Below are 130,632 nucleotides of genomic sequence, written 5' to 3' on the forward strand. Positions count from 1 at the left end.
AGTGACCAATCCTTTCCGGATGGCTGTCACCAAGCTCCTCCCAGCCCCCCTCTCCCCCTTCCATTTGCATACAAAACATCCAGAAAACTCCCGTTTGCCCCCGCACCTCTCAGAGCCTCCGTCCGTTCCCGTCGGTCAGGCAGCAGAGCAGCCTGAGCTGGGGCCAGCTCGGCACTCAGCTCAGCCCACCGCCTCGCCATGCCGCGCCGCCTCTGCGCCCTGCTCCTGCTGGTCTCCCAGTGCCTGGGTTCGGCCGCCGGGCTCTTCCCCTTCGGGGAGCCCGACTTCTCCTACAAGCGCTCCAACTGCAAGCCCATCCCCGCCCCGATGCTGCTGTGCCGAGGCATCGAGTACCAGAGCATGCGGCTGCCCAACCTGCTGGGGCACGAGACGGTGCAGGAGGTGCTGGAACAGGCCTCCACCTGGATCCCGCTGGTGCAGAAGCAGTGTCACCCCGACACCAGGAAGTTCCTCTGCTCCCTCTTTGCTCCCGTCTGCATCGACGACCTGGATGAGATCATCCAGCCCTGCCACTCGCTCTGTGAGGAGGTGAAGGAGAGCTGCGCCCCAGTGATGTCTGCTTTCGGCTTCCCCTGGCCCGACATGCTGGACTGCAGCCGCTTCCCCAAGGACAATGACCTCTGCATCCCTCTGGCCAGCAGTGACCACATCCTCCCAGTCACCAGGGAAGGTAAGAGGTGGCTGCCCTGATGCGAGGTGCACGGCTCGGTCAGGCTCGAGGAGGTTCTCTCCACGCTATCCCAGCCCCGGGAACTGCTTCTTTTCCCCACAGCCCTGAAATGAAGTTCTCAGCTCTGCAGAGCTGCCCCTCAGGTGTGCTGGGTGGTGAGGCTGCCAGCAATCACCTCCTCGTGGAGAAGGTCTGTGACCCCTGACTGGAACCACATGGTTCCCTGGGTCAGTAATGGGGCGGCATCCTCCTCCTGCAGCAATCAGCATCTTACAGAGAGAGTGGGGTTGGTCTCTTCTCACTGATGACAGGTGACAGGAGAAGGGGAAATGGCCTTAAATTGTGCCAGGGTAAGTTTAGGTTAGATATCAGGAAAAACTCAATTATAGAAGGGGTTGTTAAGCACTGGAATAGGCTTCCCAGGGAGGTGGTTGACTCACCATCCCTGGATGTGTCTAAAAACCATTTGGATGTGGAGCTCCGGGATTTGATTTAGTGGAGGTTTGTTAATTAGGGTGGTATGGTCTTAAAGGTCTTTTCCAACCTGAACGATTCTATGATTGTGGAAGCATGGGGTTGGGGAGCTCCTCCCACCCCCTTTTTGCTATTTTTGTAATAGGGATAAAAAAGAAAGAGAGAAAAAGGTTGGTTTAGCGTTACCCTAAGAGCACCCTCTGTGCTCTCCTCCAGTGGCTTGTGACCAAAGAGAAAGAGAAGGCACACATTCTATCTGGCTGGAAAAGCTGTGTTTCCCCAAAGGGTTCCCAACGCCACCTGCTGTTCCTTTCTCCTTGAGCCTGACAAGGACTGTACCTTGTGTTTGCAGCACCCAAAGTCTGTGATGCCTGCAAGAACAAAAATGAGGACGATAATGACATCATGGAAAACCTCTGCAAAAATGACTTTGGTAAGTGGCAGCTGAGCCCCCTCGATAAAAACTTGAGGGATTAGGAGCAGGTAAAACTCCCGGTGGAGTCTGAGAGACGTGTCTGAATAAAGGCAGGGCTTTGTCTCATCTCATCCATCCCATTGCATCTGACCATTCTGGTCAAGAAACACAAAATTGCATCTCTGAGTAAAAAATGGTCCTTTAAAGTCCTTTCCCATGTGCTGTTTTGAAGTAGTACTCTTTTATGTGGACATTGCAGGCAAGCTGAATAGAAAATAAAGTGGAAAAAAAAGAATCTTTCGTCTAGACTATTGCCTGGGGAGAAGTACAGCAAAGCTTCACTTAGACATATGAGAAAGAGCTGCATGACGTATAGCAAGAAAGAAAGAGAAGGTAATGCACAGGCAATTGAGGATATAACTTAATGTGAAGATCTAGAGTTAGAAGAGGATAAGAAAGCCTGTTCAGCACAGACAACTGAAGGGCACATTGTCCGCACGTTAACATTTCAGGAGAAAAAGGGAATGAGGAGGGGAATCCTTTTATAATAGGTCAGTATTTATACCTGGGAGACAGATTTGTACTAGAAAGATCTGCAAAAAATTCAAAAGCTTCTCTTAAAACGAAAAGAATAAAAAACAACCCAACAACTTGTGGACTCTGATTGCAGGACATAACTGCTAAAACAGCCAATAGCTTTGGCCTGGCAAATTGCGCTCAGATAAATCCTCCTAAAGCTAAATGTGCCCCACAGATTCTTAAAGCGTCTTGTATCCCCCTCCTCATTTTTTCACCAAATCAAATGCAGCTGTTGGACCAATTTGCCCTCTATGGGATCTATTCTTTCAAAGAAACAACAATGTATGTGAAATATCATTTCCTTGCAGGTTTGCCTAAAATCCTCTCCAGCCTAATAAATTAAGTTTAGAACTTTTCAGCTGCAGCAGAGATCAGGTTTCAGATTAGGTTTAGGTACTCGCCTCCCCACCACCCCTTCATATTCTTGGATTTCAGGAATACATCCTGTCCCAGCAAAAACTGGAGTGCTGCTTAACATAGCAAAACTGCCCTCTCTCTGTTTGCAAACAGGAGAAAAGCCGAAGAAAATATTAATGTAGGAAGGAAGGAAAAAGGGGGGGAGGGGGAAGAGGAGAAAAGAATCCCCCAAACCCTCAGCCCTAAGGTTGATTCAAACTGAAATGACTTGCATGCCCTTTCTGGCTTTAGAAATGGAGCCACCTGCTGCCTCTTCTGTCAGCCCTGACAGTTTAATTAGCAATAGAGCACCTCCCTCCCCAGGTCTCCTTTATGTGCACTAATGGGAAAAAAACTCTTAATCTCTCTCCCTCTCGCTCCCCCTCCCCACCCTGGCTCCCCTCGCTCTATTAGCCTTGAAGATAAAAGTGAAGGAGATTGCCTACATCAATGGGGATACCAAGATCACCCCTGAAACAAAGAGCAAGACCATCTACAAGCTGAATGGGCTGACCGAGAGGGATCTGCGGAAAATCGTGCTCTGGCTCAAAGGTGGCCTCCAATGTACCTGCGATGAGATGAACGACATCAACGTCCCCTACTTGGTCATGGGGCAAAAGCAAGCTGGGGAACTGGTGATCACCTCGCTGAAGCGGTGGCAGAAAGGGCAGCGGGCTTTTAAGCGGTTCTCTCGCAGCATCCGCAAACTGCAGTGTTAGTGGCTTTGGCTGCGTTGGCTTCAGCAGCTTCCTCTGTCCCAAGCTCTCCAGGCCTCTCCCAACCTTCTTTCTTCAGCCTCTCTGCACCTCAAGATGCCCTGGCCAGGAGACACAGCAACCAATCTCCAAGAGGGGGAGAGCCCTTCGTTTCTGTACATAGGTTAAATGTAATAAAAATATATATATCATGACTATTTTTGGGAAGTATTAAACTATCTCACTTAACAGGTTGTTTTTTTTGTTTTTTTGTTTTGTTTTTAATGGTTGCAAATGTGACTCTTATCTGAGGTTTTTCCCTCTTCATTTTGGTAATGCTGGTTCATTTATATTGCTGCCTTTCTGTATACATGGATGTTTGTTGTGCAAAAGTAGGAGACAGAGAAAGACAGATGTGTGTGACTGGCCTGTCATAAGGCATACTACTCTTTCACTGAGTTGACATGGCTTGCCATCTATATTAAATTTATAAGCGTCATGTTACAACTCTTGCATGTGATACATAGGCACCAATAATGGTATATTAACCATTCTCAAGTTTTATCTTCCTCAAGACTGAGCCCATTAGTTAGGAAAAAAAGCAACAACAAACAAACAAAAAACAGGTTTTGGAACTGGTTTATCTGAGTGCAACATTTTCTTATTATTTTGCAAATTAAACCATCTGTAGCCTAACTGTAACATACCTAGTGGTTAACCTGAAAGAGTTGTAAAATATTGCTTTAATTAACCTTGTAAATACTCCAGATAAATGTTATATTCTTGTATATAAACTTTACATCATAGTTTTCCCCTTGTCTTGATTTGTTCTGGGACAAATTCACTTTAATCTGTTTAGGGAGAAAGGCGTTCACCTGAGTTTTGTCATGGCAAAGCAGGGTTCGCCCTTTTACCCCAAATAACCAACAGTCACCAACAGTGAAACTTCTAAGGCTGGCTGCAATTAAGAAAACCACACGGTACCTCATTTCCCCAAAGACCAACCCGTGTAACACGAAAGCTGGGGTACATTTACCTCATTTTAATGGGTTTCTGTTGAGCTCTTCAAGATGAAAAGTTTTCTGTGGTTTCTTTGACTGCCTATAATTTCATCCCATCCCAGAAGACTGTTGATGTGGAATAGCAATGAAATGAACTGCGTAAAAATCATACCCCGTTTATCCATTTCTTACACTTGAAAAAGTCACATTAAGGAGTCCAAGAATAGACAAAAACCTGATATGTAACTAACAATTCAGAATAATTTAAATGGTAGAACAAAGTATGTTTTGTGTGCACTTTCACTATTTCTTTTAGAAAATAAACCATTTGCACTACCCTAATAATATAACTAGAGCAATGTCTTTCAGCATTTTTCTTACAAATATGTTCTATGGAAGAACATTACCTGCTAGAGTTTTATTATACTTATCCTGGATGGGCCTTTGAGCATCTTATAGAGAAAGATACCCATGGCAGGGAGCTAGAACAAGATGGTCTTTAACATTACTTCCAACCAAACCACTTCATGTGGTGCTGTGAAAAATAATCTTACTTCCCAGTGCTGCCATTCATATAAAGTTCCTTTTACCCGCATTAAGAGGATCACAAGCCCAGTACTTACAAGGACAATGCTTTATGTTAGCCATTCACTGAGAGAATGCAAATCCAACCCAAGATTTTTTTTAGAAGTAAGTAGTCATAATAATTCCATATTGTGATTTTTCACCTATTGGGATTGAAAGAAAATAGTCTAAAGATCATCATGTTAAATTTGTTTTAGAAAAATTCTTATTTATTTGCCTTCTTCCCAAGTCTTCATGAATTTACTATATGCCATACAAACAATGGTAGGACTTTGAGCAAGCAAGACAAGATCAATCTTCATGATTATTCTCAGAAATATAGCAGTAACAATAAAAAAAAAGAAGAAAAGAAACCTAAATTCCAAACTGGTTCTTCAGTTTTTGTGAAGCAGTATCTATTTAAAGTCCAATACTTTGCTGAAATTATATCTTTAAAATTTTTCTTCTGAATGTACCTAGCTTCCCAGGAACAGATTTGAGTCTTCTCACACTTGGGAGTAACTACTTTCATATCAGTACTGTGTCCCTCATCATCCCAATGTCACATAACTACCCGTCTCCCTCAGCACATCACCTAACACCTGGCACTAAATGGGTCTTGGATATATTAGAGGGAACTAGCTCTCAGAAAGAGGGCAGGTGGCTGGAGACAAGCCTGCAGAAAAATCAGTTTGTGCCACCTGGTGAAGGAAAGTACTTTGAAAAGGCAGCAGTTGCAATGCAGGCTCTGCGGACCAAAACCAAACAACCAGGACTGCTCCATACAGCCTGCCTCACTGAAACTAAGTCCTCTTAGAGCAACCATAACATTATCTTAATTGGGCTATCTAGAGGGTAGCAGTAGTGACGCTGATGAAGACAGAGAGGTCACAAGTTACTCACTCTGGGGTCATACCGAGGCCAAGACTACACAACAGATTTATACTTAAATGGCTTGGATGTACAAAAAGACATTATCTACAACCAACATCACTCTGTCTTAAAAAGAAGAAAAAAAAAAATTCTTCCGCCACAAAATAAACGCTCTTACACCAGTAAAATCATGGAGGAAAATAAGAATAAAACGGAACTGCCAACATTTGAATCTGCTAGTATAGTTGATGTTCAGGTTTAGTAGCATTCTATCCTGACTGATCAAGCCTTCTGCATGTGGCCCTGGATGGACTCACTGGGATTGTCCAGTCTCAGGGTGAGCTGGCAGAGGTGGAATTACCTTTCACATGAACAGGGTTTGGGCAAACATGAAGGGTAATAGTCACATTTTCTGAGTTGAGCTGTTCTAACAGCATTGTGGAAAAAAATTATCCACACTGAGGAGAGAAAGAATCAGGGTTGGCGTCACACAACCCATTCCCAAAGGTGTATAAGCCAGACATTGCAAACTCTTCAACTGAAAATTAGAATTTCAGAGTCACATCCTGAGGAAACTTCATTTGGCAGATGCTGGTAAAGAAGAAAACACATAAAATTTTCACATTTTTACCTTTTCTCTTATTCACTCAACAATGACTGAAAATCTTTGATTGTGTCACGCAGAGAGTGAAACAAATATGTAAAAAGTGATCGGGACTTGCTACTCCTGATCAGTGTTTTGCATTTAGCGTGGAGTAACTTCATTACCTGGTACAGTGTTATTCAGTTTTAGCAGAAATTTGTTTCCAACTGATGGAAAAACACAACTGCATTTTTTAGACACTTTTTGTCTTCCTCTAATTGAAAAAAAAAAAAACAACACTGTTGGGCAGCCAACTGTGTAGCTCCATTGTATTTGCTTTCATAAAAACTATAAAGGCAGTTAACTACAATGGATTAGTTTAAAAAATGGTACTTGACATTTATACAGAAGTTCCCATTTCAGTTTCTCAGACTGCCTTCAGAAAACAGGCATTAATGTCCCTGCTCTGTAGATCAGGAAAATGAGGCACAGTGAGGTAAAATAAGTCACTCAGAAGCCATCCAGCAAGTCCTCTGCAGTCATGAAAAGAAGCGTGTTTTGAGTCCAAGTTTTCTGCTCTCATCACTAGACCACAGCAGTCAGAATGGTGTATAATCAAGGCAGCACCGTGATTATAATCCAAGGCTTCCCCCAACTTCTCATTTTCCCCAAGTGCGTAAGAAATATTTTAAAAGTTTGTCCAAATTCAAATTTTAAACCTATCCAACAATCCTAATAGTCTAGCTTTAAGAAATGAAAAGGCCCCTGTCAGAAATTCAGCAAGAGACATTTAAATTTAATTAATGATTTTCTGAGAGCAGGAGGATGGGGTTAGGTGCCACAAAGAGCACCACAGGCACACACCAGTCACTCCAGGCACAGCTATCATTCTTATCATGCAACAGGATAATATAAAGACTTCTGGAAAGTATGGACAGCACATAGAACACACAGGTACAACACTCCTTGGATTGGATATTAGGAAAAACTTCTCAGAAAAAGTGGAACAGACTGCTCATGGAAGTGATGGAGTTACCATCCAGAATTGTGTTGATGAGGAAGTGAGAGACATGGTCTAGAGCGATCACAGGCATGGGTTGATGGTTGGACTGGATGGTCTTTTCAACATTAACAATTCTGTTATTCTGCGATGCCTTCCCTTGCACACCCAGACACTCACACATCTTAGCCCTAATATTCTAACCCTGTGTTTCTCCACTGGGGCTAAGAAGCACCTGTCTCAGCCCTCTTCCTGGCATTTCGCTACCACTCCACAGTCACCCAGGGCAATGGCCAAGAGTAGAGCCTCTGTGACTCTACCTCATAATTTCCTGGTACCTGCCATAGCATGAGAGATCCTCAAGAAGGTGGCAGAACAGCCTTTTGTCTGCTACTTCTGTTCTGCCCTCACCAACTCCCAAGTCTTGTGAGACCTCATGACGTGGCTGCTGTTGGTAACACTGGAGGAGGAGCGATGGCTTGATCACTTCCAGAACAGTAGGTGGTCTCCCTCAGGTTAGGCAGCCCAAGCGTTTTGTTTTGGAGCCAGAAGCTCTTATTTCTAGGCTTCAGAGGTATGTCCCTATGATTTATTTACACGTTGCTTTCTTATCAGCAGAGCAGATTCAGTACTGCCTGTCTGATGACACAACCACAGGAATGAATCTTGTTTGCCCTTAAACAAAGAGTGCAAGATATTCACATCATAGGAATCCAAGACCTCAAGCTGCCTTACAAACATAAATTAGCCCATGCTACGTCCCTATGGGATGAGGTTTAGTAGAATAACGTTTTCCAAATGCATGCAGCTCCTTCAGAGTGAGCAGTGGGCTCCTAAATCACCTAGATACCTTGGAAAATATGAGCCGCTATTTCAGAGCAGAGTTGCAGGCGACTGGTGGAGGTCAGCCAACAAGCCTGTCTCCCAGCCAGGAGGAGCACCTCAGCAATCAGCCAGCCAGCCCATTGTTCTCACAGCCATCAGTATAACCATCCAGCACAGAAAGATGCACAGCAACACAGCTGGTAGAGCTAACTTCAAACCCAATTGCTGTAGGCACAGGAAAACTGTCCAGCAAGACAGACCAACATAGGTTAGGTGTTGTGCTCAATGCCTTACAGAACAGATATAACTAAGAGTATATATGCCACTTAAAAACTACAGTAAGGTGCTTTAGTGGCTGTAGGACTCATATCACTGGGCACACACTGAGTTATTAATCATTTTGGTTTACTCTGAGGTACAAACCTGAGTTAAGTTAGGCCACTTTACTAAGCAAAACAGTAGTTTAGGTGTAATAAGTGAAGTAAAAGAGTTTGGAGAGGTAGATTTTCAGAAACTAGGGCAACCCAAAAAATCAGAAAGACATACTGTAACTTAAGAATTAGAGATGGGGGGTATTAATTTGTTTTGAACAAGGAAAGAAAATGATTTTAAAGGTAATCTTTAAAGGCCTCCCCTAACCTCTTTGTTTCCATCAGAGCTGGATTCTTCAATACAGGAAAACTTTCAAGATTCTCATTTACATTCTATGATCTATAACTGCAATATCCCAGAGATATGAACAGTGCTTTTTTTCTTTCTTTTTTTTTTTTTTTTTTTGGTTATTGTTTAAATACTATGGGGATTTTTGAAACAGAATAGATTTTCAAGCGTCCACATCACTGAAGCATAAGCTCTATTTCCAACATATTTTTAGGTTTATGATTTTCAAGGATGTTACACAACAACGGGACCAAAAATTATTTTTGCTAGAGGCAGAATAATATAGCATCTAATGCTATTATATGCTCACAAAAGTTTATCCACTGCTTGAGATACTACATATGTTTAAAAACTTGGCATCACATATGCCCTCAAAATATTTAATGTACTTGGCATCCAAGAATTTTGGAAACAAGATTAGGCTGCTGAAAATGTGAGCATACAGAGGTACCACAGCCTGATCAACAAGCTTGAAATTTTAAATGACCTTAACCCTTTTGTTCCAGCATTTCACTACAAGATATGACTTGCAAGGAGACTGAAATAGAACGCCCTGACTTCTTCACAGAAACAGACTTCAGATATTCATAAGAAAATGCTGCACTGAGATCAGTCTCTCAATCCAGTACTGAGATGTAGAAGTCTTGCTGGAAGGTTAGTATTCCCTTTCTCATCTACTTGATGAAGACACAGTGAGCAGCAGAGAAGAGTTGTATGCTTCTGACAAAACAATTCAGCAATATTCAACAATTGTATTCATCAATGAGACTGGCCTGGTAACAACTGTAATACCATGCAATTGGAAGAAGTAATATAGAAGTCAGAAATAGTCCTATACTAAACAGAAAGCCGTAGAATTGTAGAATCATGGAATGGCCTGTGTTGAAAAGGACCACAGTGATCATCCAGTTTCAACCCCCCTGCCATGTGCAGGGTCACCAACCACCAGACCAGGCTGCTCAGAGCCACATCCAGCCTGGCCTTGAATGCCTCTGGGGATGGGGCATCCACAAACTCCTTGGCAACCTGTTCCAGTGCGTCACCACCCTCTCTGAGAAAAACTTCCTCCTAATATCTAACCTAAACCTCCCTTGTCATTAGGTTCTCATGGGACCACTTCTCCAGCCTGTCCAGGTCCCTCTGGATGGCTTCCCTTCCCTCCAATGTATCAACTGCACTGCTCAGCTTGGTGTCATCTGCAAACTTGCTGAGGGTGCACTCAATGCCATCATCTGTGTCATTGATGAAGATGTTGAAGATCACCTGTTCCAAGACTGACCCCTGAGAGACACTGCTTGTAATGCTTCCCTTTTTCCAGTCACCAGGGACTTCAGCAGACAGCTATGATTTTTCAGCTGTGATGGAGAGTGGCTCAGCAACCACATCAGCCATCTCTCTCCAAACCTTAGGATAGTTACCATCCAACCCCATGGGCTTATATACATTCAGTTTTATGAGGAGGTCTCAGACTTGTTGCACTGATACAGTGGGAAGGAATCCACTCCTCTTACCCACACCTAGAGTTTCAGGGTCCTCACACACACAGGGAGGGGCCTGACCACAAGTGAAGACGGTGGCAGAGCACTTATCTAATACCTCAGCTTTTTCCACATCTGAGGAAGCCAGTTCTCTGTCCTGATTTATCACAGGGGGAACACACTCCTTGATCTGTCTCCTCATGGTTATGCACCTGAAGAACCCCTTCTCGTTATTTTTCACATCCCTTGTCAAGTTCAACTCAAGTCACCTATGTAATGACATTTCTCAAAATGGAATGTGGAACAAAGACTGAATCTTCTCTTATGTGAAGGACAAGAGGACCACATGAGACATCTAGAACCAGGACTACATTTACATTACAGCACATGTCCTCCGCTGATAAATAATCTTGATAAGGTGAAGCACCAAGGCCCAGGCCCACTGCATTTGCAAACTGAGCTTCCCTCTGGCTTGTCTGTCTCCCACAGTCATTCCATCTTTGATCCTCTCAAGGAGAAAGAGGAACGAGAAGAGCTTGTGGAAAACATTACACACAGCAGCACTCAAAAAAGAGATAAGAATAAGGTGCTGGTGAACATCGTAACAGCATAATCTAATTGAGAGTGAGATTCTCATCTAGCTTGTGTGCCATTTCTGACACACTACTGACAGGATGGTGCAGAAACAGCCTTTATAACAAAGAAAGTAGAACAAGGGAGAAGAGCTGCTCCTGCTCAAAATCCAGCGAGAAGAGAAACATTTTGAATAGAATAGTTCTCTACTGAAGCTAATGATCTACAATAGTACTTAAATAGCTGACAAAGTAGGAAGAAAATATGTACTTGTATAGAAATAAAACAGCAGATGCTACCTTGAATTAAAAACAGTAACCCTGACTGTCAATGCATAAACACAGAAGCAGACAACAGACTGCAGTCAGGGTGCTGGCATTGTCACCATTACAGCATCAGGCAAATGGTCAAGTGCAGAGTCCAGTGAAACGTACGGCAGACACTGAATGGCTGACAGCTGGAAATGTTGGGAGCACTTGCCATCAGGAGGAGGCAGAAAGCTTATGTCAGCTGGAAAATAGCCTGGATGTGTGTTGCTAGGGCAGCCGAGTGGGTTTTGACAGATAAAAGTGTTGGTGAGCAATGACTAGAGATAAGAGTGCAAATCCCTGGGAAAGCAGAGTAAGGCAGGCTCTTCAAGTTTATCTTTAGAGATAGGGATGCAACAGATCACAGTGAACCCCCAGTTTGGGGCAGGGACTTGCTTCACCCTTAAGTCTTCTGCTGCTCCCTTAACCCCAGAACAGAGTTGTTAATCTGACATTTCTTGCTTATTCTCTCTGTTACAGTATAAATCCTATAGGTAACAGGGAGGTTTCCAGGGCAAAGGCAAGGAAAGAAAATATATTTAGGAATCATCAGATTTGATAGGCTTGACCTTGAGTGACCAAAGTTCACATGCACTTAGGTCTGCACCTGACAAAGCTTCCTCTTCTTGTATTTTACTTGCTTCTGGAGGCATTTAGAGTTAACAAGAATGACATAGCAGATGCATCTTTAAATCAAACCTGAGAAAAACATCTTGAAAAAAACAGAGAGGAAAAAGGAATGAAGGTTATTAAGAATGCTAAAAAGCAGGAAGGATACTCAGGAGGGGTGTAAAATGCATGCTGTTCAGATAGACTGAAAAGTAATGCCTTATTAGTAGCTAGGTTACTCCAGACACAGTAAAAACACTACGGGGGAAAAAAAGAATAGCTTGTAAAGGGTTACTTTCTCTTTTTTAACACATCTCCCTGATCAGAAGTCTCTTCTGATATATAATATAATATAAATATAAATATAATATAATACAATATAAAAGTTAGGGTGTTAGTGGAGGTTTTGGATAAATAAAAAACCCACCATCTGTCTTTGTTGGTCTTTGCGCTACAAGAAGTTTCTTTAATCAAGTATGGATTACTGGACTTTTCTCATTGTTTATTGGTTTGGATGACTGAAATAAATTGGGTTAATTCACATCATGAATGCCTTTTTTACTTCCAAGGTTGTGGGTTGACAACTCTGTAGTTCAATATCATGGTTTCAGTAGCAGATTTGTGCAGTCATCACTGGCATCGGCTACATTGGCACACTCACAAGTAGGCATGTGGGACAAGGTGGCAGACACTTGTCCAGGCTGTGGGTTTATATCGGTCCTCTCCTCTCTCTTGTGCTCTGTGTCCGAGCTTAAATCAAAAGTTCAAGAAATACCTAGAGGTTTTATCAGCTGTATATTTCAATGGAGACTATATTGGGTGTTTCATTCTTGACCTTTGCTACTGAAGATTTTCTAGATTATATGAAATTATAAAGGAAATCAGATAAAGATGGAATTAGGCTATGGCCTGATGACTGGGTTACTCAACTTGCGTAGCAGTGGGAGAAGAAGATCTAAGGGGCTGCAGACCACATCTGATCTTCTGTCTCCCTCTGGACCCTGTAAATATATGTCACAGCCCCATGTCAGACTCACAGTCAAAGGAAATGGAGCATAAGATACTTGACTCGTGTGTTTCATTTTACTTAGTTGATCTTTTGGGGATTTTTTTTTTTAATCTGGATATTGTAAGAAAGAGAGAGTCCTGTTCCATCATACTTTGATCCCAATGGTAAGACTTGAGTGCTAGGTGAACCTTACTACAATCTTGAAGTGCTTTGAAGTCTTGAATTTTAGGTTACTAACATCCCAGGTAAGTTGCCTTACTCATTCAGCTAGTAGACACAACAGGAGAGCTGGGACTACTTCCCTCTCATGTTTATGATCTCATCCTCTCCTTTCATTGAATGTACCTGAAAACCAAATGAAACAGTTTGCCAGGTGTTAAAAACAAACAAACAAACAAAAATTTCAATAGCCCCAAATCAGTTCTTGGTGATGTGCTGACGATTCTAAAGGAATGAAGTTTCCTTTCAGTCTCTAACCATTCTTTTCAGCTCAGATGCCAAAATGCTTTTAAACCCAGCAACTATTTGTGCAGCCCTATAAATTAGGTTTACCAAATGAAACAATTTGTGAGCCTGTAGCCTACGGGAATTTCAATTGGTGCTGTGACAGTGCATTGTTTAAGTAATAAGAAAATGATTCCAACTATTGTAAGTATTTGCAACACAAATGTGGAGCACATTGATGCTATCCTACTAATAATGAAAGTTATAAAAAGATTGAAAAGCCATTCTGCAAAGGAGACCACACGCTTATTAATTTGATGTATTCTTTTCATTGCTATTGAAATGCAATATTAAAATAAAATCTAAGTGAACAGGAAAACATGCTCCTGCACTGATGAATTTGGGGGAAATCAAAACATACAGATGCATTGCTCCGCTTGGGCTTAAGCAGATGAGCACCTGAATAAATATATGAATAGAACAATTAATGAAATTAAAGTATATCACTAGACTAGAATACCGTTTGAAATACTGAATGAAGCTGTTAGATTAGCAGCATAATATTGTGAAACCAAAATGAGTTTCCAAATGATTGTGCTTTCAATTGGAAGTAGCATCAATCATAAACATCGGGCTTAGGAAAACTGAACAGGATAAGTCAGAAGAGGTGTTCAAACCACATCTTAATATATGCTATAATCTTGAAATGTAACTAATCTCCTTAGGACTGTAATATTTCCAAGTGGTACTGACTTAAAGAAATGTTGCACCTCAGATTTAGCTATGAAGCTTTAGAGAAGAGCAAGAGGCCAGATGTTTATAAACTCTTTTCAGGTTACAATTTAGTTACGGTTACAGGGTTAGACAATGCACTCTCGTTTAGTCTTCCAACTGACTAGCTTAACCATTATTTGCCACTACACTGGGCGTATGCACCCTGCTGGCTGCTGCTGTCCGATGCCGCGTCATCTATTTCCCTGCCACTGCTAGACTGAGGCTGTCCCATTCATCCCCTAGACAGCCTCCTTTCAGGGGAGCATTGTGGGCTCAACAGACCTCTTTGTTGGAGCTCTATTTACACCACCATTTTTTGTTGCTCAGATTGTGAAGGGAAACAACAGAAGATGGAGAGGAGACGGACTGCTAACACAGTGGACCAGAAGTCATCAACACTGGTTCTTTGAAGTGACACACACAGTAAACATGGAAACAGCAACAATATGTGGAGTAACCTGGTGGTCTACGTTCAGTTCCCAATAGACACGTGTATCTGTATCTACAAGAAGTCACCATCATAATCAGCAGTAACTAGCAACTTTCCTTGTTATTTACAAAGATCCGCAGCATAATTATTCACCCGGCTCCTATTGACTATAATGGGATTTAGCTGGATAAATCCCCATGTAACTGTTTGAAAATCTGGGAGCTTTGGGACAGTCTGCTAGGAAGTGCAGAACTGAATAAGCACTAAGATGGAACACACTCCCTTTTGAATACAACTAAAACATAGAGGCAAGGATTGTGAGCATTTGACTCAATTGCTGCTGCTGTCCCAGTGCTATTTTAGAGGCAGAAATTCCCCTCCCTGCAGCAGGGCAGGACAGAGGCTGTGTGCCTCTGAGGCAGGCATTAGCCCCGAGACTCGCTTCTGTCTAGTAAAACACTGGATGCAGCATATTGAAATTTGAGGACATGTAATTTCTTTCAATTCAACAAGATCTAAACATGCACACAGCTGCCCTGTTGCATGGATTTTAGTGTGATCCAGGATGTAGGATGTATGCTGTTGGTATGCAGGGCCTTTGGTTGTCTGTTGGGTTGTAGCTTCAGGAGCTGTCAGCAGACACACCATGCTGCTCAGCAGCTGCCTTGCCACAAGTCATGGGCTTGCCTGCTCACAGCCTTCATTGCAAAGGCTTTTGTAGGCATGCCACTTCACTTTGATGAGTGACACTGTTTGTTTCATTAAGCTTTAGCAAGACCATGGCTTGAGATACCAAAGGGAAAGGTGTGATATACAGAGATGCAAGCAAGGTAGGTATGAAGGGCTTGACTTCAGTGAACTCTTCTCCATTCTCAAGCAGCTTCCTACCATGTCCAACAAATCCCCATAAACACTGTTCACTTATTTGCTGCACTCTTATTGGGTAACAGCTGCTATCCTCCTGCCTCATTATTTCCTTTGCTTCATGCCTCCCAGTTTCAGCTTCCTCTCCAGTCCTCAGCTATCCTTTTCCGTCCTGAGTTTCCCTGAAATCCACCTCCACACCACTTAAGTTTCCAGATCCTAAGTCTGCATGCAAATGGCACTCTGCTTCCACTGACAGAGGTGCCCCAGACTTTCTGGTGCCTTCCCATTCTGTTACCATTCTCTGAGGCACTGATGCCTTCAGCAAGATGAGCGTAGCCAGAGGCAAAAATGATGCTGTTCTTCTGCAATAATAATTCCCCAGTGGACAGATGCCAGATAGCACTGTTGTGTAAGATAGCTCTACCATGGCTCCACTACAAGCCTTCCCAAAGATTTTATCGTTCCTCACATTCTGGGGTCCTGGAACTACTAAAATCACATCACTTTTAATTTATGAAATGAACATTTTTAGTTTTCCACTTTTACAGGAGAAAAAAAAAAAAACAAACAACCACAAAAAAACAAAACAAAACCAAACACCTCAAATAGCTGAGAAATTAAAAGTGACTGAGAAGATCTGTCACATGACCGTTGAAATTTCCTATCTATAAATGAGTCACATCACTAGGGTAAGTAGAGGGATCAGCTCTTGGATTTTCATTGTTTCAAGTAAAGATATTTACTACTCTAATTTTTGCACATGAGGAGAAACACATTTCCATATCTTGCTTTACAGCAGATTAACTTGCTATTTAGCCCTTGACTGGGGTGCTTTGCTGCTTTTTAAGAGCACCTCCTTCACAAACGTTCCTGTTTTATATGACAATATCCAGAGGCTGGACATAAAACAGACAATCCACAGAGCACAGCATGTGCATGCATATTTTAGTACACAGAAATTTGCACTTTTAATTTTAACCAGTGCAAATGACGATTAAAAGCAACAGTCTTTCAACTTCTGCTAGAAGAGATCCCATTTTTGCATTTTATAGGGTATTTAGAAATACAACCTTTTATTGCCTAAATAGGGGAACAATTTTCAGTCATTCAAGCTTCTAGTGAAACCAGCTGATGTCCATCTTTCTTTGTTCCTTGATCACAAATATGTCCAATGTTTTTATTTGTTTTACTTTCTTGGTAAATTGTATGCACCATTAGATATAAAATAAAATAAAAGTGTTTGCTAGTTACTATTATTTTCTTAATGGATTTTGCCTTCTAGCATTGTATTAGACCTGCTCTGGAGCTTCAATCATTTTGACATCAATGCTCTGCTGAACATGAGCCAGCAGTGTGCCCAGGTGGCCAAGAAGGCCAAGGGTATCCTGGCTTGCATCAGAAAGCATTGCCAGCAGGAAAAGGGAAGTGATTGCCCTCCTGTACTCAACTCTGGTGAGGCTGCACCTCAAGTACTGTGTCCAGTTTTGGGCCCCTCACTGCTAGAAAGACATCAAGGCCCTAGAACATGTTCAAAGAAGGGCATCAAAGCTGGTGAGGGGTCTGGAGCACAGGCATTATGAGGAGCAGCTGAAGGAGCTGGGATTGCTCAGTCTGGAGAAAAGGAAGCTCAGGGGAGACCTTATTGCTCTCTATAACTACCTGAAGGGAGGTTGTGAGCTGAGGGTTGGCCAAAAAGAATAATCAGAAATAAATGGAATGCTCACCTGTGTTCTAGGCTTGCAGCAGAAAACTCCAAAGTGAGGGATCTCCAGAAAGAAATCTTTCCCCAGTGGCAGTCCGCCCTTAAATGGGATCCAGGAGAGGTACAGCCAGGCTCCACCCTTTCCAGTCTCACAGATCAATTGCCTTCACCTGTGCTCCCACAACTGACTCACTGCTCATCTCAGGTGATCAATCAGTGGTTCAGGCCATAATCCAACAGTTCCCATACACTCCACCCCTTCATAGTGTGAACCAATGATCGAGTTAGCTAGAGGGTGAGTCTTCCCTAATACAGAGATCCAACACATTGTAATGCTTATACAGTTGCCCATAGAAATGCAAGTTGCCACAATTTAAGATGGGTGATGATCAGTGTATGGTGAAGGTATATGATCTTTCATGAGCTAGTGCACTGTGGTGTTACTGGAGGCATGTAGTTGTGAGGTGCAGGTCCTATGCTCCATCAGTCCCATACAGACCATCAGCGAGAGTCACACATGATCTCACAGCAACACTGGAATGCTTCAATGACATTTTGTAACTTCTGATGATCCCAGAGGCTGAAAGACTCATGGGGAGTAATACGGATATTTCAGGGGTACTAGTAGGGGAATGTCTACCCTCCAGGGCAAGATACTGGCTAACACGATGGCCCAAGTTTGATATATTGGTAATTCACCATCTGAGAATACTGCCCATTGGTTCCATCAGAAGCTGAAGCATGTGAGCAGCTGCTAAAGCATGGGGGCTGCCTGTACAACTATCTGACGTCACCCAGGCATGCTGAGACAGTGATGCTTGCTCCAAGATAAGACTGAGATTGTTGCCCAAAACAGAAGCCCATCTTGCTAGATGACACAGTCCTCTCCAGCGATGGTAGGCTGGTTACGTTGGGTCCCTCCCTCAGTCTGAGGGGGTGAGTTGTGCCCTGACCTTTGTCAATACCACAGGTGGGCTAATACAAGCCTACCCAGTACCAAGGGCAAACCAGGCATATACCAAAGCACTTAATAAATTGATGTCTGCCTATGGGACATCTCAAGTACCCCCATCATGCCCCTTTGGCATATCAGGACCCTCCCTTTTGGTGTTTAATGTAGTTATGCAGCCGCAGATATCTGGCCAAAGGATGGGGTGCAGGCAGCCAGGGCATGCTCCAGTACAAGCCAAAGTATTGACCCAGGATAATGCCTGTATCTTGCCCTGGAGGGGCACTGGGGGAAGGATTTCTTTCTGGAGTCCCCTCTGTGGTGGAGTTTTTCCCTGTGAACCTAGAATCTTCTGATATGGGTAAGCAATCTTCTTCCCTTCTCTTATAGTACCTTTCTATCGTGCTGATCATGTGTTACTACATCTCTAGTGAAACACCTTTTCTTGTCATATTGATCTGTCTAATTGCTGCGAACTAATCGATAACTTTCTTTTGAAAATAAAAATTGTTGGATCTATTCTTTCCGTCAGCTTAGTCAGTTGCTCAGCAAAGCAAATCAGAGAGTATCTTTGTAGCTATTGTAGTGCAGTGCTTCTCCTTAGGTACAGTCTTTCTGTGGGTCTGATAGGAAGAAACAGTCCCTTCGCCATCATTTGAATGTTGCCTGGGGAACGCTCAGCACAGTGCCCATGGTAGAGGTGGGATGCCTCTGCTGCATGAGGCACGTATATGCTACAGATATGGGGTTTGAAAGTAAAACCAATGAGCAGCTATGCCAGAATAGAGCAGCTCCTGTACATCAGCTAGTGTAATACTTGAGTATTGCTTCAAGGTGCTTAGCTCAGTGCAAGCATAAAACTAGGAGCCAGGAGGTGCTGCTGAGTCCTGAAAAGTAGACACAGAAAGCTCCAGGTCAGAGGAGAACTAACATCCAGGTCAATCTGAGTCAAAATGAAACTGAGACCAATATTCTTGCTAAAAGGACACCAGTGCACTCAGATTTAGGAGGCTGCTTTGTAGCTCCAACTGCCTCCTTTTTATTGGATGAGAAAGCTCTCATTAACCCCTGAAGGAAGATAAAGATCAGTTATGATTTTGCTTTTATAGGGAAATGAGTTGAAGCAATAGTTTTAGCCACCTTCTGAGCTTGCATTTTTTCTTGCACTTGAAAATTACATGAGATTATCAAACATCTGCTTAAAATTTGCATAAGAAGCATCATGGTCACAAATGAATGTATGCAGAGATGCTGCAGTCAGTCTTTAGCAGGCTGGAGCCTTTAAGGAAAAGGCTTTGAGTTTTCAAAGAGGTCCCTAATAACTACAGCTAGGTAGGAAAACAGTCACTACCATTCTCTAGCTGTAATGCTAAAGAAGGTTTACTGAGAGAACCCAAGATTCACTTCAAATTATTCATGCACATACCAAAACAGAGAGAAAGCTTGTCTTGTGGTTGAGGTGCTAAAACCAGGGCTTATGGTGCTACAGCTCACTTCCTCTCCCTGCAAGCCTGAGAAAGCCAAAGCAATGTGATTTCCACCCCAAGAGTTAAACAAGTCAGACAGCTCGGAAAGGGCGAGTCCTTGAAAAGCAGCATGGGGTATGAGTACGCGTTAAATAAATATAACAACTGCATAAATGGGGGCTGTACATCTATTTTGGACAGGCAGAATTTTAAGCATATCAGCAGTTTCTCAGCATCTCCCACTTTATGAGCTGATGAGCACCCCAGGCCATCTGTAGGCTGAAATCCCCCCCCACACACACACGCACACTTTTATTTTTTGCTATTGTTGTTAAGATATGTGGTTGCAGTAACATTGATAATAGCCTCGATCAGTTGCTAATTCCCCGGCAATTGGTGCTCAGACTCTGAAGGATTTTAGGCTGATTCTAACCCTATGACTTCTGACAGCTCTGTTAAACAGAAGAATGGAGCTTAGATACAATTTACAGGAACTGCTTTAGTAATGGATATAAAACCAGCTTGATGTATGACAGCTTTACTGTGAGTGGAGTTTCACAGTGGCGTAAAGTTGAAATGAAGAGGCTGTGAAACTGACCTCAGCTCTACTTTGAAGCATCGGGAGCAGTGGTGACATGTCAGCCATGCCAACATTCATGCATATGAAGTGTCTGATGGAGTCAGATGGACTGCAGCTCACAGGGGCTCATGTCACCAACTCTGCCTTCACAGTCATACACGCTGCTACACTTGAGCACACACACTACAAGGAAATAAAATGCAGTTTCACCATGACGCTCCCTTTAATTTGTCTTCTAGAACAGCACTGCTCTGCCATTCAATCATTTCATGTTAGCTTTTCACGTATTTCTCTCCAATCCAGCTTAGCACTATTGATTTCAACAAGCACGTAGAATAAAGAACACTGATGAACACAGAATACTGAAGTGACAGAACTTACACAGACAACATATGTCATTTCCCTGATACTGGCACCAAGTGTGTGCTAAACACACCTTAAACCTGCATAAAACATGATGAGAAGCCAGAAGGTCCCTATCCGACTATGTGAGTTGAAGCAGAGTGCACTCTGCATTCCTTCGCCATTACCCTCTACAGCAGCACTTTAAAGTGAGTTAATGTGTACTACATCCACTTAGCTGTGTCAGAACACAGGTAACCTGGGCTGATACTATCATATTACTTGTGTAACTTACAACTTCAGCTTCATTGCCAACTACTGGCTTACAGGAGCCAAGTCTGAACTAAAAAGCAACATATCCCTTATGGAAGACATACTTCTAAATGCAATTAGTCTGATTTAGGAGTGCTCCAGTATTGCACAAGCATTGCAACACTTCAGTAAGACGTGTGATGGCTTTTGTGCTTTTGCAGCGCATTTTAAAATAAACAAAGCTGAACATCCCCATCAGAAACACATCAAGGCTTAAGCTCTAAGTGCATAGCTGTTTGGCAGCAGTGAGGCCTCCCTCTGTAAAAGAGGAACTGGGGAAGAGTCCCTCTCAGTAAAAATAGCATCATCAGCACCTGAAGTTAACAGTTTTGCATCATGCTCTGTTCTGAGACAAATGTATTTTCATGCTTACTACCTTTCTCCATCCATCCATCTATGAAATTATCCTGTAAGAGAATGCTGCAACTCATAATAGGTCTCTGCCAGTCGTTGGTTCATCACAATTGTTCCACATCAAGTCACTTCAGTAGTTTTTTTCACTAAAGCAACTTGTAGGTTTATGTATGCAGTTGTCACTGCCCTCATGGCTCATACCTGGATGTCTCTGTGCCATTTCTGAACACACTGATGATCTCTTCCCATTAGTTTGCTTTCTTCCAAAACGTGTCATGCAGTTTTGGATGATTACCAGCGCAGTAAATGCCTACATCTATATCTACTCTACTTTGAAGACAAGAAAACAGAACAAACCTACAAAGTTGAATGGTACCAACATCCTTACACAAGGCAGGAGCAAAAATAACTGGTACGTATTGTTGCACTGGATAAGAAACCTTTTGAGAGCAGAAGCTGTAAAGGTAGTTACATTCAGTATTTAAACAACCCGGTTAACTCAGACAGGAAATTGTCCATTTGACATTAAAATTAACAGCAAAAAATAAAAAATAAAAAAATAAAAATCTCCTGCTTCACTAAGCACATTTGGGTCTAGATTTCTGCAGCACAGTATTTCCAGGTGGCAGTTGTTATGCTTGCATTAATGTGCATATCATTTCTGTTTGGTTTGGTGGGAAACATTTAAATAACTCAAAGTTTGTAAAACGACCATATGCTAAAAGGAAAACAACCCCCTGTTTTTGCTTACTTGTACGTTGCTCTTACTTGCCATCCAGCTTCAGACAACTCAGTTTATGCCTGCATCGTTCACAAGCAGGCTGTGCACAGCAGAATCACGTTCCCTTGTTTGATACAACAATAAAACAAGCAGCCCCAGTCTTCCATTGCGTGTTAAGGCTTAGAAGGAAACATCAGCTAGAAAACCTTTCTGACAGACTCCTTGTGTTAAGGATGGGTGCTTGTGTGTACCGGTCCCTGTTCTAGATACTCCTGTTGTTCTTAGATGTAGAGCTCTGAAAGAACTGCGCATTTTTGGTAGGAGAAATAAAGCAAAGGACAACAATGATTGACTCCCTCCCATTCAAAACACTTTGCAAATATGAAAAGGAAAACATATGCTTAGATTCTTTTAAATGAAAAAGGAAGTGAAGGCCAAAAGGAGCATAAAACTAGCCCAAAAAGGAAAGAGAATTTATTAGCTTGCTCAAAAATAACAACAACAACAAAAATAGCAGCAACTACTTACTGGATGCAAGAGAAACAGCGATGGCCTGTAGCTTCCAAAAGAGCCTTTTGCAGGCTTATCGAGAACATAAAATGTCTCACAATGAAAAAAAGACATGCTGGGGAAGGCTCTTATTTCAAAGAATCAAGACCAAAATCTTGCAGCAAAGCAACAAAAGCTCAGCTGAGGATAATTTTGGTAAGAAAGAAGAGATTGCCCTTTCACCAGATGGCTAGGTATAAAATAACAGGAGTGTGATCCTAGCAGAAAGCAGCGGGAGGGAAATAAAGGAGGGGTTTTGCTAGTAAGACAGCCTGGAATCAAGAGTTTGTGGACCACTCTGGCAACTGTGGGTTTTTTTCTAAATGGTAGATGATATTTGGGGGTTACATTTCCTTAAGATGGGGAAGCATGTTAGAGAAGATCATCATTCGTCAATTATTTTCAGACTTCTGGCATTGTTGTTTAAGATTTTTGAAAATAACTACAGAGCCTTGTGCAGATAGATTTGTATCTGTGCTCAAACAGCACCCCCGTTTCTCCATTTTGCTTACAAATGGGGCATTCCTTTAATTCAGTGAGGTGGACGCAATTGTGAGCTTGTAGCTCTGAGACATGAGTGGCAACCACAAGTAATATTCACAGAATTATGACTGTTTAAAAGCCATGCCTCCCCTGTTCTTGTCTTTCCTAACCATTCTGCTCAACAAAAAAGCAGAAGTCTAGCATTTCAAATGGGGAAGGGAGGAAAAAGTTTATTACTGTTCTGACTCTGTATTTTCCCAAAGGAAATTATGACTATCAGGTACCCAGATGATTCTTTTTTTTTTTATTCAATTTGCTTGCTGTTGGAAGCTGCCTGTTAGTTAAAGTTAAATAAATATGACATATGTGGACAAAATTGTACCTCCCTGGCACAACAGAAATCTTAAAAATATCTGAGATAGATAGAAAAGCAGATTTGTCATGGTCTGAGAAAAGCTTTGAACAAGAAAAGCCATTCTTCTGGCCCCATTTTAATGATTATACATCTTGTATGATGTGGCAATCATGTCACGAGAGCTTACTTTGGAATGCAGCTCCAAACTTAATGCTCGCTTAGGATAGTATTGATTTCTGTACACAAGTAATGAGGCTGTACTTGAAAATAAGGTTGCGTGATTTACTTAATAGAAGAATATCTGCCAATTATTAGCAAGCCATCAACTGTAAGCACATTAATTTAAACCTAAAGAAAACCCAAGCAACTGACTTCTTACTCCTTCCATGCAAATGTTTTTTGAGTATTTGAATATGTCTACATCAAAAGAAACTGGATTTTTAGAGAGCCAGTTAGCTTGGGTTGCCAAGTTAACGAGTTCTGGTTAAGGTCAGTCTGTCACAAAAATCTGATTACTACACAGTTATTTTCTTTATGTTTGCATACGTTTTAAGATGGAAAGGATAACGGAATAAAGCCCTTCTGCTGAATTTGCTTGTGATACGCATTCTTACTCGCTCTGAATGAAGAATGTTGTGAGAGGGGCAGAGTACACATGGACATTTTTTCAGTTGGTGCCTGTGTGACCTGTTTAATCTGCATAATCAGAAAATGGTAAAGTTGTCTGTGATGCTTATGCTGACTTCATTTCTAGGTCTTTTTGAGCTCATTTTAAAGTATGGTAATGAGAAAAACATTTTACCTTTGGGCAGCAATCTGATTTGTCAGGAAATTCCTCTTTCTGTGATGGGTGGATGAGGAAAATCTGGAATAATATGATCCAGATGTTAAAGCTTCCATTTAGCAGCAATATATATGTATTATTTTATGGAATTGTCCAGACCTTAAAGTATTAATAATAAATCAATACTGGAATTTTCAACTGTGGGACTTGATTCATATCTTAGTCCTCATTCATGTGACAGAATACTTCTGCATTTCAGCTAGAGGCTAAAGTATTAAAATTAACAGCAAGACAAACGTAGCAGTTGATAAGGAATTTTGAAATAATTAAAGCTTATAGGATTACCCAAGAGAAGGCTGTGATACCGTTTTTCAGCTAATAAGGACTCCATTTTGGAGCTATCATTGTAACACAGCTCTAGTAAGATTTCTTCTTCAACAGATTTTTGTTTGATTGTATGGGAATCTCTCCTGGCTGCTCTCTTCACCAGACATCTCAACAAATGGAATCTTTAGTGTTGGAGCTTCAGGTTCTCTTCTTGATTTTTATTAGTCACAAAGTTAGTGTGAAGTTTGATGTTTAGTCAGTTTACAACTTGTATTTATGATATTATGAGAGGAAGGGAAAAGCCTGAAACGTTATTCAGCGACCACACTCACTCACTGAATTCCTTAATACTGATGTTTTAAGTATGACAATGACTGTTACTGGGGGGGAAGGAAAAAAGAAAAAGGAAAAATAAAAAGAAATTAAACTTGTAGTGTGAAGGAAGCAGGAGCCAACTGGACTACAAAACTTGTTGATATTTTGTTCTGGTATTCTGGTCAATAATAGATTCACTTGAGTATTCCTCTGTGGTTTTGTGACACGGTCTATACTGACAGCTCCATGGTTTTTGATGTGACACTGCTTTTTTATGGACTATACAATGGAGTGATGTACAGAGACTTTGCAGAGATCTGTTTTAACTACATAGCTTCCACCTTGCTAGGAATCATCATTTTGGATACCGCTTGCAAAGAGTGGAAGTGAGTTCCTGAATCTTTGAGTCCCTGGACTTGCGAGAAAAAGGTCTACTGGATACTCTTGCAGTCAACTAACCTTGCTTTCCCTCAAGGAGAGAAGATCTTGTGCCACAGACAAGCTGTTGAACTCTCTTGCTGAGGGAACTGGGGTTGTTCAGTCTGGAGACGAGGAGGCTCAGGAGAGACTTTATCACTTCCAACTGCTCCCTGAAAGAAGGCTGTGGCAAGGTGGGGGTCAGCCTCTTCTCCCAGGTAATGGTGATAGGATGAGAGGTAATTTCCGCAGGTTGTGCCGGGGAGGGTTCAGATTGGATATCAGGAAACATTTCTTCTGAGAAAGAGTGGTGAGGCACTGCAACAGGCTGTCCAGGGGGGTGGTGGTGTCCTGGAGGTGTCCAAGAAATGTGGAGTTGTGGCTCTGAGGGACACAGCGGGGATGGGCTGATGCTTGGGCTAGAAGATTTTATAGATCTTTTCCAACTTTAATGATTCCATGATCTTATCATTCAAAGTTTAGCCCTAAAGAATAACTAGCCTGTGAAATATACCAAGGCCTGATCTAGGGTTTCTAACAGATGGTTCCCTATAAACAAGAGATTACAAAATTTCCTAATTTTCGTAGCAAGACAGGCTGCTTCTTCACACTCCGCAGAAGAATCTTGTTCTCCTGTCCTTTTTATTTATAGTTGCTTATTGTGTAGTTCTTCTTCTGTAGTTCTTATGTAGTTCTATCTTCCCTTTCCTCTTATGTCTCGGTTTCTCAAAATCAAGCAGACCATTGCTTAAGTTCTTGAAACTGCAGTAAGATTTAATTATTACTTGGTAATAATCCTGGCACTAGTAAATGGAGATGACTGTGGTCATTTTCCTGCTATTCGTATCTTTGACATCTTTTAAACTGTAGTTGTGCATACTTGACACTTAGCAAATACTATTTTCATGGATTTTGGCTTTTTTTTTTTCCTGTTAACCCAGTCTTGACAGCTTTACGACATCATTGGCATAACAACAAGAAATGTGTCCAATGACATCTGTTCAGTCTGTGGGCAGAAAATATTTGTGGATACAAATGAAGAAGGGATCACTGAAAATACCCACCAGCTGTCCTGCAATCATATGCATCCTTTCCATATGATTATGGAACAGCCATTTTCTCCTCTTTCAAGCTGCATTAAAAAATAATCACAACAGTAATAAAGGCCATGAAAAAAGGAAAAATCCACACATTCAGAAAGAACGCAGCAGAAAAGTGAAAATCAAACTATGAAATATAACTCAGTTGTATGAAAAATGGAGTCCATGCAACTCTTTGACAGATAAACTGAAGCAAGAATAGCACTAACCCTGGAGCTGCTTACCCAGATCTGCCTTCCAGATACTTCATGCCCAGCCTGACTATATATTGGACCAGCCCCAGCAAATCCAGGCACGCTAGCCTCTCAACCAGGTCCTCTAGCTCAGGATCCTACACACTGCTAAGGATTTCCCCTGTCTATGCCTGGGTCTGTGTGTGACAGGTAGCTTCAAGGCAGGTGTGGCAGCCTCCCCAAAAGATGGCACATTTGTAGCCTATAGCCCAGCCAGTGACTGATTCTCAGGGGTACCAAACAGCACAGCATTTTGCATTCCAGAAACAGAAAAGCACAGCATACATGCTGGAACACTGTTACAAATCACTTCCTCCTGCAGAGCATAAGTCTTACGGTTTCCTGTGTGCTGGAAAACATGAATGCTGGTCTGGATGTTCAGAATTTTGCTTTTTCTAACTATTCTAAATGATTTAAGCCATTTGAAACTGCTGGGTTTTAAAGCAAGGCAGTATCCATAATCAGTCATTACAATTATCTGTGGATGGTTTGAATACATTTGCAGATTAATGTTCTAAGCCTTGTTTACATTTGAAGGGTTTATTGAAAATACACCTGATACCAGGTTTCATGAATTATGCATCTGTGGTTGGTGCACAGTTGGCAAGAAACAGACTTGCCCACACTGTGGCAAAAAGCTTGATTTGAAGATGGCATTGAGTTACCCACATCCTTTCCCTAACAAGTGTGCTTTCGATTTGAATTTTCTAAACCGTAGCCTGATTACTTGCTAATTCTTGTTTTGAACTGCAGTGGAGGGATGAGATGCCCACATCACATAAATGGGAAAACGATTATTATTAAAGAGCAATTATATTTAGGAAAGATGATAGCTCTGTTTGGCTTTATCTTATTTAAGACTCCAAGCAAGCTCAAAAAGAAAAAAAAGCATGTTTATATTTTCCTCCTTGATTTTAAGACATTCTGAAATCATTTATATAATGAGAGGAATATTTTAAAGTATGTGAATCAGTTTTAGAAGGACCACGCAGTGGCATTTGCCCTTTAAATAATGAGTTTAACATAGCCCACTTTCAGAACAGTTGCTGTTTATCCCCTCCTCTTAGTAAACTACATTTTTTCTCCAGCATAAGAAGTATTTGTTGAAGATCTGCTGCTGCATCTGTAGAAAACTGCTTGAGTTGAAATAATTTTTTTTTAAGTCCATTTTAACTGTATGCAAGGAGGAAATTTAAATGTAATCTTATTCCTCCAGAAAAAGGAACTGAAGACATTTCAAAACATTAACCCAATACTTTCTCTTTGACTTCAGCTAAGGAAGACACCAAGTTTTACTTTCTTTTTTCTCCAAATTCCTATACAACAGATTAGGTGAGAACATGGATTACATGGGCTGGCTCTGCTACTTGGTGGCTTGACAACCAGTTGTAGGCATAGTCCTACACATTAATTACTTCCTATATCTGGAACAGAAGTCGGTCTGTTATTGAGAATACCGTGTTCGATATTTTCTCGTGCACTGCAATATGCATATTTCATGCTTAATTGTAAGAGACTGGACAAAGTAGCTTTTGGTATAGCTGGTTGGTACAACTCTAATGTGCTATGTACCCTTCTGCAAGACTGTGCCTCTTTTCACACTACAGAAAGACTGTACAGAATACAAGGAAAGCATTTTTTTTTAAAGAAATTGCTGCCTTTAATGAGAAGATAGAAAAGCTAGAAGCTAGAAATAGTACTTATTTTCTTATTATGTATGCCCATGAAAAAGAAACTGCCAATATTTAAAGTTTGTTTCATTGCTAAATACCCTGTTAGTGACTTCTAGTTGAAATTTTCACTACAGGAAGTTGTGTGGTAGATAAGGAGAATTTTAAGTCAGATAATGGATTTGTATACATTGAAGTCTGAAGCACAGCACCTGAATAGTTTCATCATCTCGCTAATGTAAGGTAATGTAAGATTACCTTTAGATTTTTTTTTCCTTTTTTTCCCCTTACCTCCTACAAGAGCTGCTGTACCGTAATTCCTACATACTCTACTCCATTGCCACTTGTAAGAAGACCTAATAGCAGTAGTGTTTATGGCATGCTTGGTAGCCAGATAGACCTCTATGTGGAGGGAAGGCCACCTGAAATTTTGCCAAATATTTCCTATTGCAGAGGTAGCTAGAGGAACGAGTCTGTTGGCAGAGGAAGTGCTGGACTGCCTAACTGCATGTACTGTGAAGGCAATGGAGGATGCAGAAGGTTTTTCTCTTTTGCTCTTTATACCTACACTTGTTTTGATTTTCAGTTAGTTATGGACTGGCTTAACATTTTGCCTGCTCAATTTCTGAACTGCTTGTTGCATCTCAAGTGACTTCCTCCTCCTTATTCTCCAACTGAAAGGAGCAACTTTATTTGGAGAGGACTACATCCTCTTTGACTTACTGTCACCACACTCAAAAGGCCCAGCTTCTAACAACCAGCTTCTCAAACATAAGAGGAGGAAGTTATGCTCACTAACCACAAACTATGTACGATGCTAATGTTTAAATAAACAGATCAAAGTGGAACATAAGTTTCCCTGCTCAGCAGCTGAATGTTTGACTTCTATACTACAATGGCCACATTGTAAAGAACTGAAACACAGCTTTGCTTATGCAAGATCAGGAGGTTCTGCTTAGGAGTCAGAGCCTAAGTAAAGTAGCCTTTAAACACAAATGAAACGCGGCCAGAAATTTTACATTGTCATTAGAACAAATACAGGTTATTTTTACTTATGCCTTGATATATATATCAATAAATCAGAGATTGATAGAAGCCACCAAGATGAAGCTAAGTTTAAGATGCTAAAAATAGGATATGATGCAATAAAATAAATCTTAGGCATGTGGAAGAGTAATCTTAAGTGCATAGAAGGCAGGTGGCCTTTTTGCACAGATGAACTAGTAAGGTTAGTAGTTCTTGTAAAACTTTATATGCTTGCATTTATATATGCAAAAATACACATAAATAAATCTTTCTTTTTGTGTTACACTCTCAGAGATACCTAATTGTGAATAAAATGGAGGGATGTTGTTCCTCAGTCTTCTAAATATCTAGCAAAGAACAGGAGGACTTCTGCTCTCAGTGAAAAACTGGCTATGCAGAAAACCTTCTAAAAGCATTAACACAAAAGGAAACTAGCTGTGAGATGAGACTTTCCATGTACAAACTCAAATACTCAAATCTTTCAACAGAGATTCTGTACACTTTAGATGCCTGAGACCCAAAACATAATAAAAGCACTAGCCTGGACACAGTGTAAATGGCCTTCCATACTTAAAGTGGACACAAACAAAAGAGGAGTGACTCCTTCCTACGATGTGTAGTGATAAGACAAGTGATGATGGCTTTAAATTAAAATAGGATAGATTTAGATTAAATGTTATGAAGAAATCCTTTGCTCGGAGGGCAGTGAGGCTCTGGCACAGGAAGCCCAGAGAAGCTGTGGATGCCAGGTTGGATAGGACTGTAAGCAGCCTTTCCTAGTGGAAGGTTTTCCTGCCTATGGCAGAGCGTTGGAACTAGATGGTCCTTAAGGTCCCTTCCAGCTCAAGCTGTTCTATGATCTAATCCCAGATGAAGTAAAAAGTACTGTAAACATTTCCATGGGAAGGCTTTCAAGATTTGCTTCTGTACATACCTGGAAATGTCAGCCCAAGAACATTATGCCTAAACACTGAGCTGATCAGGTAGGTAGTTATCTCTTAGGCTGACCAGATTCAAGCTGTTAAAGTTTGTCTGAAACTTTCTGAGTCTCCAGGACAGGTATTCCCTGAGATCCCCCTTCATTTTCAACTTACATCTGAAGGAAGATCTTGGTGGTGGCGTCTCTCTTTACTCGACTTCTTCAGTAGTTACAATCCTTGCCCCAGCCATATTCCTAAGATAACATGGGCCCATCCAACAGTGTTCAACTGAGAAAGCCTTCAGCTGCTCTGGTTTTGTGGATTACCTTGCAGAGAGAACAAAGGTGAGGAACACCCATTTTGCATTGGTGCTAATGCTACTGGGTCACAGAGAAGAGTATGATCTTGAAATCAAATACTACATAGGTATTAGTGTTTGACATACTCTTGGTGAGCACTTCAACAATTTCACTTAAGCAAGTAAAAAAATTGCTTGGACCCCACTCTGAAGCATCTCTTCACTAAGAAATAATAGCACCTTATTCTTCACTAAGAATAACAAGCACCACACTGTGAAGGCACATATTTAGATTAAAATTTGCTGCACTGATTTTTAAAAGCTTTTAACATTTAACTTACCACAGTTATGAAACACTATTGAGAATCAGTCCTTAGATGTATGCAGTATGGGAGCTAGGATGAAAATCTCTGCTGCATAAGCAGACTCCTTTGTAAAGATTTTGCGAAGATAAAGCTACATAAAATAGATAGTTGTGTATCTAAAAAACTTTTCAACAGGAAATCTTTAAGCAAAACTGCTTTTCAGAAGACAGCTGATTAAAATACTCAGAAAATTCATGATCACAGAGACAAGAATAGTATAATTTCAAAGCAAGTAACAGCAATTACAATAGCTGAGATCTCTGTTAGATGGATACTGATAGATAAAGGGACAAAGTCGATGGAAATAAATCCAGTAGAGCACGGCTACAGGCTTGGTTTTTCATATTGCTATCTAGGATTTCAAGGCTGCTTTCAAGTTCTCCCAAAACATCTGCTGCTGCTCTTCATCAGGAGGCCACTCCAGGTAGGTCTTGGTGTTCATTATCTTCCGCAGTTTGCAGAACCTCTTGGGGATCACCTGGCTCTGAATGGGCTCCAACAGGATGAGAATCGCCGCATCGTTGTTCTCATCAAAGAGGCGAAAGTGTGAGAAATCCAGCTCGTACTTGCACCACTCACTCTGCACAAAGTGCTCTGATAGCACAAAGAGCGTCTTGTGGCTCTTCTCAATGGAGTCAATGATGTTGTCCACAATCCACTTCCCGGGCACAAAGTCCCGCTTATGGAGGCACAGCCTGAAGGGCGGACACGCCTGCTCCAGCTGCTGCACCATGATGTTTTCCACCCAGTTGGAGTCGTTCTCGCTGTAGGAGACAAAAGCGTCGTAGCAGATGTCTTTTGTGGGGGCTCGCTTGGGCTTGCGCTTGGCTTGGAGCCATGCCCAGGTCATTCTCATGTACCAGACTGCATGGTACTTGTACCCAACGACCACCAGGGTGAGGATGAACAGGAACACCAGGGTGCAGATCAAGGACACCAGGAGGGACCGGTGGCACTCCATCAGTGGCAGATACACACTCCCAACCTGTGCCCCTCGCACCGCCAGCGGAGAGTCGCAGATGTAGCTTTCTGGCCATCCCACAAGCACCTGGGCTATCCCTGCCTCGTGGTGAATGAAGGAGAGGAATTCGCACGAGCAGATAAAGTTATTGGCGCTGGCATCCAGCAGCTCCATTTGCTTGAAGGACTCAAACTCTTCCTTGGAGAAGCTGTTGAGCTTGTTTCTGCTGATCGACATGGCCACTAAGTTAGGAATGGCTGCGGCTTCAGGCAAGGTCTTCAGATGGTTTTCTGTCAGGTACAGCTCCTTGAGAAATGGCAGTCGCAGTCCAAAATCCTGCAGGTTGTTAGCACTAACATCCAGCACTTCAAGACTTGAGGGAATGCAAGGTGTTAACTTGGGAATTTGAGTGCTGGAGAGATTCAGATATTTCAGGTTTTCAGGCCATTCACACACGTCTGGAATCTCACCAAAATTGTTTTCACTGAGGTCTAAGAGATTTAAGTTTCTTAGATGAAACAAGCTTTTACCTGTCATTTTTAAGTCACTCAATGAATTCTGACTTAGATTTAGAGTTTGTAATGAAGGCCATGCACCCTGACAAGCTGAATGCTCCAGACTCTGATCTCCAAGTAAATTCGCACTAAGGTCAAGATACTCCAATGACAAAAGTTGTTGTGAAAGTTTGCACGGTACCAGAAACACCTTGGTATTTTCAACTGTGACTTTCCTAAAAAGCGATATTAAATCAAGTACAGAATGGAGATCTGTAAACAAATAAAATTTTTCTATAGATAAATTCTCTATTGTCAAAACCCTCAGAGATTGTGACTGGTTTGCCTGAATTGGTTTTTGCCAGTGTCCGGTGCCCAGGAGTGTACAGTCTTTCATCTCCACCTCCATTAATTGTGGCATGCCTTCTAAAATGTTGACAATCCCAGGCACAGTAGCATCTGTGAACAAGCACTGTTTTAAAGAAATTTTCTTCGCCAAAGAGGAAGACATAATTCCCAAAAGCTGTATTTTTTCAGGAACACTGAATGCTAGTTTTCTTACATCTAACCAAACAGCAGAGTGCAGAAGGTCCCTGATGACTACTGAGAACACGTCAATCCTTCTTATGCTTATGATCATGTGATTTATCTTCCTAATCGATTTCAGACTTCCAGGCTCATAATGACTGAGGTTGACACCGTCGATCTTCAGCATGTTGAGAAACGTAATGCCCTCAAAGTTTCCTTGCCTGATGACGGAGAACTGTGGGTTGCCCAAGTGGAGGGAGCTCAAGTTTCTCAGGCTTGAAAAGGGGGAACTTTCCCCCAGGTCGCTGTAGGAATTGCCTTGAATGCGGAGGTGCTGGAGTGAAAAAAGGCGTCCAAACCACATTGGGGACAAGTGAGCCAGGCTGTTATTTGACAAGTCCAGAAGCTCCAGTTTCCCCTGAGAGCCAAACGAGTCCTCGTCTATGGAGCTGATTTGGTTGGACTGCAGCAGCAGGGCTCTCAGGTTCACAGCCTGCTGCAGATCATGTGCCCGGATCAGCTTTATCCTGTTGTGGTCCAGGTTTAACACCCTGATTTTGCCTGTGAGCCCCGAGGGAATGAATTCCAAACCCATGGAAGAGCAGTTGCAAGACTGAGTAGCATTGCATGAAAGACAGGCCTGTCTCAGGGCTTGTTCTTCAGGAAGGTATGCAGCCAAGGCTATGCAGATTGCCCACACTTTCCACATATGCATAGTTGTTTATTTTGCCTATACTTTGAATCACCTACAAAATACAAGATGATTACTTAGTTTTGCAGTAGCCACACTTTGGATATAGCTAAATCACCTTCCCTCTTATTGTTCTGTCTTTCTGAAGACACTATGAAAGCTTTTGTTTTCAATGCATTTCAGAGAATAATTATTTACAAAAAGAAAAAAAAGAGTATTTTGTACCTAAATATTCCAAAATAATTTGCTAAATGCTGAGTACATTGAATTAACTTTTTTCTCCAGCGTCCTCATTTTGAATGAGTATTGTCAAAGTAATTGACAGCTGCACATATTTTTCACAGATTTAGCCAGAGACCTGAATATCTGTTACATTACTAATCTAACCTTTTGTCCACTTAGAAATGGGTAAATTTCACATTTAATATTCATTCAAACGTATGTCTAATCTCACTTCTGACAGTACAGAAAAGAAGGCTGCATATATTTCCGTTAATTTTTTCTGCTTTTGGCTATCCCAGGCAGATTCATGCTAGAAGCAGGGAGATAAATATGTCTGTGTAGGCCATCATTATCATGTTGTGATCAGTCTAATACTTGATACTGAAACCTAAGCTGGGAAAACTGACCATTATAATTTGCTGACTCCTAGATCTTCCTTTTTAATGCCATATCCTCCCCCTCTGGTAGGGGCTTTTTCTGCTTTGGATCAAAGTTTCTTGGAGCTTCCTGCAGATCAGATCAGTTGACTGGAACAGATCCACTTCTCTTTCCAGCCTCACAGCCAGTTCCTCATGATCTGAATTGAAATGATTCAAGATAACCCACATGATTGTACATAGATTCTCTTTCACTTTTCTTTCTCCTCACAGTCATGCCTTTCATTATATTTATTACATATATATATATATATATATATATATATATATAGTATTATAGAGCATACCAAAATACCTAGCTTGATCACACTTCCAACAAAGAGACGTTAGCTAGTTCCTTCAAGGAGCTAGAATAAAACAATTCTTAAAGCCAGGGAGGGCAGTTTTCCCTTAAAAATGCTTATTATACATTGAGTTATAAACCTTTTTTTGGTTCATGCTTTCTTGGCAAGGATCAAAGAGCACTTCTAAAGTACAAGATAATGTTTCCCAGTGTGTCACAAAATCCTTGCCTGAGAGGTTGGTACTATACTGAGTGAACCATCTCCAAAGAGACAAATCAACTGGTTCCCAAAGGTTAGTTTGACCCACAGAGGAATACTTTCTCCTTTGGTGATCCCACTAAGACACTGTGCAGAAGAACTACTGTACTTGGAATTCATACCCTGGACTGTTTTACAGTAGCTGACCCAAGCAGGCAAGTTCATACAGACAAGTCCTCCTGTTCTAGTTGCATTATTTTATCTAGAGTTGCTTAAAATCACCCAAAAGGGGCAGAATTAGCTGAGGTTGCTTGAACATACAGAGAGAGGAGGAAGGGATGTCGTTCATTTTTTAGATCCTTCCATCTGTTCCCACCTAAAAAAGACAAGCATTTTTACTTCTTGCAGCATTTTCCTTTAATCTCTGTCTTTTTCTGATGTAGAGCTTTCAGTCTTGAAGGACACAATAATCTCCCCAGACTTTAAAGCTGTGGTCACTAATCATGTTCTTCAAGGTCAATGAAGAGAAATAACAGCTTTTAGGGGCAATCCACATCCTGTCTTACTGTTCAGGCAGGTGAATCACATCCAAAGTTATAATCTATAGTCACACTCACCTGCTGTCCAGCTGAGGCTCTTTTATGGGGCTTCTTCGGTTATGTGAAGGTGGCTGGATAACACAGTGCTGTAAGGCCATAGGAGAAAAAGCTACAGCATAGATCAATTTCACAAGCAATACGCTCAAGTGGGATTACTAAAATGAATAGCAAGCTTAAGGTGGTATCAAGCTGCACATTAGTTAAGAAAAGAGATAATAATTAAAAAAAAAGTACAAGCAACTTGGCAGCATGGTCCATCAAAATCTATCTATAGGTTGGTTATTTACAGATTGAAAATTGGCAGAACAAAAGGGAACTGGAAAAGTACCACATTGGAAACACAAGCTGAGCCGAACAACTCTCCTCCTTCATGGCAGAGCAGGGGGAATAAATCCAGTTTAGTGGTACAGGAGGAATTTTTCTGTATTGTCACTTCCCTGAGTGTCTTTTCCAGGTTGTTTTGATTGTCTGTCCCATGGGGAACTCTTGGAAATTCTATTCCTACTCTCATTCATTTGCAGCCATTCTCTTTCCATTCCTGTCTAGTAACAAGGCTTCCTGACTTCCAGGGTCCTTTTCTGGCCCCTCCACACCCATCCAGATACATTTCCCCTCTCCACTTATCATCCTATTAAGGAATCACTTTTTCCCTCTTGTGATGAATACAAAATAAATAGCCACATAGAAGCTGAAACACAGGTAATATGTGAAAACTTACACAGACAACGCTTGTACCATAAGGCATTGTAACAAATTAAATTCTCAAAGTGTTTCTGGTTTACAGACAAAGATAACCCAGACACATTCAAGCTTATCCTTCCTAGCCCAGGACAGTAGAAGTATATGAACATATTCTTAAACAAAACCATGAGTGTCAACAGAGTGAGGTTCTGTAAATGCTAATAAATGCTAAAGGTAAATGTAAGTGCATGCAAATAGCATGCAAATTGATTCTAGCTTGGGAGTGGCATCAAGGTAAAAGAGGGGTATGAAATTCTAGAAACATTACAGTACGCAGCATGGATCAATCCACAGGTAGACTGGGGAAATTGTTGCCTCCCACTCAGTTGTGCACATGTTATGTACATCCTGGGTATCACTCACCAGTAATGCATTAATAGCATATATGCGTATATACATACACACTCACACATGTAAGGCGATGTGTGATAGGACAGAGTGAAGTAAGGAGCTAGTTCATCCCACTGTCCTGAGACCTTTGCTTACTGAGCTCTTTCTAGTTGGATTCCTAAAACAAAAGCAGTCCATGTTCATATCTATCCTTCCCTTGGCAGCTGGCAGTGATGTACAAATGGGACAACACATGAATGGGACAAAGCACACAAAAGGCATCCTTCCAAGAGGTAACTGAGTACAAATGACACAGCCTGACCCAAGATGTCTCTTTTTCATGAGCTGTTTCACTCTGTTCCTGTTTCCTGAAGGACATTGCCAACTGCACTCCCAGGGAGAGTTCCACTCACCACTTGCCTGCCACGCAGCCCTGCTGGCTACCTGTAATTTCTCCTACCAGCTCAACTGCTGCTGGCTGTCAGAAATCCCTTCCCACTATGCCCTCCTGGAGCTGGCCCCTCCCCAGCACCCAAGCATGCTGCATCTCCCATGCTGAGGAGGAAGACTTGGTGGCAGAGGTTAGATCGCCCCAGCACACCCTCCTCACTTCTCACAATGGATCACAGCCTCTCTCTCTTTCTCTGAACCGCCAGCCTTCCACCTGCCTGCAAACTCACCTCTGTGCAGAAACCTGGTGCTCCAGCTCGAGTGCCTGCATGCTGCTTATCCTGCTTTACGTTTCTTCTCTCTCTTGATGACTTCTCTTCACCCAGCTTCCTCTCATGCAGCTGTTTCCTTCCCACTTCACTTCTCAGATTCAGCTACGTATGTACGGCAGTTCCTGTGTGGAAGATCTGATTGGCACAAAATCAGTAATGCTTTCGGTCTTCTTCAAATGAGCGAGTCCATAAAATGGGGGTCTATGATAAGAGCACACCACAAAGCCAAATCCACCTACCTCTGCCTGACTATCTCTTCAAGGTATGTTTCCCTCCTTACCTCTAGGCATGCAGCCTCCCAGTCAATTTCATCTATGCTCAGTGTTTGCTACCACATGATTCACTAGTCACTTGCCAGGAGTTCAGATTTGACTAGCCCTTGCACTATTTTGATCCAACAGAATGAAGTGAAAAATGCAGACTTTGGACCAACCCTACAGAAGTCATTACGTCAAGAAAGTAGAACTGAAAGCAGGGTATGCACCATGCTACTCCCACAGAGACTGTAATCTCATGTGCCTGCATATTCACACACACACACACAGAAGCATGACTACATACGTATACATATACAAGTATACGTGAGTACATACAAATACACCCCCAGAGACACACATATTTAAGCAAATATCCTTATTTTTCAGATATGCTCAGCCCATATACCAATGCTCTGACATTTCATCACAAAGTAATTGCCTGCAACAACATCTAGCCCACTCATTAGAAACACCTGCTTATGGCCCACAGACAGAAAACTTCAGATATTTCTCAGAGCAGGTAGAAGAATGCACAGTAGCAACAAAGGGAGAAGCAGACCTTTATAGGAAGAAAGAAGCAAGAGAAAGAAACACAAACATTGATTTAATGCCCTTGGATTTCACCACGGTCATTGTACAAGGTGCCATTGTACAAGGATGCTTCCTTAACAAGTACTGTGCAAAACCCACTCTGTACATGGGGTACAGAACAATTACCCAGAAAGACAGACTTGTGACAGATGTATGTATTCAGCGCTGCCTGTGTTGCAGAGCACTGGTAAGGCTTCAGAGGCATATTTTGACATAAAATCTGTCTTTCCTCATAAGGTAATTATAATTGCCTTTTTAATGGCACAGATAAAGAAAATGGAAGGAGAAGAACTGACACGGAACTATTGAAGCATTTGGCTTTTATTATTGACAATTAATTACAATGGAATTGTTAGGAATTAATCAGTGATATAATGACAGTAGGAAAGAGGATAGAAAAACACTATGAAGATCAGATAGTTGATTTAGAAAAGTATCTAAAGTCCAGCACAACTCCCAAATATCACTGCTACTGGCAAGGATTTTGGAAGATGAGGGCATCAAATCACCAAAAAGCCTGAAGTTGCTCTTTTTCATTTAGTAACATGACAGTTTTATCTATCCACAGGAAAGCCAGTTCTCACCAGGCATAAAAAGTGAAAACGTTAAATTTCTTAGAATGGAAAAGTACTGACCATTGTGGAAATAGACTGAAGCATTCATTTACATTCCCCTGTGCTTATGCTCCAGCAGCACAAACTTAGACAAAGTCACATATAACTTTATCCTTCCAGAGACAACTTCAGGTTGCCAAAAGACTCAATAAACATGTGCAACTCATAATAAAAATATACAGAATATATATAGACAAAATACATATAGATATGTGTATATATATAATCTTATATATCTGCAAATAAATATAAATATGCTTTCTGGAAGTATACTGAAACAGGAGCTCCTGACTTGTCCTATGACTTTAATGCTGCTTTCAAGTTCTCCCAAAACATCTGCTGCTGCTCTTCATCTGAAGGCCACTCCAGGTAGGTCTTGGTGTTCATTATCTTCCGCAGTTTGCAGAACCTCTTGGGGATCGCCTGGCTCTGAATGGGCTCCAGCAGGATGAGAATCGCCGCATCGTTGTTCTCGTCAAAGAGGCGAAAGTGCGAGAAATCCAGCTCGTACTTGCACCACTCACTCTGCACAAAGTGCTCTGATAGCACAAAGAGCGTCTTGTGGCTCTTCTCAATGGAGTCAATGATGTTGTCCACAATCCACTTCCCGGGCACAAAGTCCCGCTTATGGAGGCACAGCCTGAAGGGCGGACACGCCTGCTCCAGCTGCTGCACCATGATGTTTTCCACCCAGTTGGAGTCGTTCTCGCTGTAGGAGACAAAAGCGTCGTAGCAGATGTCTTTTGCAGGGGCTCGCTTGGGCTTGCGCTTGGCTTGGAGCCATGCCCAGGTCATTCTCATGTACCAGACTGCATGGTACTTGTACCCAACAACCACCAGGGTGAGGATGAACAGGAACACCAGGGTGCAGATCAAGGACACCAGGAGGGACCGGTGGCACTCCATCAGTGGCAGATACACACTCCCAACCTGTGCCCCTCGCACCGCCAGCGGAGAGTCGCAGATGTAGCTTTCTGGCCATCCCACAAGCACCTGGGCTATCCCTGCCTCGTGGTGAATGAAGGAGAGGAATTCGCACGAGCAGATAAAGTTATTGGCACTGGCATCCAGCAGCTCCATTTGCTTGAAGGACTCAAACTCTTCCTTGGAGAAGCTGTTGAGCTTGTTTCTACTGATCGACATGGCCACTAAGTTAGGAATGGCTGCGGCTTCAGGCAAGGTCTTCAGATGGTTTTTTGTCAGGTACAGCTCCTTGAGAAATGGCAGCTGCAGTCCAAAATCCTGCAGGTTGTTAGCACTAACATCCAGCACTTCAAGACTTGAGGGAATACAAGGTGTTAACTTGGGAATTTGAGTGCTGGAGAGATTCAGATATTTCAGGTTTTCAGGCCATTCACACACGTCTGGAATCTCACCAAAATTGTTTTCACTGAGGTCAAGATTAATCAGTTTGTGTAGATTATTTATATATGTGGCAGCATGTTTTAGGGACTTCAAGGAATTTTTACTTAGATTTAGAGTTTGTAATGAAGGCCATGAATCTTTACAGATGGTCTCACCTAAGCGATTATTTACAAGCAAATTATCATGGAAATCAAGATATAAAAGTGATAAAAAATACCGTGCCAGTCTGCACGGTACCATGAAGACTTTAGAGCTTACAATGCTGAGTGTTTTCAGCTTTTCTACTTGTGTCTCCATACCTTCCAGGTCAAAGAACAAATAAAAATCCTGAATAGTCAAATTTTTTATGGAAATTGTTTCAACAGAACTTTGCCTACTTTGCGCGATTTCTTTTGTGTCCCACACCCCTTTCCCCTCAAGCACACAATCTATTGCTTCTAACTCTCTCAAAGATGTGATTTCCTTCAATAACACAGCTATTCGGCTAATATATTCATCAGTGAATGAAGCACCGTTAAATGTAAGTCTTTGTATTGTCGAAGGAAGAGTAGAGTTCTGAACCAGTTTTTCATTTTCAATATCTAATTTGATCTCTCTAACTTCTAACCAAACAGCAGAGTGCAGAAGGTCCCTGATGACTGCTGAGAACACATCAGTCCTTCTTATGCTTATGATCATGTGATTTATCTTCCTAATCGATTTCAGACTTCCAGGCTCATAATGACTGAGGTTGACACCGTCGATCTTCAGCATGTTGAGAAACGTAATGCCCTCAAAGTTTCCTTGCCTGATGACGGAGAACTGTGGGTTGCCCAAGTGGAGGGAGCTCAAGTTTCTCAGGCTTGAAAAGGGGGAACTTTCCCCCAGGTCGCTGTAGGAATTGCCTTGAATGCGGAGGTGCTGAAGTGAAAAAAGGGGTCTAAACCACATTGGGGACAAGTGAGCCAGGCTGTTATTTGACAAGTCCAGGAGCTCCAGTTTCCCCTGGGAGCCAAATGAGTCCTCGTCTATGGAGCTGATTTGGTTGGACTGCAGCAGCAGGGCTCTCAGGTTCACAGCCTGCTGCAGATCATGTGCCCGGATCAGCTTTATCCTGTTCTGGGCCAGGTTTAACACCGTGATTTCACCCGTGAGCCCCGAGGGAATGAATTCCAAACCCATGGAAGAGCAGTTGCAAGACTGAGTGCCATCGCATGAAAGACAGGCCTGTCTCAGGGTTTGTTCTTCAGCGAGGTATGCAGCCAAGGCTGTGTAGATCAGCCACGCTTGCCACATCAGCTTAGTTGTTGGTTTCTGTTTACTTTGGTTGAACATTTTGCTGTAGCTAACAGAAAGGAGAGGAGATAGTTTTGAGCTTGTTTTTGCATAGCAACTGGTAACAATTAGAATCCTGTTCAATTTTATTAGGAAGTTCAGATTCAAATTTTATCTGAAAGAGATCCAGTGATGTTTAACTTTCTCTTATACTTCAGCTACCTAAGCTTGAAAACATGGGAAACCATTTGTCCCAGTTACAGCCACATAATGTCTCAGCAGCCATAAGGGCCATTCTTAAAGTCCTTCGTACAGACATCTACTACAGCCCCTGCCTCCTCACTCTTTAGTATTACATCTTCTCTCAGGAACAAAGCTACAACGGGATGTCTCAATCCTCAGAAGGGAAAGACAGTTAGAGTCATACCCATTGCAGCACTGGTCTGTCATTTGGGTACTGCTACCAGGAATTCACAAGCCAAAAATCAAAAAAGGCATGGGACTGACTTGCAGTCCATTCTAGCTCTTTCAGATTCTGGGGCTTACCGCGTGGCAAACCTTGCTGAAGAGATCCTGGGGTCTCCCACAGCAGAGCCTCAGGGCTTCTAAAGAGCAAAGCTGAGTGCACTCCTGGCACACCCTTTTAAATACTCTGAAAACAATTTACTTTCTTTATCAGAAAGGCTGAACAAGCTGATACCCAATCCAACAACTACTTCCCTTTTTGGTAAATCAGTGCTGGGAACAGATAAGAATTAGACATTGCCATCACACCATCAGCTAACATAATTAGAACAATACTGATTTTAATTCAAAGAGGGGCCGTTTCCTGGCCTTGATGCCCAAGAAAATTTCATCATTGGTTACACCAGAACATAATCACTTATTAAAGCTTACAAGCCTGCTGATAACAGTTTTGGTACTGCAGAAAAACAGCATCCCCCAGTCCTGGATCTGCCAAGAGTAAATACTTACGCCTTGTGTACTGCACGTTGAATTTCTCTTTCTTCATATACTGATCTTGTATGGTTCACGTAGTCATCTCATATCTGCAATTACAACAAGGGCTGTAAACCCTATGGAAGGTCTGGAACTACAAAATATTCCTGTATGTACTCCTCGGACAAAAGTTTATGCTGAAAGCTTCCCAATGCACTCAGCCACAGTGCCTAAAGAGCTCATGATTGCCCACCATGGATGACACTGCCCTTCAAACTCTGCTTTCTATTACTTCTATTGCTGCTGCTGAATGGGGACACAAAGATGAGAACCAGTTGTTCCCGCACCTTCTTCCCTGCAAACTGAAGTTCAGAAGCAGATTCCTCTTCTCTTTACAGACAGTTCTCATCACTGGAAAGGCTGATGCAACTATTTTGCACAAGTCATTCTTTCCCAATCACTTCCTGCAGCATTAGGCGCAGAAATAATTTTGAGGAAGAACAGAATTCTGCTCCCTATCTTTCTACTTTTGCTATTTATTGCTTGGCATGCGTTGGGAAGTTGTTAACTGGATTGAGTAGGAGAAGATCTCAGCACAGACAAATTGTTTTGTTGTATGCTCTCTAAACTACCTGTATCTTGTAACATATGAGAGTTGGAGTCAAACTGTTCAGTCAAAAACAGTACTGGAGAAATAAGTTATCAACAAGTAGAATCACAGAATGGCTTGGATTGGAAGGGACCCCAAAGCCCAATCAGTCCCAATCCCCTCTGCTGTGGGCGGAGCTGCTCCCCACCAGCTCAGACTGCCCAGGGCTCCATCCAGCCTGGCCTTGAGCACCTCCAGAGATGGGGCCCATACAGCTTCTGTGGACAGCTGTGCCAGCACCTCACCAGTAGAAAATGCATAAAAATCCTAACAATACTAAAAGAAAAAAAAAATGGAACAATACTTAAAAAGACACAGCTTGAATAAAAGCATCCCTCTGTAAATATCCAAGTTGATTCTGAAAGAAGAGACATATATTTTATCCTGACTGAATGGAAACAAATACCTGTGCAGGGTGCATGCAATGAAGCCTACCCAGCACTGAAGGGGAAAACATTAAATTCAAACTCCTGACAGCAACTTCCATCTATTTTTTCTGCACTCAGAAGTTGCCCTGTTCTGCTGCCTCCTTGCTTTGAGAAGTGCCTGCCTACAGACAGACATACATGCTGACTGCAGCCACCTCCCAGACACCAGCTTGGGCCCCGGTGGCAGCAGGTACTCAAGCATGACGAAGTCCAGGCAGAAGCTCGAGAGCACCTGAGTGCACAGAATCACACACACACAGAATCACAGAATGACCAGGTTGGAAGGGACCTCAAGGATCATGAAGCTCCAACCCCCCCTGCCTGGCAGGGCCACCAAACTTCCATGTTTACTAGATCAGCTTGCCCAGGGCTCCATCCAACCTGGCCCTGAACACCTCCATGGACAGGGAATCCACAACACTCTCATGGTAAAGAACTTCCTCCTAACATCCAACCTAAATCTTCCCTCTTTCAACTTAAAACCATTTCCCCTTGTCCTGCTATTATCAGCCCTTTCAAAGAGTTTAATCCCCTCCTGATTATAGAATCATAGAATTACCCAGGCTGGAAATGACCTTGAAGATCATCAAGTCCAAAGCACACCTCAGTCCCACTGATTAAAATTAGCACTGCACATAAGGGTAAAAATCCAGCACTTCCTTAAAGAGGAATCAAAAGAATTGAAACACCTTTCTATCATTCCTTAAAACAGATGATAAGCATAACAACATTTGCTCTGGAAAAGTGATGGAGAAAGATGCAAGGCACAGCATTTCGGTGAGGAGATGCCATGAAGTTCCCAAAAGCCTCCTCTTCCCTCTCATACCTCTCAGCAGAATGACTCTTGTTTTTCAAACAGGGAGGACTTTGGGTTATCAAAACATTTAAAAATGTTAATACAAGAGGCCCTGCACTTCATTCAGCACATAACAATTCCTCGCATGCTCTGACATCACCACCATGCACCTGCAGAGACGTGAAGTAAGGGTTAGTTTTTGTTTCTTTCCCCATCAGCACCAACTTTTTCCCAAGGCTCAAACTCAGCCTTCTCTCAGCACACTTCTAACCTGGGCCTCGGGGCTTTCACTTGTACAGAAAGCATAGGGTGGTAATAGAGAGGCATAGATCACAAGCAAGAGTATGAAACAGGGTCTAAGTTTCCAGTTTCTTCCAGAAGGCGGCTAGAGGGACCCTGCCATTCTTCCCTTAGGACCCTTCCCAAACAGCTTAAAAAGCCAAGAAATGACAGTGGATGTTCTGTTTGTTTCTATGAATGGGGAAACAAATTCTACATGACTTCTCTCGCATTCCATGTCAATTTGTCAGGATTTATCAGGTTATTCAAAGGCAGGAACAGCCTGAGGATGCCAGAACTGTCTTGCAGAGGCTAGAAACGAGCAGCTGCCTCCCACAGCATCAGCTGGAGACTAAGCACAGATCAACTTCTTTCAAAATCAAAGTGGGAACCAAGTCCTGTCTTAAAGCAAGAATACACTTCACCTGCTTTTTCTCCAGAGTAACTGCACTGAACAAAGTTGGATCTTGTGAGTGCTTTCTCTCCTCTTCCACACTCAACTTGAAGATATCATTATAACCTTCCTCCTTGCAGTGCTTTGAAGCAGGTATGTACCCCTGCCAGTCCATTGCTTTTTCCCAGAAGGGCACAATGCTGCAGCAAGTCTATGCTCTTGCAGAGACCATACATAAGCCTTAGAAGAAATGCAGAGCTGAGACAGAGCTGCAGATACTGTTTCTGAAGCTTTAGATGTCACCACACATCTGACAGCAGTGCATGCAGCACCCATTTCCCACCACAAGCAGTTCCCTGACACCAGTTCCAGCACTGTGACCCACATCCCTGCTGCTGGCGGGGGGCAGTCTCTGGCCACAGCCTGCTTTCACCAGGCAGGTCAGGATGTATTAGGAGTATGTATTAGCTGGATGTGAACCAAAGTTGACAGAAAAACATGTTTATGCTTTTGCGTGGGACAGAATCCCACAGAAACAGGCATGCTGGTCAAAAGGCACGAACAAAGCAATGCTAGTCCTCAGGTACTTAGGAGCAGGCTCCAGCCGCTGCAGCCCTCTTCTCATCCTGACAGTTGCTGAACCTCCACAGGTAAATTTCTTTCAGTTGCACCCCCTTCACAGTCTCACCTGAGATGACCCTGCAGCCAGTCCCTCCACTTTTCTCCCTTTCCACCTGCATGGCAGTATCCATGGTCTGAACGGCTCTCGTGCTGCTTTTTCTGCTTAGGAGACTAAGAAATGATGAGCAAGAGCATGGAGGGGGGGCCTCCCACAGCTTAGTTTGGAAGAAAATGCCGAGTCAGCAGGACAGGGAGGAAGTCCCTGAGGCTGTTGGCCAGCCAGCAGCATTAGCAGAAATGCCTTGCAACCTACATAGGGCTGCTTCCTGGTGCTCACCAGATGAGCTGCATGCAACTGCCAGCAGCAGCAGGGCTGAGCCTGCAGCACCCTCCTGTCCCCCTAGAGATGGTCAAACCTGTGCATGTAGCCTCTGGAGCAAGAGGTGGAAGGCTTGCGTAATTGGAAGCAGGAGGCTTGGCATCTGTTCACAAGTATGGAAGCAGAGACTTGGCGTGCATCGCTGGTGCCTTTGCCTTAACGTGCTTCATCGTGCTTCACATATTCATCTTCAAACTACAAAAGAGAAGAAAAAAAAAAGAAAAATAAAACAGGGGAAAAAAAAGGAAAAAAAAGGAACGTTATAATGTAAAATAAGCAATGTTAGCTCCATCGTATTCCTTGTCAGGCATACACAGGCAGCAGCTGAATCCCCAAATCTGCAGACACAGCTGAAGAGCAGAAGCACAGATTCCCTAATTTTCCTTCTGCAATGCCCCTGCCTTGCCACCGTGGCACAGTGCAATAACACTGTGCAAGTGGCTGCATACTACCGCAGCCAGACTTTCAGACTGCCCCTGTTAAGGAAGAAGTCTTTTCTTTTTCCCTTTCCCTTGCTCTTCTTCTTTCCAGAAGCCTTCAGCCAGAAAAGTACGAAGCTGACTTGCTGCCCTAGCGGAGCTGCAGCATGTAGGAGGTTTGAAGACTACGACACAAAGGCCGACACTAACAACACAGAAAGATCTGTCTTCCGGAATAGCTGCAACAGCATGACTCAACGGGAAAAGAGCCTGAATTTTCCTCTTGATTTTTTGCCTCCCAAGGAAGTTGCATCAACACAAAGCAGCTGCCTGTGAGGGAAAGCTAAACAACTCAGCTCCTTTTGTACCTTACATTTTAGTAAGCAAACACAGGAAGCCCTGTTATCAGCGTCACCCCAATTTGTTGCTCCAGCAGGAGACTCACCTAGCGTGCTGCTCAGTGCGTGCAAGCACACCAAGTTATGTGTGACTCCTCCAAGCACTTGCCAGGGCATCCTGCACCCAGCAAAAAGGTCCCAGTGCCCAAAGAGGACAAGCAGGCGGTGGTAGGAAACAAGGATGTAGCATCTTAGCACTGTGATTTCCTACAAGGAGAGAAGGCTTCCCCTGATCCAAGGCTGGGCACAGGGACGTGTGCTGGGGCCTTTCGCTGCAGGAAAGGCCCAAATGTTGATGTGCCTCCTCAGCGGAGAGGGGAGTGTGGACATGCACCTCATCCTACCTTGATACAATTAAAAAACTGCTCCTTTTTTGATGGCAGTGTTGTTGAAGAGAAACATTCCTGGACATGGAATCAAGTTGCAGCAGAACCATTTAGAATTTGTTTCCTGTATGGAGATGAGAAATCCCATGCAAGGATGCAGAGATACATCCTTAACTGCTTCTCAGACAACAACAACAAAAATTAGACTTAACATTTGGGCAAGAATCTGAGCAGGAAATGAATCAGATTATTATCATATACTGCATAAACCATAAAACTATCAAAGGTTTTTCTATTCATTTGAAAAAAGACAATGCCAAGATCTATCGCACACAGGCAGTTCAGGCTGTGTTCAGCTGCTGCCTCCCTCTGTCTCTGCTGCTGTGAGGTATTTGAGACACGACAGTGACTTGCAGAAAGAAGAAACTCAACCATCTCGAATCCTTGTTTTAGAGCGCCAGAATCAATTTCTTCAGGGCAGGCAGATTTATCTGCTGTCTGAGCACCATGTTTTTAAATTAGACAAAATCAAGCCTGCTCTTCCCAAGTTCTTGCATACCATGAAAGAGATGGTTCTGCCGTTTCTGGCAGGGATTATTTCTACAGTTTTCTTTTGTATTTGCATAATTTTTGCAAACCAGCTTGTATAGATTTTCAGAGGGGTTTGGCCCTCTGAAAAAAAACCAGGATCCAAGGAAATGGCCACAAGTTGTGCCTGAGGAGGTTTAGATTAGATATAAGGAAAAACTTTTTCTCTCAGAGAGTGGTCGGTCAGGCACTGGAATGACTGCCCAGGGAGGTGGTGGAGTAGCCATCCCTGGCAGTGTTCAAGAGGCATCTGGATTAGGAGGTACAAGCTCTGCTTTAGTGACCTGTGGTAGCAATGGTGATGGGAGGATGGTTGGCCTAGATGATCTTGTAGGTCCTTTCCAACCTTGTGATTCTATGAAAATCACTGTAATCACAGGACAGGACTCCTTCTGAATCAATCTTACCACAGGATAACAAAATCTTAAACCTTTTCTCCTGAGAGAAAGAGCACCAGGTTAGATGTCCCCCAGCACTTAACTTCCCACAAGGGCTGCACTTGAGGGCACAAGCAGAGCTCTGTTCCTGGAACCTGAAAGCCAGCCCTCCACACCCTCTGGCCCACACCTGCCTGCCTTTCAGCTTTGCACTTACACAAGTGTCAGCACACAGATCCCTTTCTGTTTATACAAGTTATGCTATGTTCGTGTTCCTTTCACGTGCTATTATTATGACATCATTTTAAATTAATTTCCTGTTACATGATTAAGACTCTCAGCAAATGTACTTTAAAATCAGCCCTTCAGAGTTCTTTATTTCCCTGGATTGGTTCCTTGTGCTCTTTGTTCCCAGCTCATCTCTGGGATCCACAAGCCATGCACAGCACTAAAGTGCATGACGCTCTGGTGGGAGGACTTCCCTCCTGGCATTCACTCTACTTCACATATGTCTCCATCCATGATGGTGGTGTCTGTGCAGCCTTCCACTTGAACAGTATCTGTTAAAAGTCACTAACAAAAGCAAACGAAGAGGAAATAGTGGAAGATGGGATAGATAAGTCAAAGGCTGGCCGCACTCTTCTCCCCGGCTGTTCAGATATCATAGAATCACCATAGAATCATTTGAATTGGAAGGGACTTCTAAAGGCCATCTAGTCCAATCCCCCTGCAATACACAAGGACACCTACAGATAGATCAGGGTGCTAAACTTTTTTGTATCTCAAGTAAGGTCTAAATTTCCCCATAAAATAAGTTTTCCTTACACTCTCCACTGTCAAGTACAAACCAAGCAGCCCTGCTCATGCATGGGAGCCATGCAAGAAGCTAGCGAGCTTGCTTGCTAGGCAGAAAGCTGTGAGCCCATGTCTCACCACTGACACCACTGCTGCTGTCAGCAATAAGGGAGGAGGGAGCGCTCCTACCTGTTCTGGCTCTGTACAGCTCCTGCAGAACAGCCTGCCAGTAGTGAAGGGACATCTTCATGCACTGCTCTCCCATTTGTACCCCACAGGAAGTCCCTAGAGAAGCCCACATCACCCAGAAAAGGAACTGGTCAGAAAACAGTCCCTTTCCATTTGCTTTCCATGATACATCTGGCACAAGAACAAGCATGAGTGCTGCCAAAGCTAACAAGCAGGCCCAATAATCCCTCCCCTTGCTAGAGAGCCACTCCAGGCCTGCTGAGCTTTCTCCTGTGACCGTGCACAGGGAGGCTTGTGTCAGCACCCATCTGGAGGAAGGAGGCAGGCACTCCGGCTGACAGCACTAAAGCGCTCAAGGGCAAGATGCCAGCCTTGCTGGGCGGCTGCCTTCTCCATCTGCCATTTTTCACTCGGGTGGATGCAGAGCCAGAACATACCTTGGTAAACATTGCAGAACACTGAAACCAGGAAACAAAAAATCAAAGAAATGGAGATTACGAACGGATCTTCCTTTGCCTTCCCAAGAACCAGCCTTGCCCAGGCCCGTGTTGCATTTTTAAAGAGCAAGCCAGGTAGTGAAGTTGCTTCAATCCCCCTCAATTGTCATTGAATTAAGACTGTGTTGTCTGATTACTAAAGCACGTTGTGTTAGCATGACTTATTGATGATCTACTTGCAAAGAAAAATGGGGAATGCAGAGGAAGGTTACCACCCGTCCCAGGCCTAGGGGTATCCCAACTACGCCTTTTATTTCTGCCCCCACTACCAAAGGGAGGCTTTTCAATCAAGGCAACTACAAGGTGAGATTCCTTGCAAACAAACAAACACACATGCAGCATAAAGATCAGGCAAATAAAGTAGAAACCCATGTCCTGGAAAGCCTTATCTCAGTGAGACAGATGGAAGAAGATCCATCATACGCACCATGGCATTCCCCTAAAATATGGGATTTGGCTTGAAGAGAAGGGCAATGAGAAATGGTAGCAAGGCATACATTAACATTACATGTGAGGATAGCAGAAGCAGATATTTCACAGACAAGCTGATAAAAGTCAGCATCTTCTGTAAGAGCAAGCTTTAGCTCAACCATAACCCTCAAATATCTGCATCCCAGAATGCTTTGGAAAAACAGCTCCTTCTGCCCTCAGAATAAATCACACCATTGGAAAACAGTTCTCAGAATAAATTTTACAACTGGAAGACAGTTTTCTGAATTTTCAGCAGCTGGCACACAGCACCTCCACCAGCTGCTGGGCAGCACTATGGCTTCTGTCACAGCAACATGACAATCAACACAATCTGCCCAAGATATCACGTTGGAGCTCAGAGCCAACTTGTACCAACTTAAGCCAGGCATGCTATGGTCTTACTTCTCATCTCCTTCAGGAAGGTAAAACAGATATCCACGATTACGTGTGTTGACCCAAATATGTGGTGGGTGCTGACATAATTAGCTTAGGTAAGAGACATGCAGCTCTTCAGGCTCTCTCCCCACCATGCAATGTATCCACATCAGGCTCTCTCTCAGACCTCTGGTTTTCAGACAGTTCCCCTCTTCTCTTAATGTCTGCAGTGTGTTTGGGGCAACCTTGGGTCCACAGTAGTAGTAATTAAAAAAAGCACAAGAACAGAGCAGTCATTAGGCTTCATGCACTACAAGAATACGTGCAGGAATTTGAAATCAGCAAGTCAGTCCCATTACCATATGGATACATTTGGTCTGTCACCTATTAAAATGCATGACTGCATGTGCCTGGTAAGTGCTTCAAAGTTGTTCTTTTGATCTTTACAAAGATAAAACTGTAATATTTTTGTAGTTATACAAGAGAATTAGTCACTGGACTAGTTAAAAACCACTTAACTTTTCAAACTAGTGCCATCTGTTTCCTGTTTTTATTTGTAGAACACAATACTCTGTCCTCTGAGGACTTCACTAACAAGCTCTCTCATACAAAATACCAGTGGTAGTCTGATCAAGACGGTTGATCTCCGGTTTAACAGGTTGGCATGTGGGCCTGCTCACAGGGAAAGTGGGGAGAAAGCCAGAACAAAGGCCCTGTAAGCGCCTCTCACTCATCCCTGAGGTCAGCACTTCAACAAGAAGAATACTACCTTGGTTAGGTGTTCAAGGCCTTATGAGGAGTGGCTAAGGGAGTTGGAATTGTTCAGCCTGGAGAAGAAGAGGCTCAGGGGAGACCTTATTGCTCTCTACAACTGCCTGAAGGGAGGTAGTGAAGAGGTGCGGGTTGGCCTCTTCTCCTAATAAGACAGGGAAAGCAGGCTCAAGTTGTCCTGGGGGAGGTTCAGGTTGGATATTAGGAAACACTTACTCTCTAGAAGTATAGCGATGCTTTGAAATAGGCTGCCCAGGGAGATGGTTTAGTCACCATCCCTGGAGGTGTTCAAGAAACATGGAAGATATGGCACTGATGGACATGGTTAGTGGGGATTTGTTGATGGTTGGATGAGATGATCTTAGTGGACTTTCTATGTCTATTCTATGGGTTTCCATGCTGCTGGAGACCCAGGGCAGCAATGAGATTGTTTTCCATTTGCTCACCAGCACTACCATCACCCTGCTTTGTTCCTGTGAGCACTGAGCAGCCAGCAAGGCGTTCCCACAGCTCTGTCACTGTCTGAGGAGTGGAAAGGTCATAGTGCTTTTTTTTTCCCATAAAATCTTCTGCAAGACTCTGTGCTCACTTCTGACATCTGGTTCGCATGCTCTGCCATTTCACACATGGCGTGGCATAACACCTTCACACTAATGAAACCATGAAGCCACACTGAGAAAAACCCACCGTCACTCAGTCAGCACCTTGGGAAAAAGTTGGTGCTTGCAGGGCGTCGATGCCTCACTGCACCACCCAACCTACCACCCTGTACAAGAAGCAAACTGTAGGTCTAGCTTTGAGACAGCTGCGACCCTGAGCACCCTGCCTCCCCCAGTTGGGAGATGTGCTGCTGTGATTTAAGCAAGCAATAATAAACAAAGAAAAGCAGAGACCACAGAAAAACCAAGGCGCACAGCATGCAACCCACAGCAACAAGTCAGGCTTTTTATCAGGCAGGTACAGTGTGGCACTTCTGCATGGTCACCAGCACGTAGATTAACGGAGCAGCAATGCCAGGCTGTCAGCACTGGGGTGCACCTGGGCCCCTGCACCAGTGATGAGCTCCAGAGTTGCTGTGAGGAGCATGAGGTCGGCTGACCCAACAGCTGGATAGGGCAGGGAAAGCAGAGCTACAATCACAACCTGGTCACGGTGACATAGACGTAACACCCATCTGTTCCACCCATAGCTCACAGCAAGCATGCAGAGAGGACAAACAATGGGGGTGATTCAGCAACAAGGAAAAACAAGATACAGGCATTGCCCAGGGCTGGAAAGGATAAGAGCAAATGCTAGAAAACAAGGCCCTACCCACCATCACAAAAACCAGTCTGTCCAGTTCAAATCCCTTCTGACAGGAAGGGAGAACCACACCGACCTGCCTCACTTACCAGAGTCCCAGGGAGCTGCTCCACCACTTCATTCCATCCCATCGCTGTGCAAGTCGCACATATCTCAGCCACAGGAGGGGCTCAGTGCAGCCCTGCTAGTCTGGGTCAGTTCAGTGCTCCCTGCAATAGATGCAGCCTTGCATAGTACCTGTAAACGTTCACAAAACACATGCTGGCTCCAGGATAGAAACTGGGGATGGAAACAGGCAGCCAAGGTGCCCTGTGCAAATCAGGGACAGCGTAACTTCAGACTCAGTCCCTCCAGCTCCCAGTGCATGGCCAAGATGCCACCAGGCTGCTTAGGAAGGGAACAGCAGAGGATGCTGCTTCTTCAAGTCCCTCCTTGGAAAAATACCGAACATCCTGAGTTTACATAGCATTCACAATAGGACAGAAACCCATGCTGAAAGCTTGGCCCTGCCTATGATTTCCTCCCTCCCTCCATAACCAGCCCTGCTAGTGAACCGTGCAAGCTTCTCCTCTTTTACTCTACTCTTGTTTCTTCCCTTTGCAATCGTGACTATTTCTTCAGTTTTTGAAGATTCTCAGAAAAAAAAGAGAAAAGTAACAGCAGTTTCAGAGAGAACAACAAAGCTTCCAGACCTGCTCATAGGAATCCCTGGCATGAGGCAAGACATTCAAAATTATATTGCTAAAAACAATTAGGTGCCTTTGTAGCTATTCATTTAAGCAACCACTCCAGAATTAGCAGAATTATTTTGGTGCAAAGAAACGTGTAGTGGAATTATTTCATCTTCCCCTTTACTGTAGGAGGAAGGGTTTTAATTGAGCCCTAATCTCTACTTGTATTCAGTGGACCACTCATTAAGAAACAGATGTCTCCCGATGGCAGCAATTATCCCTGGTAACTTTAATGAGCTTGTTACTTTCCTTTGTAATTGTTACAAAAAGTTATACAAAACATTTTGCTTAATACCACCCAGCTCCAGGGGGAACTGCATTTTAAACCAGATGATTGTTCTTCTTGCGTATGCATTCCTCTTCTACTGTTCCTGCAGCCCACTGCCATAAGCAACAGGTGCACTAAAGCACATCAGTGGCCAAGACTACTTGCCATGGCTTAACACCGAATTCAGGAAACAAAATTCATATGAAATGGGAACTTTGCAGCAGCTACTGTTAAACTCTGGTCACAGAGTCCCTTCCAGCAAGACGCATCATGGGTAGCAGCCAAAGACTCCTGGTTCTGAAAAGCATTCAGGGATGATCTGATTTTTCTGACAGTAAATCCAGCTTTCCAATGACCCTCTTCTTAGTTAGCTAATTCGAACATGCATTAAAGAACAGCACTTAGGGGATCTTTCAACAAAACTTGTTTGATAGTAATAATCAGTTTATTGAAAAAAAAAGCTATGGAAATACAATGTTTCTGAGGTAACATTTCAAGAACCAAGATAGCATTTCTGACCAAAACCAGCAGGTCAGAAGAGCTGGTCTGATAGCTCAGCAACGTGACATGACTTGCGGAGTTGGAATTCGTGTCTGGGCTCCTAGGTTGCCAAGTAGCCTTGCACAGAGGCTCACTGGCTAAACTACAGCTCCTTAGCTGTTCTGCCTTCACATAACAAGAAATGAGAGAGCTTCAGTTTGTTGGTGTCAAACAGAATTCTCACCTTTCTGTTTTTGCAGCAGGAAACTGCTCCTCCCGGTTCACCTGAGCTTCCTCAGCTGCAACCTGCAGCTGCTGCCATGTCTGCAGCCACCACAGAGACTTTGCTTCATAATCCTCCTCCAAGTAGCTGCAAAGGGCTGCTCCTTGCAGCCCTGCCCTTTCCTCAGATTTAACAAGCCTGCTTGCAGAGGACATGCAGCAATCTCCTTGCCATCTTCACTTGAAAAGTGAAGACTCCCAAACACACTCTGTAATGCCAGAAAAATACACTCCATTGTGACCAATCAGCAGATACAGATGGGAAGATTCCACCCGGAATGGGATCACAGTCCTTCCTTGGTTGCTCTTCCCACTACAAAGGTTCAGCCCCCAAAATATGAACAGTGCTGTTCTGATTTGGAGAGTGGTGTGAACTCCGCTCTTAAAGCAGTATTTGCTCCAATTCAAGTGCTGCCATTTAGACAAGGGCAAGTTAAGCTCATTGAAAACATCATACACTGCAACATAAGGGCTAAAAATCTAAACACAAGGTATCAGGAGCCACTGGCAAGGAAAGCTCCTGCAGGAAGCGCCCATTCACCCACAAAGCGCAAGCATCATGTCAGCCAACTGATGGCTTGCGGTTTAAAGCAAGCCACAATTCAGCCATATGTCTGTTTCCAGAAGTTTATACTGACAACTATGTCAGCAGCAAGAGCGGCACCACCTGGAACACGTCTGACCTGCATCAACAAGCAGCCCTCAGTGCCGCAGGTGTGATTTTGTACCTGCAAATGCCAGAAGATACCTAGTTTACACCGCAGAACGTAAACCTCAGAAGATACGCACAGTATCGGTTCATGGATGCTTTTAAGAACCTAACGTTTATTCTTGAGAAGTTCTGAGGTTTATATTTATACCCTTCACCTGACAATAGCAGCATCCTGATGTTTTTCTTTTCAAAATGCACTGAATGCTCAGACGTCAGTAAAAAAAAAAAAAAATTTATTTTCAATATAAAAGTGCCAAAATATCCACCAACATCGTAATCTATTCAACAACCAGCTTACTCTAGTAATCAAAATTGCAAGCATCTTTATTCACATTTTTAAACCAAATTCCTTTCACACATTTCCACAGTAACCCGAGTCCCTCGAAAGTGGGAAATTTGGATTTCGGTTGGCTGCTGTAGTCCATATATCCAAGTTCATGTAGGCACGGAATGGGTTAAACCTTGGATAGTATTCCTGCTTACACATAACAGCTTGGTTCTCAACGTGAGCTGAGTGTTGGGTCGTGGCACCAACGGGGCAGCAGCTTTCATAAACATCACTCTGAGGTGCCCAGATGGAACCAAAAAGTCCAGACATTGGAGACAAGCTTCGGGTGCTCGAGAGGTAGGGCTGCAGAACAAGATAAAAGCATCACAGGGAGCTGCAAAACAGCCCACTCACCAAAGAAAGCGTGGAAGCGTACGAAATGGGAAGAAGCAACATTTATGCAAAGAACTTTGGAAACTCACAAGCTGAAAATTAAACAAGCTGACAAGGCAGTGTGGTTGCCCAAAAGATTACAGCAGCATTAGCATGCTCTCTGCATGGCACCAATATCACTGTAAAAAGAATACAGTATTTAGTTCTGGTTGGGTTATTAAGAAATACAAGGGATAAACAGATGACATAAAGAGTATCACACGTGGTTTGGAGAGTTAGAACTAAAATAGAAGGATGCCTAAGGAATGACAAGAAAAAGGCTGATGTATGTGTCAGTAATGAAAGATCATGCACACCAGAAGTGAAGAGGGATATTCAGTATGGACAAGAGAATCCAACTGGGAGCTAGGGAGCTCAGGCAGAAAAATTTCACAAGCTTATGAAGAACCTCCTGGAGAGCAAGATGTATTAGTCTGCAAGGAAACCTCTCAGAAGGGTCAAGGAAGTCTTGGGACTTTTAAAATTGAATGAAACACTGAAATGTAGTGAAAGGTTTGCCAGGGAAATGAAGTGAATTATCCAATGTATTTTCCAATCTCTACCTTCTGTGTTTCTTGGCGTTCTTGAATAGAGTATGAAATAAAGCTACATTTATTTTAGGAAATAGCCTTCTACCAGTTTTGCTACTTTTTAAATTGAGCAGAATTTTCAGTTCTGTATTTTATTATTTATTGTTTTATTTGACTATTTTTATTCAAAACAAATGCATTACAAATGTAGTTTAAAAAGAAAAAAAATCTATAATATATGATTTTGAAATATGAGCTGAAGAAAATGTAGTTGCAAGTAAAGACTGCCTGGAACTGAGGTCAGCCACACACTGCACTGTGGGATGACACAGACATGGCTAGTCCAGACAGTAAGAGATCGAAGTCAGCGTTCAGAAATCTGCACAAATCTGGCTTAAATCACTTGGATTTCCCAGGAAAAAAATCCAAAAAAACAAAAGAAAAACAACTGCCAAAGTCACTGAGAGCAGCTGTCCACTTAGCACTACCATTTCCACATCTCTCTGGGTTTTGCTGTCAGCACTTTCTGTACTTTACCCTCATCTGGAAAGGTTGATTTTGATAGGGAAAAGTCTCAGTAGAATATGCAAGTCCAAAATATTTTTCCATATGTAAGATCATTTTAGTCAATTCACAAGCAAAAATAATCTATCTTAGAGTTTTATAGACAAAGCCCAGGATCAACCTTGACCAACAACTGGGAGAAATCCATACTACCAACACCAACATCAAACACACATCAGGCCACTTAAAGGAAATACAGGCAACACACAAGCAGTAGGTAAGGGCAAGGCAGATACGCACTGGGAAGGCTTTTCAAGTGGTGTGAGAAGGCAGTGCCTGGCAGTGGCAATACTCACTGTGGAGCTGACATAACTGGCGGGCTCCCAGGTAGGCGGCATGTTGTGTGGTGCATTCCAGGTGGAGGTGCAGCTCTGGTCAATGAAGGCTGTGTTCTGTATTGCAGCTGTGCCCGGGAAGCTGCTGGAGTAGTTCATGTTTTCTGCAGTTTATAAAACAGGGGAGAGAAAATAAGGCTTTTGCCTTATTTAATGTTGAGCCTTCTTGGAGCGAGACATACTAGAACCAAGCTAAACTTTTGGTGACTTTAGGCAGCTTCCAGGCAATGCAGCAGCAAAGCATAACTTCTGTTAACAAGAGTACCATTTTGTTCCAGGGACCCAGTAATAAACCACTGTCAGGAGAATGGGATAAAAAGTAGGCAATCTCTTTACTGGAGAAAGCAGTCTTTATTAGCTGCAGAAGCATGGCAGAGTCTATCCTGACTTCACTGCCAACATGCCTCAGCTCTAAGCACCCAAGAGATTACCCTGCTGCCCGTGATACTGTAGCCTGATCTTTAATTACTGCTTAGGTAATGCTAAAGAATTTTAGGTTCTTGCCAGAGTGTGTCCCAAGCCAAGAAACTCTAGCCTGCAAAGGTAATTGATCACAAGAGGCCTTCTGTTTCACACACTGGAAAGCAAGCCAGAGGAGAAACAAAGAAAACTGTGCAAAAAAGAACTGTGTAAATACTGTGATCACAAGCATTTTTCTCTATTCCTTCTCGTACCAAGTCCTGGATTTTCAGGCTTAATGATTCTATGCAAAGATCAGCTTTCCCATCTACCACATGCAGTCAGTGCTTTTTTCCTATAGAGTACCCCAGTCAGCTGGAAAGTATAAAGTTCGAGCACCCAGATGCTTATGGACAAGCTCAGCCTTTTGTTTACCAAGTAAGGTTAGAGAAAAAACATGCTCTGTGATAACTTTTTTTACTTCATCTTACCTTCTGGAATAGCACCATATTCATTCATCTCAAATGGACAATACATGTTGGAAAATTGGTTGTCACAAGTTGCATTCCAGTCGATGAAGCTGTCCCAAGAAAAAGAAAAATGTGCTGTCAGAAACAATCTGCAGGACTTCTGAAAATTATTTAGACATATATATTCACTGTAAAGCTATCGGGTGTAAAATGCCTGTAACTGATGATGAGGCTTTTCACATTCTGCTTGCTATACAAATCCTGCCACCATCCGCTCTCTGCCAGCACATAATCGTGGCAATCCTCCCACTGAACTCTTTATTCCCCCTGGGAGGATGAACAATTTGTAGTGACAGCTACCAGAGTTCTGCAATACCTTGTGGGACTGAACTTCTTCCTCCATAAAAAGAAGTGAAAAACCATTATTTGATGAAAAAAAAACTAAATAAAACAAACAAACAAAAAGGATGCAATGCCATGCATTCTTCAGCTTTTCTATGCAGAGCACTCTGTAAGGGGATTTTTACCTCACCCACCACAGGTTTTCTAAACTATGAATGCTTAGTGTAGGGATCATACTTGCTTCCATTCAAATAATTCCAAGTATTTCTAGAAGACTTTTAAGAGCAATTCTTAGATTTGACTTAGAGAGCAGACTGCCAGCCATTACTCTAAATCATCATGGCTGCAGTCCGTAGACATGACAGTTTACAGTTGAGGTTAGCAGCCTGGTTGGGATTACAGCATTATCATCTGGGGATTTGTGTTACCCACTTTTTCATTTTGCATGACAGGATATGACTAGAACTGAAGGCATATACCTGTATATGAACAGGAAGACCACTGAGTTGGTATGAGCAAAGTTATGACATAATAATGAATAAAAACATGAAAGACCAGGGGATTGAAGCAATGGCATGAATTATAGTATTTGCAAGGCAAATGATAGTTGAAGATGAGCTCAAGTGCAGTCTTCTGACCACAGGAAACCTTAACAAAACATAACCCGTGCTGTTCGCATGAAGCATAACTTGCCTGTTGTGGATTGAGGGCGTTTCTTGGATCATGCACGGTAGGTTATTCTCAAGGTTGTAGTTTAAACTGTTTGTCAGGCAGACAGGCTGGGGAGGCCACAAGTCTCCTGCTGGGTAAAGACCTAAACAGGGGAAAGGATATGACATGCGAAACAGGAAGGAGGTTTTCACCAATTGTGAATATCACTGCAACATTTGATTCTCCACAATAAAGACTATGCGGCAGATGAAAAATCTAGAGGTATCAACCAGCCTATTTATGTGACCAACACCAATCTTCAAACAAATCTCAAAATTTCTATTCCTTAAAAAAATATGTAGGCAGAGACTTGAATGAGGAATTTGTAATTCCACAAAACAGAGCAAGAGTTCTCAAGTCACCTATCATAGAATCACAGAATGGCTTGGGTTGAAAAGGCCCTTCCTCCCCCTGACCCCCAAAGGATCATTAGCTTCCAACCCCCCTGCCACAGACAAGGCCATCAACCTCCAGATTTGGTACTAAGTCAGGCTGCTCTGGGTCCCCCATTCATCCTGGTCTTGAACACTTCCAGGGACAGGGCACCCACAACCTCTCTGGGCAGCCTGTTCCAGCACCTCAGCACTCTCTCTGTGAAGAACTTTCCTTCTGACATCTAATCTAAGTTCCCTCCTTAAGCTTAAAACCATTCCCCCTTGTCCTATCACCATTAGCTGTCATTCCAGCCTAACTGCTCAAAGACACTTTGTTACCGTTTCCTTGTTTGTACCTTGCCAGACATCCATCCTGCAGCAAAAGGCACAGCAGCATGCTACTCAAAGAGCTATGCATTTTAACCAGTTTTCATACTCCACCTGCCCACATCGAACCTTTTGCTGCTATGAATCCCACTGAACAAGTTATATCCTTTTGAGATACAAAGGATGAGAACTCAGCATTTCAAAACTCTGACCCTATCTCATTCATTACTCCTTCCAAAAAGAGCAAGTCCTGACTTTAAATTTGGAGATCCAATGCTGAACTTCATTTTAACATATGGAACTGGTTGTCTCACACCCCAGCCATGTTACTTTTAGACTTAAACCTCAAAGCAGGAGAAGAAAAGGACCTAAAATGACAGCTGAAAGCAAAATGCTGTATTCACACAGAGAAGATAGAGAAGAATATCAAAGCTGTAAGATTCTGTTTGCTAACTTTAATCTTAACTTGCCTAGAAGTCAAGATCTAACAGCGTGTGTATGAACACTGAATATACATCAGCAACATCACTGACACTGCTTGGCAAAGACTGCAAAGCCAGCTTAAGTTGTTAATTCGGTAACTAACCTTTATTCTTTTCAGAATCTGCAGCTACATCAGTGAAATTGGGACACAAGGTATCAGGATACTGAGGAATGGTATTCGCATCTCTGCTAAATGAAAAGAAAATGGAATCTCTTCAATCAAGACACTCTTACGTTACATATTCCAAAGCATTTCAAAAGAAAGATATGCAGATGAAAGAAAAAATATTCTAGAGAATACAACTCTTGCTATTGCTTTCCCAGTTTTTCCCCCATTTTCCCCTTATTTTGAATTACCACTGCATCAGCTACTAATTACACACACAAAACGAATACACCTTAATAATCTCACTTATATTATCCAAGCATCAAACTAGTGCAAATTAATTTAAACAGCTCTTCTCTTGAAATTGGAAAACAGGTTATATTCCATTAAGATGAATAAGATCTCTCATGATATTTCAGCGCTCCCAACAATTTTCAGACAAGTTGACTTCTGTGTGTATGAAGACACACAGGCACACACGAACACCAATTCTGTATTCATCGAATGCCATCAAAGAAATGACTTGGAGTGGAAAGGGAGCATTTTTTAAGTGCCAGAAACCCAGAGGAAAAAGATTAAATTTTTGCTAGTGAAAACAGACAGTTATGAATGAGAAGTGAAATGAGGATTCACAGTGGCAAGAATCATAGGCACTATCTCTACTATAGTGAAGAAGGAGAAAGGAAAGAAGAGGGGGCAATCAATTTCCTAGGAGAGCATTACTCTCGTTGAAAGAATAACATCAACTTGAAAGTCTCACTTCCATATATATATATACACACACATATATACACACACACACATATATATATATATATATTTTAACAATTATTACTTTAATATAACTAAGGGCCAATGGAAATGTATCAAGTCGTTAAGACCTGGAAGAAATCAGTGGGGAAAAATCATTTTCCTCATTCTCAAATTTTGTTTTACATTTCCCCTGCACAATCCCTTTTCCATCTCAACTTCACAGATCTTCCCACACACTGAGAAAGATTCTTCTTCCAAGCAGAAAGTGCAATTATATGGTAAAAATACAATAAATCCAATATAATAAAACAATTCACCAAAGTGAGACAAGGTTTCAAGTTGGTGGAGTTTCTTTCATGTCTTACAGGCATAGATTCAAATTTTTTACCTGGTATTGCAGATGTTATGAGACAGATTTAAAGTGATAGGAGTTTCAGATGGAAAATCGTTTTGTGAAATATTCTCCCCTAAAGAAAAGAATGACTGTGAAAATCAAAGATCCTAAAAAAAAGAAGTATGTACAGAATAATTTATACACACAGATGGACTCATCAATGGTGTTAACAAAGTTTCTTCTCAGACTCGAGTATCGCTAACTGCACTAATATGCAAAGTGTTCGATTTATTTTCCACTTGGTCTTAAATGTATTTTCACTTCAGTAATTACCAGCACTCAAAATGTTAAGACATTCCTTGTTACTATCAAAGTTGTTCTCAATTTGATATGACTCCTAAAGAAGTAATAAAATCTGACAATAAAGTAACGTGCCCACAAATCATTATCCATCATATTGCAGGTTCAGACTCATTACATACCGTCCTTGCTAACGTAAGACTGTGACACTTTATGCACACGCAAACAAACATATAAATGCAGGCACATCTTTTAATTCTCCAAAACAGGCTTTTTCAGGTACTGAAGGCTGTTTGTACTTGTGTCACTTCAGCACTTTTAAAACATTTACTTCTATTGCTACATCAGTCTGGCCAGCAATGGTAGTAACTGAGTCTTGGGGGTTTCAACTATTTTAATGGTATTCAGGCATTAAAAAAGATACAGTAATCAACCACGTTTACCACTTCTCATACTCCCTCATGTGTATCAGGTCTTCTGGCTCCTTCTACCTCAAATACAATTATCCAATTCCAACATGCTGAGATCTGTACTGAACTGCTTGCACACGGATTTCATTTGTACACTTTCTTAACTCAAACAATAAGATACTACATTTATTTTCTAATTAACGTGACCAAAACTCTCTTGCCTAGAGACTCCCTTCTTCCATCTTCCCTTGAAAACATAACGTGCAGCTCCTTAGTGCGGAGCCTGACACTTCCTTCTGACACTGTCTCCATCTACAAAACTTGTGGTGCCAAGTTATTAAATGTGTCCCGCTGCCTCTGAGAGGTGCTCTCGCTTACAAAAAGGCAAGTTATGCTCCATGCCATGGCAGCTCGACATTCAGCAGAAAGGCTGAAACTCTCCCACTATTTGCAGATATATATGATGTTGACAGAACTTACGGGATGGAAGAAAATGCCTGGCAGTAATCACGGGCTTTTTATCTCCATCAGAACTGCTGGTACTGCTCCAGCTACCCCAGCTCCCACGACTGGCACGAACGCTTCCTGATGAACTTCCACAATCTGAGCTTGAATCAGAACAAAACTTCTCCAAACACTTCTTTTTGGGCCGCTGATAAAAGCTTTCTAAAGAAATAATTAAGATAAATAAAAGTTACCTGAAATATGTATTTACAACAATTCCCTAAATTTCCTGATAGGAGAAGGCAGTATCTACTGAAATTCTCATCAAGATGAACGTGCCAGCCCCAACCATGAGAAGCTTACAGCCTAAGAGGCACCTCCAGTGCAATGAACACAAGAGAGGATACGGCACAGATAGTGGCACATGCAGCCCTTGCAAAACGAGCAGGAATGACAGCCCTACCACTGCACTGACCAGCTCTGGGAAGGAAGTGGTGCCTGCTCCTCTTGCCAGCCCTGTCATCTTCATGACAGAGTTTGAACACAGGAGGGGCAAAGAGGAAATGAGTACGGTTCTATTCCCAGGGAAACATTTTATGCTTATTCCCCAGTTTAAGATAATTCAGACTGCATACCTGTTTCTCCCTGCATATGCAAGCTCCCAGGTTTTTGGTCTGCTTTACAATTTTCCCCATCACCCTGAGGACACCAGGCTCTTATTCCAATATTCGTTCTCAGGTCCAGTCTTTCATATTCACTGCACAGATGCTTCAACTCACTCTGCTCGGGGACCCTAATACAACCACACCCAAAGAAACACATTTGTACGTCATTATTTTTACCTTTTAAGGTATTAAACACCCCAACTCAAAAGGCTGTCAAGACAGAATGTGGGCTGAGGAACAGGTTGATGAGTCTTCTCCCTCAGTTTTACCTAACAACTATCTGTTAAGGCTTTCCCAAAACGCAATATTCCATCACTCAGACTGCTACTTCTCAAGGGGAAAAGACAATGCATGCAAGTTTAATTCCATTCTCCAATGAAGAAGGCATTTATATGCTACAGCAATAAGCACAATCTAGAATTGTATGGAAATCTAGGTTGACTGGAAAACACACCCTACATCTATTTCACTGGCATAATTATAACTAGAATAATCTGGTTATGAAATCTGAAGTAATTTCAAGGTTTTCCTAGTCAAACTGAAGTATCTCGAGCCAGTATAGCAATCAGAGTACTAAGGGAAAAGGAATAAAACTCAGCTGTCAAGTTTCTATAAGAAGGCTATGACTAAGATGTAGCCATATAAATGAGAAAACACTGAATCAGTTTGAGGAACAGACGTGAAATTTCAGTACTTCCACTGTTTCTCCTTCCTACCTGCAAAGCCTTTTATGTACGCTGACTTCCCACAATGATATTAGTTTGCGTGTAATAAGTTAGAGCAAGGAAATTGTAAATTCGAAGAAGTTAAGTCCACTGACCTCAACAGAACCACTCACATTAAGAAGTCAGTCCATGTAGGCACTGTACAATTGTGACCTTAATTCAAAGGACTAGGAAAGAACGAAGATTCTCTCCCAGGAAGTATTTCTGTTCTAGCAGTTATTTAAAATTTGTGTTTTGTTTTTACTAACAAGCAATGTAGCATAAACACTAGAATTAAGAAATATATAACATATATATTTTTTTTTAATGGAGTAATTCACAGTTAACCTCAGAAATGTATTTAAATGAACCTCAGGGGACAGAACAAGCAACTTCCCAAGGTAATCACACTATGTATTTGAACCTAGAATTACTCTAACCTACTGTCAACACTTGCCACCAAAGCTTTGCTGATATTACTTATCAGCTCCTCTGAGGTAAGTAACTTTTTAATCATTATGGCAAAAATGCAATTATCTGCCTCTTCCTTGAAAATATCAGAAGACAATATCCCCTAAGTCTCACTATATAGCGATGATTCTCCTGATGGTGGAATAATTTGAACAACTTTGTCTTCCTTTTTCACAGAAAAAAAAAAATATATATGACTGGATTTTACCCACACAATGCAATAACAGAACATTAACCATCTGAATCTCAGAGGCAGCAGATCTCATGCCATAGCAGAGAACAAGCACTGCTATGCAGTGAACTGAGTCTATTCACATGCAGGTTTACAAAGGAATAAATATTTCTTTTGCTGGCGATATTTCATACTGCGTATTCTTAACAATAAAGCCCCAGACCAGGGCTACTGACTGTTTGTTTAAGAGATAAAGCAATCTGCCTAATGTACTACACAAAACTCAGCAAAAGCCTGAGGAAACATTACTGCAACTCTGGATTTTTTCATGACTCGGTGAAGCAACACATACCTTGTAGATACGTTAACATTCTTTTTCTTATTTTTCCGAGATGTTCTATTTCTATTCCAATTCATATTTGGTACATTTCCTTCCTTCTTCTCTTGAGGTTTCTTCTTCCTAAATGCATCTTCTTGCTGAAGATTTAAAAACAAAATGCTAAGAGAATACACACGTTATAAAACAAAGTTACCTCAGTAAAACGAACTCCATTAGATTTTCAATGGTATTTTTTTTTCCTGGACAAAACAACCCAACCCAACTGCACAGTTACTGTAAGATTCAGTGCCTCCCCACAGTACATTCTCTTTCCTTCATCATCAGCTTTATCAGTCTTTCCAAGAATCCATCCTTCAACAGACGATTAGAGAAGAACTTCTGAATTCCTAATGTTAACATTTCACCCTCACGGCATCTAGCCCTGACTTGCATGGAAATTAAAAATACAGGGAGAGAAAGGAAGGCAGTCAATAAAATCCCCCATGTGCTAAAAAAAAAAAAGAAAAAAAGAAAAAAGAAAAAAAAAAAGAAAGAACACATGCCAGATTTATGAGCAGTTTGTGTGCAAGTTCAGCAGCAATAAATCCTCCCTTTCCTCAGCAACTGGGGGGGAGGGGGACACTCATTTGAATTAAACTGCGGAAATTATGGGGTAACTTAACCAACAAATAACAGTGACTTTAAGGAACACAAGGAAAAACAAACAAGCGCTATCAACTGCACATGAAAAGGAATTTATAACGACAGTTCCCAAAACAAGAATAGACCTTGTCTTTTCTAAACACACATGGTAAGCAAATTCTCATTACAGCTTACTGCCACTCAACTATAATGCAATAACCAGGTCACAAACATAAACCAAGTTCTTAGATTAATTCTTATTGCCAGGTGACACTCTGTTCATGTTTTACACTGTCTAAAACACACATACAATGCATTGTGTTTATCCTGCACTCAGAAACCAGGGATGAAGAATAATTCTTCTCAGCAGCTTCACAATCTGCTAAGGGGCTTCTGCCTGCTTTGCTCTCATTAGCAATTCTCTGACACAAAGCCCTAGATTCAGAGAGCAGGTTGGGCAAATGAAGGAAGATGTGCCTCTCTCTAGGATATGCTCCCACTTCATTGCTGTGGCTGATGCCTGCTATCAGACTCCAGCCTTTCTCTGCTTGCTTTGATGATACAGGAGAAAATATCTGCCTGTGATGCAACCAACATCACAGTATGAAGGCTGCTTTAGCTTTTCCCCAAACTGATCATCCTTCTATAACTCAGCATTAGTATGCAAGGGGTGCAATACAGCATGTCTGCATTCTTCCACATTCATCTGATTTACAATGCTTCAAACTATGTCTCTGGCTGTAGTAGTCTTTACATATGCATACAAACATACCTATATATGTACACGAAAACAAATAACAAAGATCATTTTAAATTTAAAAAGCAAAAATACAAACCTCAGAAGAAACGATCTCCTCTTTTGTACAGCACAGCGTCTCTTCTTTACGTCCTTTATTAATCTTCTTCTCAGTGGAAGGCTTCACGTTGATCTGCTTTTTTAAGGTCTCACAGTTTTCTGTCTCATTCCTGAGAAGCACTTGCTGGTTATTTCCTACAAATAAAAAGTAACATGAGTTTGCCTGAAGAGAGAAGGAGCTCCCAGCTGCATCCACACTGCTTTCTACCTTCACTTTGGCCCCCATCTTAAAACAAACAAACACCTCCCAAACCATAAGCTTTCCAGAATAATTAAGCTGCTGATGCTGAAAACTTCAAATGTCAAAGCTAATGCTTGTGCAAACATTCTGACAGCAACTGTAACAAGTAGCTTAGTATCAGTGCATGCTAGTGGGCACACGTAAACCCAGTTTCTACTCGTCTGAATTTGAATGGTTTGGGTCCCAGCCATGGGAGGTAGAACTAGAAGCTAGAGAATACTGGTATTTACATAATAATAATAATAATAATAAAAGACAAAAGAAAAACCCTGTAAACTCAGAGAGAAGACCTTCCAAAACAGGGATGATTAATTCTGGGGGGGGATCTATAGTGTGTCCTTTGGGTCCATGGGAAAGATAAAAGCAATTCATCCTTTCTTTAGGATGGATACAGCATTAGAAGTTTATTGAGAGTCTTGTGAGGAAAAAGAATTACTCTTGTGCAGTCTTGTGAACAAAAATAAAGCAATGAAAGAGGAAGCCATCCTCAACAGCTGGCTGAGCTGCCCAGACAAACCACAGTCCTCTACCTGAACCTTGGAAATACTGTACAAGACAGAACTGACTTGAACTCTGACTACCCAGCTGTGAAAAGTGCAGAAGGAATGCAATTGCTTATCACACTGAACTAGTTTTCTCAAACAGGAAAGGCACGGCCAAGCATTTACACGTTATCCTACCTACCAACCAACTACAGCATCTCAGCCACCCTCTCCTGTCTTGCTTGAATAGGCAAGTCACGATGAACATGAAAAGAAGCCAGGGTGATGAGACTATGAACAAGGAAGGCAGCTAGAGCTCTAAAAATGCTTCGCTTTCATATAAGCATGCAAGCACTGTGTCTTAGACAGCAAACTCGTGCCTGCCATATCTTACAGTCAAGGACATAAAGGGTAAGTGATCAGTATAGGGTAGCAACAACACACTACAGCAATGCCTGGAACCCCTCCATTATGGCTCACTGGCTAAGTAAATTGCCACAGACCAGTTGCAACAAATGCCAGTCTTTAGCACACAACTATCTTGCTGAAGCCCTATTTGATAAGAGCAATTGTAGATCAATGACAACAATTATTTTAACCATTAAAATGCCTCAGCATTTTGTAAACCAAGTACAATTGATGACTCGTGAAGCAACAACTTCTAAAGGAAGACATTTTCTTAGGAATGTAAACAAAAACACCATACAGCTCATATGAAATGATGTCTCAACTTAAAAAACAGGAAATCCTGACCACAGTGAACTTTACACACTTTGCTTAATAACTCAGTAACTGATCTTTTTTTTTTTTAATTACCGCTAATTTTCCTAGAAATTTCTTGCAGTTCCGGCTGTTGCTGAGGTGAACTTCTTGACAAGTGACCTTCAGGTAACTTCTTAGACATCTTCACAGGACTGAACTCCTGTTCCTTGAGCTCAGCTAGATTTTCAGAAGCTTTAAGGTTAGTTTCCTTAGGAAACATACATGTTTGAAGATCTTCCTTCAGATTGCACTCTGAAGAACTACTTTTAATGAGAACTGTATTTTTCAGTGCACTTTCTTCTTTGCCCAGAAAGTTTTCTGGAAGAGTTAAATTCTTGTTAACATTTATGCCATTTGCATATTTTAGAGTTACCCAGTTCTCACTGACAACATCAGCACAAATGTCCTCTTTTGGCGCTGAGATCTGGTTCTCCACAATCTGATTTTGTTTCTCATCAGTAGTAGCAATGGCACTGCCAGCTGCTGCACTTGGTTTTTGCTTACTGTAGTAAACCGAACATTTGTGTTTCTTCTGAGAGTGGCTGTAGGTTGCGGGACTCCTCTTTGCAGCATTCTGACTTCGGCTAGAAGCGCCTACAGACATGAAGCCCTTCCCTTTACCTTTATCTGAGGAGCTATAGGAATCCATAAATGTCTTACAGCTGCCCCTGCAGAAAACAAAAACTATTTGAGACTTGTTGGTTTTTGTTGGTTGCTCTTTAAATTTATGAAGCTACCATGAATTGTTTAAATTGTATATTCTTTTAATCAAAGGGAGCATATTCACAAGCCATGAAAACGTGTTTGTTGGAAAAGATATCACAACAGCCAAGCACATTTTGATTTCAGTGGGAGCTGAGTAAGACTAAGTATGTGCTTCAAACACACACACGTGCTTGAACAAACACCCAAGCTCAGCGACCTGAGAGATCAGATTTGAGGACCATTCACATTACTTTTTAGTCTTAGCTTTCCATGGCTGCTGTACATGGTGTATCCATTAATTCCATCCCACTGTTTTTACTCTATGTACTACCAATGATATACAAGGTGAATAAACCCTTAAGTTCTTACATCTTTCTTCTGTGAAGATAAACATACACCACAATACTGAAAACACTCCAAAAGAGGTCACCTTGAACAGGATCTCATCTAAAGCAGTCTACAGCAATATCAAAGTACTAGCAGGCAAAACACTACTTCACATTAAAAAGAAAGAAGAAAAAGTATTTTTACTTGTAAGTATCAGAGCTGATGACATCAACAGAGTTGCTGTTCTGCTGCAATGAAGAACTAGGATTTGCTCTCTGTCTTGATTTCATGAACTCTGCTAAAATATACTGGGCTTGCTGGAAGGCTATCAGAATCACACCGAGTAGGGACAAACTGTCAAAGAAAAAAACAAATACCAGTGTCTACAATTGTCAGCAATGCTGTAATAGGACGTACCTTTCAAATATTCTGTTAGTCAATTTCAAGGAAGAAGGCAGATAGGAAAAAGCAAATGCTAATTTGTGCTAAATGTGCTAATGCTAAAAGTAATGCTAATGGTGGTTTCTTGTTGTGGTTTCTTGTTTTTGTTTGTTTTTTTTTTTTAATCTTAGAGCCCTTACTAGTTGTTATCTGGAAAAAAAAAACCAAAACAAAAAAAACCCCTCTCAATCTTGAGCTTCATAAGGAAAACAAAATCTAAAAAAATACTTAACCTAGAAGAGAAAGCCATAATCTGATTCTAAGACCTAATAAGATTCTAAGACAGTTAGAGCAACCCTTCTTTCTTTCAAATCCTAACAAGGGAGTTTAACAGGAGGAGAATAATGAAATGTTTTCTAACTCTATTACAGGCTACTGAATCACACTAGTTACCACAGACTTAGATGTAGCGAAGATCTAGAACCTCTCCTCACATCTAGAAGTCAGAAGTGCTTGATGATTTTCCACCAGAAGCTCTGAACACATTACCTTACAAAAAGGACAGTGAGCCTCCAGAAAGACTCCTCCCAGCTGGGTCCTGGCACCACATCTGCACAGAGTGGTAACAAATGGTGAGGAAGAGTCACATTAAGTGTGAAGTGGAACTCTAGATCAGCAGCAGTCACCAGTGTAAGCTCCCGGATTACCCATGAAGATGTAAAATCAGGAGTGAATCTGTCAGGAAAGGAGACAGAGCTGGTGTTATTCTTCCATTGCTGGGTTAAATTTCATTTACTGAACTCACATTAATACAACAAAACACAATGTGACTTTTAATTTAATAATACAAAAAAATACAACAAAGTACATGACTGTCTGCTTAAAACAACACAGATGCATTAGCACCTGCCTAACAGAGGTAAGACTTTGTATACATCCTCAAGGAGTAAAACATGTGCAATGTCTATGTGGACACATGCACTTAACGCACTGCAGTGATTCAATTTTCTTTTCTCAAGAAGGTGCAAGATAACCAACTCATGTAAACTGAAATACTCATATCAATAGAAGTTGAAGTGAACAGACAGCCAGTTCAGAAAGGGTCAGGTTCTGGAGTAAGTCCAGACAAGGCTAGAAAGATGGGGGAAAGCAGAAGAAAGCATCGGATTTGCCCTTCTTCCACTAATTGCCCTGGCTTATCCAATGTTCTGTTTGGCTACTATGTGTACTGCTAAAAGGTGTGACTTGCCTTACCAGAAGAATGATTGTATACATAACCATACTTACTGTAATGCAGTAATGTTACCTATCCTTATGTTTAAGCCATGACTAATTCAATGGGATTTTAATAGGAACCAGTTTTAGACCTATGTGCAGTGTTAGGTAAACATGACTAGATTGTAGTCAGGCTACATGGGACAAACTGAAGAAAAACAAGGAATGAAAAAGAGTCATTGGTAGAGCATTCCTTATTTGCTGTGACAACTCTTGTTTTTGCTTATTTGTAACTCACCGAGAAAAGCATGAGTGCTGCTTTTTAAGAACAATGAACTACTACAAACATCATTATATTATTCACTTGATAAGGAAAACACTTATGAAAGTTATTTTCAAAGTTTAAATTTTGTGTGCATGTCCGCATTATTGGAATGTCTATTAGTGAAACTCATTATTTCAAAGTTCCTATTAAGTTAATTAGTCAGCAAATTTCTTTGTGCTTACACGATGCTGATCTCCCGTGATGAGTTCTGAGCCAGAAAAAATTCCTGACAGTCTAACACCTCAAATCCATATCCTTGGCAACTGTAACCATTGATTTTCATTGATGAAATTGTTATAGGAAGAGGCCCAATATTCTCTACTTTGAAGTTCTTCGTGATGGACAGAATTTGCTTGCTGTCTTTCAGTTCTTAAACAAACAAAACAACAGAACTATTATTTTACAGTGCTTAAAAAACTCCATCAGCAGAAATAAACTATTATTACTTTCAATTCAATTAAATATTCAGAAGTGAACTACATTTTAATACAGACTGTTTTGCAGCAGTTTAATTCCAGAACTTGTAACTAGCCTCAGCCAGTTGTTTTGAGACATTGGAATCTACACCTCTCATGATCACTCTTAGCTTTTTTTACTTCAGTATTCCATTTATTTAACATTATAGCACTATGCCAATGACACTGTGGAGTAACACAGGCAGCTACAAAACCAGAGTCCTGCTTCTTCTTACTCACGTCGTCTGCAGTCCATCAGCGTAGCTTCTGGAACCTTGAATCTAAGAGATCCTCCTGCACCTGGCAGTCTTCCCCCTACTTTAAGTAATTCTCTGGCTCCATAGCCTTCCACATTGACCACATCCAGAACAGTCAAGTTGTTTCTGCCACAATATAAAAATCAAGCAATCAGCCGTTAAGACATAAACGAAGTTTGAATGATCGTGGCCTTGCTATCTAGATGCCAACAACCAAAACAACACTGTGTCGGTAACAATCACTGGCCACACCGGGATTGATTTCTCGTAAACACAGGGCCCACCCAGGAACCATTCACCCTCACCAATTAAAAACTGAAGTAACAAGTTTTGTGACCGCAGCCACTAACAACAGTGCTACCTGTTAAAAAATGGCTGCTTTCTTCCATAACCTCTTTCAAACAGGGTATTTAAATCCTATCACTAAGGAGTTAAGTTTAAAGTATCAAAGCCTCCCAACATGAGAATGCCGTTGGTCTGCTGACTGAAAAATTGCCTTGGCTATAAGCACAGTACACATTCATATGCATTTTCTAACCCAGCGATCCCCCAAAAAAGAAAGAAAAGCTGAAGCTCTACTTTATAATGACCTAGATTTAAGGCACAAGGACCTCTCAAGCAACTTTTATTAAACTGTAGGTGTTCTGACTGTCAAACTTGGTCCATTTGTCTTTACTCCACCATGTGGAAAAATCATTTGCTCGCTGTCTTGTTTGCTTCTCACAAGTGAAATCTGGCTTACCTGATTAAAATAACGGAAGCCACCCTTTTGTGGTCAACTGGTGTAAAAATTACACCAACTTTTCTGGTTTCCAGTGGTTGTAAATTTAACCGAAGCAGCTCAGAACTGCATTTCTTGTTGATGAGATCCTCTTGGTGTGCATTCTGTTGAAGAAAAAAACATATGTATTTAGTCACAGAAAACATATATGTTGAACGATATCAATAAAACAAAGCACCACCTCTTTACTTAGCACAAGATACTTCTGGCAAGGTACAACAAACGCTAACTTGTTACACTAACACCTTTCAATCTGATAACATAAACATCAGATAAAGTCATTTATTTGAGCAAGGGTTCACATTACTGCATTTCCTACGAAGAATGTATTACTTTATTTTTTAAAACAGACTTTATTTGCTCAGAAAGGTAAAGAAATTACACAGCATCCTTCATATTTAAGGAGAAGCATTTCACAACAAAACTAGAACTGACAGCGTACCAAATAAACTGGGAAACGTGGCAACCATTACACCCTCGGCACAGAGCTTGCAACTTGATTCAAGTGAGAAACTGATTGTTGGCAAATATGTTAATCATTTTGAGTTACCAGAAACAAGCCGAAGTGAACTCTCTACCATCTCTCTGCCATGCTAATTGGAGGCCAGCACCACTGTAAGTTCAGTGAGACTGGAAATAGCATAAAAACATATATACTTTAATTTCAATACTGCTTTCTACTCTCTTTTTCCCCTTAAAAAAGAGATAAGAATGACAGAGAGAGGAGCAGAGAGAGAGAGCTACTCTGAAACTTCCTACTCCAGAACTGTAGGTCTCCTCTCAGGAAAGCAAAATGAGAAAGCAAATGCACACAAAACTACCATAAACTTTACAAAATGGGCTCTTTCTTGGTTGTTTTAAAATTCATAGTGGCTTGAATGAACCTTAGTAGAATAGAATTTGCTTGCACTCAAATGTAAGCCTAACTATTCATCACATGTGTATTTAAAGTGACTGGGAAAATGAGAACACGTTCAAAAATGTGAACAACTAGTCATTTGGCTAACAAGACAAGCTCCATCTTGTATTCATACATAACAAGTAACTATACAACCATGTGTTCCCGTAGCTTTTTAAGTCCCTATGTGAAATACAGGCAACAGACACGCAAACATTAAGGTTTGAACAACTCTTAATCGTTGCCAAAAAACAAAGGTCAGTTTTGATTAGTGTAGCAAACAGACTCTTTTTGCTTTTAGAAGCTAGAAATCTTTCACTGCATTTACACAGAGAATTAAAAGAGACAGAGCATGCACAAAAAGTAAGGAGCATATGTCAGTTCCAGGCTTTTGCACAAACTAGAATTGTACAATGGCTTGAGTTGGAAGGGACCTCAAGGATCATCCAGTTGCAACCTCCCTGCCATAGGCAGGGCTGCCAGCTGCTAGATCAAATACTAGATCAGATTGCCCAGGGCTCCATACAAAACATAAGAATAAACTCTAGCTGTTAACCTGGACAGTACTCTGGTAATCAGGTTATGCCAACATCCTTGGCAGCACATGGTCTAGCTGCTATCCATGACAAAAGACTTTGGGGCACAATCACAGATCAGCACTGGCATGCAGTACAGTTAAGCATCGTTATGACTGTTAAAAATGAGGTAATGAGAATCACATACAGCTATGACTTTTCAACCTCAACCTGGAAGTTGCAATGAAACTGAGGCGAAGAGCAGAAATGCAGCTTTCCCCATCCTTGAACTACTGAGCAGTATTTACTTCCACTGAAAAATTATGTTATCTTTTAAGGTTACCAACACAAAAAACCTTGTACTTCTTGGTTAACCTGGGGCTAAACTGAAGTCAAGACAGAAAGCAAACTGTGACCTTTTCAACACACGCATGCACAGGTTCTCTACGGTTGCCTTCAATTTGGAGAACAGACTCAAGTTCTGTAAAGAAACTGACTGCAGAAACACAAGCTTGACAGAGTACTGAGAAAACACAGTTACGTTCTTTTAAGTAGTACTTGGTAACAACTCAGATGTAATGCAACTAGTGTGTCAAATCACTTCCTTTAGTGAAATTAAACATCTTACCCTGTGAGAATATTCATCCAAGAGCCTGAACTCAGTGGTGGTGAAATTAATAGCTTGAGTATTTATGCCAAACCTAAACAAACCAAAACAAAAAAATCAAACACTTCAAAGCTAGCCTGTCTTACAGGCTACACTGACTTATTCTTACATATTGGCATCTGTCCTGAAAAAAAGAATACTTTTACAATTGCACTTTGAGAGATGTGAAATACTGTGCAAAAACAGATCTGCATTTTAACAAAATACCCTGCAAATCAGTTTTATGTGAATTGCATATGCTTGGAAAACATAAAACTGCCTGGATATTTCATTTCTCTTAGCAAACAGCATTGCAAAAGATCACAATAAAGACAATTTCTTGCTGTACATAAACAGAAATATCCCACAGCTTTTCTGCTACATAACTGTTGAGAAATAATCATTACCAAATATTAATAATTTAATTTTATGACCCATTTTCTGCTCAGAATTTGGGACATACTTATGTATTTTTTCCTGTACTTGGCAAATGAAAACTGCTTACTGAAGCTTATTTTATGTCTGAAAGCAAGTTCTAAGCATTTGGTACTTAAGGCAATAAGAAGAGACGTAAGAAAACCAATAAAACTGAAGTAATTGAGGATCAGTGGACCTCCAGCCACTGAGTTGGAAATTCACTTATTGCAACTTTTTATGACATTAGTTTGAAAAGAATCAGTTAGTGAACCCGACTGCTAGTAAACCCAGGCGATCTCCTGAAATGAGTGTCAAAACACAGAACACGTCATCTCAAGCCACTATAAAGAGCCTGTGTGGAAATTATATTTAGTATGCAAACATGTGCAGTTATTTATGTGTTTATCTATATACATGCACACATATGTGTGTGTGTATATACATAACTTCACATAAACACACAAATAAATGATGTTAGGGAAGCAGCTACATAGAGACTGGGGCTCCAAACAAGGGCTTTTACAAAAAAGAAAAAAGAAAAAAAGATAAAAACATTTTTTCTTAGTTTAGGTTCAGTTTCTTTTGTCTTCGCTGACCACAGTCTACAGACCATATGCTTCCTAACCAGCTTTGCTGGGAGCTGCACATCCCCACATGTGGGAGTTGCTCCCCTCACCTGGGTAGCTGGCATGAAATTGCACTAAGCCTCAAATCTTAAAAGATCATCACTTATAGTTTGTGGCTGGCAGACAAATTTGCTAAAAATACGCACAGTTTGGCTCTTTTTATGGATCAGGTGCATTACACAGTCAGTGCCAAACAGGAGGTGCTTTGAACACAATTGTACCTTACAAAAAGGAGAAGAAAATGATCCCCACATAATAATAAGCAGCAATCATAAGGCACAGAAAGTACAATTTTGAAAAGAAAAAACAGTATTCGGAGACAGTTATACTAATTACCATTTGCTGAGCAGACTCAGTGAAGCTTGGGGATCAGGGTAGTAAGAGAGAGGCAGAAGCTGCAGTGCAACTGGAAAGGATGAAGGATTTCTCAGTATGAAATACTTCACCTAAAAGGTTGGGACGGAAAAAGTTAAAAGCTACATATTTGATATTAAGTCAGCATTAGTAAAATGAGTTGAATTTTCAAGGGACTTCCACCTGGCTTCAGTCTTAATATATCTATGCATGTACAAAACTGCATGGAATAGGACAAATCTCTACAACAGCTTCTACTGCAGAAACAGCTCACAGTGCACAAAGACCTACATGTGCAAAGATACCGACTTTTTCCCCTTTAAAATAACACTCTTATTTGGATTTTGATGTGAGAAAACTTTAATGCTTGTTTGTAATTGTCAACATCAATATTTATACTCCTCCCATTAAAATATTACAAGTGAGCAGCCTGAGAACTTATCAGAGAGTCCAAGGGATAAACAATTGTGGTAGACTTGCACGTAGTAGACTTGCATAAAGATCTCAAAACATCAGTCTACAAAAGCAGTATGAAAAGGCTAAGCATCACCAAACAAACATTAACTGCAGATCTTGTTCTTTAAGCAAGCAAACATTTATCAGCTGAGAAAAAGAACAACCATTCTCACCACGCTACTTTTAACTGCTGTGGCATTGAAGCTGAGCGTAAGGCTGGGCTCTGCAGTCAACCGCGGCAAGAAAAAGGCAAATGACACCTCCTCCTCAGGCTGCTTCTTATGAATCAAGCGAGTTGATCCCAGAATGCTTCTCCTCCTTTATTGGCAAAATCAAAAAGATTTGGTTGTTTTGTTCTTGTTGTTTTCCTTCTTCTACCCTCCCCCTTCCCCTGCCCCCATGCTCCTTTTATTTATTTTTTAATCAAAAAACAAAAGATGATGATTAGCCAGGACACTAATTACACCATCTTTCCTTTAAAAATATTCTTCATAAAATAAAGCCCATAAACCTCTAACCCAGTCAAAGACATACGTAATTTACGCACATTCTTTCTATCTCCTCTTTTCCACCTGCAACAGTGACTAGTTTTCACAGCCCCATCTCTCTATTCTGGAAAGGTGCCAGTATCACTGATGCACTGCCACTACACAAATTGCTCAGACACAGTGATTGCTTCCTTCCCTTCATCCCCAACATGTAGCATCTATTAGGCTGAGGACTAAAAGCCTGGAAAGCTGTACAACGCTCCTAATCCTGAGAATGCTGCTATGGGACATGCTGACGAAGGATTTGCACAGCTCCATAACTGATGAGGTAAAACGTGCTTTGACTGCTTTAAAACTGAGTATCTATGGAGCAGCTCACAACCAAAACATTAGTTACATTCTAAAGTCCAGGCATCTGAAATGTTTACTATCACTGACTGCCTTGGAACAGATGCTTGGACATCTGGGATGCTCTGAAACTCCAGAGGCTTCAGGATAACTACTTTGGGTATAGCAAGGTCTAAAACATTTATTTTAATTAAGAATGCTTCAGGATATAAATATTCTCTTACATCATTGTACTGGTTTGAATTAAGCAACTCAACATATTCTGTACCAACCTGCAGGCTTCCCCGTGTCTTATTTTTTGCCATCTTTCATAAAGCTCACTTGCCAGCTCAGAATCCACATCCCAAGCAGAACGGTCCAGAGAGAGACTCCTCTGCCAAAGTAGATTTGCTAAAACGATAACAGGTTTCTCATATTTTTTCATACTGTTGCTGTTTCTAACAGTTGCTATTGAAAAGTCATTATATTATCAGTAATCTTTACACAGAACTCTACAAAAGAAAAACAGACGAGCTTAGTTTGAAAGTACAAAATATAATTTAATGCACAGCTCTCAGTGTTTAAAATAACCAATTGAGACTGATGACAAATTGAATAAACCAGCTACAGCTTGTTCAGGTCAGTATTTTTAGGCACGTGCATTAGACTTTTCTATTTAAATGTATGAGTATCCTAAATTATGAAGCAGAATACACCTAAAAAAAAGATCTGATTATGTGTATTGTTAGAATGGAAAGTACGAAAACATTGAATACTTACTTATATCAGCAATATTCTTTTATTCAATTTTATTTTAAAATATCTTTAGCTTTTTAGATGTTTACCAAAACGTGCCTATGTATCACCACATACTTGTCTCCTCAAATCTCTTTAATCTTTGACTGACTATTAGTGCCCTCTTCAAAACCTCACACAACATCACAGTCTAAGAAAGCATCACCTTGAGAAACACATTCAGAAGGACACAAACATTTAAAGCCTGTGGCACCCGGCTTTTTAGTGAAATTCCTTCTTAAAAAATGAAAAAAAATTAAAATGCACTATTCTGAATCAGCCCTTCATCAAATTACACATTCTTCTAGCAGCACTGTGTCCATATATCATCTAACATTGTGTTTCTCTAAATGCCAATCAAGTATTTAAAACAGTGCAACGCTGGGAGCCATCCTGAGATTCCTCAGTTGCAGAGAGAAAAGCACCATTACTATTTTTTATAGGACACAGCTTTTGGTGCTGTTTTCTAAGGCTGATAATTGGTCTTTTGTAGGAGCCTATGAAATTATTGCTATGAGAAACACAGAGAAGGTATTCAAAATTAACTCTGTCTAAAAGCAGGATACTGGTCAACGTGATTGGTTTTTGTTTGTTTGCTTTTTCAGTACAGAATTTCCAGGACCTGGGTCCAGATGACATACATTTTCTAAACTCTCCTTGAGCTAGTTGACAGCTTAATCATTGTACCTAAGTGCCTCTGAAAGATGTGACAAGAAGAAAGCAAGGAGCAATGCACCTCCATTAAGAGCTTAGAGGACGGTCTTAAATATTGTTAAGTCCAAAACTGTGTTAAAACAGAACTATAGTTTATTAAGTGCTATGGAATTAGATACCTGAAATACTGCGTAGTATAGTCACTACAGGTTACTCAGAGCCAACTAAATGGGCGACAGTCTCAGAAAAGCATATGTTTTTAAAGAATGAAGGACTTGTACTAACAATCTCCATTATTCTCAATATAAGCTCTGCTACAGAACTGCCACTGCACGCTTAAAAAAGTTAAGACAAGCCTACCTGAATCAGACCTTCCCAGGTAACACAGAATATCACAGTGGGTAATGGCTTCAAAATGAAGATCTGCTTGCTGGAGAAACAAACCAAAACAATCCACTGACCATATGACAAAAGCAAACAAAACAAAAACAGGAAAAAATTCTGTTTCCTAGTGCATAATTTGGATGAGATAAGGACAAGAATTCAGGTTGCCCAGAGAAATATAATTCCATCACTGTTCAATTCTGAGGGTTTAACTTTCCAGCTACAGAATGAGTTTTTCTTTCAGGACTATCAGGCAAATTTCTGGCCAAAGAAGCAGGCTGCTACAGTTCAATCTGCAGAGCATAACAATCATTCAGCACAACTGAATACAATACCTTGGACACAGTTGAATATATCTGCAGAGGTATTTCAATCATCACTCCTACACTGGTGGCCAAACAAATACTAGAAAGCACATCTGTTACGTTGTTCTTCACATCGAGTTTCAAAGAAAATACATTCCAACAGCCTGGAGATAGAGTCAAAGGCTCAGCAAAGTTCAGAATCTATGAAGAACCAAAAGACACTTGAATTAAAACCTGAACAATATTTTGGAGCAAGCAGTGCCTTTGCATTGTTGCTGTTAATACACACGTGCCTATAAGCGATTCATACAGTGTGCACATGAAAATGTCCTATCTAAATATAAAAATGGCCAATTAGATGCCTACATTGTGTGCTTATTCATAGATCTGTTTTGTTTCGATTGAATCAAGCCACTGCACGAGTAAATTACTGATTTTAACTTCTAAACTTCAAAGCTCATCTATGTACTAAAGACTTCCATTACAGCCAATGAAGAAATGCTTAGTCCTACAGAGCACAAACACAAGCAACAGTTCTGAGAACAGAGCAGTGGTCTATAATTTGATGCATCTGTAGCTGCAAGTGAAATAAAAAATGCTAATGAACAAAACAAAAGCAAGTTGGACGGTGAATAATACCTACTGAGAGACTGAGCTTTGCAGAACCTAGGTTACAGGCATAGGGCCACTTTTATTTCCAATCAATTTTAATTTGCATTGAGAACGCAGTCTTTCAAAAGAATCCATTCTTTATGTCAAAGAACCAAATTCTTCAATCATCAAGGACAAAGCACCGCATGAAGTTGAAATAAAACTCACCTTTAAGATGTCCTTTGTTTCTCTGGATACATAGACTTCATTCAGTTTAATGCTGAATTCAAAGTTGTTTGTAAACCATATGGACCAAAATCCTGAAATATTATGGTGTGGTTCAATATGAAACATTGCTGCAGAAGGATCAACATCAAAATACCTGCAAGTAAATACAGAATAAAAATAAATACAACTGCAATCGTCCCTGAGCACACACAATCAGTCTGCCTAATAACTGTAGTATTCTTGAATAATCCTGTCTTAAGGACTTAAGGATAAAGCAGTTTCCATTAGAATACTTACATATGTCATAATACAACATTGCCTACTGCTTTGTGATAAGGTAAGCTGGGATGAAACTGGCAAAAGAAAACTGTAGTTTCCTAATTTTTCTATCACTATTCTGCTTCTGCATTGGAAGAAAAAGGCCAGTGGAAATATTATCACAGACTCCAAACAAAGTTTATATAATCTAAGCTATTAAGGCATTTTCTTTTTTATTTTTTTTAATGCCTCCTGAAACTATTCCCCTAAAAAATACAAGAGTTATTACTTGAAATGTCACAATTCCATTTTAGCAAATGATACAGCAACAACAGGAGGAAACATCCTCACTGTACTTAGAATCACTCCATGACAAAGCAAACTAACTTTGTGTCTTAAAGTAGTTTAAAATATTTGTGTAATATCGATGAACGTTGACAAACAACAATCCACCCTTGACCTACCCTTCTAAAACTGGACAGGAAAGGCAGGCTTGTAGTGCTGTATTGCCTTCTACTAGGTTATTCCTCTTGTCATCAGAGTAAGGCCTTGCATCGTCACAGAATGCAGCTAGGTAAAGAACAGGCACACAGGAGAATACACCATCAGCCAGCAGAACAAATGCACATCTGCAATGGTTTTCACATGAGGACTTCAAAGAACACAACAAAGGGGAACACTCAGTTTTCACACAGGTGAAAAAAGAAACTAAGTGGTTATGTTCTAATTCTCAGAGGATCGAAACCTCAGTTTAAGAACTTACAAATGCCCGACACTTTATAAAAGCACGTAACAAGGCTGCTAAGAGTAACCTGACCAATCTTAATCATATGTCACCAGCAGAGCATTCTCATTTATCATAACACACTACCTCCTTTCAGAAAAAGCATTCTGAAAATAAGAAAAAAATAATCACTTAACGTAGTTTTATTAGGAAAAACAAGTGTCCATGTTATTATGAAAACAACCTGTTTCAATAACACAGCAAGTTTACATATGACAGTCTAGTGGTCAGAACAGGAAACAGGCTGCAGTCAGAAATGTCTGCTTTCACACACACAGAATCACTCAGGTTGGAAAAGACATTCAAGATCATCGAGCCCAACCACAACCTAACCAAACTACCCTAACTCTCACAACCTTCCGCTAAATCACGTCCCTGAGCATCTTCATCTTTAATCTCTGCTCTTCCACAACATGCCTAGTCTCGGGCAAAAGCCTCTTCAATGACCTTGCCAAGAAACGTCATAGAAAATGGCCACACAAACACAATAGTCCTTCAGGAAATACACTGGAAACAGAAAATAACCACCAATTATAAAAGGCTGTTGAAAAAACACAGTCAATAATTATGCCTATTTTAAAATCAGCTAATAATTTCAGTGAATGCTTTTTTCCCCTTTTTGAAAACTATATTACTTATAGAGTCCTAAATCAGCACAAAAAGCAGCATATATACAGAAAATGGAGGAAACCATTAGCAAAAGGAATTTATGCACCTCAACAAATCATTAAGATTTTGTTCAAAGTCCACCATCTAAAAAAAATAAAAAAAGCTACTGTTTTTTATAATCAAACCCTGCCTAAACATTATCTATAGGTATATGCATACTGTACCTTTACAAGAAATAGAAGCAACTTTTGTAAAGTTAGTAGATGATGAAGGTAGCAGTACTGGCTCAAATTCCACAGGTGTTCTGTCTTTTTGTGACAACTGCCTGATATCCTGCATGAAGACAAGACATAAATGAACCCTACAGCACTACTATGATTATTATTGCAGCTCCAGTGTTAGTTTGTCTTGTCACATTTGAAAGCCACTATCTGCAATTTTCTCACAACTTAAGCCAGAGTCTTTGGTTTTCAAGTTAATTAGTCTTATGCTTTTAAAAGGAAAAATCCATCACCAAACCAAATATAGACCTTCTAAGAGATTTATTAGATGCCTGGGCACAATTTAGAAATACAGAAATGTGATATTTGCCACCAACAAGCTCAATCTGCCAGTTGGCTAATTAATTCCCAAATCAAATTCAACACCCTAAAATACAACTACCTGAAGTCTATACTTACCTGTATACGCACACAGCTGTTCCCAGAATGTAAGACATACATATCCACTGTGCAATCACCTGCTCAAAAGAACGAATAGTAAGGTAAGCTCACCAGGGGTTAAAGCACTCTTGCTAAGTAGGACGCTCACATAAGAAGCAATCATAATTTAAATTTAAAAAGCATTCCATGCAACAACTCTCCCTGCAAAGCCACATTCAGCACTTAACACTTTTCAGGCTTGAAACAGGAACAGTTCAGTCCTATCACCTGGCAATTTGCTACCCAGAGCAACAGCTGATGGATACAACCCAGCTTCCACCTGCCAGCAGGTTGGAATGGCAGTACTGGTAACCACCCCTTCCCTCTACTGAAGCTCTGTCCTCAGTCACAGGATGCTACAAAGACCTGGAAGAGCAATAGAATTGCCCCAAGACAGCACAAGACATGTCTGTTTCATTAGGGTGGTCCTAATTCTTCTATGGAAGGAGGCCTGACTTCTTGCCTTTGCTTATACTTAAAATACATAAGAAGATACAGGCTAACACAAAAGGACAACACTGTGCCATTTATTGATTTACAGTAAAGAATCAGTACTGATGGAAAAAAAAAAAAGCTTGGATTTTCCCACTGACATCAAGTCTGAAGGGTTATATGACCAAATTGCAATTCAGTGAGCATACATAAATGCACTGTATTTAATAGCGAATAGCCTTATAAATACACCCCCAGTACTTTAACTGTCAGAAGCACTAACAGCAAACACCCTTGACATGACGGATGTGAAAATTCTCTGCCAGCACCAGAATAAACATACATCCACCACTCAATGCAACAAAGCACCAGCATCCCACAAGCAGGGAAAATAGGCTTACAGTGGGTATCTGTATAACAGCTTTATGTAAAGATCACATCACAGAATAGGGTACAGGAAGAACAGCGTATACTGTGATCAAACCCCAATCAGCGCTTTTCTAAAGTCAAAAAGATCATATTCTTTTCACCAGTTTTCACTAGTGTGCTAAAAAAATATTATCGTAATCTGGCAGCTCTGCCTTCAACCAGAAAGTAGAACTAGCAGAAATGTCTCAGAATGGCTACCTGAACAGACTGCAAAGCTCTATAAATACTTGAAAACCTTTTATTTATGAAATTTGCTCATCCAATAAACACAGCAGAAAGAACTGTGAGGAGTTGATTGTTTTGCCTGTGGAATTTTAGCTTAAAAGAAGAAATGATGCACACATCATCCCACTTTCCACAACAGACACTATTCCCAGTAGCGTACAGACTGTTCTGCTTTCATAGTCCTATTATGGTTAATTTAGTTACCGGGGAATTGGAAACAGCTGAAGAAATGAAAGAACCACAATATCTTTTCACACTGTTCGAGCAGATGTAAAAGCACAGGGAAAATATGAATGAAATTGATGTAGGTTACAGTCCATACCCTTACAAAGAGGGTTGCGCTATGAATAACCTTGCCCTAAGCAAGGGGCTGCTATGCTGCGTGCAGCCAATTTTCTTTTCCTTATCTGCAAAATTCAGACTGTCACTGAAATTGATTCAATCTAGCATATCAGATCATAATGCATATATAAAATCTATTGTATTACAATTAACAGTCATATTTAGGACTTACCTGAGGTCTTCGTTTTTTCCATTGCTACAAAAACTACAAAAAGATTCTCCAGTAAGTATTGTCTTTGCTCCACAAAATCTTGTTGGGCATTTTCCATTCTTACCGTTAAGCTCATTTCTAGCAGCATTGGATCATCGGACATAGAACAGCAACTCTAGAGTGAGACAAGGGGATACAGCGTGTGTGTGGTGGGGGAAGGAACACAGCCATTCATTACGGTGCAGTATCTTGAAAAGTTAATCGAAGGCATCATCTAACAGACATGATCTTCAGCACAGAAACGCTGGTAGGCAGGAGCAATTAGGACCTGTGCTAAAATTCTCAGCAGAAACCAAGGACAGTGCAGATACAGACAACACAGCAAAAATAAAGACGAAAAACAACCAAAAAACAACACCGAACCTTGAAAGAAGGCAAATTTATGGACTGTCTTAGTCAGTCTCACCTCAGGGACTGCAAAACAGTTTCCTTTGTTAAATCCTCTGACTTCAATAAAATGTGCCATAAACAGACTGATGCATGTGTCTTAATGGTAGGAAAAGAGTTCATGTTCACTGGTCTGTTTATAGTTAATTTTTCCAAATCCTGTGTTTTTTGTCTCCATTTCTCACTGAAGTAGTTTTAGAAAAACAAACACACATGTACAATTCTTAATAGCAAGCCGCCATCTGGCTAGAATACTTCAGATAAATACAAATTGGATCTTATTCCCTTTTCTAAGCAGTGGCTGCTGTTAAGACAGCTGAGTCTCAGCAACTACAAAGACACAGACACCATTTTGCAAAATACTGAAGGCAACAAGCAAAACAAAACTAGACAACAGTGAGTAACATAAATCTGTCCTGCATTGCACCATGGAGCTCGCTACACTCAGGCTCTGTTGCTGTACTGCGAGAAGGTGTAAGAGCAGACCTTCACATGAGGCATGTGATGTAGCAAAAGGGCAGCAAAATACCTTTAGTTAACCTGAAACATCACTCTGAGGTGTAACATGGGAGGAGAAGCCTCCCCAGATGCCAGCTCCCTCCCACAGCATCACAGAAATCCCCAGCGCTTGCAACAGCTGCCAGATGCACAGAGGAAGCCACAGGTGATGTGTCCTTGGGTAGCTGCTATCAGTGTGGGCAGCTGTGCTGTGTGGAACTCTAAACTTCCAGGTACATCTCAAACCTAGACTAATTTACCACACAGTGCACAGGGGAAACACAGGAATAAAGCAGCACAGAATCACTGTGATGCATACTGTGGAGAAAAAATGGCTATGGAGTCTTGACCCACCCACACCCAATGAAGGAAAGGTGCTGCAGACCACAGCTCCAGCCTATATATTTGAACAAAATACCTAGTCAAGCACCAGCATTGCTGAGAACCATTACTTAGTTATTAGGTCAACCTTTGCAAGCAAAGAAGAAGGTGAGATTCCGCTGGTACTGCCTGGGAATAGGAAGTCTAGTGCCCTTAGTAATCAGAGATTGGGAGGGGGCTTTTCTATGAAGTGTTTTAAACTGAATCATCTGAAAGTGCATTGTTGCTGCAACTTCTAGAACTGTGTCCTTCTAAACTTGGCTTAAAATAAGAAAGCTTAAATAGGTAGAACATGATAATAAAACATACCTTAACTTGTTGATATGCATCATTAGGTAAACTGCATTCAAGTTGAACATGCAAGAGGCTGGTATTCATCATTTCTGCCTGTAAAAAAACAAAGTGAAAAACACCTCAAGAGGATTGTTTTGAAAGATGTTATATAAATCCGGCTCACATAGCACAAGTTATAAAGATAACAAGAGTGCCTCCACATGTGCATCACACAGCAATGAAAGGATTTCTTTGAAAGCAAATATTCTGTACAGTAGGTCAGCAACCCAACTCCAATTCACTACGAAGGAATTAGAAAGATATCTGCATAGCATCGACACGAGCAATCCTTACAAACTCTGATAAGACAACAAAGTGATGCTAAGAAGCAGGACTATGAATAACAGGTTTTAGAGTATCCAAACGCCTACTCTGTATCTCCATGGGACAGAGAGAAGGGAGCAGGATGCACCTGAGCATTTCAGTTATACCACAAGGAACAGTTTCAGAGAAGCACAGCCAAAAGTACAGCACATACTGTGCAGCCCCGATTCAAGTGGATTTCATACCACAATGACCCAGGCTTCACACAAGAGGGCGATCCAACCCCTGTGCAGACTGTCAGCAGCACCAAAACACAGGCTGATGCCAGGCCGCACCAACCCCAAGCAGCTGTTCCTTTCTGCGAGCTCTCTCGTCCTCATCAGTTTTGAGAGCAAGAAAAACACCTGACTCCCAAGCATGCACCACTTAGTAACATCTCACAGCCAAACCTGCTAACTGGAGTTTTAATGAGGCAGTCAAACCATACTAAGAGCAACTTCTGAGGTGAGTGTTTTGACTGGATAAACCTTGTTACTTAAAATTCCCTTCTCAGTGGTCCTTGAGAGAACACTATCATCTCCAAGGTCCTAAATCACGAGGCGTTAACACTTACTTAATGTAATTGCCGAACTGTGACCACTTTCAGAGAAGAATTCTTTATTCTGCCCCAAAAGAGCCAGCAATCAGGCAAGGCTCTATACAAGATTTTCACAGGAATATTCTTGCATTACTGTCAGGACTCATAGAGTTCAAACCACATCCTACAGTTTGGCTATATTATAATTCGAAAAGAAACATTAAACAAGCCTTCTTCTTGCTCCTGAAGGCTATTTTATTTTCCTTCCAGGACAGTCCCTGATCCTGAAAAGCCATTTCCACTCTTAGAACTGAAGTGGTGTTAATAAACTGTTCTTGTAGCAATGATTCAGCAGTTTCACGTTTTCTGCAATTATCAGGATGCCACACCAAGAGAACACTGCTATCCTACTTTCAATCCCCCTCCACACCCAAACATCACACTGACCACATTTGCCTTTCACCTCCTTTTCACCAGCTCAAAATAGAAATTAAGTCCTTGGTTGCTGTTGGTACCTGCAATACCTCCCCTGTCAATGGTTCACATGCTTTGAGCTCATCTGTAAAGTCAGGAAAGGAATGCCCGAGTCTCCTATGATAACACATCCATCCCTGCAGTTCACTCCCCTTTTGACATGAGCTCCACATCTGTACAGCATTTTGAATACAACGAAGCACTGATGTGGCTGCCTGCTAAGAGCCATGCAAATATTAAACAATGCCCCAAAACAGGCGACCAGAGTAGAGACCGCATCCAGAAACTCAATGAACAAAGATGACCTATATGTGCACCACCATACATCAAATCTTAGCAGTAACCACTTGCTGCTGAATGGTGATGTGGGCACACTATGAATTCAGTGCTGGATACAACTCTTCTTTCGACTCAGCTAAAGATCCAGGACCACAGCCAGAGCACACAGATTACGAAACCCTCCCCAAGCGGAAACTATGAAAACAGTAAGAAAAAGAGGTTAAAATTCAACAGCAGAAAAGGCAACTTTGTCATTCTTTTTCATTTCAGATTTGGGTAAGAATGTGGGGAAATGACAGAAGAAAAGCCTAAGTAGCCTTTCAGATTTGAGGACAGTTAATCAGTACAAACTCGATGCAGCATGGAAGCTCATCACCCCCAAAAAGGCAGACAAAAGCACCACTGCAGAGGTTACAGTTTCACCTACAATCTCCAGGGTGCTGCCAACAGCTAAAGAGGAAAGAAAATAAAAGCTTCACCCACATCTTTACACACAATTCTGGCCACTCACCTTCAAAAGGAGCTGTTACAAATTGGAAAAGCTGCAGAAAAGGGCAGCCAACTGTGCTAAGAAATGACCAGCCCATGATCACAGGGAAGGATGCCACAGAGCATGGATTGCTCAGCTTGGCAAAGGGAAAGATGAAAGGTGAAATACTGTCTAAAAAAAAAAAAACAACTTCTGGGTTTAAGTGCCAAAGCAGGAGGAATTACTGAAACTAAATGTGCAGCACAACAAACAAATACAAACTGGTCACAAAGAAATTTAGACTGGAAGTTAGATATAGGTTCCAGCCATTAGAGTGAGAAAAGGTGTAGGCAGGAAAAGACATGCACCAATACAGCCCTCAATGAGCCTTCTCAGAGTAGACTTACTTTGGCATATCCAGATGAAGCTTATGCTATCCTCAGCTTACATTAGCAGTGTATTTTATGTGATTCAGATCAGTAAGGCAAACTGAAAGTGGCTCTTCTGGAGCAGAGACCTATCTGTAGAGAAATCTCTTCCACAAATGGGACTCAAATACAAGCCACAAATCTCTTTTCAGTATTTAGATTTCACCTACCACCTTCAACAGATGCACCCGTGCCACTGCTGCAGCAGTTCTCTCCAGACTGGCAGCATTCACTGAACTGAAGAATAATTCTCCAATTACAGCCAAGCAGAAAAATTATACCCAGAGCTAGGAGAACTAAGTCAGCGCTCTCTTGCATCTTGTGTACTGAGACAAGATTGGTACCAGATGGCACTGCCAGGCATGATCTCAAGCTTGTACTCCAGAGAAATAAAGCAGAGGAAAATGCTCCTCACTATTACAGTAATGCAAATGCCAAATGCTCCCCGAAACTTTTCCATTCAGTCATTTAACAGAAGAAAAAGAAATAAGAAAAAAGACCTGAGGTGAGAATTTTTCTCAGGAAGGTAGTGTGAAGGCAATCAACATAGGTCACATTTAGAAACAAGATTATATTCCTGTTATGTGCTAGAATATTCTGAATACTCTTTTTTTTCCCCTCTCTTTTTGAACAAAATTAAATCCACATATAATACAAAAGTTCTTATCATGAAAAAGCTTGAAGGAAATCAGACTCGTCAATTTCTCCAGTTAGTTAGTTATTCAATTGAACTGTCCCATGTAGCCTAGAGGACTACAGAAATAGAATCAGAGAATCGCTAAGGTTGGAAAAGAGATCTAAGATCATCTAATCATACTGCCCAGCCTGGAGCTGCACCTAAATCTCAGGAACTGTCAAAGCTTCTCTTCCAGTTTAAGCAGTTATGCCTCCTAAATCCACCTTGTTCTATTCCTCACAGTTCCATGTTCCAGCCAAGCCGAGGGCTGATGTCTCCAGCAGTAATGGGAGGGGATACTCCAGCTGGAATCTTATTCTCATCAGAATGCAGCATGCTATGATTTCTAATTAAGTGATAAATCATGCATATCACAGCTGTGAACCAGCCTGGGAAATGGATCTGAAGTAAAACTGGAAAGTAAAAAAATAAAATTAAATAAAAAAAAAAATGAATAAAATAAAAATAAAATAAAAATAAAATAAAAATAAAAATAAAAATAAAAATAAAAATAAAATAAAAATAAAATAAAAATAAAATAAAAATAAAATAAAAATAAAATAAAAATAAAATAAAAATAAAATAAAAATAAAATAAAAATAAAATAAAAATAAAATAAAAATAAAATAAAAAAATAAAAAATAAAAAAATAAAAAAATAAAAAATAAAAAAATAAAAAAATAAAAAAATAAAAAATAAAAAAATAAAAAATAAAAAAATAAAAAAACAAAAAAACAAAAAAACAAAAAAATAAAAAAATAAAAAAAAGAAAAAAAAGAAAAAAAAGAAAAAAAAAAAATAAAATAAAATAAAATAAAATAAAATAAAATAAAATAAAATGCTCAGCTTCTCCTTCCCCAGTTCCTCTTGGAACACAGTGGATATTTATTTTTTTCTGTTTCTCATCTTTAATTTAGAGCTTTATTAGCACAAATGAGAGGACAACACACCACAGAATCATAAAGAAGTGGAAATAGTCTTAAGACAAAAAGATGTTTCTCTCAATAAAACCAGAAACACCAGCTCATCATAAAACTACCTACCCACTCTCATCACTTAATCACACTTATCACCCTACACTTATCACCCACTACTTCTCTCCCACAGTCACTAGGACTTTCTGTTAAAATTCCTTGTACCCCAACAACATGAAAACAAAATTCTTTCACGTCCGAGTAGGTTAATGTTTCACTTCTGCTTGAAATGTATTACTGTACCAGTGTTTGTGATGTCTGGATGCTCTGAATGTGTGGAAGCAGTAAGTAGGCATTTGCTAGCTGTATTCTAGGCTCTTCTGGAGATGTTAGAGTTCCCGTGCCAAAAACCTGTTGTTAAAATAGAAATGAGTCATTATGTCAACATTCAGTTATCACAGTAATACACAGAACTCCTTTGCTACTAAGAACCTGAGGAAATACTATTTTAAAAGACAACATACGTAGTTTCAAAAGTTCCAGTGTGGAAAGTAATTATACACACAATAAGCACAGTAGCATCTTCATTCACCTCACTTCTTCCAAAAGAAAAATGCTCACCTGCAAAGCATCAGGTTATCCCAGAAAGAAAGAGCAGTTGAATACCTCCTGCTCTTCAGGCAATTACAATACAACACCCAAAACATGGCAATTCTATACCGTAACCATGTTGGCTAAGCTGGTTATCAGACATTTCTACCATTTTTAGTTTTTCTTTTTTTTAAGCCATGAGCGAATGGACACATCACCTTCCAAGTTTTCTTCACAAATGATGAAGTGAAGCAGAACTACTTTCCAAAACCACATAAACAACATTTACATGTCATGGGAGCCTTTGTCTGAAATGGAGAGAGGGGAAACAACTGCATTCACAGTTTTATGGCCATGTGGGAATTGCTTGAAAACTCTGTTCCAAGCTCAAAAGCATTCTGAATTCAATGGCTTTGGCTTCAAAACTGAGTAAAATATTGATTGATTGTTTTGTTTTTACAAGTCTGCAATATTCAGTGAAACACAAGTTAATATTTGCAAGTTAATCTTCTTTATTACTTTTTTTTTTACTGCATTTGTATTCCTCTCTGTCAAGATTAGTTTAGGAAAATGAGATGTAAAATAACGTCAGCTTGTTTTATTTTTCCCTGCTATGAAAAATCCATTAAGGTTTTTCACTTCTAGCAAAGAAACCTTTTATAAATTGAAAAAAAAAAAACAACAAAAAACCAACAATGTTTTTAAGTGAAAGGTCAATGCAGCATTCACTGAAAACCTATGACAGCTATGGATACAAAACATCACATGAATGGAAATATTTTTGGGATGTTTCCTTTTTGATGGAGACATTTACAAAATACATTTCACTATAATGCGACTTTTTCTCCATTTGGGCAATTTGTTCATATGCACTTCTTGCACAAACGTGTTAGCAATACTGAACATATTTCGAGGCTTTGGAGCTCTCAAGAGTGCCATAGCTTGTATAACCGCTGCATTTAGATTCAATTTTGAAACTCTTAAACTTAATGCAAGCTGAAACCACGGACAGTTACTTCTTGTTACATACCTTACAGATGCCTATTGAAATGGTCTACAAATAACAGCATGCTACTGATTTTAGCAACAGCCCAACACCAGAAAATCAGTTTCTTCTGACACTGACAACTGTTTCCCTGCAACTTGCTCACAAAAGGAGTGGCTGAGCAGACCAGGTAACAAAAACAAGGGGTCAGGAGTGAATGCAGAGAGATGCAAAAAAAGAAAAGAGCCATCACTCTAGAACACAAAGTTCCCACAACATTTGGCATCACCCCTAGTATTTGCTAGCCAAAGGAAATGTCCATATTCCAAAATCCGTATTCCAGTGAACTTATCTCTGCTTCCTTACGAGCAGACTTTGTTTTCTAATTCACTATGAGAGTAGAATAACTAAATGGTTGATTAAAGTTGGCATTGTTTTTAAGCCATCGGATTCAAATTCAGACTTTTTCTTTTACAAATCAATGGAGGTAAAAAATTTGGAACGTATAATGTCCCTTATAAAAATCTTAACACCTAACAACTTAATACTTGCTCTCTTCTCTGATTAATCAGATAGTAGACGACCCTACTTATCTACATAAAAGCCAAGCCATAAAGGTCCCCAGTTTATCTACATAAAAGGTGGCTGAAGATCACCTGAAACAGTTATTAAATGTCTTGGTGTTCTCCCCGCCCCCCCATGACAAATACATCCCAGAACAGTTCATTCAGGACTGCAATATTATTCGGAGCCAAGCAGCAGTGACAGGACCCTAATGTTCAAAGTACACAGAAACAAATACAAATATACTTACTACCACAGGTAGCCCTGTGATTTTAAATGCATACTTGTATGAGGAATCATGAGATCAGCAAGATCTGGTAAAAGGGATGAACTGTAAACACTATTCCACTTGACTTGCATCAGGAATTCAACAAACATTTGAAGTTGATTTTTTGCTATATTTTTTTAAGTTCAAAATGTATTCATACAACTTTCAAAAACACAAATTCAAAACTCAAATGAAAAATAAGTGAAGTTACCTGATATGAAAGTACTCCGTGAGATGAGGTATTTATAAATAGCGAGCTTTCAATATTGCCTTCCTCTGTTGGCAGAAAAAGCACTCTGAATGAACTTTTTCCCATAGCTGGAATCACCTACAGAGACCACAAAGAAGGTTGCTTGCTCAGTGCATTTAGTTAGAACACCCACAGGCATTTCCACACACACACAGCTGTACATGTAGGTCCCACACACAGAACCTCGGCACTGAAGTTTCACCTGCCCATATCTCTCAACTCTATCAACAGAACACCAATAAACACCAACATATTTGTGGATGACTGCATAACTCTGCACATAACAGAATGAGACTTGAAGTCAATTTAAAAATGAACAGTTATTTTCTTTCTGAATTACTGTAGAACACATTTTCTACTGCAAGTTTTGAATGTCTTCTTCCCCACCAGAGTCAGTAAAAATGAGCAGGAAAGTGCTAGCAAAAACAGCAAAAATAATAAGTGTAGGTCCTAGGGAAAAAAAAGGCACAAAAAGAAAACATGGAATTAAAAGTTTAGGAAGCATGAAGGCTTTGCACTTGGTCATTACATAGTTTCCATAAGTACATCAACACTCACCTGGCTATGTGCAGGAAACACATGAAACTGTCTAGAAGCTGTAAACACTGAATTCACTACAACTTCTCTATCTCTACTAGGATTGTAGGCATGCAGCATTTTAGCTCTTGGCAAACCCAGTAATCTAAAGGGGGGAAAAAAAGAGAAGGAAGTTATTCACATTTTTAAGTTTAGACAATGCACAAGAGGCATCCAAACAAATCACACTGAAACACACTGATATGAGACAAACGCTGTTCTGTATCTATCCAGTATGTGTTAAGGCTCCCCGTTCCATTTTCCTCCTTTCTATAACCACATTGATTTTCATTTTAAAAGTATGGCAAGGTGCAAAACATAATTCCAACTCCGTGACAACTGCTTACTATCCCTCTTATCTTTTTCTTCTCTTTTTCTTTTTTTCAGAGAATGGAATGATCTTCACTGATGGCCTCAACCTAAATGCAGACCGGCAGAGCTGTTCCTCCCCACTTAACTGAAATAATAGTAATGGAAGATACTCACTGCATTCCAAAATGCAAAACTGAAGGGTGAAAATGTAAGGCCTTCCCATTTGGAGGCATTTTTGCTGAGAAGCTGAAAAAAAGGAGACAAGAAGCTACAATTAGTATTTAAAAGACACAACATAGCAGAGAAAGAAGATACTTTATAGGCTACGCTAAACACTACTTCCAAAGGTTTTCATGTAGTCCTCCCCCTGACATGAGAGCAACCTTTTAAGAAGGTAAAACAGCACATGCTGGAAAGTCCATACTAACAAACACTGAGCTTAATATGCATTTCACTCCAGAGGCACTGCTGGCTCGAACAAGCTCCCTTTCTTGCACATATTACCTTGGTCACACTGAGGCACCTGTATTTGAGCCTGGGCAGGGAACTATAGAGGTGAATCCATTTATAAGAGTCCTGAGGTATGAAAATTGTGTCAGCACAGAACAGACCCATGGTTTAATCTGTTTCACATTCAGAGAAGCACTTTTACTAGCAGAGCAGAGATGGGCATGTAGAAAAGCAAACAGGGGCTTGTGAAAATCTGATACCAAAAGAAGTCCTTTCCTAACTGGCTTTAATACAAAATTCAGCTCATTTCTTACATGCAGAAGACAGTAAGAAACATGTGGAAACATGCCTGTCATCATTATCATCTTTCCTTTTCTCTTGGTAAATTTACAGTGAAGTTCCCCACAGCTCTAGCACCTTTTCACCTTATTTCCATACAAGCTGATGCTCTGTAATGCAGACAGAAATCCCAGCACATCTTCACCACTTTCTCAACTAAAACATTCACCGCAAGCCCAGCCCCGCTCATTACAGCTACATACCCAGTGCTGCGCTATTAAAAACTTCCCTAGAAGTCTACAAGATCTATTGCCAGAGACAGCTTTGTCATTACTGGGTGATGCTAATCAGCAACCCAGCAAGGGTAAGCATGAGGTGGGAGAGAAGGGCTGTGGTAGCATTAGTTATCCAGGTCCTTTGCATAACAAACAGTAGTACGGTTAATTGGTTCCCAGTTTAAAAATGCAGTTCTGTAACATTATACCTTTTATTTATTAAAGTACCCACATAATTCTGCTGTTGTATTCCAAACCAATAGAGCCATCATAATTTATTACCCGTCAGGAAAAAAAACCCACAGGTTTATTACTACGAAAACCCACAACTTTTATGATGTTCCTCCTAAGAGGGAGCAAACTCCCTTGCAGTCATAGCAATAGGAATGTGATATATCCAAGTGACCAGCACCATCTCAGGACTGACACCTCGTTTGTTCTGGAGAAGGCAGCCTGGACCTAGGATGGCTGAGACCAAGCCTCAGTGGATGCTGGGCGCACACTGGGCCCAGTCTTACTACAGCACAGAGTGATGATGAATTACTGCTGAGCACCTCTGCCCATGACACCCCTACAGGAAGGGACAGCAGCTGCTTCTGCCCTGCATGCACCCTGTGAGGGCTGCTGTAAGCTCCCACCTGGCCCCAAAAGCAGAGCTGCCACATTCCTCCAGCTGCTCATGGCCCTGCCCGGCAGCCAGTTCCCAGCGCCTGCAGCACTCATCGACACCCAGGAAGCACTGCCAGAAAATAACTGCAGAGCTGTGCTCACTAAATGGCACAACCTATGCAAGGAAAAACATACTGCTTTTGCAGGTTTCATTTTCTTTTGACAAGACACGGGGATGGAACAGGGCAAAAAGGGCAGGGGATCATTCTGCCTGTCACCCCCAAACCCTCTGCTATAAAGGTCCACCAACACCAGAAGCATAATTCTCTTTGTAAACACATCTCTCCAAATGAGCTGGAGACTGGCAGGACACTCTCATACACCAACCCCAACCAACAAAGCTACCCCATCCAGATCTCAGCAGTGCATCTGACACAGAAGAACATTTCAAAGACAAACCTATTAAGATGCTTAAAAAACTGAAGTCACTTGTAAAATAGAACACTTACTTTAGAACAAATAAAACAAATTCTTCTCAAAAATGGATTCACTTCAAGTTATGCCAAAAAACCTCTGTTGGCTGCAGACTGTATGCCCAAAAAAGTACATAGGATGTTTCACAAGAAAGTAACAGGCCTGGGAAAGACCCACAAATATCAGCCTAAGAATGGAAGTCTTGAAACAACAAATGTGGAGACACTGGGTTTCCACCTCCTTCATTGCTTTTTCACCATCCTTCTGTCTAGCAAAGCCTAGCAAACTCTCCCATTTCTCAGGCTGACCAACAGAGCACCATCTTCCAAATTCCAAAATCTCAGGGGACAAGCAGTCCAAACTGGAGGGAAACAAAATGGAAGAGGGGAAAGGAACTCCTGGCAGCTACCTGCACACTGCTTCACAAGCTGTAAGACCTTAAGGCAGCCCATTCCTTCTGCTAAGAATTCCTGTAGATGCTCACATGTAGGGAACAGGGCATCAGAGGGACACAGTGTTTCATAAGGTTCGGGGGACATGGTGTTCTGTTGATGTGGGACTAGCCAAGGGCTTCCAACACAGCAATGCTAATCATGCATACACACAAAGTGCTGCTAGACACGCAGCCGAAAGTATTTTGCCCTTCCTTCTTTAGGTTTTGTTATTCTTTGCTACTAGTAGTGAATATCAGTAGACAAGCAAGTCAGCACAACTTATTAATAACTTGCAGTCCGCAAAGGGAATATTTATATGTAATACATACTACTCACAAACATTTCCTCCAAATAAGCAAACAGGTTTTCTATCCATCCTCCACCAAAACTGAACAGAAAAGGAAATCTTGTTCCAGAGAGGTATTACTCATACTTCGCTGGCCACGGTGAACACAAGAAAAGTGTTTCCCATAAAACTGTAAACAGAAAACTAAGTCTACTCTGAAAAAATTGCCTTCTTTTAGAAAACTTCAGAAGACTCAACCCATCTGGCATAAATATATATATATACACACACATATATACACACACAAGTGCAGGTATATATAGACACATATGAAAGAGAAAAGTACAATTCTTATATGTAAACTGAAAAAGTGAAACAAAACCTTGATGATACTATGAAACTTTAAAACATATATATATATATATATATGTATATGTATATATATGTTTTAAAGTTTCATAGTATCACCAAGGTTTTGTTTCACCTTATATATTATAATATATATATAATTATTATATATATTATATATAATATATATAATATATTATATAATATATATATATGATATATTATATATAGTATATATATATTAATTTAATATATATATATTATGGATCGATTTTAGATTCATCAAACTACACCTGATAAACAAAATGTCGACTGAGAGGAGACACCTTAACGGAACCCAGGTATTTTCAACAGTGCTGACTATTGCTAACACAAAGAAAGTATCCCGTTGAATGAATAGATTTGTTAATTAAGGAGAAATAAATGTAGATATGGGAACACATCCCAGCAGCATCTGAACTGAAGTCTTCTGCAGACCAGGAGCAAAGCTCTGTTTGTCAGATCATCAAGCCACAGAATCATAGAATTGCAGAGGCCGGAAGGGACCTCAAAAGGTCACCAAGTCCAACCCACTTGCCAAAGGAGGCTCCCTAGACCAGGTTGCACAGGTAGGCATCCAGATGGGTCTTGAATACCTCTACAGAAGGAGACTCCACAAACTCTCTGGGCAACCCGTTCCAGTGCTCTGCCACCCATACCATGAAGAAGTTCTCCTGCATGTTAGTATGGAACTTCTTGTGTTCAAGATTGAGGCCGTTATTCCTTGTCCTATTGCTATGCACAACCGATAAGAGCCTGGCCTCATCCATTTGTCTCCCATCTCCTCTTAGACGTTTATAAACACTGATCAGATCCCCCCCTTCAGTCTTCACCAGTTGTACACACCCAGGTGTACAACCCAGCATCCCACAAGCCACATGTGATTTATTAATAAAAATAAAAAAAAATTAAAAAAATCAAAGTCCAGCAGATAAAAGAACAAAAGTAAGGGTTTCAGGCACTGAAAACTTAGAACGCAAAAAAGCTTCTGCTATTCTTAGTGCTGCACTGTTTAGGGAGGAGGAGAAGGACTGACATACTGCCTCCACACACTTGGGGACAGGCAATTTGGTCACCAGGATTCCTTTACAGGCTTTGTGAGTGCACAACACTGCCTGTGGGAGAAGCATGCTGCTCCACAGACACCAGGGAACACATCCCAGCAGGGATGCCAACACAGCGTTACTACCATAAAACTGCTGGGCCTGCATGCCTGCTGTCTTGCATCTTTTGGCTAAAAATAGGCAAGGGGAGCTGATCCAAAATAAATGAGTAGACTGGACAAGACAGTTTCTGTCCAACACCAAACCCCATGATTTACAGATGGAGTCATGACTTCAGGGGGGGCAGTTGGCTCAAGCAACCCTTTTTATTTATATTTTTTTCCCAGCTAGCCCAGGGAAGACAAGGTTGTTTCCACAACCACTCATGGCTCTTGCAGGCAACTTTTGTTCACCTCACCACCTAGTCCCTTCCTGTATAGCTCTGCAAGATTTATATAAGAACTTTGAAGAACAGCCACCTAGGCCAACAGTGCTTTATTTTCCATTTATTACAAAACCAGAACTGCATCAAATTTGTAATCAGAAAGTGCTCACAATGGGGTGGAAAAAGTAAGACTACAGATTCACTTTTTTTTTTTCCTCCTCACACCTACATAGACTACTTGAAAAACACCCAAAGAAAATAAATGCACAGTGCGATAAAAATCAGCAGAAGACCCACGAAGAACTTTAAGAAAGAACAGTTAAATGTGAGATGCTGTTATAGATATCCTGGTGAAAAGAAAATGCTTTCTTCTCCAGGTGTGTGTGTGTGGTTTATATTTGAGCAGCTGCTGCAGCACAATAAAGCATGTTGAACAACAGAATGGAATTATTCCCTCCTGTAAATCATAGAATCATGGAATCTCAAGGTTGGAAAGGACTTACAAGATCATCTAGTCCAACCGTCTTCCCATTGCTGCTGCTACCACAAGTACTAAACCATCTCTCCTAGCTCCTCATCCAGATGCTTCTTGAACACTGCCAGGGACGGCAACTCCACCACCATCCTGGGCAGCCATTCCAGTACCTGACCACTCTCTGAGAGAAAATGTTCCATATGTCTAATCTAAACATCCTCTGGTACAACTTGTGGCCATTTCCTGGGGTCCTGTTTGTTGCCTGAGAGAAGAGGCCAAACCCCTCCTCATCACAACCTTCCTGCAGGAAGTTGCAAAATGCAATGAGGTCTCCCCTAAGTCTCCTCTAGGCTAAACAACCCCAGATCCCTCAGCCACTCCTCATAAAACTTGTGCTCCAGACCTCTCACCAGTTTCATTGACCTTCTTTGGACATGCTCTAGGGCCTCAATGTCTTTCTTGTAGTGAAGGTCCCAAAACTGAACACAGTACTCAAGATGCAGCCTCACCAGTGCTGAGTACAGGAGGATGATTACCTCTCTGCTCCTGCTGGCCACACTATTTCTAATGCAGGCCAGGATGGCATTGGCCTTCTTGGCCACCTGGGCACACTGTCTGCTCATATTCAGCCGAGCATCAACCAACACCCCCAGGTCCCTTTCCTCTTCATAGTCATACAGGCATTCAACCCCAAGCCTGTAGCGCTGCATGGGGTTACTGTGGCCAAAATGCAGAACCCGGCACTTGGCCCTGTTTAACCTCATCCCATTCACCTCAGCCCATCCAGCCTATCCAGATCCCTTTGAAGGACCTCCCTTACCCTCAGGCAGACTGAAACCACCCCCCAACTTGGTGTCATCTGCAAACTTACTGAGGGTGCACTCAATCCCCTCATCTAGGTCATCAATGAAGATATTAAACAAGATGGGCCCCAGTACTGACCCCTGGGAGACACCACTTGGACTCAACTCCATCAACCACTACCCAATCAATCACAGCCCAATCAATCCTCAATTTCTGCAACAACTGAAATCTGTACATTAAGAAATGAGTTCACAATGACTTTGGTACATTTGAAATTGTTTTCCGAAACCTCTTCTTTTTAAATCCCTCAGCCACCCAGATTTCAAGCAACAACCAAAGCTCTCTAGAGATGCTCCAGGTGGAGCATGTACTTTTTAGGCATCTTGGACAGCCTGCTTCAACAACAATGAAATAAGTGCAGTGCCACACAAAGAGAGTCAACAACACTTCCATGCTGCTTTATTAAGCCAGGCTTCCCAAGTGATTATAAAAACCAGAGGGCAGAAAAACTCCCAAAAGCCTCAAGCAGAGATCAGGGAGGGCATCACAGAGGCTCCTCCAGCTGTGGGCATGGTTCAGCCACTCTCACACGCAGTGAGCACATGGGTTGTGCAAATCAAGTACTCAGGCAACACTGGCCTACATCACACCTGCAACTTGTGGCCAGACACTCATGCACATGAAGTCTTGTTTCATTCAGGCAAAGGTGCATCATTAGTTATTTGTCTCAGATGATCAGCCTGGGCCCACTTGTTCAAATGCACATCAAAAATTTTCCTTAGAAGCATCTCCATTGCTGCCAGCAAAGCAGGAGTATCCAGGCAGGCAAAAGACCTACTACCTTCATTCTCTTTTTTCCTTCTTGCAGTGAAACAACTGCCTCTTCATTTTTGCAACAGTACAGAAAGCCACCTCTAAGTACCTACGAGAATGATAACTACCTGAAATAAAGCCTGCAATTTGCCTTATTTGCTCTTCCTTTGTAATCTAGTTTTATAGTTATTAAATCTCCCAAACGTAAAATATCACCAAATCTATCACATTTACTTTTATTTAGAATCATTCACCTAATGAATCAGCGGCTCCCTCAGAAGCCATGGCACTCTCAATGTTTTATACTGAATCATTAGGTCCTAGAATTTGGGAGTTATAAGAAAATATTGTCGTTCTGCTGTATTTAATGAATGATTCCACTCCATGAGTATGTGAAATAAAAGCATGAATCCCAAAGGCACACAGATCAGTTGGTACTGCTTTTCAAACCTCAGATTCTTAGCCAGCTTCATGTTTTTTCACCCCTTCCTCGAGTAATTAATTTATCCTGTAGTTGCCAAAGCCTCCAAAAACCTAAAACTGCTTGCAGAGCCCTGGTTTGTTCTTCACAACTAAGATCAAATTATTTCTAGGATGCAGAGAAGATGTTGAAACTCAAAAATGAACATTACGGAGGACCAGTAACAGTAAAGAAGAGATCCCAGTCCAAATAAAACTGGCCTTTCAATGTATCAATCACCATTCTTTTTTCAATGATTTAAATTAAAAAAAATCACTTCATCAAGCACAGTCTTATTCAAAAAGCTCCCAAGGCTCAGGGCCAGTTTCTGTCAATTCAGCAGCAATGCTACTTCGAATGTTTCACTTTCATGTGTGAGAGCAATGCAACACGTATCCTGCACCACACATCTTGCTCTAGCTTGAGAGTGTAGGGGAGGATATTGACTGGAAACTCAAAAGGGCTGCAAAGCTCAGACTAATAGGAAGTTACATTCTTGTCAAAAATCATTGCGCCCAACCATTTCCTTTTTCTATTCACAGCTGCAGCCAAAAAAATGTCCAACTTGACCAAAACCATTTTAAATTAGAACAGTTCAGTAAGATGTACGAAAAAGCTCTGTGGCTCCTGATAAGCTTGACCTGCTTAATAATTAAGAGTGCTAATCTTCCTACAGTAGTCGACTCTTGCTGTTTCCTTATTAATCCAAGTCTTCTGGTTTCCTCTTGGAATGAACGAAAACAGACTTTTACAGACAGTTAAGATTTTCATGACAGATCTTAAAGCTGATAAATGCCTTTGAATTACAGCCATTAAACACTAAATATGCCCTCCCTCCCCAAAATAGAAAAAAAAAATAATAATAACAGCTAAAAAGGAAACTAATCAAAAGAAAGAAAACTCAGACCTAGGACTTAAAATAAATGAATAAATGAAAATCTGCTTCTAGCTTACCCCCTTTAGCACAGCCAATGCCACTGATAAGAGTCTGTCCCTCCAAAGAAGCCATTAAGTCAGCCATACAAAGCTGCAAAAAACAGCTTTGACATCAGCCTGGATTGTGTTTCCTCTTTTGTCAATTTCAGCCCTAACCTTTAAACAAAAAGTAACCTTCAAGCATAGAGCTTTAAGTGTACTAACTTCCCAGGGCCTTGAAAGTAGATGATCTTCAAGGTCTCTTCCAACTCAAGCCATTTTATGATCCCATGAAAACAAATAACATACAAGTACTTCTTTCAACATCCTTTCACTCCAAGCCCAGCTCTCACCACTATGCTAATTTTAATTTTACAGGGGGAAAAAGCTGGAGCTGCTGTTGATTGCCACACTTATTAAAGGTCTTATTTCTCTCCTCTAGCAGAAAAACGTTCATGCAAGACTTTCTCAGGTACGCTCAAGCCATCCAAAATTTAAACAGTACACACTGACTTCCCAAGAATCTAATTTTTCATGTCACCAAATAGCATTTTCACAAGCTGTATTATATGACCATGGAAATACAATTTAAAAGGAGAAAGAAATGAAAAGAGCAAGGCTTCACTTTTCTTTAAGGTACTTTAAAGCACCATGCCACAGAATGAAATTCCAATTACATGACCTTCCCTTATTCGCAGTAGGCTCCAGGAACAAGGGACAAACACTGTGCTCCCAACCCTTGGGCCACTATGAAACATTATGGAGGAAAGCAAAAGATAAGTACCAGCCAGTAACCAAATAGCATCACAGAAAAAGCAGCTTTGCTACGGAGTTATCCAAGTCTGTGACAAGGGGGCAAAAAAAAACCAAAAACACACACACACACTCACATACTTCCTCTTCCCATGAGGTCCTTCGGGACTGCTGCCCCTCCCCTCCCATCCAAAGACCCCAAATGCTCATAAAAGGCAGTAAACAGAACCAGAACATTAACTCTTTAAGTCCCACTGTTTTTCATGATGTTGTGATGTGGAATACAAGCAACAAACAAATAAATAAAGAAATCACAAAACCACAACAAGCTTCATCCCCAAACCACCACCTCTCTATCTCATAAGAGCATCATCCTGCTCTTGGTTCTCCTCTCAGCTGGGATGCATCATACCCTTTTTGCTCCCCCTCTCCTTGTTTCAGTGCCATTCCACAAAGCTCTTCATTCTTCAGCAGGAGCCTACCAGATTGTCTGCCATCTGATGGAGTCAACATATGATATTGATCATGCCAGACATACATTTTCTATGGAAATACTGAAGAACATTTTAGATTTTAAGAGCAATAAAACACTAAAGACTTACCATTCATTCATGTTTTATTAACTCACTGCACTAGGAATTTTCATCTCCATCTGAACACTTTTATGCTCCAGCCATCTACACCAACCATCCAGCCGGAAGCTCTTCCTTCCCTCAGAACCACCAAGGTTGGAAAAGAACTCCAAGATGATCCAGTCCAACCGTCAACCTACCACCAATATTTCCCCACTAAACCATGGCCCTTAGTATATCTAAATGTTTCTTGAAACAAGAACCAGCTCCCCCTGTCATGGAGTTATCTAGATCAATCTATGCCCATGACAGGGACAGCAGGCCTGTAGGCCCCCTGGCCCAAAACTGGGAAGGGAAAAGGGGAAGAGTAGGGAGTTGGTCTCAAAAACAGAATTACATTTCCAACACAACACTGCTTACATTTCCAAGCGCATCCCTATCTGCAGACAGAAAAAGGGGTAAAGCCCCCACAGCATCAGATCATTTCCATTCTGACCATAGCATCACACAGAAAGCCTGCAGAATTCCCCTTGCTGCACCTTCCAAAATACCCAGAGCTTGTGCATCTGTCTCACATCACTGGCACTCTTGGTCAGGCATGCAAAATGAAATGACACTTCCACCACGTAGTGCTATTAATAAAAAGAAGCATTCTTGGTATATTTGTGACCTGCTCCTCAGTACTACCAAACATTTATGCTCTATTAAAGTGTGTTGTTAAAGAATAAAAAACATACAATATGAAAAAAGAATTATACCAGAAGATCCAAATTGGCAAAATCTCAAAAATTTTAGCATTACTAGGATTAGCAGTGAGAAAGCTTACTGCAGAAATCGGGTCCTTACAAAACATCTGGAACGCATTGAAGCCAAGGCAAAGCAAACTATATGTCAGTTTCTTCTAGCGTACACAACACTGCAGCTTGCTAGTATTAACTAGAGGAGAACCATAAGAAACACTTCCTGTTACACAGGTTTATTAACAGAATGTCCACCACCAAAAAACTCCACTATATTACAGCTAGCACACAAGCTCTAATGTCCAACTGACAGGCAGACAGAGCCTTGTCTGCTTCTTTGGGTACAATAGCTGGTAGGTAAGGAAGGGGACAAAAATGAGTTGGAGAAAAAAAAACAAAACAAACAGCAGGAAGTCAGCGTTCAGTATTTTCATCAGTTCAAAAGAATACTGCAATTAAGTACTACATTAAGACTTTACCTCCCCTAGATTCTAGTATTTCCTCTTTTATTTCAACACCAAGGAGCTAACCAGAGTTCACCAAGCTAAAATGTCAATCCATTGCTTTTAACTCCCCATTGTCAATAAGAAGAAAGGGAAAAGGAACAAGCATCTGCAAGCACGGCATTTTCACATGTGGCTCTGAGGACAAAGATCTGTAAAGTTTTTGCATCTTAGTGAACCTGATAAACCAGAAATGTGCTTCCACTGAATAAATTGATGCTCTTCACTTCTGCGCTCTCCACAAACTGATCTATTTAAGCTGGGGCTGCCCAAGCTCTGCATGTCAGGGAAGGATGTTACTTACTCGCAGACTACAGACTCCTCTGGGGTCCAAGGACACCTTCACCAGCTAAACCTGTGATCCTCTCCCTGCTCCCCTCTCTGCATAGTCCCATGTGGAAACTCCAAACACACACACACCACAGTGATATTTCTCTCTCTCTCTCACACACACACACACACACACACACAGAAGGAGCAACAGAACTTTGAAAGAACAATCTTAGATGGCTGGAAGACATAGCTTCTGTCAGAACAGTGGCAAAAGGATAAAGAAAAATCAGGAAGCATGAGGTGCTACCCCAACCTACAGTGAGCAGCAGATAATGCATGGAATTGTAGCTACCACCGCATTTATTCACTTATTGACACCTCACCTCACCACAGTTTGTGAAATTCAGCAGAAGGCGTTAACAGCTAATAAGGATGAAAAACACCAAGCAAGCCTGAAAACGTGGGGATGGAGGAGGGCTCTGGTGGTTGTTTAAGAGCAGCTACAAGAATCTGGAGGACCAGACACTTTAACCCAGCAACACTCACAAAAGGCAGCAATTCCCCCTTTTCAGAAGGAGAATTTAAGTGCCCTAAAAAGTAGGTCACCAGCAGGCCACAGAAATACCTAAGCAGGCAGCAGGCACCTCATGGGTTGCAGGCAGCTGCTTGCAGCAAAGGCCATGAATAAAAGAGGGAGCACATCAGGACAGAAACGGGACAATAACCACTGAAGAAAGGCAGTTAACAGAAACAAAGCACATAAAGCACGGGTCAAGGAGTCGGTCAAATACAGGCCCTTCAAATCCCCACGCTCCTCCAGTTGCCAGGAATCAAACTTTAGACACAAATCAGCAGTGCACATGGCACAAAGCACCAACGGGCAAGCAAGCACAAAATCAAAATAAGCACATTAAAGCCACAACATGAAAAGAAGCTGCTAAATGGTCTACGGTATTGCACTTCCTAAGGGCACTGCAACACACTCCACTGTTACAATCCCGTAAAACATACAGGAATTACATGTTTATGCTTATTGGGTTAGCACCTTCATTCTTCCTCTGTTCAGGTCGCTAGCTTTTATTGGCAGTACATCTACCGTGGCTTGGCATTTTGCAGTTAAGGTCTATACAACTTCAATCAGTAAGACAACACAATTCAATGTGGAAAAGCACTGCAGACAAAACTTATCCTGATCAGTGCAACATGATCACCACATTAGACTGCTCTCTACTTGAAAAGTGGAACAAACTACACAATAATTCTTGCACTAATCCTAGCAAACACAACCTGACCTGTCAGAAGGACACCTAACATCCACAGCTCCTACATTTCATGCAAAGCACACTTTCTTATTCTAAGCAGTGGCTTATCAGCAAACAAGGCAAGCATAATATATGAACTTTAAAATTACTGCTTTATTTTCTACCAAACATAATAAACATTTTAGATGAATTATAGCAATTTATGATCAAAGAAATCTATCACACCAAATAATTCTCTAATAAAAATCAACCTGTTTTGCCATTAATAAGAAACAAGCACCTACAGCTCGAGCACTGTATGGAGTTGCCCACTCCCGCCCAAGCCCATGGAGGATCTCTTCAAAGGTACTCACAGAAACCAGAGCACCAGGGGAAGCAGGATGCCAAGTGTCCATTTCTTGATTTAATTCTGATAACCAGAAACAGCAGAAACTAAAACCGCTTCACAGGAAATGTCAGGATCTCAGCACACAAACAAACTTAAGACTCTAAGTATTACCATTTGGATCCACCACTTGCCAAACAATGTCACCTTTGAAATAACTTTGCAGGAGTGACTCAAAACCAGTCTCTAAAGCTACTGGAAGCCTGAGACTATCAAGAATAATCATACTTTGGAGCCTCTGGCAAGACGGAGAAAACCCCTAGTAAATCAGGAGGGGAACTGTACTGCAGTAACACAACAGCATTCAAAAGACATAAAGAGGAACAAAGAACAGTAAAATAGAAAAGATTAACTTTCCACTAGCTTATGTATAAGCATTCACACATGATTAAAAAACAGCTGGGAAAGTCTCACTCAGGAAATAAATATACATATGCTACCAACAAGACAGGAAGTAGCAGAGAATAAAATAAGCAGAACATAAACTGCTCACCTATTACTCCATTACATCCACTTCGTAAAGCTGAGACTGCCTACCCATTTCAGTTCAAACATAACTTTTTATTGTCGAAACAAAGTTGCTGAGATACATGTAAAAGAGACTATCCATCATTCTTTTGAAGAAAATTATTAGTTCCCAGAGAGGAACATTACCATAGTGGTGAGGAAATGATTTACCTACAGAAATAGAAATTCTGAGAATGTACATAAGAATATCAGATCAGTTTTGACTGAAGGTCACTTTCTTCTTCTTTACGTAAGTCATTCAGGTTTCTGAGAGTCTTCCTAGTCTGTCTGAAGTTGGTCAAGTTATCATTCCACTGATGTACGAGCCTCTGCAGAGGCCAGGTCGGCTTCAGATTTTAGGACTGCAAATGAACTGAGGTCACTTGTAACAAAGGCTCAGCTACATTACTGTGAGGGTCACCATCCCACCGCCTGAAAGAACAATTTCTGAACAATCTAGGCTTAAAAAGCAGTGAGCTGTCCTCTGCATTTCTCGTGTTCACTGAAGCAGTATGCTGTTGTGAACAAACACCAAACAGAAATACTACGTCAGAAAGTTCAGCTTCTAAGCAAAACACAAGAAAACCATGAATCACAGATAAAACACTCTGCACTTTCAACAGCAATGAACATTCTACGCTACTTTAACTTGCTCCTTTCTATTTCCAAGGCTTTACAGCTTCATCACATGCTTTCACAAAGCTTTATTGCAAAGGTCGTCTTTTAGCATGGTAACAACATCCACTATTCTGGGCTTGAAATTCCTTAATTTTGATGTCTGTGGATTTCTGTGTGGATGAGATGGCCAACTGCCAACTACTGCTCACCAGGTACTGCAGCAGAATCTTCTCGTACCAGACTGAAAGTCAACAAGTAGGGTCCTTCACCCAACTACCTACAAGTCACGTCACTCACACACTGCCAGGGTGGGAACCCTGCTTTCCCAGGGCACACTTCCTCATCAAATGAAATTATGTGAGGTGCTAGAAGCTAGGGTTGTTTTGCCTCTGACTGTCTAGGAAGATGAAAAGAAGCTAACAGCATTGCCTGCAACACTTTATCATGCCACATCAGAGATATTTCAGGTAATTTTATAGTCAGCTTTGCGAAATCAAGCCAACAGGCTGGTACTTATGATTCAAAAGAGAATTCTGCATATCCCCAAACAAGCTGTTTATTTTTTCTGCTTTCTAATGATTTTCCAATCTGTAACAGCAGGAAAACTAAAACTCCTCATAATTACATGGTGCCCATTTTGAGATTGCTGAAAATGGTCCATTATTCCAGATGTCTACCTTTTAACTGTGTAATAGTGTGATTACAATTACTAAGAATAAGGCTCTCATAAAAAAAGAGAACTAAGCAGCAGTTACTACGGAAGTAAAACTAATTGAGTAATGATAAACTTATAAATACAAAGCTGTCTACAAATCAAAAGTATTATCTTGAGATTAATGCACCTGTGAAATCATCATTAGTGTATTAAAACATAAAAGTAGAAGCGTAAGAGGAAAGTTCTTACTCTGAACTACTTACAATACAGAAATAACACACATTGGCTAAGGTGACACTGAGATTACAATGATTAAGACAATGACAAATGTGCCACAGCAGCTGTTTGCTTTCACTTTGTTTCTCCTCTCTGTCTCTAAACACACGGTACTCTCCTGTCCTCTGTGCAAGGACAAGGCTGGTTTGGCTGAAGCAGAAGGCAGCCCAGCTCCCCAGCAGCACTGGGGAGCACTGGCATTGGGGGGTTGCATGCCATTCCAAACCCACTCACACGTTTTTAGGCACAACCTCTCTAGCAGCCCATGCCATCACTCCTCCCAGCTTCAGGGCCAATACCAAAACCAATGGAGCAGGAGGCTTGGCAGCCTTGTTCCATGTGCTCAGATAAGGCCTGGTTGAGCCCTGAAGAGCATGCATCTGGAGCAGACTCTGTTCTAAAGTACAGGCTATGTACAGCTTAGCAGAAAGCTAAAATAAATTGAAATGTTATACAGTGAGGCTTGAGCATGCACACACACTTTCATTCTATTCAACAGAGAGCAAAAAAAAAGCAAGGAGGCAGGAAGGGGAGGCTGCAGAAGAAAACAGATTGATGGCAGGCTAATGTTAGTCTGGCAAAAACTAAGGCAAAGGAGTGCTTTGAAACAAGAGTTGTCTTCTGATCTGACTTGTAGAGCTGCCAAAGACAGGGGACAGCACATGGACAGCAGAGATGGCAAAGCAGCCTCCTTCTCTTACCACGTGGGCTTGGAACTACAACCATTCCAGGCCTGTGCAGGAAGCAAGAGAAGAAAGAAATGATTCCATAAGTATGGAAAAGATCTGTGGGAGAGACAAAGCAGGAAGAGGAAATGAGGAAGAAGCCAAAAGAAAAAAAAAAAAGGCGGGATTCCACAGTGCAAAGCACAGTATTTCTGTGTTTTGATTACACGGGAGAGAGTTTCCTTCAGCAGCATATATACGCTAGTACAGTTTCTGCAAAAACTCCAGCTCTCAGCAGCTGGAGCAGGAGATTCCTGGTCTGGCCTCAAGCACTGCAGCTGCCCTGGGCTGCTGCTCTCATTTCAGAAAGGGTTGAAAGTGACTCTGAAATAAACAAGAAGGTAGCTGTCACATTTAGCAAGGAAGGGAAGCATGTCTTTTACTCCCCATATCAGCAGACAAGCAACAACTTCAAAAGACCCCATGTTTTGGAAGGAGCAACACACATGAGGAGCACAGCTGTCCCTAATAGCATACAATGCAAAGTTCACCAAGGCAAAGTTCATCATTACAAGTTCTAAAATGGAGATAAAGAGATTAAAGAAGCAGGAACTCAGCATGCCTGACAGAAACCAAGGAGAGTAGGAGTAACGTCAATAGTTCCTTCCAAAAGTATTTATTTCTACTTCATCTACAAGAGATTCCTTAACTCTGTCGACCTTCCAACAATCACTTATTATTATAACTTCACAGGATCCCCTGTGTTCTCTATGAGGAATGCAAAGATAACAGGTAGGTTAACATCTAACAGTTACATAACATTCATTTCCACATGCATCCAACCAAGCTTAAGACGACAGTTTCCCTGGTGATTTGGAGAAGGTGTAAGTAGGATGCAACAAAGGCAACATGACAATTGGAAAGAAAAATTAACCAAGTGGTTTTTTGGTATAATACAGTGAGAACACCCATTCAGTGCATACTGCAGCAACGTGTTACTTTATGAAGTGCAAAGAAAAGCCTTCAACAATTAAACAATTTCCAGTTTACAAGTTAAGATCGAGCATATATTCCAGGAAAAGACCACAACAGTTTTTTCAAATACTTGTGGGAAATGGTAAATCTAATGGAAACCTAAATGGTTAGTGATTCTGGACTGATGCTTTGGCTGAAAACACTTCGAGGATGGCTCCTTTCAAACCATTTAAATATCACACCTCAACATTCTCAGGTGACTTTCCAGCTCTTCATTTTAATAACTTTCTCAACTTTGACCTTAGTAAAAAAGCTTAATATGCAAACACCTCTTAAAACAGTTCTTTGCCTGTATTTAGACACTAGTTTTTCCCATTTGCTGGGATGCTTTTCTGAATTTTGATCAGACTTGATGATCTTTAAGGTCTTTTCCAACCTGAGCAATTCTATGATTTCTTTTGATATCAAATGAATAAATAAATAAATAAATCTTAATTCTTCGATCCTTCTTCTCCTGACTTGAGCACCAAAGCCCAATTTCTGGCACGCCAGCTTTATACCAGTTCTATGCCATTACTTTCCAAGAACTGGGTTTTCAAATTATGGCACTAAGTCATAGCCTGCTTTTTTCTTTTTTCTTTTTAAAGGATGAGTCATCTGGGTAAGCTTTTAGATTTCCAAAGTGACTTAACAGATCGTAGTACCAGAACTCATCTGTGCTTCTGAACCATCAGAAGGGATGAAACTGTCATCAGTACGAAGCCACTACACAGAAACCTGCAACGTGAAGTATGCTAGTCCCCAGGCAAAGCATTGTACCTTCACCTCCTAAGCACCTGCAGGAGCACTGACCACTTAATTTTGCAGTTGCGTACCATGACTGCACTGTTGTCTCAGACAACCAATACACCCTGGACTTCCCAGCTGTTAGCTTAAATCCTTCCAAATTACTGATCTTATTACACCTCAGCAACGTTAAACTTTTCGCTGACTAATGCCAGGAAACAGCGATGTGTCAGTACGCTACTCCTCTGCTATCTTTACTTTCCCCATTTCCTTCCCCCCTTTTCTAAAGCACAGATACAACAAAAAAACTGTGAGCGAAGGAGCAATCCCACTACACAGATCAGGAGAGGTGAAAGTGCTGAATGCCTGCTGCAACTCTGGAGGTTGAAGTGTACCAGTAGCAAGAACCCAACCAAGGGGGATGGTGCATATTAGGTGCACACAACAGTATTTGTTTGGCTTGTTTTACTGAGTGCAACTTTGTTTGAACTACTGCAAGTGTTGCTCACCACCTCAGCTTGGAAATTCAATTCTGTAATTCCTCAGAACCAGAGATGAAGAATATCACGCCTGTGGAAAACTCCTTTTTCTTTTGGTAGCTCAGTGTCTGCTTCCTCCAAGAGGAAAGCTAGACAGTTCAAATGAATTACCTGCTCACATCACTGAACAGTACTGTCCCTTTATCGGTGCCTTTTGACTTATTCTGCTTTAGCTTAAGTGTAATAAGGAAAGCACTTAAATCTTCAAATCCTGTTACTTCTAGCTGTGCTGTTCCCCAGCACAGGGGAAAACAAACCTATCACCGACATTCTTGTAGTATTTCAAGCCAAAGTTATCCTTCCAGAAGAACATCTTTTCACCAATGACTTTCAAACGTAAGAGAAAACTTAAGGAAATGTGAAGTTTTCTTTTAACAGGTTAGACCAAACAAGCATGACTAAGTCTGTCACAGACTGTGGCTTGAAGCAGTACATCCAGCAAGGCAATTGTCTGTGGTCTAATGTTTTTTACTGTAGAGTCTGATCCAGGGAGACAGAAAGCAGGAGAAAGCAATCTATGGTAGCATCCAAGCAATCTGAAGGTTGGGAATTGCAGACTGGAGATCAAGAACTTGCTAATTACCCTCTTCTCATTCAGGCCAACTGCAAACATACAGACCTCCAAAACAACCACTTCCCATTCACCTCTGGAACAGCTCTTTATAAAAACTGGTATTTTGACAACAGCTCATCACTTCCACACAATCTTCTGTAATTAATCAATGCATAAACAGTGTGATGACATCCATTCCTTGAGCGCAATCACACAAAAACAGGAGCAAAGGAAGATCACCCCAAACAGAAGATCCCATGATGCACATAGACAGGAAGTCAGCCAACAGACTGTTAACGCTTTACCATTTTTAAGTAGGTTAACAAGTTCCCAAGAGAGCCTATTAGCCTAGAATTAAAAAGTGATTAAAACAGCATTTTGGAAAGAGACCTTCTCATTCACGCCCCAAAACGCTGAACATTCTGCTTTCTTCAGCTCTGGGGAAAACTGAATTCTCTGTTTCCACTAACTCCCATTCAACACTGCTGCTTCCAGATCCTTTTCTTCAAGTGCTCTGGGGACTGCAGCATCTTTAGCTGACTTCCCTCGGGCATGCTGGCAGACAATGAGATGGGAGATTCTGCAAGTACTCAGGTTTTGCTGCTATAAGAAATGGAAATCCCCATGACTTCAGCACACTGTGACATAAATCAAGGGAATCAATCTGGAAAGAACCTAGCAAGTTCTAGCCCTTCCAACAGATCTTTGCTAGGTCTTCTTCATAACATTCCTTCATTATAGGCATAAGAGCCAAAACCATTTGAAAGTTGTGCACAAATCAGTACGTGTTTAGGCAAGTTTCCTGAAGCGTCTGAGTATGACAACAGAAGAATGTTTCCATCCACGTAACAGTGAACCCCAGAAGCCATATTTACATAAAACAAGTTCATTTTTGGAAATGAGTGATTACTAGAGTGTCTTTAAGCACCCGAACGACAAAAAGTCAAATCATTTTTTCCTATTTCTCAGTAACCCCCTTAAGCACAGCATTTGAGGCTGTTGTCTTCTGATGACATCGCAAGAAAAAGAGCATGTTTAGGCATGTAGTAAAAAATATGCATCAAAGTCATACTAATCCCCAGCAGAAAGACAGAAGGTTCTGTATTTACACAGGGAAAATGCCAGCTTTCAACAGTTCACCCACCCTTCTTTTCTCAAAGAGGAGAAAAAAAATGATTCTTATTCCCTTGTGCAGATATGAATCAGGGGATGTAAGCAAGCACAAACTGTTAGCGACACCTGTTAGAGGCAGCAGTAACACTCCCACCCTCTTTCTATGCCATTTTGTCATCTCCACACAGACAGGCCACAAGTGCCCTGTGTTGATGCTGGGTTCAGAAGAGAAGGCTCCTGATGAGGCAGCAAGAGGGGAGAAAAAAGCTCTGTGAAGAAACACTCCAGCACAGAACTGGTCAATCATTGCCATCCCTGTGTGTACCTCTGCTGCCAAATCCCAGCAGCGTTTGTGTTTTATCAGATGTACTCGCTCTCAAACCCCAGCTAAGGGCAAAGACAGCAGATAAACGAGAAAAGCATTTCTGGCTAACTGCAGCCGTCAGAACACAGTGGTGTTACATGTTTATTTTAAGTCCTGTGATCTTTGTGACTGACATGGCACAAAAAGCCATACCCACATTAGTGCATACCAAAGGAAGGAAGTGTTTCATTGGTAGATGTCCAAGCATTTTAATCTGGACACTCAGAGGAAACAAAATGTGTATTCAAATAATGAAATAATCTGCAATGCTATTTACTTTACACCTCGAGGTAGAGGAAGCCTGATACTAACTGAAACAGCAAAGCTGAAGGCCACATTTCTTAACACCTTTATTATTTATCTGATTTCAAATAATAAAGTGGACTATTTATTGTTCCACAGCAGCATAATAAGACTTTGGCTTTAAGTCTGCCTTATCCTCCTGGTACACATTAACACTCCAAGACTACTTATTTGTTTGCATGTTCTGGATCTCAAAATTATCCTCTTGTTTAAAGAAATGAATTATAATATATACCATAAAGCAGAACTAATAAGCACGGGATTGTGTGTGTGTGTAAAAGCAATGAAATTTAACACAGCCTAGAGATAAAATAAGAAGAAACAGACACAAGAGGGTATTTCAGTCTCATATGTGCTACTTTCTGGATTTGCTAACAATAATATCAACAGTAATATCAATATTGGAAGAGAAACCAGTAAGTCATAAATATTGAAAATAATATGTATTTCTAAAACAAAAAAACCCCAAAATCTTCAGTACTCTTGTGTTCTTTTGAGTTTTGCTTACCTTTGCTCTTCTGAGTGTTCTTCTACATCCTCCTCAGAATCAGCCTACCAAAGAAAGAGAACACTCTGTAAGGATCTCAGCATTACCACCTCACAACACACAGGATATGCACGCTATTTCTAATTCTGCTGGAGTTGTACCGCTCTGACTTGTCTGGAAAAAGGGAAAAATCTGAAACTCCTTCAGCAGTTCCTTTCTGATCCAAAGTAAGGTGAGTACTGGCCATTCCATTTGAGGTCTCAGCTCATTTTGCCAAGTGATGAGTTATCATGGCTATTATGTTATTTTTTCAGACACTGATTTAACAGACTTCTTTTCCATTTATACAAATGCCTCCCTCCAAAATTCTGTTCCCACAACTAATTTAAATCTGAAAGCATCCACCACCCCCAAACTACAGCAACGCTGGTGATTCCCACCTTCCAATTACATCCCCCGCGTCAGTAAGATTCATTTCCAGTATCTGAGAAAATGATGTAAAATGCCTTAATATTCAAGTTACTTGGCCAATGCCAAAAGCAAGTACAAAGCAGCAAGTTCCAACAAAAACATTCGGATCCCAAATACAGATCTTAACAACCATCAGCAAAACACACAAATATTGGAGGGAGTATAAACTGAAAGCACAGCATCTTAGCACAGTGGTTGGACAAAGGTAATTTTCAAGACATGTAGGAAACAAATGGTGCCAGCTTGCAGTTTACCACTAAACACTTGGAGCTGCCTACAGAAATGAACTCATGCACCGGTTCAATAAGCTCCCTGCAGGAAATTCATTTAAAACAAGCAGGTAACTGTGTTCTGGATCAGTTGAAATTTCCAGGAGAGCTGTAGGTACACTTTCAAAGTGGAACACGTTACAACAACCCAATCCGTGCTGATGAAATGAGGCACAATTTTAAGGAGATTAACCTTTCCAAGAGGAGGTCGCAGATAGCCCACCAAGCATAGCTCTCCCAGCTCCTGCAGGAGCAGGTGGTAGTTCCATAAGACACCAGGTATGAACTTTAGCAATGGAACAGTAAGGGAAAAAATAATCCACTTTAAAATTAAGAGTGCACCTTCTGCCCCTGTGGATTGAGTCAACCCTTGCCCGCCAGACTCTTCCAGCAAGGCATGACACTAAGGCATCACCTGTTCTCCAGTTCCTCCAAGCTCCCAGCGCATTTCCAGTATATCCATACAATGCTGAGGAAAACCAGAAGGCTCCTCACCCACCTCTCCCATGGCAAGCTGGCAATCTATCCTCATTTTAAATGGCTTAACTCTCCCTTTAAATGGCTTGACATCTGTCAGACATTGGAAACCTGGGATTGTCACTATGGTGTTCGCTCCTAATCATCACTACCTTAGCGATGATTACTATTCTTCAAATTTTATTAAGCAATGATGAAGAAAACCTTCTCAATCTACAGTTTGGTCACAGCATAAAAATACAATTGTGCAAGAAAAGTAAATAAATAAAACTACCCCTGAATTGAAGCACACATGCCATGCTCCATTTCCAGCATTCTCCTACCTTCTTCCCTCTTCTCTATACAACAGACTACACATACACTTATACTGAGGATGTGATTTTTATTTATTTATCTATTATTTAAAATGAACACACAAAACCACCAAAGCAAGCAAGGCTACAATACTGCCAACCAAATAATACAAGGGAGTAGTTCATGAGGCCAACAGGCTACAAAAGCCTATCCTAAGAGGAAAATAAAATCTCCCCTCCCTCCAGACCTCATCCTGAGCGTAGACAGGTGCTTATTTCATGCCCTGAAAGAGCCTCCCTTGTGTCACACAACGGATGAGAGCCTGGGCTGACAGTTCCTGCATAAGCTGCATGGCCAGCCCACCTTAAGTCATATCAGCAGCATCCAGCAGCTGAACTGGGAGGCTGCAATAGCCTTTTCACAGCCCAGAGAAATAATCCCCACCCCAAGCCCATCTCGGGCTTTCACATATATTATGTGCCTTCAGACAAGCCCTGCTTTGAAGTAGGTGATTTCATGTATTAATTTGAGCATAGCTGATAGGATGTGCCACTCTGAATGACTTACTACAGTGCCTCATATCACAGGTACATACACTAGATCAAGAACTTCACCAGCTTCCAAAACCAGCTGAGAAATTAACCTTGTTAGCCCAATCAGCACCAAAGAACTGAAGACAAATCTCCACTACATGGGCCAAAGAGGGGAAAAAAATCTTACAGACCTAGGCAGAACCTTTATAGCAAACACTCACACAGCTCTGTATTTGCCTTGTGTCTGTAACCTATTAAGATACAGCAAATATTGGGGCATCTTCGACTTTCTCAGAAATTCAGTACCTGAAGGGTTATCATAATCATCTGAAATAAACAGTCACTGTAGCTTCCTAAGGACCAGCAAATAAATTCAAATGTATTCAAGGCATTCCCCCAATGAACCAATCCGCTCACGTCCTACCAGCACCAGCCAAGGAAAGCAGAAAACCCACTGCATCAGACAAACATGGTGTAGACACTGGGGAAAACAATAAAAGGAATGTTTGGTATCTGCACTCCTTTTGATGACTTATTATCATTTTTTTTTAATCACAAGACCCAGAATTAGCCATCATTATTTCTCTTAAAAATGAAATCCCTGCACTGAGAAACATGGCTCAAGGGTGTCATAGTTCTATGGTTCTCCATCGGTATTCCACATCACATCATCTTGCAGGGTGCTAGGAGTTAAAGAAAGAGTGGAATATCAATGGCAGGGGAGAGTTGGGGTTGGATTTGGTGATCTTAGTGGTTTTTTCCACCCTTAATGATTTCATAAGCTACAAAGAAACCACTGAATGCCCTTCTCCATATTTAACTAACCAGCTTACCACTGCCCCCAGATTCTCCAAGTACTTACCAGAGCACTTTCTGATGGAGATAATCTTGCCACAGTTCTCTAGCAGCACCTTTCAGTGGTGCCCACCATAAATAACAGATGGTATTCATTGTTTGTGGTCATGAAGACTGAAGGCCTGACCCCCTCACTTCAGGTTCTTTCCTTCCCTCTTTAGCAAAACAGAGTAGGACTTGAGCCTTAAGTCCTACACAAGGGACTTCTCCTGAGCATTTCATTTAAGTCAATACTAACAAGCTACATACAAACAACCAAATCCCCACAATAATAAAGCATCTGAATAAAAACCACAACTGCTCTAACCAAGGCCTTCTCACTTCACTATAATTCCCGCACCGAAATCCCACTGACTTTCCCTTAGATCTCCCAGCTGACAGAGCAGGCAAAGCTTCACATTTTTCAGCAATTAAAGAACAACTAACAGGAAGCAAAACCAAAATCCAGCCACCCCAGAGACGTTTTATGTCATCATGCTATAAAAAGAAGGCTGAGGGAAAGGAGGAAGAGGAGGCAGGAGCTCTGAGACCACTCCATGCTTGACACCAACCTCTGTAGACAAAGGGGAACTGGGCCCAAGGGGAATACTGGCAGCACTGCAAGCTGGGACACTGCATCATTTTAAAGCAAGAAGGGAACCCAGGACAAAGACATTACTCTTGGAAGAGGATTGGTGGAAGCATGCTAGCTTCTCCCTGGCTCACGTACCCCATCATCACTCAGGCACAGCACCACAGGCCAGACACCAGCCTACCGCTCTGCAGCCAAACTGCAGAGAAAGGTAACGCTGACAGAAACGATCCCAAGGAGAAGGAAAGATTAAAAAAAGAAGTAAAAAAAAAAAAACCCAAACCAGCATGACACTACTATATACAGGAGGGAAGCTGGGAGGAGGGCTGCAAACAATGAGAGGGAGGCAGGAGGAAACAGAAGGTAGAGCAAGGAGGGTGGAGGCGTGCAGGCCTCGGCAGCTGTGCTCCAGTGAGCACACATGCAGCGCAAGCTGGCAGAGTGATTCTGTGAGATGGATACAAAGACTGAAATGCCTCCCCTTTCCTTTTAGCTTGATGTCTTTATTCCACTTGCAACCTTACAAACAAAAGCAGGCACAGGAAACTTGGCAGCTGACTGGGAGACAGAGCAATCTGACTGCCATTCTCAAATGCTGCATGCAGCAAGAAATGCTCAAAATTGCTATGTCACAGACAACTGATGATGCATGGAAAATAAGATAATAGTGCAAAGCCACTACAGAAAGGGAAAAGCATCAGACAGCACTGATAGGCTGCCAACAAAAGGGCAAAGGCCTAGGCAGACAAGGCAAGCTCATCTCTATCCCACTCAGTGCTCAGGACATGCAGGCAGGATGGAGGTGCTCTGGAAGGGCAGCACACATGGCTCCCTCCTAAGGTTCTTCCCTTCTGCATGGAAAGTCCTTGCTACTGTGTGGCACCCATTCCCTCCCACCTTCCTCCAAAACATGAGGAAGAATTTAGCAGAGGAACCGGGACATTTCCTGCACCCAACGCCTTCTCCCAGGAGTACCTTTAAACATGTGGAGTCCTCATTATCAAACAAGGTCTCCTACCCACCCAGGAGCATGAAGCCGTTCAGTCTCTTACCTTCCCAGTACACCACACTGGTGCAGGGACATTGGGCAATAACCTGCTGGGTGTCTAACTGGGAAAGCCTGCTCTTGCAAGTAAGGGAACACTGCAGAATCTTTGGAGTAGCAAGTCAGATCTCTGTTTCATGCAGAGCGGCTTATCAACAAGCAGCAAATCTCCAATGAGTTTCACCATCCCTCCAACAGGGGAAGGGAACTCAAATGTTACCAGGTAAAGTGTCTGTCTGAATCCAAAGAGCCCTACTAACGCTTCTGTCAAGCTCTGTACTAACCAGGGGGCAGCAGAGTGATGACACTGAACTACCTCCACTGGCCAAGACCCTTGAAACAGAGAAACGGCCTATCCCTCAGGAGCTCAAAGAACAGCTACAAACAGCAACATCCCTACATCTATAGGGACATGGAGAGGTCTCCTTCGCTCCTTCTGCCTAATGGAAAAGTCTAAGAGGTGCTAAGCCAACGCCTGCAGGGAGTAGAAATGCAATCAGTTAAGACCAAGACAGGAAGGTTGAGTTTTTGTCATAAAACCTGCACGAGGAACCCAGGCCCTGCCACTGTTGTTCGAGCAGCCTCCCACTAGGCAGATGCTGCTCAAGCCTCCAGCTCTGAAGAGAAAGTGATGCAAAGCAGCCTCTGCACCACTAGCATTCAGACATACTAGTTCATCTGGCTTTTACTGCCAGCTCTGCATTTCAGCAAACCTATTGTGATTTTTCACTTCTTGCTCTGTCACAACCGGAATTAGACCTGTTTGATTTCCTGCATCCCCAGTGCTGCCTCTACAACAATGAAAGATTAGCCTCCCAGGGTCACTCACTGTACACACCAAACTCAAGAGCCATTCACACCTAGCTTAGCTGCAGCCACATTTCCCCTGGGATGCTCAAGAAGAAAGCATTTTCCAGAAAGACCTCATCTTTTTGGGAAGTAAATGTGACCTAATCACTCTTCAGCAATGACAAGTGACTATAAACAACTGCATTACACGGTCCTACACCCAACGCATCCTAATGCCAAAGTGAGGACTTGGGCAAGCAAGAGGCAGGTTAGCCAGGCACCTGGGGACTACACCTCCCCTCAGCATCTGGCACATCTTTGCTTCTAAGTAGCATCAGGCACATAGCGAACAGCAAAAATACATTAACTACAGAAAGCTGGGCAACACCAGCTAGCTTTGGTGCAAAACGACCCCTCTGCTGCATTCCCCTACACTAGTGGCTACCAGAGGTTGAGCACCAAGCACTCTACAATGGCTCCAGAGAAAAGAACTGCTCTGCCGTCCCCCTCAAACAGCTGTCCCCAAGGATTGCTGCTACTCAGCTCCCAGCCTGCTGCCGTGCAGCCTGGAAGCGCAGAGCTCAGCCCGCTCCCTCAGTGCCTACTGATTGCCTCCGGTGCCAGAAGCTCAGCCTCGCTGCCAGCCGCTGCTCCTCCCTCCCAGGCCCGGCCCCGTGCTTCTACCATTCTTGCTCCTCTTTCCAGGCAGAATCCAACGCGTTCTGTTACTACCCGACAAAAAGGAGCTCAACAAAACCAAAATGCACCACGGCCCGAGGAGTGACATCACAAATTATGTGTCATTAGAGGAGGGCGGAAAAATGGCTTCACCTGAGCAGACTGATTTAATACAAACAGATGCATAAACTACCGTGTGAACCATTCGGCATTTGCCAAAAGCAAAGGCGCCTTCGGACAGGCACGTTCAGGTCCCTCGATTAGTAAATAAATAAATAAACGCTTCACAAAACGAAAAAGCGCACGCAGGCAGAAAGCGGCCAGCTGGGGCCAAGGGCGGAAGGCGTGCAGGGGAAGCAGCCCCCGGGAACATGGAGGCCGCCTGACAGCCCGGCCCCGCCGCCACCCCGCCCCGCAGCCACCCCGCAGCCGCCTCCCCGGCCCCCCCGGCCCCCTCACCTGCGCGGGCAGCAGAAGCTCGCCCTCCTCGGCCTGCCACAGCTCCACCACTCCGGGAATGGGCTCGATGGCTGCGGGCAGAGAGAGAGAAAGCACACGTGTGCCGGCCGCGCCCGGCCCAGGGGCATAAGTGAAGGGCAGGGGAAGGGGAGCGCGGCCCTGCTCCTTTGTGTCCCCGCGCTGCCACCGCGGCGGCCGCCCCGGGGACCCGCCCGCAGCGTCGTCTCCCGCCCCGGCCGCCCCCCGCGCCGCCGCTCACCTTGCCCCTGCGCCTCGCCGGGGCGGAAGCAGGGCAGGAGGACGTGGAAGACGCCCAGCAAGAGGTTCATGGCCGCAGCCGCGCGACAGTAGCCGCCCTGCTGCGGGTAGCACAGCCCCGCCATGCCGAACCGCTCCGCGCGGTGCTGCGGCTGGGTGGGGGCGGTGCCGGGAGGGGCAGCGCTCGGGTGGCCCCGCCCAGCGCCGCAGCGCCCCGCCCCTGGGCCCGCGCCGAGCACGTGGGGCGCGCGGGGGGCGCGCAGGTTAAATCCGGGCCCCGAAGCGCGTTATGCTCCGAACGTCCCGCCTCCTCGATGAAGCCGTAAGACGCGCTCTGGACTTCATTATTAGTTTGTAGCATTTCAACACACGGGGTTTTTCTACGAGCAGAATCGGCTCGCTGCGCCTCCCTCGCGGAGCTCCCATCGCTGCGGTATGCTGCCCGCCCCAGCGCTATCGCTCGCCCGCAGCCCCGTATCGGGACACGGCAGCAGCCGCCGAGCCCCTCGATAAGGCTGCAGGTCCCGAGGGCAACCCTTCCTCGGCCCCGTCAGGAAACAAGGTGCCACGAGGGTGTTGCCTGCCAGTGCCTGGCGGTCGCTGCCGGACCGTGCCACGGGCTGTATCAGTGTAGGACAACACAACACTGGGTTATTCCTGTAACCTACGTTAGACTGCAATAAACAGGAGCGTATTGCCCTTCCTGGTCAGCCAGTATGTTTGAAATGAGCCACTTGCTCTAAGCAGGGGTGCCTAGCCCCAGATTCCTTGCATCTGACAGAAAGAGAAGAGAGGACAGCTAACCTCTTTATGTTACAAAGTGCTGTCAGTGCTGCGGTACCACCAAACGCGAGGCAGTCCACAAAATATGCTGCTGTCCTCTCCTTGCCCTGATCTTGCCCTGATCTGCCCACATTTTTTAGCACTTACAGCGCGTCCACTTGAAAGCGGGGTGGATCCTCGCACACAGCAGGGTTTGCAGTCTTCCGTGGGACCCACTGTGTTACAACAGCATTCAGAGCTTTATAAGCTTCATTTGTTTTCAGAGAGCCTATTTGGAGCATTGTCTGTGCTTAAAGAGGCATTTAAAACTAAAGGGAAACTTTGAAAGCTTCAGAGACAATGAGCTGGGCTTGTGGTGCAGGACACGTTTGGGGAGGAATAGCATCACTCAGAGCACTGCACTGGGCTGGGCCTGCAGTAGCTGCAACGTACAGAGCGTTTGGGCTGGTTCTGGGTTTGCATGCCCGTAGGTCATGCACGGGAATAGGGGAAACGTCCTGCATTCTGAATTCCTCCTGCCCTTGAGATTAGCGCGCATACGTATTTATTGTCTGAGTCTGCAGTGATTTCTGAGCCACTGCTGTGTGCATTTATAGGGCTTTGTGGATGAACAGATGAAAGCTGCTCTGTGCGCAGCCAGCCCTGCTGCTGGCTCTGCAGTCTCTGTCCTTTGTCAGGGCCCAGCTGCAAGAGGGATGCTCGGTGCAGAGGGGAATGGGATGGAGGAGCTGCCATGTGGTTTCATCTTCAGCCCCAAAAGGTTTTCATGCAGGCACAGTACATTTCTTCTTACTGTCAGCCCAGCTGGATTGTGTTTCACTGCAGCCAATAATGACTAGAATAAACCTGCTGGGGAAAGATAAGGGGCATGGGAAATGGGAGCCCAAAGGGTTAAACTCAGATAAAGTCATAGAGCAACTGGAAGTAGTTAGTGCCGCAGTAAGACGGGAAGCCTGGCTGTACAGGGAGCCAGCAGTGGTGCATTCTGATACTGATTGTATGGAAATACACAGCACGAAGCTAAAAATGGTTTCGAAATACATCCAAAGTTGAAATGCTGCTGTTAAAAGACAGCTTTGAAACAGCAAAACACTGCTGAAGCTCTTCCCAAAATCCTGAGTTGCTGCTCTCACAGCAATAACGCTGCAGAACAGCACGTCTGCACTCCCACATGTGAGCACATGAGGGATTTGCCAAGTGGGATTTGCCCCAGCCAGCCCTACGAGCCATGATGCCACGCTGATGGCTCCCATATGTGTTGTCCAGAGGAACTGGACACAGTTGTTTCCTCACAGTTACAGCATCAAGTGAGTGGTGTGACACAGAGCTGAGGCCCTCCGTCAGACAGCACGAGAGCTTCAAGCTTAGGGGCAATGCGCAGCCCCCAACATGCAGACAGGAGAGATCCAGTGGAAGCAGCACTATGTCCCAGGCCTGAAACTGCATCCCACCTTCATTCCACATTGGTTTCTTTCCATCGGAGCCTCTGCTGAAGCTTGTGGTCCCTCAACACTGCAAGGAGGTCCAAACCATCCCAAAAGAGCAACCTTTTCACGTATTCCTGCAGTAGCCCAGGTAACTGAAACATCCTAATTGCCTCTCAGGCACTACAGAGAGAAGTGCTGCACAAAAAACAGAGGCTGCTTCACAACTGCACACGTGGTGTTGGGAACACGCTCCGCACTGTGCCACTGCCCAAGGGGGCTGCTTCCTCAAACAGTGCACCCTGCCAGAGCAACACATCCATCCTGGTGGTGGCTCTAAGGATGCACGTGTTTACAACTAGAACTCGTTTACGTTCCAGCAAGAAAATGAGAAGATCGCTAATGTACAATATTTCCTTAAGGCCTGCCAGAATAGCCTTCTGCCAGTTACGCAAATGCAGAAGGATCGGAGCTCTCTTTCGGGTACCAAAGCTCATCATACAAACAATAACAGGCTGCATTTCGGTGTACAAATGTTTGCCTTTTACTATTCAGTGCTGCAGCTTTGCACGTGGCTTTCTGAAGCATTACTTCTCATGCACACTTGCACTTAAATGTTTCCTTATTTTTTGGCTCAGAGGAGCGAGCAGTCAGCTTTTCCCTCATTCCTGAGGGATATCAGGTTACAGCAAATGTTGTTTTGCTCTTATACACTTACCCAGTGGCATATTAAAAATGCATATTTTCCATTCAGTTTTCTCCCTGCTGGAGCTGGGTTTAATGCCACTTTTCTTCTCCCCCTCACTAGGTGCTGCTTACAAGTCACGAGCTTACTCCCAGGTATAAAAGCACGAGCAACAACGCGCACCCTGTTTCACCCCAACTGGAGTTACAATCCCTGTGAGTCACTAGAGTGCTAGCTTATTTTTAAGGAAGGAAATTTACAGCATATCCCTAAGGCTACAGTGTTTTTTTTTCAATGAGTTAATTATGGAGGAGGTCATTTGAAGGCTGCTGGTAAAATAGCAAAGGTGGAGGACAGCTGCATGCTCCCAGGGCACGTGCCAGTGCCAGAGGCTGCTGAGGGACACAGGGCAGTGCCAATAGACACCGGGTCAGCTTGGAACAGGCCTGCTCCTGGAGGAGCTCTGAGGTCTGTTCAATTGTTGCAATTGAGAAGCAAGATCAAGGGAAAAGGAAAAGCCCACTGGAAATATAGAACAGTCTCACTGAAGCTGTATACAGAGCTCTGCGGGGTGCTGAGCTTCCATCTGCCTGTTCTTTGGCTGCCACAGAGGTACCTCAGTTCAGCGGATTCATCTAAATCCTGGAGGAAACCCAAAATCAGCACAGTCTGGTACGGCTGACTCCTCTCACAGAAACCACCTCCTGATCTTGAACCAGTTTTGCACAGGAAAAGGAGCACACCTGGGAACCACTGCTAAACCAGCTCTCAATCAGCCTACAAATCCTTTGGGTCCTGGAGCAGGTTTGTTCGTCTTATTGTCCTGCGCACACCTTTGCAGTCATCAGTATAAGATCAGTATAAGAAGAAGCAAACCTTAACAGTTTTTCCCCTTTAGTTTACAACGAGACTAAATATACCGAGTCATTAAGTATGTAACTTTAACGTAAACAGTAATCTCTTATAAATGCGCTAGACACAATCAACACAGAAATCCTGAGAGGTGATTTATCACCATCATCACTCCTGAAATGCAGAGAGGAGGATTGTAACCGATGTTCTTACAGCAAAAAAGCCTTACCCTGAAAATAAACTTGTGATTTGGAAATTGCCGTGTGTGGAGAGTATGAACTAGAGGACTAGAGAGAAAAGGACAGTAAATCACATGGACACAATGGAACATTACCACTGAAGCCAGAGAAATGTGCTTTAAAAGGATTATATTGTCTGTTAGCATGATACGTTTCCTCTTAACAGAGCATACAATGAAGCAGATCGCTGCTCAGCATCAACTGGTGCCTCTCTACACAGATTTGTCCATGGCAGTTGTGGACAATCAAAAACTATTACACATATATGTTACAATCCCACCAATGGAAAACACGTGGAAACTAGAAGTCAAAAGAGTCATAGAAGAAAATGCTCTCGATCTAGATATAGATAAATGCTCTGGTACTCAGAACCAGACTCAGCCGCTCCTGCAATAGGGATGATTCACTCTCCTCCTGTCTTTGACAACAGAAATCTGAGGTGAAGAAAAACATTGCCAAGCCTCTTGCTTATTCAAATTCATCTCAGCACTTTAGGGGTGAGGCTTAGGACAAATGCAGAACGATTCCCAGGCTGGGAGTGATTACAGCAGACCTGCGGACAAGCAGGTCCACCAGAGCATTGCATGGATTGAGCAGGTCTGCGCTGCAGTACTGGGGGCACCAGGTGAGTTCTGAGTACGCTTGCAGGAGGGAAGCAGTGATTAGTTTAAACAAAGACAAAACAGGGGTGCTTCCTGTGATGCTTATGAGAACATATGATCAGGCCAGTCCTTTCACTTCAAGTCACAACCTAAGCAGGTGCAGCCAAGAAGTGAGATGGAGGGGATGCAGCAACTTGATGGGTTTTTATCCCTTTTTACTCCCATTTGGAGAGGAGAAGGGAGAGGAAGAGGGACAGGATGGGAGCAGTGGTGAATCTCTTGGTGGAAAGAAACAGAGGTGATAGTCCCAGTCCCCCAGAGGTAAATAAGGCTTAAAGGAAAAGGAAATATCCATTGGCTAGGCATAATTTCCTTCAGCTAGGACTGCTGAAGGAAATTATTTTCATCCTTTTCATTGACAAACATCATTTTTTCCAGTAGCAATGTTACCGTGGAAACTGATTTTAAGAATAACAAGACAAGTATTTATCATAGGGACCTTGTTTTAAAGAGCATATGAGTAGCATCTAATTCCCCAACTCATGACTTGGTCAGATAGCTCAAGGAAGTACAACAATGTTTCAAAGTGGTGTGGAGCAGCAATGTTATCTGGAGCTGCAGTAGCATCCTGTCACAGTGTCTGTACAACCTCTGAAACCATAGGCAGAGTGCTATAAAGAAGGTTTATCTTGAGCCACAGCTGTGGCAGGGCATTGCCCAGTGCCAAAGTCAGGCCAGTGAACATCATTCAAGCACAGCTCCATCAGCCTGTTATTTTCTTTTGTTTCGTTCAGTTTTACTACGACTGAAAATTGACTATGGCCAAATGAAAAGGCACACTTGGCTGGCTGAAGCCTGAGAGACAGCCTCCTCCTAATTAATAATGGGCTTTCAGCCATGTTTTTGTTTCACTTCTTCCAATTACTGCCACAGGGATGACGGAAGCCCAAGGACAGCCATGTGGCATGCTGCATGCACCCCATAATGACAGCCATTGCAGGCATGGAGCTGCTAGCACCTAAAACTTTCACCCTCATTGCACGTAACTGAAAGTGAATGAAAGTAAATTCCTGTCCTGGGAGTAGCCCCGTGGGGCTGCAAGTGATAACACCCATCCACTGTGAGGAAGAAGTCTGTTTGGCGTTGATCTGGGATTCAAGCATGAGGTAGAGATAAGATATCCCCAGGGGCTCTTTCACTAACTCCATAGCACACACAAGATGGCCCCACTGATTTTTATTTACCTTTAAAGCCTTGTTCATGTTATTACATAATGGTTTAGGGAGTAAAAGCTCTCACATTAGAGTACAATTATTTAGCTGCCAAGCTGAAAGCTGCTGCTTGGAGGGTTCATGTAGGAAATGCTCTCAGCAAGTCAGGAATTAGTGCTTTTCAGTTACACTTTCCAGTTACAACCGGGGACAAGAGAGGAATCAGACAATGCCTACAACCTCAGCTCAAGGCTGAGAAGGCCAAGGCCTAAAGAGAATCAAAGAACTGAACTTAAATTTATGAATTTAAACTTAAATTTGATTAATTAAATTAATCCTATCGGGTTAAGAGCAAAATGTGCACATCAGCAATGAGCGCTTCACAAAAAACTCTGCTTCAGTAAATAGCATAAATGCCAAAGAAAGAATAAAGAAAAAACCTCGTAGCTGAGATTCGAATGAAACACTTGAAGTTGAAGCTATGATTTTAGATTATTTTATCTCAACTCCAGTCTAAGGACAGAAGAGTAGACGAGTACTGTTATAACACCTTTACTTGAAAGGAATAGAACCTTTTGGTGGCCTCCAAAGATGGACGCAAAGCTCATTTGCTCCAAATATCTGTTCAGAAGGAGTACTCCCTAACTGAACTTCTGATGTCAATAATCAAGCATGCTAAGGACATACACCCTATTGAAATCAATGCATAGTGGAGAAATAAGAACAACTCATCTGCTTTCACCACATGAGACTGCTGTTTTGAAGTTTATGGTATCGCTCTATTCTGCGCTGTTTCTTATATATCTTTCTCCCAGAGAAACAACATTAAAGACCAGGGAATAACACACAGGCCTGCTACAAAGCCTTGACTTTTTAAATTAATTAATTATTTCAAAATCACTGCTCTCAGGGATTGGCTTCTTAAGAACACTGAAATGTGCAATCCTCAGAGAGTATTATACGTGGAAAACAAATGAACCCAAGCAACAGTGACTCAATAGCCAAGTGTAGGATATAGAAGTGAAATAAACCAGTTTCTGCCCCTTGACATAAAAAACTCATCTTCAGAGCTCTGCAGGCATTCAGCCCAAAGACAGGTACAGGGGAAGAAGCCCAGCTGCAGGTGAATCCCTGTAGGACCATTTCATTGTGTGGGCATTAGCTCAGACCACCTACATACCCAACAAACCACCTTCCTCTACAGGCTTTCTTCAGGGCCATCATCTTTAGCAGCTCCCCTTTTGAGCACCAGCACTGGCACAGTCCAGTTTTATCACCTGACAAAAGCAATCCTCAGACTGCTCAGAGGATTTGCTTTAGAGATGATTGCCAATACACTAGTAAAACTTCTTGAAACAAAAGGCTGGAGACCTCATTGTAGCCTTCCAATACTTGAAGGGAGCATATAAACAGGAGGGGGAACAGCTGTTTATAAGGGTGGATAGTGATAGGACAAGGGGGAATGGTTTTAAATGGAGGCAGGGGAGGTTTAGATTAGATATTAGGAGGAAGTTTTTCACATAGAGGGTGGTGACACACTGGAACAGGTTGCCCAAGGAGGTTGTGGATGCCCCATCCCTGGAGGCATTCAAGGCCAGGCTGGATAAGGCCCTGGGCAGCCTGGTCTGGTGGTTGGTGACCCTGCACGTAGCAACGGGGGTTAAACTACATGACCATTGTGGTCCTTTGAAACCCAGGACATTCTATGATTCTCTGATTTGTCTTTAAATGAAGATTTTCATGCAGAAAATATCTGCTCAGAATTACAAGGGTTTCCAGCAATAATAATAATAATAATAATAATAATAATAATAATAATAATAATAATAATAATAATAAAAACAGAAGAAGAAAGAAAATTAACCAGCAGATTTTGGTTGAAAGCTGTTGGTTATGAACATTTGACTGGAGATGAGTTTTATTCCAAAAGCAAAATACTTTTGACTAGGTTGGGTGAAGTAATGACCAGATGACCTAACTATTCACAGGGTGAAGACTGTTCAAGTATTTGTGGGGCATTATGAAGCTTCTAAAATGACCCTCAGTGGTTCAGAAGCACTTCTAGTAATGTTTGGGCAGTTCTGCCCTCTTCTCTCTTTGACATACAGTTTTCTGCAAATACACTTTCAAGAGGCAAGCCAAACTTGTAGATGCCTGCTGTCCCATGTAGCTGCACAGGAGGTATGTGCGGATGTGTGTTAGTGAGAGGAGTAAGACAGCCATCTGCACAGACTGCAGTGCCTTGCTCGTTGTTTCTGCAAGCATGCTTCAAAGGGAAATGACAGCAGAGGAATGCAAAAGGAATAAGCAAAAGAAATACAGAAAAGAGGAAGCTGAAGGGAAAGGCTGCTGCAAAGGTGCATTCCTGGAGCATGCAAATGCTTATACGTGTGTTACACTTCATCAGCAGCCAACTACAAACTGAAGAATCAAGCCACTCACATGACACTGAGTGCTAACCAGGATCTTGTCTCTCCTGGGCTATGCTGACTTTCTACAACAGGCCAGACATCCCTTCTCTGACTCAATTAAAATTTGGTGCAAATTTTGAGTGCTGTGAAAGCTCAACCACCACTGCTCTGTGAGTAGCAGAAGTAATGAAGTCTGGCTGCCAAGAGACCAGTTTCCTAGATCCCCATTCCCTTCCCTGAAATTATGCATGTCCAGCCTCATTCCCGGCACTACTGCCAGACCCTTGCCACAGATTTAATCACCACCAGGCACCAAATGCTTCCAGGTCTTTTACAACCTTCACTGACCTTTCTTGTTCCTGCTCCCACCCCCAGCACACTCTGTCCCTTCAAATCCCTAAAATAGCAGGTGGGAAAGAGAAAGCCTTTATTTATCAGGCAGCCAGCCAAGCAGAACAAATAAACTGTGAGCTTGCACTGCAGCCCCTCTGACTACATTTGGCCAAAATCCACTGCAAAATTTAAGAATGCTGGAGAGAGAAGAAAGAGAAATGATGGCAGACTTAATCATACAAACTCCGCCTCTGCAAGAAACAAGATAAAGACAAGCACCAGCCAGATCATCTGACCGCTAAGAACATGCTGGGCAAGAGGAACACGCTGCTTTAAGGAACTCTTGCATCCAGCATCTCAGTCACTGTGGCAGGTTGGGTTTATTTTCTGATTGCTCTCCCAGCCTTGTCGCTTAGTTCAATGCATCACTAGGCCATTTGCTTCACAGTCTGGATTTTCCTAGCAAGCACTCTAAGCGTAAGAAAGGAAAAGTAGTGACATTTCAGAGAGTGCATTTATGAAAGATTTAGCAGCTGAATTACATCACAGAGCAGAGCTTTTTGACTGCTGACATTTCCATGCTGTGCAAGCACCACAAAGGGAGCTCTAGGGTTCATGTGTGGTGGTGTGCAGGGTATGCATGTGGCTAGTTAAAAGTTGAACAAGGATGGATTGTTTTGGGGCAGCTACACTCAACGGACTCTTCTTTACATAGGAAGGAGTGCAAACAAATATTTCATCCTAGGCCTTGGTTTGCTTCACAGTGCCTAAATGAATATCAGTAACAAACTTATCCAACACCTCAGCCTTCTATTCTATCTATAAACTCGTCATGATATTACTTCGAAAAGTTGGAGCTGATGCTGCTCCTGTAAAGCTGTGGACTGCTAAGAACAGTCATCTTCGGTCTGCACACTTTGAGCTAGTAGCTGTTTCGTTTTATAAGCCTGGGTTGTAGTAAAGGCCTGACCTCCTCTCTCAGCTGTAACAGATGAAAATATTTACCTTACATGGGCAAAAAAGCTACAGGACAGAAAGAAAAAAAGAGGAAGATCTAGATATAATATAGCAGTGACATAACCACAAGAGTGACAGCACAAGTGAGCACTGTAAAACCACCACTTTCATTTCGACTCTCAAAAAATATTACAGATACTATCTCAAGGGGAAAAAAAAAAAAGGACAAAAAAACCCATTAAGATACAAACTGGGACATAAGATCAGATTCTTTTCTTTTCTTTTTATTGTAAGCTAACAACCAATAACATCTCAGGAAAAGGAAAATCATTGTAGCTGTTGATAGTTTTTAACTCAGTAGGAAGCAATTCTCTGCTTCTCTAAAATGAAATCCAAATAACCTAATCACACAAAATTTCATACTATGAGAGCTAGAAGAAAATTTTTACTAAAAACAGCTTCTAAAAGTGAACAGATTCAGTAGACTGAAATCGTCTTGGAATATTTTAGAGACAGATTGTCCCTGTTTGTCTGCATCTGCTTTTCCTATTGAATGCCACCTGAATGAAAAATACATAGAATACAGAAGAAAGGTATTACAAGATAAATCAGTTCCACTTGAGGAATAGGCATCAGATTTTGATAAGGCGCCTCTCCTTCTTGCCTCCTGTTAACTGAGAAATTTCTGTTCTGACTGTTTCATAAATGGGATCTTTAAGGGAGGAGATGCATTTTCCTGCCAAGCCTACTAACCAGCAGCAGAAGTAAAAGACATGAGTAGAAAGAAAACAGAGTTCAACTGCATGTCTGTGTTCTGTTCTGTTACTGTAAACCAAAACTCCACAAAATAAATATCACTATAAATTCCCTGTTCTTGAACTAAAAATTCATGCACTTAACATTCCCATTCAAGAACAAGTCTTTTGCGTCATTATCACCTTGTATGTGGCAAATCTGTACTTTCAAATACAGGTGTGCCAAAGAGCTTCTCACACTTGCAGGTAGTATAGAACTGGTTAACAGAAAATGAAAAAGAAGATATTTAAGAGAGATGGTCTAGAAAGAACAAAGAAGAACAACAAAAAAGCTCACTTCATCGTTTCACAACACACAATCCAAGAGTAAGAAGAGCAACCCAAACAACAGGAGTGTCAGTACTTAGTGTTGACACCATCACTTACCTCTGATGGATTGCACTCTGTTTATGGAGTAAAAAACAAATCTGGTAAGAGCCACTACCTTCAACTTTATACTACCCACCTGTATTAAGTTTTTACCAGTTCAATTAATAATATACATTTGATTTTATTTCTAAAGCATCAGTGTCAGTCTTTCCAAATGCAGAGAAGAAAACATTTCCATTGCAACAATGCTGTAAGCATGGTGACATTTTACTAGGTGTCAGGCATCACATACATTTTCACTAGGCAGCAGATACCTTACTGCTTTAATGGTACATGAGTAAAGTTTTCTATTCACTAACTACCCAGTAACTTCACTGCCTT

At 41.8% G+C, this 130,632-nt stretch overlaps 4 protein-coding genes across 6 annotated transcripts; 1 reads left to right on the forward strand and 3 right to left on the reverse strand.

Moving 5' to 3' along the window:
* Positions 1 to 52: 52 nt before the first annotated feature.
* SFRP2 (secreted frizzled related protein 2) lies at positions 53 to 4,606 on the forward strand. Its single transcript, XM_072334985.1, has 3 exons — positions 53 to 691; positions 1,518 to 1,598; positions 2,970 to 4,606. The coding sequence occupies exons 1-3, from the start codon at positions 199 to 201 to the stop codon at positions 3,272 to 3,274; spliced, it is 879 nt and encodes a 292-aa protein (XP_072191086.1). The 5' UTR covers positions 53 to 198; the 3' UTR covers positions 3,275 to 4,606.
* A 26,109-nt stretch (positions 4,607 to 30,715) lies between these two features.
* Positions 30,716 to 45,068, reverse strand: TLR2 (toll like receptor 2). Of its 2 annotated transcripts, XM_072336356.1 has the most exons (4): positions 44,978 to 45,068; positions 36,682 to 36,858; positions 34,949 to 35,016; positions 30,716 to 33,245 (listed from the first exon to the last, which is right to left on the reverse strand). In XM_072336356.1, the coding sequence occupies exon 4, from the start codon at positions 33,212 to 33,214 to the stop codon at positions 30,869 to 30,871; it is 2,346 nt and encodes a 781-aa protein (XP_072192457.1). In that variant the 5' UTR covers positions 33,215 to 33,245; positions 34,949 to 35,016; positions 36,682 to 36,858; positions 44,978 to 45,068; the 3' UTR covers positions 30,716 to 30,868. The 2 variants fall into 2 exon arrangements, with proteins under 2 accessions (XP_072192457.1, XP_072192458.1); XM_072336357.1 differs by lacking the exon at positions 44,978 to 45,068 and having other exon boundaries at positions 30,805 to 33,245; positions 34,949 to 35,039; positions 36,682 to 36,737.
* Positions 37,876 to 45,484, reverse strand: LOC140252054 (toll-like receptor 2 type-1). 2 transcript variants are annotated; one of them, XM_072336355.1, is made up of 3 exons: positions 45,327 to 45,484; positions 41,780 to 41,853; positions 37,876 to 40,874 (listed from the first exon to the last, which is right to left on the reverse strand). In XM_072336355.1, the coding sequence occupies exon 3, from the start codon at positions 40,862 to 40,864 to the stop codon at positions 38,483 to 38,485; it is 2,382 nt and encodes a 793-aa protein (XP_072192456.1). In that variant the 5' UTR covers positions 40,865 to 40,874; positions 41,780 to 41,853; positions 45,327 to 45,484; the 3' UTR covers positions 37,876 to 38,482. The 2 variants fall into 2 exon arrangements, with proteins under 2 accessions (XP_072192456.1, XP_072192454.1); XM_072336353.1 differs by lacking the exon at positions 45,327 to 45,484 and adding an exon at positions 44,978 to 45,088 and having other exon boundaries at positions 37,963 to 40,874.
* Positions 45,485 to 53,231: 7,747 nt separating this feature from the next.
* On the reverse strand, positions 53,232 to 119,788 carry TMEM131L (transmembrane 131 like). Its single transcript, XM_072335926.1, has 35 exons — positions 119,632 to 119,788; positions 119,373 to 119,443; positions 112,953 to 112,996; positions 92,688 to 92,759; positions 92,184 to 92,307; positions 91,587 to 91,703; positions 89,271 to 89,378; positions 84,863 to 84,940; positions 83,249 to 83,402; positions 81,628 to 81,686; positions 81,172 to 81,280; positions 80,019 to 80,124; positions 79,297 to 79,450; positions 78,508 to 78,678; positions 78,149 to 78,218; positions 76,633 to 76,750; positions 75,698 to 75,842; positions 75,051 to 75,160; positions 73,654 to 73,726; positions 71,574 to 71,716; positions 70,815 to 70,957; positions 70,302 to 70,488; positions 69,129 to 69,314; positions 68,403 to 68,552; positions 67,221 to 67,834; positions 65,662 to 65,816; positions 64,217 to 64,341; positions 62,488 to 62,645; positions 61,889 to 62,074; positions 60,753 to 60,831; positions 59,609 to 59,694; positions 58,304 to 58,424; positions 57,290 to 57,378; positions 56,361 to 56,503; positions 53,232 to 54,901 (listed from the first exon to the last, which is right to left on the reverse strand). Exons 1-35 carry the CDS (start codon positions 119,753 to 119,755, stop codon positions 54,623 to 54,625), a joined length of 4,851 nt encoding a protein of 1,616 aa, XP_072192027.1. The 5' UTR covers positions 119,756 to 119,788; the 3' UTR covers positions 53,232 to 54,622.
* Positions 119,789 to 130,632: the final 10,844 nt, after the last annotated feature.

The sequence above is a fragment of the Excalfactoria chinensis genome, chromosome 4, assembly GCF_039878825.1.
Source record: "Excalfactoria chinensis isolate bCotChi1 chromosome 4, bCotChi1.hap2, whole genome shotgun sequence".
Classification (NCBI taxonomy): Eukaryota; Metazoa; Chordata; class Aves; order Galliformes; family Phasianidae; genus Excalfactoria; species Excalfactoria chinensis.

What these genes read in the sequence shown, in the direction of transcription:
- TLR2 (XM_072336356.1), bottom strand. Translation starts at nt 33,214, where the DNA reads ATGCATATGTGGAAAGTGTGGGCAATCTGCATAGCCTTGGCTGCATAC.
- LOC140252054 (XM_072336355.1), bottom strand. Translation starts at nt 40,864, where the DNA reads ATGTTCAACCAAAGTAAACAGAAACCAACAACTAAGCTGATGTGGCAA.
- SFRP2 (XM_072334985.1), top strand. Translation starts at nt 199, where the DNA reads ATGCCGCGCCGCCTCTGCGCCCTGCTCCTGCTGGTCTCCCAGTGCCTG. An exon ending in CCTCCCAGTCACCAGGGAAG is followed by an intron (nt 692 to 1,517) that starts GTAAGAGGTGGC and finishes TTGTGTTTGCAG; the next exon opens with CACCCAAAGTCTGTGATGCC. An exon ending in CCTCTGCAAAAATGACTTTG is followed by an intron (nt 1,599 to 2,969) that starts GTAAGTGGCAGC and finishes TCGCTCTATTAG; the next exon opens with CCTTGAAGATAAAAGTGAAG.
- TMEM131L (XM_072335926.1), bottom strand. Translation starts at nt 119,755, where the DNA reads ATGGCGGGGCTGTGCTACCCGCAGCAGGGCGGCTACTGTCGCGCGGCT. An exon ending in GTTTTGCATTTTGGAATGCA is followed by an intron (nt 92,308 to 92,687) that starts GTGAGTATCTTC and finishes TCCCCCCTTTAG; the next exon opens with ATTACTGGGTTTGCCAAGAG. An exon ending in GGAAAAAACGAAGACCTCAG is followed by an intron (nt 81,687 to 83,248) that starts GTAAGTCCTAAA and finishes TCTTTTGAGCAG; the next exon opens with GTGATTGCACAGTGGATATG.